Here is a 144179-nt window from a genome sequence, read left to right as displayed (position 1 = left end):
CCGTTGGAGTTCACAAGGATCGGTGCTGGGTCCTCTACTTTTTGTCATTTAATAAATGAATTGGATGCGAGCATAAGAGGTACAGTTAGTAAGTTTGCAGATGACACCAAAATTGGAGGTGTAGTGGACAGCAAAGAGGGTTACCTCAGATTACAACAGGATCTGGACCCGATGGGCCAATGGGCTGAGAAGTGGCAGATGGAGTTTAATTCAGATAAATGCAAGGTGCTGCATTTTGGGAAAGCAAATCTTAGCAGGACTTATACACTTAATGGTAAGGTCCTGGGGAGTGTTGCTGAACAAAGAGACCTTGGAGTACAGATTCATAGCTCCTTGAAAGTGGAATCGCAAGTAGGTAGGATCGTGAAGAAGGTGTTTGGTATGCTTTCCTTTATTGGTCAGAATATTGAGTACAGGAGTTGGGAAGTCATGTTGTGGCTGTACAGGACATTGGTTAGGCCACTGTTGGAATATTGTGTGCAATTCTGGTCTCCTTCCTATCGGAAAGATGTTGTGAAACTTGAAAGGGTTCAGAAACGATTTACAAGGATGTTGCCAGGGTTGGAGGATCTGAGCTACAGGGAGAGGCTGAACAGGCTGGGGCTGTTTTCCCTGGAGCGTCGGAGGCTGAGGGGTGACCTTATAGAGGTTTACCAAATTACGAGGGGCATGAATAGGATAAATAGACAAAGTCTTTTCCCTGGCGTCGGGGAGTCCAGAACTAGAGAGCATAGGTTTAGGGTGAGAGGGGAAAGATATAAAAGAGACCTAAGGGGCAACTTTTTCAAGCAAAGGGTGGTACGTGTTTGGAATGAGCTGCCAGAGGATGTGGTGGAAGCTGGTACAATTGCAACATTTAAGAGGCATTTGAATGGGTATATGAATAGGAAGGGTTTGGAGGGTTATGGTCCGGCTGCTGGCAGGTGGGACTAGATTGGGTTGGGATATCTGGTCGGCATGGACGGGTTGGACCAAAGGGTCTGTTTCCATGCTGTACATCTCTATGACTCTATGCACCTACTAATCACCTTCTCAACTACCTTCCCCCCAGCCCAACCCCCACCCCCACCTTCCTATTTATCTCTTATCTCCTTTCCTCCCTACATTCCTGATGAAGGGCTTATGCCCGATACATCAATTCTCTTATTCCTTGGATGCTGCCTGACCTGCTGCGTTTTTCCAGCACCACAATTCTCAATCTCATTATGACTAACAAGGTTAAATGTGTTTTTTAAAATAAATTTGTTGAAAACTTCTGAGCCTATAGAATCCCTACAGCATGGGAATAGGCCCTTTAGCCCAACAATTCCACACTGACCCTCTGAAGAGTATCCCATCCAAACCCATTCCCCACTACTCCACAGCTAACCCAAACTAATGCACCTAACCCACACATTATCTGAACACTATGGGCAATTTAGCATGACCAATCCATCTAACCTGCACAGCATTGGATTGTGGGAAGCAACCCATACAGACACAGAGAGAATTTGCAAACTCCACACAGTCACCCTAGGATGGAATTGAACCTGGGTCCCTGGTGCTGTGAGGCAGCAGTACTAACTACTGAGCCACCACCCTGGCCCTGCCTTTTCTTCAGATCCATTTTCATTGTCGAGTTATACAGTGTCACATCAATTTATTTTTCCCTCCTCCTAAACATTATTAAATGCCACTAGGTTATGTAACAATGCATTTGGTTCTAAATTATAGCTTGAATTTGTGCTAATTTCAGATTCAAGTCACATTTGATCAACTCCAATCAGTTGGTATGTATTCATGTCATGAACAAAAATAGACAAATGACAAATAATGAGGACGCATTTTGTGCTTATGCAGAACTGAGACAAATACTTCGTTATGGGAAATTATTGGACAGTGTTCCCTTGGTGACTGTGACTTTCCACTTAACTCTCATCAGTTTCCGTTCATCTCAATAGTAACATATATATTCAAGGGGTTGGTCATGTATCTGAAACCCATTTGAGTATGTAATCTCAATGAATAGTTTAGCATCAATGCAAAAGTGCTACACATTTAGTGGACTATGTGTGAGATGTTAAACAAATTTGATGTGTGAGTTTTGTCAGAATATGTTGACCAATAATTTGTTCATTAAGTAATATTATTGAAATAAATTTCATTGGTGTTATCTTGCTATGTTTAAAAAACCCGCCATATTAATATACACAATATGTGAAAAGCATTTAGTTGGCAGTGAATCGACTTCATATTTTGTAGTTGTGTTAGCCTTTGGACAGTGTTCTATAATCCACCTCCTGCTTGTCTTGTCACACTACTTTTCACAGGTGTTTGTCACTGACTGTCAATCTGTTTCACTTTATAGATGCAGAATCATTGAGTTTAAACAAGTTTGGGCTCAAATTTGACAGCTTTAATCCTTAACCTGTACAGAAAAATATACAGTAGCATTATCTTTGAACATTTTCGGAAACTGCCTTCTGTGCAGCTGGATTTAGTGTTGAGTGAACCTTTGGCAAGTTTGTCTCACACTATACCTCTGTTCTTTTGTTATCTATTTCTCTATTTCCAGATATCCTGAATATGCAACATGTAGCTGTTGCAGTGTTCAAGTGACACTAAAGAGGGAAATGACAATTTCTTACATAAGTATGCATAAAGTGAACAAAGCTCAAGATTGTAGTTCACTTTACACATTGTAACACTTTGCAGTCATTCAGGGTTCTCATGTAGCCTTCATTATTATATGATTACAAGTTACTCAAAACTCATGCAGTACTTTGGAAGTCTATGCGAATCTTTGCAAGTTTCCGGACAAAGTATTCTACAGTGATTACATTCTTTGTGAGACTAATCCGTTCCTCCACATGGCACATTCCAGAATGATCATATCTCTTTATGTTTCAAACAAGGTCTCCACACTATCTGCTTACTGCGTTTATTTCTTGAAAACATTACATGCATTGAATTGGTCAGGTCTCCTTTTGTGATTTTAATGTTGGTGATCGATGGCAGGAGAAGGGTCCTCTTCTCTTCTCCTCTTTTCCCACTCTCTGTTCTCCCTCACCACTCTCCTTCCATTCTATTCCCTCCCTACTCCTCTACTTTCATCTCCCCTCATCTCTCCCTCTTCATCTCCCCACCCCGCCTTGCTTCTGCCCTCCTACTCCCAGTCCCACATCCTCCATCTCTCTTTCCCGTCTCCCCTCCCTTGACTCCCCTCCCTTGTCTCCCTTTTCCTGTCTCCCCTCCCCCTGTCTCTCATTCCTTGACTCCCCTCTCCCCATCTTGGCACCCCATCTCCCCTCCTCTTCTTGTCTCCCCTCTCCCCATTCTCCCTATTCTCCCCTCTCTTTTATTGCTCCTCTCCCCTCCTGCACTGTTCATATCTGAGTCTGTTACATGTTGGTTCATGACCGTGCTAACTTAAGCAATGCATATTGTGCAAACATGTGGTATCAACAGACATGGTTCATCTCACTGCTGTTTTACCACAACCATTTCTCCCTATGATTCACTGACTTTCAACTTTACATATATATGCCCTCCTTTGTGATTTTAAACAAATTTATTTTCCACGTAAAGCTTGAATATTTCAAACTCTGTTTGAAGCTTGCAGATGCACGTAACTCTTCTGTATACCTCACTATTAATTTCTAAATCAATACTTATTCCTTTCCCAGTTTATCGGGTCCAACAGAATCCCTTTCCTTTCCATTTGCTTTTCCAGTTTCAGGAACTTGCAGGTTTATATTTGCCAGGTTTGGTTTATGCAAAGGAGTTTCCAAATACCTTTACAAAATGCTTTCTCTTCACTTTGTAAACCAACAGGCCTTCAACAATGTTAAGGTAATTTTATGACTTACCATGCTTTCTGAGCATTGGATTGACATTGTGTTATAGACTAGGTTCTTTAAACTACCTCCAGCTCCTATTTTAACATTAAGGTTATCCTGTTTCAGACGAATAGCAAACATGAGAGGGCAGGGCCCCAAGTGTAGAGATCTAGTTGGGTATGGTCCCAGCTGGTCAGGCCAACCACTTTGACCTAGAGGAAAGTGAGGACTGCAGATGCGGGAGATTAGAGTCAAACAGTGTGGCACTGGGAAAGCACAGCAGGCAAGGCAGCATCTGAGGAGTGGGAGGATCGACGTTTTGAGCATGAGCCCTTCATCAGGAATGTGGGGGTGCCCAAGGGGGTTGAAAAATGAATGGGAGGGAGTGTGGGTCTGGGGAAAGGTACCTTAGAAGGTGACAGGTAGACGGTGGGGATAGAAGGTGGGGGTGATGGGTTGGAGCGGAGGGTGGAGCAGATAGGTGGTAGGGCAGATGGAGAGGTAGAACAGTGCCAAGTTGGAGAGTTGGATTTGGGATAAGGTGAGGAGAGGGCAGATGAGGAAACTGGCGAAATCAACATTGATGCTGTGTGGTTGGAGGGTTCCAAGGCAGAAGATGAGGTGTTCGTCCTCCAGGAGTCGGGTGGATTGGATTTGGCAGTGGACGAGGTCCAGGACTTGCATGTCCATGGCGGAATGGAGGGGGAGTTGAAGTGGCCAGCCACAGGGTGGTGGAGTTGTTTAGTGCATGTATCCGAGAGATGTTCTCTGAAATGTTCCGCAAGTTGGTATTGTGTCTCCTCGGTGTAGAGGAGACCACATCGAGAGCAATGGACACTGTAAATGAGGTGATTGGATGTGCAGGAAAATCTCTGCCAGATGTGGAAGGATCCTTTGTGGCCTTGGATGGAGGTGAGGGGGGAGGTATGTGGTGGAGGGTGATGTGTTGTATCCAGAGATTGGTGGGATGGAAGATGGAGACCAAGGGGTCTCCTCTACACCAGGGAGACACGACGCCATCCTTGTTGCAGCTAAAATGTTGGGGTTCAAGGGCATAGTTGCAGGCAGTGAAAGAGATGCACTGGAGGGCACTGTTGATCACATGGGAGAGGAAATTGCGGTCCTTGAAGTAGGAGGCCATCTGGGATGTTCTGGAGTGGAATTTCTCCTCCTGGGAGCAGATGCGGCAGAGGCAGAGGAATTTGAAGTAAGGGCTAGTGTTTTTGCAGGAGGCAAGATGGGAGGAGGTGTAGTCCAGGTAGATGTGGGAGTCGGTGGGTTTGAAGTAGCTGTCTATGTTGAGTTGGTTGCCGGAAATGGATAGGTTCTGGAAGGGGAGGGAGGTGTCTGAAGTCCTAAGAGAAACAATTCCACTCCAGAACATCCCAGACAGCCTCCATCTTCAACTCCACCTATCCAACCACAACAAGGATAGAACCCCCCTCAGTGCTCACTTTCCACCCCACCAATCACCAAATATAATGCCTCATCCTCCACCATTTCCACCACTGCAGTCAGACTCCAGCACCAGAGATGTATTTCCCTCCCCAATCTTATCATTATTCTGCAGAGACCATTCAATCTGTGACTCCCTCATTAGGTTCACGTGCCCCCCCCCCACCCCCCCCACCAATAACCCACCCTACACTCCAAACACCTCATCTACTGAGTCTGTTGCTCTCGACATGGTCTCCTCTACACCAGGGAGACACGATGCCAACTTGCAAAATGGTTCAGGGATAACTTCAGGACACACACATCCAACAACCCCACCGTCCTGTGGCTGATCACCTCAACTTCCCCTCCCTCTCCGCCAAGGAAATGCAAGCACTGGGTCTCTTCCGCTGCCAACTCCAAGTCACCCAATGCCTGGAGGAAGAACACCTCATCTTCCACCTTGGGACCTTCCAACCACATGGCATCAATGTTGATTTCACCAATTTCCCTTCCCCCACCTTATCCCAGATCTAATCTTCCAATTCAGCGCTGCCCTCTTGAACTGTCCCATCTGTCCATCATCCTTCCCACCTATCCACTCCACTCTCCGCTCTGTGTTATCACCTTCACTCACCACCATCACCTTCCCAGCTATCTTCCCCTCAGCCCCACCCCACCCCCCTCTAATTTATCTCTTAGCCCCCTTGGGCCCCCTCCACCCTCTCCACATTCCTGATGATGGCCTTATGCCCAAAACATCAATTCTCCTGCTCCTCGGATGCTGCTTGATTTGCTGTGCTTTTCTAGCACCAAACCTTTTGACCATTTTGACCTGTTCTGCAGGCTGCAGAATGACAGACCCATCCCTGTAAACTCAATTAATTCTCAGGTCTGTAGGATGACACCTTTATGCAGTCAGCCATTGACTACTTAGGGGTCTCAATTGATGACAGAATTTAAGTCTGATTTTAAGTCAGTGGATTCAGGTTTGTCCCCCATCTTAGTTTAATGTGTTTTCTGCCTCCAGGCTCACCACCACTGAGAGTAGAAGGTTCCACATGTGATGTGTGATATTGGTTATCCATTGACAGAAGGTCTCAAACCGGCTGTCAGGCCCTGAAAATTGTGGAATATGGCTGCTGATGGTTGTACAAAAGCAGGGCCCAGTTTGCTTTCTCTGTGCCGGGGAAGAGTTGTCAGAATGGCTCTGAGCAGAATCCCTTTCCAGAAATCTAGAGCACCCTCTTTTCACAAAAATGAAGGGCTGGGTCACCTCTCAATGCACACAAAAGCACACTGTGTCTGTAAAAGCAGGTCAGGTGCTTGAAATTCAGAAGTGAGCCACTCATCAGTTGCTTTCCCAGGGCCAATTATAAAGCACAAGTCAGGAATGTGATGAATCCTCTCCAATTCCCTGGCTGTGTCACTCCAATAACACTCAAGAGGATTGACACCATCCAGGAAAAAGCAGCCTGCCCTGACTGGCACCCATCCATCACCTTGTTTTAGCACCAACATACCTTGGCAGAAGTACGCACCGTTACAAGAAGCAATGCAAAAACACAGCAAGGTAAAGGCGCCATAGTCTCACCTGACCATTGAGTTACTCTCTTATTGGAGAGAGACAACTAGTGGTTTAATCTGAAGGAAAGCACACCTCTGGCAAGGGGAGAGGGTGAGAAGGAATATGGTGCAGGAATTGAAACCACACCATTGGCATCACTCTGCTATCCAACCAACTGAGCTAACTGACCCCCGACTGGTAACTCAGCAATTTTCCTCCAACACGACTATCTAAACCTGTAGCCTTTACCACTTAGAAGGACAAGGGGAGCCGATGCATGGGAAAACCATGAGCTACAAGATTCCCCCCCCCGTGACACACACTTGAAATTGTATCATTGTTCCTTCTCTGATGGTGGAGCGAGATTCTGGAGCTCCTTTCCTAACTGTACCCTGCATATCCCTAAATCCAAAGGGCTGCAGTGGCTCAAGAAGGCAGTTCAACAGGACCTTCTGCAGCGAAATTAGGAATGTTCAATAACTGCTGCTCTACCCAAAACCATGAAAAACATGAACAAATGGGGAAAAAGGTGCACTTATCAGAAATGGAAATGTGTTTTCAAATGTGCACGCCATAAATGATGCAAAATGTATCTTCACACCTTAATAGTGGCTTCCAAGGCTCACAGACTGATCAAAAAAATGGCTGAGTTCTGAGGAAGGGTCACTGGACTCGAAACGTAAACTGTCCACAGATGCTGCTAGACCTGCTGAGATTTTCCAGCTATTTCTGTTTTTGCTTCTGAGTTACAGCATCTGCAGTTCTTTCAGTTTTTAAATGACAGAATTACCTTGTTACTGTTGTCACAGTGGAACATATGATAAAATACGAGTGTTACAAGGGAGGTTAATGGAGCAGCTAGGAGATTAAAATTAATCAAAATGAATAGCAATGAAGTAAGGAATAAGATAAAGCGATCGCTAAGACCTAATGATGATGAAAGGGAGGTAAGAAAATTGCAGCTTGGTTCGTCATACTTTTTCAATATCCTCTGTATGCGTGAATTGTTTCTCCAGATTGAAAAATTGCAAAGTCACAGCGTAGCTTACAAAGGGAATGAGAGCACAAGTAACTGTAAACCCATCATTTTGGCATCAATTATAGGGAGGTTACTGGAGTCCATCATTACTGAAAGAAGGATGTTTTTTTTGGAGGCGTCTAAAGATGGAAACAGAGTCTGAAGTGAGGCAAACGATGAAATTACCAGTAATAGGTGACGTATTGATATCAGTACACTCACCTAAGAACCCCTAACAAAGATGGGGGTGCATAAGACAGCAATCCCATGCTCCTTCCAAATCAGCCCAATTCGACCAATTAAACAACTTGTTCAAAACTTGTGGAAGTGAGACGCTGGGATATTTAAAGGTGTGCACGTATTTCAGAAACTGTCAATTTGTGCTTATTTATAGGGATTTGCAGTGTGGAGCCAGTCAGGGATGCCCAGGGCATCAGCCTGCCTCCGAAGAGGACAATGTCAACCAAGTAACAAGGGGTGCCCTCGGTGTTGCCTGGGTGCAGGCAGAGTGGGTATTCAGCAGCCTGGATTAAATTGGGGTCAACAAGTGGAGGCAATCACTTTGTGGTATTATCAATAGCCTAACAATCCAGGTAATGTTCTGCGTTCCACAGAAAATGGTGGAATTTGAATTCAATAAAAATCTGCAATTAACGAGGACAACAGAATCATTGTCATTAAAAACCCACCTGCTTCACTAATTCCCTTTGGGGAAAGAATCTTACTTGGCCTGGCCTACACATGACTCCAGTCCCACAATGGTCTGCTCCACTCCAGGGGCAGCACGGTGGCACAGTGGTTAGCACTGCTGCCTCACAGCGCCAGAGACCTGGGTTCAATTCCCGCCTCAGGCGACTGACTGTGTGGAGTTTGCACGTTCTCCCGTGTCTGCGTGGGTTTCCTCCGGGTGCTCCGGTTTCCTCCCACAGTCCAAAGATGTGCAGGTCAGGTGAATTGGCCATGCTAAATTGCCTGTAGTGTTAAGTAAGGGGTAAATGTAGGGGTATGGGTGGGTTGCGCTTTGGCGGGGCGGTGTGGACTTGTTGGGCCAAAGGGCCTGTTTCCACACTGTAAGTAATGTAATCTAATCACTCCTAACTATCATCTAAAATGGCCGAGCAAACCAGTCAGTTGGAGGAACTGCTAGGAAGCTTCAAAACCGGAATGACATTGGATGGACGATATGGCATAAACTGATGCACTGACTCAGTTGGTCCTGCAAAGTCCACCTTACTGACATATGTTAAATGTGTGAGAGCTTTCTGATAGACTAATCAAAGCTGCCATAGTCATACTCAGCATTCCTCACTATTGTCATCATCTCTGGGTATGCCTTGTCCCACCAGCAGAACAGACCCGGCAGAGGTAGCAGCACAGTTGGAATGGGCTTGGCCCAAGAGTCCTGACAAGTAACTAGGGATCCCACAAAGTCTCATAGTGACAGATCAATATTACCAAGGAATCCTTACTACTCCTGTCCCTTCTGCTGAGGTAGAACATCACTTGGAGGAAAAGACTGCAAAACATTCTCTGGATGGGGGGGGGCTTCAATTTATACTATCAAGACTGACCACTACTGAGTGAGCTGGTCAAATTCAAAAGAACATAGCTGCAGGATTGGACCTGCAGTAGGTGATGAGGGAACTATCACATTTAGCCTCGTCCTCATTAATCTGCCTGCCAGATGCATTTGCCCATGACAGTCTGGGTAAGATTGTCTCCTTGTGGAGACAGAGTCCCATCTTTACATTGAGCCAACCTTGCATCATGTTGTGTGGTATGATCACAGTGCTGATGGAATAGACTTCAAACAAATCTGGCTACCCAAGGCTAGGTCATAAGGCACAGTGGGCCACAGAAGCAGCAGAATTGTATTCCAACATAATTTGCAACATGATTGCCTTGTATATTCTCCATTGTAGCACTATCAGAGGATTGATCCTGGTTAAGAGGAGAGTGCAGGAGGGCATTCTAGAAGCAGCTTCAGTTAACCTAAAACTAAGGTGTCAGCCCGATGAAGCTACCAAAAGGACTATTCATGTCCCAAGAAGCATAAGCAGCAAGTGATAACACAGCTAACAGATCAGATCTAAACTCTGGAGTCCTAAACTCTGGCACATCCAGTCATGAACGGTGCTGGACATTTAAACAATTGGGATGTAAGCTCCACCAAAATCCTCAACATCAATAATGAGTGTACCCAGCACAACAGTGCAAATATTCACAACAATCTTCAGCCAGAAGTGCTGAGTGGATGACCCATCTTGTTTTCTTCCAAAGATTCCCAGCATCACAGATGACAGCCTCCAGTCAATTTGATTCACTCCATCTGGTATCAAGAAATGGCTAGAAATCCTGGATATTGCAAAGGTTATGGGCCCTGACAACATTCTGGCAATAGTGTTGGAGACTCATGCTCCAGAATATGCTATCCCTCCAGCCAAACTAATCCAGTACAGTTCCAACAATGGCGTCAACTCAGCAAAGTGGAAAATTCACTAAGTCTGTCTTAAACACAGAAAGCAGGATAAATCTAACCCAGCCAATTACTGTCCCATCAGCATTTTCTCAATCATCAGTATTGTGATAGAAGGTATCATCACCAGTGCTATCAAACAGCACCTGCTCAGAGGTGCGTAGACTGCGTTCTGCTAGGGCCATGCAGCTCCTGACTTCATTAGAACTTTGGTCCAAATACGGAACAAAGAGCTGAATTCCAGAGATGAGAGTGGCTACCTGTGACATCCAAACCACATTTGACTGAACATGGCACCAAGGACCCCTAGGAGACTTAGAATCAGTGGAAATCAGGGAAAGCTCTCTGCTGATTGGTGTCATATCTGAAACATAGGAAAACGGTCGCAGCAACTGGGGGTCAGTCATCTCAGCTCCAGGGCAGCCCCGCATGAGTTCCTCAGGGTAGTGTCCTGGCTCAACCAGGTTCAGCTACTTCATCAATGGCTTTCCTTCCATTATAAAGTCTGAAATGTTCACTGGTGATTGCACAACGTGCAGCACTTCTTGCTACTCCTCAGATACTGAACCAATTGATGATCAAGTGCAACAAGATCTGGATAATATCCAGGTTTGGGCTGACAAGAAATGTCAGGCAATGACTGTCTCTTATTGGAGACAATCAATCTAACTACAGCCATCTGACACTCTGTGGAATTAACATCACTGAATCCCCAGATTTCAATATCCTGAGGATTACCATTGACAAGAAACTCACATTGACTCGCCACTTATATACAATGACTACAAGAGTAGGTCAGAAGCGAGGAATACTGCGGCGAGTAACTCAATTAGTGACTCCCCAAAATCCACAAGGCAGAGGTGAGGAGTGTGATGGAATACTCTCCACTTGCCTTAATGGGTACAGCTCGAACGACACTCAAGAAGCTTGACACCATCTAGGACAGAGCAGCTTGTTTGATTGGCACCACATCCACTAACATTGGGACGAAGAGGGGCTGATGACTATGAAGAGGAGAAATTCTGAATATAGGATTGGGATCCATGGTGGCACAGTGGTTAGCACTGCTGCCCCACAGTGCTAGAGACCTGGGTTCAATTCCTGTCTCATGCAACTGTCTGTGTGGCGGTTGCACATTCTCCCTGCGTCTGCGTAGGTTTCCTCTGGGTGCTCTGGTTTCCTCCCACAGTCCAAAAACGTGCAGGTCAGGTGAATCGACCATGCTAAATTGCCTGTAGTGTTAGATGTAGGGGAATAGGTCTGGTTGGGTTGCTCTTTGGAGGATCGGTGTGGACTTGTTGGGCCAAAGGGCCTGTTTCCACACTGTAAGGGCATAATATACTGTGAGATCAGGGTCCTTGCATGTCCTTCCTTCCTGAAGAAGGGCTTATGCCCAAAACGTCGATTCTCCTGTTCCTATGATGCTGCCTGACCTGCTGCGCTTTTCTAGCAACACATTTTTAAGCTCCTTGCAAATCACCTCAACACAAGCTTTAATGGAGTATGCGGGTAAACTGTGAATAACAACAATGATGTGGAGGTGTCAGTGTTGGACCAGGGTGAAAAAAGTCAGAAGTCACACGACACCAAATTATAATCGGTCAGATTTATTTGAAATCAGAAGCTTTTGGAGCACCGCTTATGATTTCAAATAAACCTGTGGGACTATAACCTGGTGTCAAGTAGCAATAATGACATAGTTATGATCCACTTCTTGAACCTCGCCATCTCCATTTCCAGTGACTGACTCAACACGGACATCTACTACAAACCCACCAACTCCTACAGCTACCTGGATCACACCTCCTCCACCCTCCCTCCTGTAAAAATGTTAGCCCTTATTCCTAAATCACCCGCCTCTGCCACATCTGCTCCCATCAGGACCAATTCCACCACAGAAAATACCGGATGGCCTCCTTCTTCAAAGATCGCAATTTTCCATCCCATGTGATCAATGATGCCCTCCAGAGCATCTCATCTACTTCCCTCACCTCCGCCCTCGAACCCCATCACTCCAACCGCAACAAGAACAGAACCCTCTTGGCCCTCACCTTCCACCCCAACAACCACCAGATACATCACACCATCCTCCACCGTTTCTGCCACCGACAAATAGACCCCACCATCAGAGATATATTTCCCTCCCCACCTCTATCTGCTATCTGACCATTCCCTCCACAACTCCCTTGTTAGGTCCACGTCCCCCACCAACCCACCTTCCTCTCTGAATCCTTCTTCCACTGCAAGAATTGCAAAACCTGTGCCCACACACCCTTTTATCTCCATCCAAGGCCCCAAAGGAGCCTTCCACATCTGTCTGAGATTTACCTGCACCTCCACAGACATCATCTACTCGATCCGTTCGAATGCTACATTGGGAGACAAGATACCCACTTGCAGAACGCTCCAGAGAACATGCATGAAACAACCCCACTGCCCCATGGCCCTCTTACTCTGCCAAGAATATGTAGGTCCTGGGTCTCCTCCGCTGCCAAATCCTTACCACTCGACGCCTCATCTTCTGCCTAGGGACCCTCCAACCACACAGGATCAATATGGATTTCACCAGTTTCCTCATTTTCCCTGCCTCCACCTTATCCCAGATCCAAACCTTCAACTTGGCATTGCCTGCTTGATCTGTCCTACCTGCCTATCTTCCTTCCCACCTATCTGCTCCACTCTCCTCTCCGACCTATCACCTTCACCCCCAACTTCATCTACCTATCGCATCCTCAGCTACTTTCCCCCCAACCCCACTCACTTCCCACTAATCTCTCAGCCTCCTTGGCCCACTTCCCACCTTCATTCCTGATGAAGAACTTATGCTTGAACTGTTGTTTTTCCTGCTTTTCGGGCGCTGCCTGACCAGCTGTGCTTTTCTAGCACCACACTCTTTGACTCTGATCTCTAGCATCTCCAGTCCTCACTTTCTCCTAGCTATGGTGCAGATATGGGATTAAGGTGAAAAACCAGACATACGAATCAACAAATAAAAGGGTTGGGTGGAAAGGTGGGGAGCCTCCTGGTGCTATCTGAAGAAGTTGACACCGACAGCTATAAGGAACACGTGGGTCTGAGGGGAGCACCTGGACTAACAAGTAGTACATGGAACAGATTCTGAGGAGCATGATCTGGATATCCTTCAATCTTTCACTAAATCCCAACTGCATGATAACGATGAAAAATGGCTGCTGTCACTCCATGAGTGGGCAGGGTAAGTGTGTATTGTTTCATCTTCAGGCTGAGTGCTCTTATGAGTAATGTGACACCTGTCAAAGGACAATTGCATTCACTGAGGCATGCATTGAGTCAATGTGCCACACATCTTTCAGTAAATTACTCTGCATGTACTACTTATGCATTGACCAACAATACACATTTGAAACCCTGGCCACAAGCAATCCTAACCACGTCTTTGACTATCTTGGTCATCCCTGTGAAGCAGAAATGATTACAGTGTCACCAGTTATCATCAATTTTCAGTTGTATTTCAAAGGTCTCATTGCTGCAAAAGGGTGGTAGAGCTGCTTTCCTCTCACAGTGAATTGTGTGTATCATAGAATCCCTACAGTGCAGAAAGAAGCCATTTGGCCCATCGAGTTTGTACCAACTCTCTGAAGATCATCCCACCCAGACCCAGCCCCAGACCTCTATCTTATCCCCATAACCATGCACTTGCCATGGCTAATCCACCCAGCCTACACATTCCTAGTCACGACAGACACTTAGCTTGGCCAATTCACTAACCCGCACATCTTTGGACTGTGGGAGGAAACCAGAGTACTCAGCAGAAACCCATGCAGACACGGGGAGAACGTGCAAACTCCACACAGACAGTCACCCAAGACTAGAATCAAACCCGGTTCCCTGGGGCTGTGAGGTGACGGTGCTAATCACTGAGCCACCATATGAGAAGAGGGGCAACGTCTCAATGGACGTTCCATGGGCAGCAATGAGCTCCACCTGTTGTCCATGCAAGTCACCATCAACAAAACATCAGTCTCATCACATCATCACAGACAACTCCAGAGTAACCCAGAACATACATCAGCACTTTACTACTGCATTTTTGAGCTCACTGACACCTTACATTTCCATGCCCCTGCCAGGTTGTTCAGCATGCAGCGACACACACGCATATCATGCACCCGCATAGGATGTAGCTCAGAGCTCTTAGTTTCTTTCCTTGGCACTCCCTCACTTTGTGCTTACCTGCACAGCATCCCTCCATTATGTTGCTTTTCAGAGCAGAGAGAAAGCCAGGGAGTTAGTCATTGTTGCCAGCACTAATCAGCCAAAGGGTTGCCATGTTGCTATGCAGCACCAAGCTACGTCAATGTTACACCTACAGCATGTGCTTGCAGCTGTCACGGCAAAGATACTGCGTGTCCTTTAACCAAATGGCTGTGTCTGAAAGTCCAATTCTGGGTAATCCTTAGGTTAATTAAAGAGACTGACAGTCAGTCAGGAGGTGACACCACACTCAGTCCTGGCACTAAGCATCCAAGTGGACAATTGAGGGGCAGTCTGTGCTGTGTTGGGGAAGATGGGAAAGTCAAGTTTGAGGATTGGTGTTACTATACTGGGGCACAACAGGGATAATGACTGTAAAGAATGACAATTGTAGATATAAAAGTGTGACCAGATAGAACATGGGAATGCACAGAGGTGAGGCTACGGGCAGATTTTCAGAAATCACCATGAACCTGGGAAAAGGAGAAATTGAGTAAGGTGAAAGTCACTGAAGAGATGTTAATTATGGTGTAGGATGTGAGATAGCAAAGAAGTTATGGTAGCACATACCTTTTATGAATGCAGAAGACTATTAATCTTTTTACATTTCTTTTAGCTGAATGTTTCTTCTTAGCACAGGCACAACCTGGCTAGTTAACTTTGGCCACACTTGCATCATCTGGTGCCACGGCCTTCTTCAGCAGTCTGAATGGAAAAGTTCAGCCTTCCTCTCCACCAGCTTATCTTTCATACAGCAGATACTGCAGTTGTGACTTTGAATTGGTTATGTCAGAGAGCTTTCAGAAATGAACTAACCACCCTATGCTTCTTGGCAACCAGTGGAAGCAGTCAGAAAATGGAAAGTTGAGAAGAAACTTTTGTATCTGTGAGAATTTAACCAACAGATCTTGTGAACAAAGACGAGAGAAGTTTATGGTTTTGCACTCAGGTGTGCGAGTGTTTATGTGTGTGTGTGTTTGTAAGATAGTTTATAATGGGTTTAGAGATATATATGTGGATTACACTTAATTTAGTTTCGTTATTTATTCATATGTAGAATCTGATTACCTGTAATAAATGGTCATTGCTGCTAAGTACAGAAACCTGGTCAGTGTTTTCTATCAACCTGGATTGAAGACCAGATAGTTTGGGATGTTGTGCATTTTTCCTTCAACCTTTAAATTTTGAGATGATTCCAGTAATAGTGGAGTTGAATTTCCAGTGCACTCCTCCCCCTGAGTTGTGAATAATAGCCTGCTGTTCTGTAGTCTCTTGACCTGCTTAGAGAGATGGGGAGGTAGCAGTGAATATAGAAGTGAGAGGGTGGAACCACAACATCCAAGGAGAGCTTAAGTGAGGGATAAGTGTGAGTGGTGGCTGCTTAGGTGGGTATGTGTAGGAGGCACTTTTAGACATAGGGATGGGTGCACTAGCATCTTTGTCAGTGTGAGAATGATGTGGAGGACAAGGCTGGGAAAAGCAAAATAAGGAGGCATGAATATGCCCTGCCTCTCATCTTTCCTGGGTCCTGTCATTCAATCTTTGACAACACTATATCCAGGAGGGAGGCATCACATTCCTGCTTCTGGCTTCTTTAACAATCTTCGGCCAAACATGTGTACTCTGCAACAGATTTACTTTTTCCACTTATGAGGAAAAGAATTGTCCTACAAGTCCTTTTACTATTCAGCATAAAAGCAAGGTTACATGTGAAAGACATGACATTGCCTTTTCCTGTTGCCAATTCCTCTCTCAGGTCTGCTTTGATGCTTTGACAACATTTAATTCAGCTGACAATGGATTGCTTGTCCACCCAGTTGGAGAGTTGACAATTACCCCAAGTTGCCTGTTTTGGGAAGGCCTGCACGTATTAACTGCCTCTCAGTAATGTAAGTGGAATGGCAGGCCTGATCATAGAATCATAGAATCCTTACAATGTAGAAGCAGGCCATTTGGCCCATCGAGTCCACAATGATCCTCTGAAAGTACCCCACCCAGACCCATCCTGCGACTTCATCCCTGTAACACTGCATTTCCCACAACTAATCCCCCGAGCCTGCATATTCCTCGACAGTGTGGCCAATTTCGCATGGGCCATCCACCCAACCTGCACATTTTTGGATTATAGGAGGAAACCAGAGTACCCTGGAGGAAACCCACACAGAGACAGGAAGACCTTGCAAATTTCACAAAGACAATCTCCTGAGGGTAGAATCGTACCTGGAACCCTGGTGCTGTGAGGCAGCAGTGCTAGTAGTGATAGATGAAGGGAGAGTGGATTGGTTAGGATGATATGATTGGAGCTTAGAGGACAGCAGTGGAGGGTGGGGCGTCTCATAGAAACCTATAACATTCGAACAGGATTAAACAGGGTTAATGCAGAAAGGATGTTCCTGATGACCAGGGAGTCGAGAACAAGGGTTCAAAATTTAAGGACAGGCCATTTAAGAGTGAGATGAGGAGAAAATTCTTCACCCTGAGTATGCCGATCCTTTGGAATTCTCTGCTAATTAAAGCAGTTGAGGCCAAAACACTCAATGTTTTCAAAACTAAGTTAGATATAGTTCTTAGGGATAAAGGGATTAAAGGATATGGGACAAAAATGGGAACAGGATACTGATGAACAGCCATGATTATACTGAATGATGAAGCAGACTCAAAGGGCCTTATGGTTTACTCCTGCTCCTACTTTCTCTGTTTCCAAATTGGCTAGCAGCAGACCTTCCCATCAATCAAGGACCCTGAGGGAGGGCAAAAAGAGCTGCTGACCAGTTAGCGGCTGGAAGCTGTCCATTGCAGGCAGCATCCCTTGGGGAATGGCAGCTTCAATGGCAATGCACCCTGGGACAGACTTCGGAAAACTGATGGACCGAGACCACAGGCGAGTGACTGTGGGAGGGGGTTACAGGAGGTGTGGGAGGAGTTCACCATCAAAGGCAGAAGGTAGTTCTCAACATCTCCCTCACAACACACATTCTGATGTCAGGGAGGTCAGTCAGGCACTGTGCTTTTGAAGAAGGGATCCTCTTCCACCGGCCTGCATGCCTAAGAATCTATGGCCTGTTGCTGACTTTAGTCACTTTTGATTTTGGATAGCTCACACAATGACTGGTCTTTCTCCCTGCTGGTTGAATACCTTCAACACCTGAAGTTGACACTAATTCCCAATTTATGAATCTCAGTTGGTGGCAGAAGGATGTCCATGAGGCTTCTCCCACCCCAGATTTAATCAGAACAGAAAAGGGACTGTAAGACATAGGAGCAGAAATAAACCATGAAGCCCAATGAGTCTACTCTGTCATTCAGTGAGATCATGCTAACCTGATAATCCACAATTCCACTTCCCTGCCATTTCCTTATAACCCCTTGATTTGCTTTATGATTACATATCTGCATATCTCAGCCTTGCATATATTTAACAACCTAGTCTATGTGGTAAGAAGTTCCACAGATTTGCAGCCCTCTGAGAGAAGAAAGTCCTCCTCATCTTTGTTTTAAATGTACAACTCCTTATTCTGAGATTATCCCCTCTGGTCCTAGTTATCCCAGCAGTGGAAACAATCTTTCTGCAGTTCTCTGTCAAGTCCTTTAAGAGTCTTGTACATTTCAATAAAGTCACCTCACATTATTCTATATTCCAACAAGTACAGTCACAATCAACTAAATCTCTCCTCATAAGACAGTGCCTCCATACCTGTAATCATCTTAATGACCATAGAATCAGAATTGACGATCTGGAATCTGAGCTTCAAACACTGCGGCACATCTGGGTGGGGGAGAGTTACGAGGTGCTGTCTTTCAGGAGGCAGTCACACCCAGTAGAATAAGTATTCAAACTTAGTTAATGATCATGGACAACACGGTGTGTGACTGTAAGTGAGGCACGTAGGGGGATTCTGAGTTCAGGAGTGGAGTAGCCTCAGCCCTTGACCTTGTCCAACAGGTATGAGATTTTTGCTCCCTGTATGGATGAGGAAAGGGTCTATGGACAGGATGAGCCAGCTGACCATGGCACCATGGTGCATAAAGCCATTCAAGAGGGGGGGGAGCAAAAAGACAAGTAGTTGTTATAGGGGATTCTATAATTAGGGTGACAGGTAGATCTTTCGCGAGCTGGATCAGGAATTCTGCATGGTGTGTTGCCTGCCTTGTGCCAGGGTGCAGGACATCACTGACTGGCTTGAAAGGATATTAGAGCGGGAGGGGGAGGATCTATTTGTTGTGGTCCACGTTAGCACTAACAACATAGGCTAGGAAGGAGGACCTATTTGGGGATTATCAAGCACTAGGAAAGAAATAAAAGAACAGGTCCTCAACGGTCATAATCTCTTGATTTCTGCCTGAGCCACATGCTAATTGACATAGGGACAAGAAAAATAGGGAAGTAAACATGTGGCTAAGAGATTGGTGTGAGAAAGAGGGATTCCATTTCAAGGGACATTGGCATCAGTTTTGGAACTTGAAGTGATCTGGAACCAGTGTTCTGGTGAAAAGGATAAATAGGGTGGACTTTAAATTTGTGAATCGGGGGGGAAGGGAAAGAGAAAGCAACAGGGAGTTTGGAGTTAAGTAGAAAGATAAGCAGCAGGTTAGCATGTGTTTAACTTCAAGGCAGGATAGGAATGAAGCAAAAAGGAATGATAAATTAGAACATATTATGAGAGAGTCCTCCAGACCTCCCCCCTCCACCTCTCTGAGGATGAAAGATCAGTCCTTAGCAGAGGTCTCGCCTTCACCCCCCTACGCTCCCCGATTAACAAGTTCAACTTGCGGTGAGATATCGAACAATTCTTCCGCCGCCTTCGCCTCCGCCCTACTTCTTCAACCAGGATTCTTTCCCACCCTCTGACAACCCCTTCTTCCACCTCCAACACACCCCATCCACCTGGACACCCCATGCTGGCCTCTTACCCGCCCTCGATCTCTTCATAGCCAACTGCTGCTGCGACATTAACCATCTCAACCTGTCCACCCCTCTTACCCACTCCAACCTCTCACCCTCGCAATGTGCAGCCCTCCGCTCCCTCCGTTCCAACCCCAACCTCACCATCAAACCAGTAGACAAGGGAGGTGCAGTGGTAGTTTGGCGCACCAATCTTTAAATTGCTAAGGCTAAACGCCAGCTCGCAGACACCTCCTCCTACTGCCCCCTTGACCATGACCCCACCTCCCACCACCAAACCATCATCTCCCAGACCATCCAGAACCTTATCACCTCAGGGGATCTCCCATCCACCACCTCCAACCGCATAGTCCCACAACCCTGCACCACCCGTTTCTACCTCCTGCCCAAAATCCACAAACATGACTGCCCCGGCCGACCCATTGTCTCAGCCTGCTCCTGCCCCACCGAACTCATCTCTGCATACCTCGACACGGTCCTGTCCCCCTTAGTCCAAGAACTCCCCACCTACACTCAGGACACCACCCACACCCTCCACCTCCTCCATGATTTCTGCTTCCCCGGCCCCCAACGCCTTATCTTCACCATGGACATCCAGTCCCAATAAAACTCCATCCCCCATCACAAAGGACTCAAAGCCCTCCGCTTCTTCCTTTCCCACTGACCCAACCAGGACCCTTCCACTGACACCCTCCTTCGACTGACTGAACTGGTCCTCACTCTGAACAACTTCTCTTTCCAATCCTCCCACTTCCTCCAAGCCAAAGGAGTAGCCATGGGCACCTGCATGGGCCCCAGCTATGCCTGCCTCTTCGTTGGATATGTGAAACAGACCATCTTCTGCAGCTACACTGGCACCAACCCCCACCTTTTCCTCCGCTACATCGATGACTGCATCAGCGCTACCTCATGCTCCCATGAGGAGGATGAACAGTTCACCCACTTTACCAACACCTTCCACCCCGACCTCAAATTTACCTGGACCATCTCAGACTCCTCCCTCCCCTTCCTAGACCTCTCCATTTCTATCTCGGGCGACCGACTCAACCCGGACATTTACTATTAACTGACCGACTCCCACAGCTACCTAGATTACACCTCCTCCCACCCTGCCTCCTGTAAAAACGCCATCCCATATTCCCAATTCCTTCGCCTCCGCCGCATCTGCTCCCAGGAGGACCAATTCCAATACCGAACAACCCAGATGGCTTCCTTCTTCAAAGTCCGCAATTTCGCCTCAGACGTGTTTGACGATGCTCTCCACCGCATCTCTTCCACTTCTCGCTCCTCCGCCCTTGAACCCCGCCCCTCCAATCGCCACCAGGACAGACCCCACTGGTCCTCACCTACCACCCCACCAACCTCTTGATACATCGTATCATCCTTCGTCATTTCCACCACCTCCAAACAGACCCCACCACCAAGGAGATATTTCCATCCCCTCCCCTATCAGTGTTCCGTTAAGACCACTCCCTCCACGACTCCCTCGTGAGGTCCACACCCCCCACCAACCCAACCTCCACTCCCAGCACCTTCCCCTGCAACCGCAAGAAATGCAAAACTTGCGTCCACACCTCCCCCCCTCACCTCCCTCCAAGGCTCCAAGGGATCCTTCCATATCCATCACAAATTTACCTGCACCTCCATGCACATCATTTACTGCATCCGCTGCACCCGATGTGGCCTCCTCTACATTGGGGAGACAGGCCGCCTACTTGCGGAACGTTTCAGAGAACACCTGAGGGACACCCGCACCAACCAACCCAACCGCCCTATGGATGAACACTTTAACTCCCACTCCCACTCCACCAAGGACATGCAGGTCCTTGGCCTCCTCCACCGCCAGACCATGGGAACACGACGCCTGGAGGAAGAGCGCCTCATCTTCCGCCTAGGAACCCTCCAATCTCAAGGGATGAATGCAGATTTCTCCAGCTTCCTCATTTCCCCTCCCCCCACCTTATCTCAGTCCCAACCCTCGGACTCAGCACCGCCTTCTCGACCTGCAATCTTTTTCCCGACCTCTCCGCCCCCACCCCCTCTCCGGCCTATCACCCTCACCTTAACCTCCTTTCACCTATCGCATTCCCAACACCCCTCCCCCAAGTTCCTCCTCCCTACCTTTTATCTTAGCCTGCTTGGCACACCTTCCTCATTCCTGAAGAAGGGCTTATGCCCGAAACGTCGATTCTCCTGCTCCTTGGATGCTGCCTGACCTGCTGCGCTTTTCCAGCAACACATTTTTCAGCTCTGATCTCCAGCATCTGCAGTCCTCACTTTCTCCTACATATTATGAGAGATGCTGGAAATCATGAGGATAAGAAAATTAACATTAAGGCGCTTTATCTAAATGCTCGTAGTATTCGTAACAAAGCAAACGAATTAACGTCACAAATCATTGTAAATGATTATGATGTGGTAGGCATCATAGTGACATGGTAGCAGGGGATTCAGGCAGTTAAACATCCAAGGATTTACAACTTATCGAAAAGATAGGGAGACTGGCAGAGGGGGCAGGGTTGCCTTGTTAGTTAAGAATGAAATTAAATCTATGGCACCGAATTGCATAGGGTCAGATGATGTGGAGTCTGTGTGGGTGGAGTTGAGGAATGACAAAGGCAAAAAAAGCATAATGGGAATTATGTACAGACCTCCCAGCAGTGGTCAGGAGGAGGGGCGCAAGATGTCCCAGGAAATAGATAGGGTATGTCAGAAAGGCAAGGTCATGGTGATCACGGGGGACTTCAATATGCAGGTGGACTGGATGAATAATGTTGCTGGTGCATCCAAAGAAAGGGAATTCTTGGAATGCTTACAGGATGGCTTTTTGGAACAGCTTGTGATGGAGCCCACAAGGGAGCAGGCTATTCTGGACTTAGTTCAATGTAATGAGCCAGACTTTATAAAAGATCTTAAAGTAAGGGAACACTTTGGAGGCAGCGATCCTAATATGGTAGAGTTCAGTCTTCAGTTTGAAAGAGAGGAGGCAAAATTGGATGTAATGGTGTTACAGTTAAATAAAGGTAATTACAGGGGCACGAGAGAGGAACTGACGAAAATCTACTGGAAGCAGAGCCTAGTGGGGAAGACAGTAGATCAACAATGGCAGAAGTTTCTGGGTGTAATTGAGGACACAGTACAGAGGTTCATCCCAAAGAAAAGAAAGATTATCTGGGGTGGGGTGTGGTGGGGATAGTATGGGATTAGACAGCCATGGCTGACAAAGGAAGTCAGGAAACGTATCAAAGAAAAAGAGAGAGCCTATAAAGTGGCCAAGAGCACTGGGAAATCAGAAGATTGGGAAGGCTAAAAAAACAAAACAGAGGATAACAAGGAAATAAATAAGGAAGGAGAGGATCAAATATGAAGGTAAGCTAGCCAGTAATATTAGAAATGATAGTAAAAGTTTCTTTCAATACATAAGAAACAAATAAGAGGCAAAAGTAGAAATTGTGCCTCTCCAAATTGATGCAGGAAAGCTAGTGCTGGGAGATAAGGAAATAGCTGAAGAATTTAACAAGTACTTTGTGTCAGTCTTCGCAGTGGAAGACATGAGTAATATCCCAACCGTTAAGGAGAGTTAGGAGCAGAGTTAACTAAGGTAACCATTACAAAAGAGGAAGTGTTGGGAAAGCTAAAAGGTCCAAAAAATCAATAAATCTCCTGGCCCTGATGGGCTACACCCTAGTGTTCTGAGAGAGATGGCTGAGCAAATAGTGGTGCCGCTGACTGTGATCTTTCAAAAATCACTGGACTCAGGGAAAGTCCCAGATGATTGGAAAATCGCTGTTGTAACCTCCTTGTTCAAGAAAGGATCAAGACAAAAGATGGAAAATTATAAGCTGATTAGCCTAACCACAGTCATAGGTAAAATTCTAGAATCCATGGTTAAGGATGAGATTTCTAAACTCTTGGAAGTACAAGGTCGGATTCGAACAAGTCAGCATGGATTTAGTAAGGGCAGGTCATGCCTGACAAACCTGTTAGAATTCTTTGAAGAGATAACAAGTAGGTTAGACCAGGGAAACCCAGTGGATGTTATCTACCTAGACTTCCAAAAGGCCTTTGATAAGGTGCCTCAGAGGAGGGTGCTGAGTAAAGTGAGGGCCCATGGTGTTCGAGGTGAGCTACTGGCATGGATTGGGGATTGGCTTTCAGACAGAAGGCAGAGAGTTGGGATAAAAGGTTCTTTTTCAGAATGGCAGCTCGTGACAAGTGGCATCCCACAGGGTTCAGTTTGGGGCCGCAGCTGTTCACTTTATATATTAATGATCTGGATGAAGGGACTGGGGGTAGTCTGGCGAAGTTCACCGATGATACAAAGTTAGATGGACAGGCAGGTAGTACTGAGGAGGTGGGGAGGCTGCAGAAAGATTTAGACAGTTTAGGAGAGTAGTCCAGGAAATGGTTGATGAAATTCAACGTGAGCAAGTGTGAGGTCTTGCACTTGGGAAAAAAGAATACAGGCATGAGCTATTTTTTAAATGGTGAGAAAATTCATAAAGCCAAAGTACAAAGGGATCTGGAAGTACTACTCCATGATTCTCTAAAGGTTGATTTGCAGGTTCAGTCCGTGATTAAGAAAGCAAATGTAATGTTGTCATTTATCTCAAGAGGGTTGGAATATAAAAGCAGTGATGTGATACTGAGACTTTATGAAGCTCTAGTTAGGCCCTATTTAGAGTACTGTGTCCAGTTTTGGGGCCCACACCTCAGGAAGGACATACTGGTACTGGAGCGTGTCCAGCGGAGATTCACACGGATGATCTCTGGAATGGTAGGCCTAACATATAATGATCAGCTGAGGATCCTGGGATTGTATTCATTAGAGTTTAGAAGGTTGAGGGGAGATCTAATAGAAACTTACAAGATAATGTATGGCTTAGAAAAGGTGAACGCTGGGAAGTTATTTCTCTTAGGCGGGGAGACTAGGACCCTTGGGTATAGCCTTAAAATTAGAGGGGGCCAGTTTAGAACAGAAATGAGCAGACATTTCTTCAGCCAGAGAGTGGTGGGCCCATGGAATTCATTGCTACGGAGCACAATGGAGGCCAGAATGTTGGGTGTCTTCAAGGCAGAGATTGATATACTCTTGATCTTGCAAGGAATTAAGGGCTATGGGGAGAGTGCGAGTAAGTGGAATTGAAACACCCATCAGCCATGATTAAATGGCGGAGTGGACTCGATGGGCTGAATGGCTTTGCTTCCACTCCTATGTCTTATGGTCTTATAGTCTGGACTATGTCCAATGCTAGTATATGCTTCCTTAGGTTAAGGACCCAAAACTATTCACTGTGTCCCGGTTCTTGCCAGGAGTTTGCACATTCTCACCGAGCCTGCGTGGGTTTCCTCCGGGTGCTCCGGTTTCCTCCCACAGTCCAAAGATGTGCAGGTCAGGTGAATTGGCCATGCTAAATTGCCCATAGCGATAGGTGCATTAGTCAGAGAGTAGAAGGTCTGGGTGGGTTACTCTTCGGATGGTCGGTGTGGACTGGTTGGGCTGAAGGGCCTGTTTCCATACTGTAGGTAATCTAATCTAATACCTTGTACAGGAGAAAGTGAGAACTGCAGATGCTGGAGATCAGAGTTGAGAGTGTGGTGCTGGAAAAGCACAGACGGTCAGGCAGCATCAGAAGCTCTTCATCAGGATGCCTTGTACAGTTTGAATAAAACTTCTCTACTTTTATACTCAATTCCCTTTGAAAGAAAGGTCAATATTCCATTTGCCTTCCCTATTATCTAATGACCTTTACTAGCTGTTTTTTGCTTCGTGGACAAGGGTTCCCAATTTCTTGCATTCCATAGCTTTCTGCAGTCTTTCTTTACTTCAGTAATATTCAGCTCCTCTATTCTTCCTGCCAAAGTGCATTACCTCATATTTCCCCATACTATGTTCCATCTTTCAAATTTTTAGTCCACTAACTTCATCCATCTGTATCCCCCTCCAAGGTTTCTGTGTAGCCTCCTGCCTGATTAATTGAACTTTACCTCCAACCTCATCACAGAGGAAGGCACTAAATTGCACCCAAAGCTCCCACATGAACCTTGTCATGTTATTTTAAAATGTACCTGGATTGTGTTGAGCTGGAATATTGGGCACCCATACATGTTGCTAGCTGTCCCTACTACACATGGATTGGTAAGTTAAAACACAGCTCCATCTCTTCTTCAGAAACCAGAACAGAAATTGCTGGAAAAGCTCAGCAGGTCAGTTCTATGAAAGGGTCACAGGATCTAAAACGTTAATTCTGATTTCTCCTCACAAATGCTCTCAGACCTGCTGAGCTTTTCTGGCAATTTCTGTTCTTGTTTCTGATTTAAAGCATCTGCAGATCTTTCGGTTTTTATTCAAACTCTTCTTCTTTGAGTAAAGTCGGTTCTTAATCTATGAGAAAAAAAACTTTGGGCATTTTTCTAGGGCGAAGTTGAAATGTAATTCACTGTTGGGAATGTCTGTTCTCAAGAAATGCTCTGAAAGCAAAATTCAGGTGGATTCAGTTCAAGATAAATAATACACAGGAACTTTCAGCCCTGCTCCCACACTGACAGAGGGAAATGGAATATTAATGCCGAAATATGCTATTAAGATGCATTTTTTAAATTGCATTTAATTTGGTCTTTTTTTTACATGTAGGAATACAATTTTCTTTTTTGTTCTTCATCTCTGCAACTTCATTGTCTTTGCATTATCCAGTATTGAGCAGATGAGCATCCAGTGCAAGAATTGTTTTCAGCCTTAGGAGACCAGAGGGCAAATAACAATGAGCTGAATCTTAAAAAAGTGTCACTGAATCTTTAAGTGTCATTTTTGTTGTGTTGTTTGGAGGTTCTTTCTCCACAAGGCCTAACAAGTTTTCTTGAACCAACATCCCAAACTTGCCTCATGAACCATTGCAACTGCTATGATCCCCTATCAATTCTAATTCTACCCTGATACTCTACTCTGTGTGTGCAGAAGCCCTCATCACTGCTGCAAAATCTTAAGTTGTCTGATGCCAAGACCATTTTTAAATGCCAGCCGTGCATCAGTCGAACTAAGCCAGAGGGGTCATGCGCTTCCCTCTGCACAGAGTGTGGCAGAATTCACTTGATTTTCTTCTCAGGGAACATAGCTGGCATAACTTGCACATACTATCACTGTTTAAGCCCCAAACCACATAGCTTACCCGTCTTTAGCTATATATCATCATACTCTCAGTCAGGGGGTTGCATAGCAGATTCAATAGCCATGTTTTTAGTGAGTAGACTTTGTCTCCCAGTCATCATCTTTGTAAGGCATCTGGCATTTCAAAAACAGCAGTTATCAAGGATGTAGGCATCATGGTAGCTCCCAGGATACCTTCTAAGATATTGTACTGATAACTACAAATGACTTGTACGTTGATGGAAGGGCACTTGTTTCTATTGGTAAACACAGCTGCCTTATCCTCTCCATCTCCATTAGTGACGACCGACTTGACACTGACATTTTTTACAAACCCACTGACTCCCATAGCTACCTGGATTACACCTCTTCCCACCCTATCTCTTGCAAAAATGCCATCCCGTATTCCCAATTTCTCCGCCTCCGCCCTATCTGCTCCCAGGAGGACCAGTTCCACCATAGGACACACCAGATGGCCTCCTTCTTTAGAGATCGCAATTTCCCTTCCCACGTGGTTAAAGATGCCCTCCAACGCATCTCGTCCACATCCCGCACCTCCGCCCTCAGACCCCACCCTTCCAACCGTAACAAGGACAGAACGCCCCTGGTGCTCATCTTCCACCCTACCAACCTTTGCATAAACCAAATCATCCGCCAACATTTCCGCCACCTCCAAAACGGTCTCACCACCAGGGATATATTTCCCTCCCCACCCCTTTCCGCCCTCTGCAAAGACCGTTCCCTCCGTGACTACCTGGTCAGGTCCACACCCCCCTACGACCCACCCTCCCATTCTGGCACTTTCCCCTGCCACTGCAGGAACTGTAAAACCTGTGCCCACACCTCCTCCCTCACCTCTATCCAAGGCCCTAAAGGAGCCTTCCACATCCATCAAAGTTTCACCTGCACATCCACCAATATCATTTATTGTATCCGTTGCTCCCGATGCGGTCTCCTCTATATTGGGGAGACTGGGCGCTTCCTAGCAGAGCGCTTTAGGGAACATCTCCGAGACACCCGCACCAATCAACCAAACCGCCCCGTGGCCCAACATTTCAACTCCCCCTCCCACTCTGCCGAGGACATGGAGGTCCTGGGCCTCCTTCACCGCCGCTCCCTCACCACCAGATGCCTGGAGGAAGAACGCCTCATCTTCCGCCTCGGAACACTTCAACCCCAGGGCATCAATGTGGACTTCAACAGCTTCCTCATTTCCCCTTCCCCCACCTCATCCTAGTTTCAAACTTCCAGCTCAGTTACTGCCTCCTTGACTTGTCCGACCTGCCTATCTTCTTTTCCACCTATCCACTCCACCCTCTCCTCTTTGACCTATCACCTTCATCTCCTCCCCCACTCACCCATTGTACTCTATGCTACTTTCTCCCCACCCCCACCCTCCTCTAGCTTATCTCTCCATGCTTCAGGCTCACTGCCTTTATTCCTGATGAAGGGCTTTTGCCCAAAACGTTGATTTCGCTGCTCGTTGGATGCTGCCTGAACTGCTGTGCTCTTCCAGCACCACTAATCCAGTATATGCCTTATGATATCTGCCTCTCTGAATGACATGTGTCTGTTTATTGTGCCCTGCATTTGAAAGAGCCAAATACCTTTGCAAAGGCTACTGTCTGGGCTAAAGCACTGACCTGTTCATAGTCAGAAAAGATGAAACGGTGAATTTTAGTACAAATGTTTTCCATAACAGCCTTAAACAATCTGTGGGTGGATTATTAAGAGAGCCCACTCAGGTGGCTCTGTGGAAGGAGTCACATGCATGAAAAGTTGAAGCGACTTTTACTTTGATGATGGGCAGGATAAGATGGCTACCCACTCCTTCAGGCTACAGGTCACACTCCAGAACTGGGCACGGTACTGTGAGAATTTAATGGCACATCCACAGTGTGTGACAACACTCCTGCTCGCTCATCTGGAGGAAATGGGATTGAGAATGAGCAGCTCTGGCTCTCCTGTGCATCCTGAGGGGAGCTTCAGCTGAATCTCTTCATCTGGAGACTGTCTGGCAGTGACTGGAGGTTACTGCTGGTCCTGGGCTTGTTGGTGCATCTGCTTCTCCTTCATTCCTTGCTTCCTCATTGCATGCAGCGACAGCAACAATAACCCCTGCTGTAGCTGGATCCACCAGTTATGTCTGCAATAAATCTGTGCAGGGAACATAAGAAACAGGAAAAGCTCTTAGTAAGCAGTGAGCATTCCCATTTCTCACAAATGGTGGTTTATGATACTCCTCCATACAGTGAGACATGTCACAAGAAGGGTCATAGTGTCATAGAGTCATACACCGCAGAAAAGGCCCTTCAGCTCATCGTGTCTGCCCAATAATAACTACACTAAAGGTGTGCCAATCCCAGTTTCTTGCACTTGTCCAACATCCTTCAATGCTATGATATTGCAAAGTATTTTGTGAAGGTTGTAAAGTTTCCGGTGTCCACTACCTTCCCAGGCAGTGCATTCCCAGGTTCCCACCATCCAATGAGTGAAAAAGTATTTTTCCAAATCCCTTCTGAATCTCCTGCCTGTTACTCTGAAACTATGCCTCCTCGTGATTGACCCCTCAACCAAAGGGAACAGCTGCTCCCTACTCACCTTATCCTTGCCCCTCATAATCTGTGACACCTCAATCATGTTTCCCCTCAGTTTTTTCTGTTCTGAAGAAAACAATCCAAGTCTATCTAGCCTTTCCTTATAGCTCAACTGCACCAGCTCAGGAAATATCTTGGTGAACCTCCTTTGTATCCCTTCTAGTGATATCACATCGGTCTTGCAGTGAAGTGACCAGAACTGCACACAGTACACCAGTTGTGGCCCAACCAACACTCTGTACAACTCCAACATTACCTCCTTCCTCTTATGCCTAATGCCACGACTGATGAAAACAAATGTCCCATATGCCTTTTTAACTATCCTATTCATATGCTTTTCCAACTTCAGGGATCTGTGAATAATTGCCCCAAGATCCCTCTAAGCTATCCAGTTTCCTGCCATTCATTAAATATTCCCTCATCATGGTTTTTCTTCCAAGGTTCATCACCTTGCACTTACCAAAGTTAAATACGAAATGGTACTGCTCTGCCCATCTGAACAACTCATTGAGATCTTCCTGTAACCTACAACAATGTTAGTTACTAATAACCACCCTATCAACCTTGGCATTGTATGCAAACTTGCTAACTAATCCCTAATCTCGTCATTTATATAATTTCTGTATGTAGCAAACAATAAGGGTCCCAGTACTGACCTTTGTGGTACACTATTGGACACCAGCCTCTAGTCACTCAGACAGCGTTCTACTATTACACATTGTGTCCTATGATGATGCGAGTTTCTGATACATTTCACCAAGCCTCCCTCAATTCCATCTGCTTTAACCTTCTCAATCAGCCTCTCATGTGGGCTCTTGTCGAATGCTTTGCTAAAATCCATATAAACTACATCAGCTGAATTTCGCTCACCCACACACTTGATCACATTTCAAACAAATTTCTTAGGCATGACTTCTCTCTGACAATGCCATGCTGACTGCCTTTAATTAACCCAATCTTTTCCAAATGGACAATAATTCTCTCCTTCACCACGGAGAATGCTACTTTGACATTGTCTCTTATTCTGATGAATACAGCATCAGTTGTGTCGTAGAGACGTTAGGAGATTTTATATGCTGGGTAAGTACTAAGTGCTGTTGACCAATACTTGCACCACACATAATTGTACACTGCATGAAGTTCACATGCATAATGAGCTGATTGCAAATGACTTCAACCTGTATTCTGAAAGAATGTAAATAATGTCATCCCCATTCCCCCTCTCATCCATCAAAAGCGAAGCCGTGTGTTGAGACAGAATGCACATGCTGACTTCACCCACTCCAACCATTTTCTATTTATAATTTGCATTTAGGAATTGTGAGAATGTGAAAAGCAACACAAGTTGCACGTGGCACTACAAATCATAGGATAAGCCTAGTAATCAATGGCACCATGCAAATCTCCAAGTCCCATTTTACCTGGCACTCTCTGGACAGACCATCACGCTATTCTCAACTTGTTCCCGTATACTACTTGGAGCTCTATCTGTAACTCTTGCCCTTATCCTCTTAAGACCATTCTTACACTTCAGTCCTACCCATGATCGTAATCCAAACAGTGCCAATTGAGTGTGACTGTGTGTGGGTGTGACTGCAAATACCCCTCACTTCTCTGCGAGTAACAGTATCCCATGTATTCTGGGGCAATACCATCTCTCTACTTATATATCGCTTCCAACCCCTTCACCGCCTTTTACCCTAGGACTGACCATAGTCCACCAACACTCCACTCCCCCGACTGACCAGGACAGACAGCCTGATTGATGACTGACCAGACCCTGGCCTCCTGTCTGTGTGCTTCCTGACTGATGGACAGTGAATCCTCTCACTGCTTGCTCTGGACTTGCAGGATTGACCATGGCCTCCTCCACAGACTATAGTGAGACGTACTCCCTGATAATGAAGCTGATGACTGACTGCACCCAAGCTCCTGAACTGATCAGAGATACTGCATGTACTAACCATATTGGCTGACTGTACTGGGATTCCCTGGCATTCGTTTCAATTTGAGACATGGCCATTTGATTTATACAGATGCTGTGTGTTTGCCATGCATTCTGCTGACTAACACTGTTAGTATGAAATTGACATAGGATGTCGTGATGCAACAATGTGTCCATCTACTTGATTGACAACTGCTGACAACCAGGCAAGGCGGCTGATTTTACATCTACACTAAACAATAAGGCAAGACAGAGCTGTGAGCCTTTATGGTGTAGCTAAAGGGGCAAAGTGCCAAAAGACAAGGCAAAGCAGGGATGCTCTGGGCACTGAAGTTGGCAAGAGGCAAAGTTGTGCTGACAGAGATGAGCAGCCCTGAGGTGCTCCCAGTACAAACCATGAGCTGAAACTGCATGCAAGGCATCCTTGCAGTGACATTAAAATGAAAAGTGCAGGTGTGCTGCAAAGTACAGCACTGAAGTGCAGAAGCACACTGTAGAGATGTGCCTGGAATCCAGGTTAGAGCAAGTGATGAGCAGGAATCAGCAAGTAACCGTTCTGATTTTCACATCAGGAATTCAATGTTTGAATTCTATCTGGTAAATGGGAGAATGAGAAACTGTCTATCAATGAGGTGGGATTAAGTAATAATGAGGGTGAAAGTGAGCAATAATCCATCCAAAAATATCACTTGCGAATGAGAATCTCATCTCATTATTCAATACTTGGTTGGAAAACAAGACATTTTACTCCTAATATCGAGCAAGTCTCAGTGGATATCTCTCTTCATTTTCCCAACTTTCTTATCATAGCCCACATCATTTAGAGGTTGGGAAGATTCTCCCATAACTATAGTTTTAATTGATGGAAAATTGGAAAGGTCCTATCCATGATTCCTTAATAAAATTTGCTCCCTGTCAAATCATGGCTCATAAATCCAATCTAACATTAAAATGACTTCAATAATTCACAACAGTGTCCAGACCAGGGATATCCAAATATTTATTGCAATTTTAGCAAGTTTTCAGTGCCTAGAAGAATACGATTTGCATTTCAAAAGACAGAAAAAGCAGAAGCTGATCTGTTTGGGGAAATGGATTGGGAATTCATCTGTTTCAAATTGCCAGATCTGATAATTAATGAAGTTGCCCCTTGGCAACATCCACTGAATTTGATTCCAGCCCAAAATCCATTCACAAAGCAACTTTTAAAAAAGTTATATCCTGGAGATTTAAACACAACTTTTATACAATAAGCAGTTCACCTTCTCCAAGCGATAAATGGTAACAAGAACTAGGTTACTTCAGATTAGCTTGAAATACAAATCACCTCTTTTTATTGATTCTCATGACACAGTTACCATTGTGAAATATGAGGAATAAAATAGAGACCAGGCTGTGAAAATAATCCCAATCCCACCATGTGCATTTCAAGAGAATATAAAGTGGAGCAAATGCTCATGCTGTCAAGTACCAGCATTTGTTGATTCATCATTATTCTAATCACCTTCAGGGATTTCAGTTTTAATGTCGCTTAATTGTTTTACACACCAAAATATTCTTTGTACAAGTAAATGAAAACAGGTTCAACCTGGTATGTGCTATTTTTCAAATGCCCAGAATGATAATGATAGGGTGCATCAGATTAAACTATGTTTCGCTTGCGCAAGCCAAACTTCATTTTTTGATAGTTTTACTTTGAATGGTTGGTCAGCAATTACTTTGAATGTTCTGTTACTGAGTAATGCAAAACAAAAAACTTGTTGGTTAACCCTGTAATCTATACTGCATTCATGGACACATTTTCTTAATGTAAAAGTTATTACTCAGACACAGTAGGTTCCCAGTCTGTTACCAAACAAACTGCAGCTATCCCATGCTGTTCAAGAAACTCCAGTTCTGCTGTAGCAGTGTATACATAATAAATGCTAATACTAAGGTTCAAGATCTTGATTTGCAAATACTATAAGCCTTTTTTTGCTTTCAGTGTGTACATCAGGATCATGAACTTAGCACCACTTTGTCTCTGAACTGAAAATCAAAACACCTTCACCAAAAGCATCTGCTTCCACAGCAGAAACTTCACTCCTGATTGACCTACACTGATTCATCCTTTAGCTGCAAGTTTATTTCAAAATTCTCATTCTTGTCTGCTGCCCTCTTCCTTTGCAACATCGTCCAAACTATCATCCTGTTCGCATCTTCCCTCTTCTAACATTTATCTTCAATGAATATCCATCTTCCTATCATAGCTGGTGACACACTTAGTTTCCTGTTCAAGCCTTCTAGAGTTCTTTCTCTAAGTTGTTTTACTTTGTTCTCTGTCTCTCTCTTTCACCATCATTGAAAAATGACCTGAAATTTGTACTTCACATTCCAAATCTATCCAAACTTTAGCAAAAAGATCAGTGTAGATTTAAGGCAATTGGTAATAAGACTAGAGGAGAGATGTGGAACCCAGAGTATAGTAGGAGTCTGGAACCTATGGCCTGGAAGGGTATTAGAGGCAGAAACCCTCAACACATTTAAAAGGTTTTTGGATATGCACTTCAGTGCAGCAATCTTCAGGGTTGTGGAGCAGATGCGGGAAAGTGAGATGAGGCTCACTTGGATTGTTTTCAGCTTGTGCAGATGTGGAAGGCCAAGTATCCACTCTTTTGTGATAATGATTCTATGGTTCTATGGATTTGTCCTTCCTTGTCACAATCCAAATCACTGTTAAAGATTACTCCCATAATCTAGCACTGAAATAAAATAAATTGAAGAAGGAATATTATCTACTTTCTAATATTTAGATTAGCATTACTCTGCTACTTTGCAATAATATCAAAGCACTGAGGATAAACTTAATCCAATGTTGACATACACATTTATTTCTCACTAGCTGAAACAATATTAACTTTAAAATCATCCTCCTCATTCCTGGAACAGAAAACACACTAAGTTTATCGCCAACTTATTTATATATGAATAGTATCCCTTGAAATTTCATTTTGAACCCACCTGTGCTTCAAGGCTCAAGCCAAAACTTGTCATTAGACACCCTATGATTGAGTGACGTATCAGATATTAAAGGATTTATATATAAGGAAGTGCAACTAGTCTCATACAGTTCTTATTAAGCATCATTGTGTCAACTTCTTGCGAGTAAAATGTTCTGCAAAACATTTTGTTCAAAGTCACTGTTATGGAGTATTTTCATTTTGGGGGTTTATCTCTCAGGTAAGAAAAGTATCCATTTATTTATTGCCCACATGCTCTGTATTGGTTTCCAGAATATACAGTATGTTACTTAAATTTAAAATGCAAAATTAAGGTACTTAGAACATTATCCTTAGAATTTGTTTCTTAGGTGTAACTTACATGAGAACTTTGCTTTTAACAACAGAAACAAAGTTATTCCTGAGAAATTACTTTTCAGAGCAAAGGATTAAATCTTCAAAATTGCTAATTACAATGTAATTTATCTGACAATATCTGTATCAGTATCCACGTTCAATAATATCATAGAAATAAGTGAACAAAATGATTCAACAATGGATTGTTGAATTTAAGGTAAAAATTCAAAGTAGCTTAACATGAACTGACACGTGATGTGGAGGTGCTGGTGTTGGACTGAGGTGGATAAAGTCAGAAGCCACAAGACATCAGGTTATAGTCCAACAGATTTGTTTGGAATCACATAAGCATTTGGAGCACAGCATCTATGACAGATTAGTGCACCTGCTGAAGGGGCTGCGCTCCTAAAGCTTGTGTGATTTCAAACAAACCTGTTGGGCTATAACCTGGTATCATATGACTTACGAATTGATACAAAATGCAAGATGAAAGTAATGAAACGTTGGCTAATTTTATTAATTAGCTGCTGTTTAAACAGTTACTCTTTGCTACATTATTTTCTCTGTCAAACACATGGAAAGAGAATATCTGTTCCATAGTATCCTTTTAAATATTGCTTACATGAGATTATATTGAAGAAAGTAACATCTTGTGCCTGAGTGTGTACCTAGAGGCCACAGTATGAGTCAGGTGAAAAAAAAAATAATTAAAGGAACATATTCACTTTGAACTGGGTTTAGTTCTTCAATGTTTATTGTCCTCTACCCTAACTCTGCTTTTTCAACCAAGGGTAGGTTACTGCTTCAACTGCACTGATGGGCTTGATGTCATACAGTTATCTTCCAGTCTGTAACTGCTTTCTTCTGTGTTTAACATAAGACTCTCAAGTAGCATTGTGAACTTCTACAGAAAACATGCTATCGCAAAGATGTCCATTGTGTAGTTCATTATTAGTATAATTCCATAAGGATGTAAGCATCAGCTATGGTTTAGAGCGAGCAAACACATTTCCAAAGTCATAAAGACTGTGGGTTTAAATTCCATTCAGAAGCTTCTGTACAAATTCCAGGCTTACAATCCTGTGAATAACTGAGTGAGCGCTGCATTACTGGGAGTTCCAGCTTCCAGATGGAAGGCTAAACTGAGGCACAATCTCAACTCTCAAATGGATATTGATGATAACATGGCACTGTTTTAGAGATGGTCCATCATTTAAAATGTATATTCTCTGATGATTATCAAATTGGTGTTTGTGTGATCCAATTATGCATAAATTAATGTTTTCAACATTATAACATGACTACTCGTCAAAAGTACTAAATTGTTTGTCCTGAGATTGTGAAAGATACTATGTAAATATAAATCTCTCATTATCTAGCTGTATCATTGTTCAGATAAAATCAGTTTTAAGGTATTGTTCTGCAATAATGCAAATTTGAAAAAGAACAAAATTGAACTTATACCCACTTCTTGACTTTCAAATAGCCCAAGGATCTCACAAGTAATAAGGTATTTTTTGAGCAATGGACACTCTTATATATTAAGAAAGTATGTCAAGAGAACTAGTAATAAAATGAACTTCAGTTCATCATTTTGGGACCTTTCAATGAATTTAACTTCTAATTTGACTCCACTCAATTCCTTTCTCGAGGAACCCTTATAAGGACTTGCGATGTGAGCATTTTTGCAAATTATGTGGAATACTGTTTTTCTTCCTTCTAGTTCTACTCAGATCCCCTCCATCAGCCCTTTCTCTGGTCCTATAGCAGAATTCATTCGTGGTCTCACCTTGAACTGGAAAATATGCTCAACGCTTATTCCAGTTTTCACAATTTCCATGCCTTCAAATGGAGCATTTCCTATTCTCTCCTTTCCCTCACTGTCTCCCTCTCTTCATTTCTGAAAACGGGCTGTTGAACAACATCCATTATAAACTTACTTTTTCCTGCAGCTGCCTTGACTACATATATTTCTTAATGATCCTATAACATTGTGCCAATTTCTGTGCTAGACATTCATAGAAAGAATCCCTACAGTGCAGAAAGAGGCCATTCAGCTCATTGAGTCTGCACCAACCCTCCAAATAGCATACCACCCAAATCTACCTACCCACCCTATCCCTGTAACCCTGCATTTACCATGGCCAATCCACATAACCTGCACATCTTTGGACTGTGGGAGGAAACCGGAGCATCTAGAGGAAACCCATGCAAACATGGGAGAAAGTTCAAACTCCACACAGACACCCAAGGCTGAAATTGAATCCAGGAATCCAGGTACTGTGAGGCAGCAGTGTTAATCATTGAGCCACTGAGTCACCTCCAACTCAGCAATCAAAGGGCAGAAATTTAAGATAGTTTGAAATTAAAATCAGAGTGCAATTAGGAAAAAAAACTAAATGAGTTGTTATGATTGCGAATGCATGTTTTGATGAATGTTGGGTGGATTAAACAGAAATATTCAAGAGAATTGGCTGTGTCACAGGGGGAGACTCATAGGGCTTGATTTGGCATGCTCCAGCCAAGCTTCGTCTTGATGGTAATGCTCCCTCCAACAGAGGGACAAAATGCTCCTAATCCAAACATTTACCCCACCCCCACAGATGCGTAATGGCAGTGGGTTGGGCTTGTTTTGGTTGTGTTTACAGTGAGCAGTGCACCCCATCTCATGGAAAATTCAGCCCATTATGGCATGGGCACACAAGGAGATTCTACTGCCTATTTAGTCCATGCTCTCTCTTTCTAGATTCCCATGCTTCTGTCCTATGGCATTGTAAATTCATTTCCCTCAAATGCCCATCCGTTCTCCTTTTGAAATCATTTACCATCCTTATTTCCACCATCCTAATAGGAGGTGTGTTCTAGGTCACTGACTCTTACTGCATACAAAAATAAGAGTTCTTTCTTACATCTTACTTGCATTTATTGTCCAGAAACTTAATTCTACGTCTATTAGCCATATATCATTAGTAATGAGTGCAGCTTTTTAACAACTTTTATTATTTAAAACCTGTTATAATCTCGAAGACTTCTATTAAATCTCCTCTCAATTCCTTTGCTCCAAGAAGAACAAGCCCAGTTGCTCCAAATTACCTGCATCAGTTATCCTTCATTCTAGGGCTCTTGTGGTCCAATAGTATGGGAGCGTCTTTTTCTCTAAGTCAGAAGATCGAATTTTAAGTTCCCATTGCTCCAGAATTGTGTAATAACAATTTTATTATCCCTGAAACCATTCTGGTAAATGTCCTCTGTGTCCTCTCAAGGATTCTCACATCTTTGCTAAAGTGTGGTAACCAAAAGTGGATGCAATGATCGAGCTGTGGTTTAACCAAAGCTTTATGCATGTTTAGAATTATTCCCTGCTTCTGTGCTCAAGCTATTTATTTATAAAATCCAGATTTAATATGCTTTGCCATCTTCAAAAATCCAAGCATATGCCCTATCTTGAAAAAGAATTTCAGTTTTGTCACTTTCTAATATTCTGTAATTTCATTTGCAGAATTTAACCTGCAACCATTAGAAAACCTTTATTTTACATCATGATCTCTATCTCTCTCAATATCCAAAGGACCCTGGCTTTAACTCCCCTACCTTTCATCCTTGTTAGAATGGAACTAATCTGCAACTGAACTATCTCCATTATATTTTTCTTCCTGACAATCTCTGGTTCCATTTCATCCAGGCTGATTTCTTTTCATCCTATTGAAGTTACTCTCTTTCAATTTAAAAGTTGTAGTCTATATTGTTCTTTGCTTTTTTTCCACTTCTGATCTAACTCTTAAGGTGTAATGTTCACTCTTATCGAAGTGGAATTCAGTCTACCTCATTTCTCAACCCCTGACCCAGGCAATGCCTCCTTCCTCTTTGCTGGTCAAGTATTTCTCCTAAATGGTCAGAAGTCTATCTTCTCTTTGGCCTTTTCATTTGATATTTGGGTAATTGAAGTACCCAATATCACCATTTTATAGTTATTGAATAACTCTGTGATTTACCTGGAGGTTTGTTTTGGTAAATATCCTTGCCAATATTTGGAGATCTTATAAAATTTCCCTGTAGTATTTCACTTCCCAACTCTAAGCAAACAATTTATGAAAAATGAAAAGAATGCAGTACTGTAGAGAAGTGCAGGAGGTGAAACTAATTGATTGTTCTTTTGAACATCAGGCACAGGCACAATGATGCTTTTATTTAGAACAATGTTAGAAGTCTTGATTTGAACTGCCCTTGCATTATCCTGCTTATCTCAGTGTAGCACATCTCTTCCAACAGCTGGCCAGAGCCTCAGTCACACAGATTGGCCCTCTTACCTGTGGAGTCTGACTGTTATCCTGAATTTGAAAAGAGGTAGCAGATGTTAATTGGTGGTCCTAGATCAATTAATAAGCCCCTTTGGTGAAAATATCAAAAGTGGATAGGTATTAGCAGGATTCAGGACCCTCATTTGATTACAACATCTGAACCCCTTCCTGAAACTGTAGGCATATATTTCTGCTGTATGGAGGTGGTATTGGGTAACAAATAAGATACAATTTTCAAAAACGAACATCATAAAATAGAGCTGCAGAGCATCATTGAATATGATTATCAAAAATAACAAAGAAAACTTGACAAGATCAGGAACATATTTGACCATATCCCAGCACGACAACGATGTAAAACCTGCCTAACACTGAAAAACAGCTTTTCAAGGCAATAAGGTTTATGTTTTTAATCACAGAGTATGTTTAACCTTTTACTAATATTGTTTCTACAGATTCCAGTGCAAAAGTGACAAAAACAAAAGGAATAAATTCAAGAAGTATTCCAAAACCAACAGAAAGATTTTCAGGAAATATTCAAATGCCAAGTATCATGAAAATAAATCCCACAAATGTTTCAGCTACATTAATGGTTGAGACATCTTTCACAGATACACTAAAATCAGATGTGAAGGAAAACATGGCCAGAGGTTTGCAAAAGAATGGAAAAAACAGGGAAAGAAAAGGAAAAAGTATTGCATGCACACACAGATTACATGGCAAGAACATACATTCAACTGATGATCACCCACTAAAAGAAAGTCAAAATTATTCAACTAAAAAGGCAAATGTAAAAGAGGAGAAAACAAGTTCAATAAGGTTGTTAACAGTTAAACAAAAAGACAACACTCTGTCAAGTAAGCCACAACCAAACTTGAAACAATCATCCTCAACAAATACTCTAACAACAAAAATAATGGAGACATCCTCAACAAGTACTCCAACATCAAAACTAGTGGAAACATTCTCGACAGCTACCCAAACACTGAAAATGAAGGAAAATACTCCAACGTCAAAACTGGTGGAATCATCCTCGACAAGTACTCCAACACTTAAAATGATGGAATCATCAACAGCAAGTACTTCAACTCCAAAAATGGTGGAAACATCCTCAACAAATACTCCAACACCAAAAATAATGAAAACATCATTGACCAATACTCTTACACCAAAATGGATGGAAACATCATCAACCAATACTCCAAAAATGGTGGAATCATCCACAATAAATACTCCAACTCCAAAATTGGCGCAAACATCCTCAACAAATACTCCAACACCAAAAATAATGAAAACATCATTGACCAATACTCTTACGCCAAAATGGATGGAAACATCATCAACCAATACTCCAAAAATGGTGGAATCATCCACAATAAATACTCCAACTCCAAAATTGGCGCAAACATCCTCAACAAATACTCCAACACCAAAAATAATGAAAACATCATTGACCAATACTCTTACACCAAAATGGATGGAAACATCATCAACCAATACTCCAAAAATGGTGGAATCATCCACAATAAATACTCCAACTCCAAAATTGGCGCAAACACCCTCAACAAATACTCCAACACCAAAAAAAATGGAAACATCCACAAAAATTTCTCCAGCACCAAAAATAATGGAAACATCATTGATCAATACTCCAACATCAAAACTGGTGGAAAAATCATCAACTAATACTTCAACAATGGTGGAATCATCCACGACAAATATTCTAACACCAAAAGTAAAGGAAACATCATCAACCAAGACTTCAAAATCAAAAATAACTGAAACAACCTCAACAAATACTCTATGGCCAAAAACAATGGAATTATTCTCAACAAAGACTCCAACAACAAACTTAATAGAAACAACCTCAACTAATTCTCCAACTCAGAGAGTAATAGAGTCTTCATCAACAAAAGCTCCAACAGAAAAATTGGCAGAAAATCCATTGAAAAATTCCCCAACAACAAAAGGAAATGGAAATCGAAAAGGTAAAATTACACGATGTAAAGGCGTACATGGAAAAAATACACAAGCTGTAAAGGCTACAACAATAAGAGTAAAGTTGGACAGATCGCCGTCAAACTCACCAACACCAAAATGGGCAGGATCATCCTCAACAAATTCTCCAATATTGAAAATGATGGAAACGACCACAACACATACTCCAACACCAGAAATGGTGAAATCATCCTCAACGAATAATCCACCATTAAGCGTGGTGAAAACATCTTCAAAAAATACTTTAACACCAAAAGTGATGGAAATGTCCTCAACAAATACTCGAACATCAAAACTAATAGAAATATCCACGACAACAAAAATGATGGAATCAATCTTGACAATTACTCCAACACCAGAAATGGTGAAATCATCCTCAAAAAATTCTCTAACATCAAAAGTATTAGAAGAAACTCCAACAAAAACTTCAATACCAGAAGTGGTGGAATCATTCTCAACAAATACTCCAACATCAGGAGTGGTGGAAACATCCTTGACAACTACTCAAACACTGAATATAATAAAATCATCTTCAAAAAATACTCCAACACCAAAAGTCATGGAATCATCCTTCACAAGTACTCCAATATGGAAAATGGTGGAATCATCAACCACAAATACTCTAACACCAAAATTTGTGGAAACATCCCAAACAAATACTGGAACACCAAAAATGGTGGAAACATCCACAATAAATATTCCAACACCGAAAATGGTACAGACATCCACGATAAATACTGCAACACCCCAAATGGTAGAATCATCCACGACAAATACTCCAACTCTGAATATGAAGGAAACATCATCAACCAATACTCCAACATCAACAATAATTGAAGCATCCTCGACAAATACTCTAAGGCCAAAAACTCTAGAATTATTCCCAACAAAGACTTCAACAACAAACATAGTAGAAACATCCTCAACTAATTCTCCAACCCAAAGAGTAATAGAGTTATCTTCGACAAAATTTCCACCAACAAAATTGGCAGAAAGTGCATTGAAAAATACCATGACAACAAAAGGAAATGAAAATCGAAAAGGAAAACCCACTCGATGTAAAGGTGTACATGGAAAACCTGTAAAACCTACAAAGGTAGCAACAACACGAGTTATGTTGGACAGCTCTCTCTCATATTCACCAACACCAAAATTGGCAGAATCATCCTCAACAAATTCTCCAATATTGAAAATGCTGGAAACGACCAAAACAAATACTCCAACACCAGAAATGGTAGAAACATTCACAACAAATACTCCAACATTGAAAGTTGTGGAAACATCCTCAACAAGCACTCCAACACCAGAAATGGGCGAACCGTCCTCAACAAATACTCCAACATTGAGAGTGGTGGAAATATCTTCAACAAATACTCTTACACCAAAAGTGGCAGAATCGTCCTCCACGAGCATTCCTATGTTGAAGATGGTAGAATCATCAACAACAAATTCTCCAACTCCAAAAATGGTGAAAACATCCTCAACAAATACACTAACACCAAACATTGTGGAAACATCCTCAAAAAATACTCCACCAAATATTGTGGAAACATCCTGGAAAGTTATTCCAACACCAAAAATGGAGGAAACATCCTCCAAAAATACCTCAACACCAAAAATTATAGAAATATCCTCAAAAAATATTCCAACACCCAAAGTGATGGTATCGTCCACAATAAATACTGCAACACCGCAAATGGTAGAATCATCCATGACAAATACTCCAACTCTGAAAGTGAAGGAAACATCATCAACCAATACTCCTACATCAAAAATAATTGAAGCATCCTCGAAAAATACGCTAAGGCCAAAAACTCTAGAATTATTCCCAACAAAGACTTCAACAACATACAAAATAGAAACATCCTCAACTAATTCTCCAACTCAGAGAGTAATAGAGTTATCTTCGACAAAATCTCCAACAACAAAAGTGGCAGAAAATGCATTGAAAAATACCATGACAACAAAAGGAAATGGAAATCAAAAAAGAAAACCTACTCGATGTAAAGGTGTACATGGAAAACCTGTAAAACCTACAAAGGTAGCAACAACACGAGTTATGTTGGACAGATCTCTCTCATATTCACCAAAACCAAAATCGGCAGAATCATCCTCAACAAATTCTCCAATATTGAGAATGCTGGAAACAACCAAAACAAATACTCCAACACCAGAAATGGTAGAAGCATTCACAACAAATACTCCAACATTGAAAGTTGTGGAAACATCCTCAACAAGCACTCTAACACCAGAAATGGGCAAACCGTCCTCAACAAATACTCCAACATTGAGAGTGGTGGAAATATCTTCAACAAATACTCTTACACCAAAAGTGGTAGAATCGTCCTCCACAAGCATTCCTATGCTGAAGATGGTAGAATCATCAACAACAAATTCTCCAACTCCAAAAATGGTGAAAACATCCTCAACAAATACACTAACACCAAACATTGTGGAAACATCCTCAAAAAATACTCCACCAAATACTGTGGAAACATCCATGAAAATTATTCCAACACCAAAAATGGAGGAAACATCCTCTAAAAATACCTCAACACCAAAAATTATAGAAATATCCTCAAAAAATATTCCAACACCCAAAGTGATGGTATCGTCCACAATAAACACTCCAAGACTGAAAATGGTGGAATCATCCACGACAAATACTCCAACACTGAAAATGAAGGAGACATCATCAACCAATACTCAAACATCAAAAATAATTGAAGCATCCTTGACAAATACACTAAGGCCAAAAACTCTAGAATTATTCCCAACAAAGACTTCAACAACAAACATAATAGGAACATCTTCAACTAATTCTCCAACTCAGAGAGTAATAGAATTATCTTCAACAAAATCTCCAACAACAAAATTTGCAGAAAATGCATTGAAAAATAGCACAACAACAAAAGGAAATGGAAATCGAAAAGGAAAACCAACTCGGTGTAAAGGTGTACATGGAAAACCTGTAAAACCTACAAAGGTAGCAACAACACGAGTTATGTTGGACAGATCTCTCTCATATTCACCAAAACCAAAATCGGCAGAATCATCCTCAACAAATTCTCCAATATTGAGAATGCTGGAAACAACCAAAACAAATACTCCAACACCAGAAATGGTAGAAACATTCACAACAAATACTCCAACATTGAAAGTTGTGGAAACATCCTCAACAAGCACTCTAACACCAGAAATGGGCGAACCATCCTCAACAAATACTCCAACATTGAGAGTGGTGGAAATATCTTCAACAAATACTCTTACATCAAATGTGGTCGAATCGTCCTCCACAAGCATTCCAATGCTGAAGATGGTAGAATCATCAACAACAAATTCTCCAACTCCAGAAATGGTTAAAACATCCTCAACAAATACACTAACACCAAAAATTGTGGAAACATCCTCAAAAAATATTCCACCACCTAAGGTGATGGAAACATCCACGATAAATACTCCAACATCGGAAATGGTGGAATCATCCATGACAAATACTCCAACTCTGAAAGTGAAGGAAACATCATCAACCAATACTCCTACATCAAAAATAATTGAAGCATCCTCGACAAATACTGTAAGGCCAAAAACTGCAGCATTATTTCCAACAAAGACTTCAACAACATACAAAATAGAAACATCCTCAACTAATTCTCCAACACAACGAGTAGTAGAGTTATCTTCGTTAAAATCTCCAAAAACGAAATTGGCAGAAAATCCATTGAAAAGTTCCCCAACAACAAAAAGAAATGGAAATCAAAAAGGAAAACCCACTCGATGTAAAGGTGTACATGGAAAACCTGTAAAACCTACAAAGGTAACAACAACACGAGTTATGTTGGACAGATCTCTCTCATATTCACCAACACCAAAATCGGCAGAATCATCCTCAACAAATTCTCCAATATTGAGAATGCTGGAAACGACCAAAACAAATACTCCAACACCAGAAATGGTAGAAACATTGACAACAAATACTCCAACATTGAAAGTTGTGGAAACATCCTCAACAAGCACTCCAACACCAGAAATGGTGGAATCATCCTCAACAAATACTCCAACACCGAGAGTGATGGAAATATCCTCGACAAATACTCCTACACCAAAAGTGGTAGTATCGTCCTCCACAAGCATTCCAATGATGAAGATGGTAGAATCATCAACGACAAATACTCCAACTCCAAAAATGGTGAAAACATCCTCAACAAATACACTAACACCAAACATTGTGGAAACATCCTCGAAAAATACTCCACCAAAAATTGTGGAAATATCCTCGAAAAATGTTCCAACACTAAAAGCGATGGAATCGTCCACAATAAATACTCTAACACCGAAAATGAAGGAAACATCATCAACCAGTGCTCCAACAACAAAAATAATTGAAGCAACCTCAACAAATACTCTATGGCCAAAAACAGTGGAATTATTCTCAACAAAGACTTCAACAACAAATATAATAGAAACATCCTCAACCATTTCTCCAACACAGAGAGCAATAGAATTATCTTCAACAAAATCTCCAACAACAAAATTGACAGAAATTCATTTGAAAAATACCACAACGGCAAAAGGAAATGTAAATCAACAAGGAAAAACTACTCGATGTAAAGGTGTACATAGAAAAAGTACAAAACCTACAAAGGGTACAATAACACGAGTGATGTTGGACAGATCTCCATCAAATTCACCAACACCAAAATGGGCAGATTCATCTTCAACAGATTCTCCAATATCAAAAGTGATGGAACCGACCACAACAAATACTCCAACATTGAAAGTTGTAGAAACATCCACAGCAAACACTCTAAAACCAGAAATGGTGGAATCATCCTCAACAAGTACTCCAACACTGAAAATGATGGAAACATCCACAACAAATACTCCAACATTGAAAGTAGTGAAAGCATCCTCAACAAATATTCCAAGAACAGAAATGGTTGAAACATCCTCAATAAATACTCCAACATCGAAAATGATGGAAATGTCTTCGAAAAACTCTCCAACACTGAAAATGGTGGAAACATCCTCAGTAACTACTCCAACATTAGAACTAATGGAAACATTCTCAACAAATACACCAACACTGATAATGGTGGAACCATCTTCAAAAAATATTCCAACACTGAAAATTGTGGAAACATCATCAACAAACACTCCAACACTGAAAATGATGGAAACATCCTCAGTAACTACTCCAACATCAGAACTAATGGAAACAATCTCGACGAATACACCAACACTGAAAATAATGGAACCATCTTTGAAAAATACTCCAACACTGAAATTTGTGGAGACATCATCAACAAACACTCCAACACCGAAAATGGTGGAAATATTCTCGACAAGTACTCCAATGTCAAACCTAATGGAAACATCTCCTGCAAATGCTCCAACAATGAAAATGGTCAAATCATCCTCAACAAATACTCCAACATTAAAAATGGTGGAATCTTCATCGACACAAACTTCATCATTGAAAATAATTGGAGCATCCTTGACAAATACTCCAAGCCCAAAAACAATGGAATTATTCATGACAAATACACCAACAACAAACATGATAGAAACATCCTCAACTAACTCTCCAACCCAGAGAGTAACAGTGTTATCTTTGACAAAAACTCCAACAAAATTGGTAGAAACTCCATTGAAAAGTTCTCCAATACCAAAAGGAAATGGACAGGGAAAAGGAAAACCTACATCATGTAAAGGTGCACACAGAAAAACTACAAAACCCACTAAGGCTACAACAACAAGAGTGATGTTGGACAGTTCCCTGTCAAACTCACCAACACCAATTTGGGCAGGATTTTCCTCAACAAATTCTCCAATATCAAAAATGATGGAAACATCCACAACAATTAGTCTGACAACAGAAATGAAGGAATCATCCTCAACAAATACTCCAACACCAAAAGTTATGGAAACATCCTCAACAAGCACTCCAACATCAAAAGTAATGGGAATATTTTCAACAAATATTCTGACATCAAAGTTAATGGAAACATCCTTGACAAATACTCCAACAACAAAAATGATGGAATTGTCCTCACCAAACATTCCAACATTGAAACTAACAGAAACATCTTCGAGAAGTACTCTAACAGCAAAATTGATCGAAACATCGTCGATACATACTCCAACAAAAAATGTGATGCAATCACCCTCGACAAATACTCCAACACCAAAAATGGTCGAATTATCCTCAACAAATACTGTTTTCACCACAGAGGAACCAATTGTTATTGTTACAAACACTGGCATTCATAGACCCAATGCACCCATGAGGCCTAGTTCAACAACCTCAGATATGGAGGTATCACAGAGATCATCTTCAACTCAGATGTCAATAGAAGGTCCGACCAGTGCTTGTAAGTAAACTATATTGTAACATATGACTGAATGTTTGAGCTATAGTTGCCAATTCATGATTCTACATCATTCCCTTTAATTGTTGGAGGGGGCAGTGGTCTTTATTTGCTGAAGCTGCGTTTTTTATCTTATAAGGCTTTCATGAAAACCTTGCACATCCTCAGGATGGCACTAAATGCTTCAATACTTTTTGAAGAACTAGACTCTTAGAAGATGTGGAAATCAGCTAGACTTGGAATGGGCAGGTGAACAAATTAAATGAAAAGCACATTCAGTTAGATTGCTCTCCTTCCCTTTGTAATATGATGTACACGCGAGAGAGGAAGGAGCAATTGTAAATGAAGCTCCAGCACATGTTCCACCAGCATTAAACAGTCAAAACCTGCTGTTGCACTATTATCAGAAATCTTGCCAGCCTGTTATTCATGTGGCCATGGTAAATGCACCTGCTTGGAAGTGTGACACTTGCTTTCATTGAGTCCCACAATTCAATTTTAAAACATAACTCGTCCCAAACTTCCTGAAGTTTAAATCTGGGTGAAAATTTAAGAGAAGCTAAAAGGATGATTTTCTGAGGTCTACTCAGAAAACAATCATGATAGTGTTATATGACATATTGCAAGGCAATTGGTACTGCATTTCCAGTGCTATACTCATACAAAGTTTCACAGTCCAGCTTGGACCCCACTAAAGAAATGGAAACAGAGAAAATAGGAACAGAAGTAGGCAATTCGGCCCTTTGACTCTGCTGTGCCATTCAACATCATCATGGCTGATCAACCAATTTAGTGCACTATTTGCTGCATACCCTTTTGATCCATTTAGCCCTATGAATTATATCTTAACTTTTTCTTGAAAACAGTAATACTTATTTGTGTCAACTATGTTGTAATATGTAACTAGAATGTGCTACTGGTCATTATCACATTTCTTGTTTGCTGAATGAAAATGGGCTGCCACAGTTTTTACATCACAGCAGTATCTACACTGGTTCCAGAACACTCTGAAACATGGGTTTCTCCCAGCCAATCAGTAAACATTTAAAAGCGGTCAACATACTGACAAAATACAAATTACCAGAAATAATTTGTAAGTTTTGAAATTAATCGAAATGACATCAAAACTATTTCTCTGTCAATCAAATGTTGTGCAAGAGGCCATTTTCTGTGACAGCACATGTTTCAGTATTTCCAGATTACTCTAAATCATGTCCTGTAACCTGTGAGTATAGATCCTTTGCTTTGTTTAAAATAGTATGAATATTTAAGGAAGATTTTCTGGTAGCTTAGGCATTTGACCTTTTGGTTAGTTATTGATTATTTCATAAAAGCATTCTCAAGCTCATTTGGGCCTAATATTGATTAATAAATGTAAGGGACAGCAACCTTACATGTACAAGGAAACAAACTGCAGTTGTCAATGATCAGTGGGTAGATGGCAGTTTAAGATCAACTGAATGTGTGAACAATATTTAGTTGTGGTTGATATATCTTTCTGGTCAGTTCAGGGAACAGGAGTGCATTTAGCAAAAATCAGAGAGCTGAGGACTAATTTGCATTCAGGTCTCCCAAGGCTGCTGGTTAAGCTGTCCAATACTTCAGGATTGAAAAATAGTTTTTTTTCATAGATTTTCTTTGTATCTTCTCTCCTAAATTGCTTTTCCTCGTTCCACAGCTGCAATGCCATTTATATCTGTGACACAGACTTCAACTGAGGAGCCAAACCTTACTGAATTTAATGTGACATTCATTATAAGCAGTCCAGCATTCCAAGAAATTCAGCAGAATTCCTTTTTCCAAAAGGTCAAGCTTGAAAATATGGTGAGAGAACTGCACAAGCATATTGTTAGTTTTGCAACAGTTACAATATTTTTTGCTTCTCTATCTAAGTCATGTTTAATATTTCCCTGTAGCTCAGTGATCTATTTAAGAACAGCAGGATAAATGCCACATTCTCAAGTTGTAGTGTTCATTCATTCAGGTATGAAATATTCACTATTTATTCAAATTGAGATTTATTGTCACTTCAAGTAAACTCGAGAATGTTAAAACAATAATCCTTACAAAGACATTTGTGCTGATAAATAATTATTCTACAGATCATTTTGCACACAGAGTATATCTCTTGAACTGAATAAAAATAGAAATTGCTGGAGAAACTCAGCAGATCTGGCAGCATTCGTGAAGAGAAAGAGGGTTACTGTTTGAGTCAAGTGAGCCATCTTCAGTCAGAAGGTTCTGAAGAAGGGCCACTGAACTCAAAACATTAATTCTGTTCCCTATCCACAGGTACAGTCTGATCTGCTGAGTTTCTCTAACAATTTCTGTTTCTGTTGCTTTCAGCTCTCCAGCATGTGCAGTTCTTTGATTTATTCTATCTCTTGAATTTACAGTCACTGTTGTAGTCATTCCTGTATGTGACATAAATAATAAACTAGCAAAATATTGCTGCCAATATTGAACTTATTTTTTTTTCTGCAGTGTGGATTACAATGACAGCAGCGCAGTGAGAGCAATATGCTCATTCAAGCATGTACCTACGAAGCAGGAGGTTAACAGAGTCCTTGTGTATCATATATTTAAAAATAAGACCAAAAACGTTTCTAACTTGGGACCATACACTTTGGACAACAACAGCCTTTATGTAAATGGTATATGCAATCATTGTTTAATGGTGCACTTTTGATGATATGCATACATGATATAGAACTTGGGCAGTACATGTATTTATAATCTATACTTCTAATCACTTGCAATTAATCATGACACATCCAAATAAAATCTCAATAAATGGCAAGTTGAGCAGGGATATTGATGCCGAGAAATGACAGCACTCTTAAATTTTGATAATAATGTATACATAGAGAAAGATATGCATTCATATTACCATTTTATGATGAGAAAATCACATTTTAAAAGATGCAACATGGGCAATAATCTCTGAATGGGATTAAACAAGAAATAAAATTGATAGCAAAACAATTTGATTCTCAATTAAGTTATGCAATCAGTTACAAATTAGAGAAATTCAAACCATTTATCCAAATTATAAATTCTGATCAATTTTATTCATGAAATGTGACACACAATTCTTGTTCATTTCCTCTGCTCATGAAGCAGATAACAAAAAGGAAAAATACCAAGAAGACCCACTATTAATTTTTTTGTCATATTGTTCAAGCATGGAGTTATTCATTAACAATTTGCTGCAGTATTTACTTAGAAGTCATCCGTATAATATAGAATTTCAAATTAGGCACAGCAGTGTCATTTTAAACCATGACAACTGTGGAGAAAGAAACTGGAACAATTACACAGGAACTCTCTCGCCCTCTTTTCTTCTGCTCAAATGGCACACTAATTGCTCTGGTTTACTCTTCACAGGTAACATTCATTCCAACATACTTCTGGATTTAGCTAGCTCCTCCCAGCTAATTACATAATTATTTTACATAATTATTTGAAAGTGTGCACAATTCTTAACAATAATAGGTTAACATAAATCATAATTACAAGAAATGTCCAAAGAACTGTACACATTCAAAATTCTGACACAAATCACACAGTAGCCTTACACAAATTGAATTGCCCAGATTCTTTTGCATTGAATCAATTACCACAAATATTGCATACATTAACAGAGTAACCAACAGTGATAACTTCCTGTGACAGTACAATGTTTCTTTGCTTCCAGATTATCATGAATCACCTCCGCTGATGAGTAAGGAAGGTTTCTAATTTCTTTTGCATAAATGGTGTCACATTTAAATCACATCATTCTAGTTAGATGAATTTTTGGGAAAACTTGTACTATGAACTTTCAAATATTAGAATGAATTTTTAAACCTATCAAGTGTAGATTAATGATCATATGATTTTCAAAAAGTTGCCTGAAATGAAAACTTGACTTTGTTATCAGAACAAAACTAGCTGCCAAAAGAAAATTTGTTTATTGCTGAAAAAAAAGACAAATGTTCTTGAAGTTTTTGTCATGCACTCATCAGGACAATGTGCAAGAAATGTCAATGTTAAGGGATTATAAATAAGATATAAAGTATGAGAGATTATTGACAGGTTGATAAGTGAACTCTGATTGGTAGGGGTGTTTCCAGGGAGAATGTACCAGTTAATGATGAAGCCAAATTAATGATTAACTGCCAAGCTTTGATAAAATTGTAAACAAGCAGATTGACTCTAATTGATCAAAGCACTCCTTAAGAAAGGAAATAAAGAAATACTGTTGTCTGTTTTGTTGAGTTGAAACAAACGTAACAAGGCACGGTATAGACCAAATCGGTCCAAACTTGCAACACACACAAATGTGGCTCTGTGATTGCTAAACTACATTTCCTAAATAATCCTTAGTATGAAATGAATTATGCTGCTCATCAATTTAGCATTCTCAGTAGGGTTTCCACTATGGTGTGTTTACGCCAGAATGCTTCATTTATTGAAACAAAGAGGAAACAGATACACTGGTAAACATTATAGAAACAATGAATAGCAGCTAATCTGCATTTCATTTCTCAGGGCACTCACCTCTCATATGTTTTCCCTTTACTTGGTTTTTTTTCAGAATTGTCCCAATGAGTGGAACACAAAATTCTGTGAGAAAATGTTTCTTCTTTCAGTAATAAAAGAGAGCTTCAGATCATTTAATCCTTCCAGATTGATAATTGCTGTTTAGTTCAGGAAGCAGTGTATTGAATACAAATCAAATGTGGGAATTGATTTGCTTTAGAATTTTTCTATGTTGTTGGTTAAGTTATGTTATATGTCAGGAGTGGAAAGGAGATCTTTACATACATCTTTATTTTGTATTTTGTGTGCTAAGCTGTTTTTCCCTCATTTCACAGCTCCAACTGTGACTCCAACGCAAATTCCAACTGAGGAACCAAAACTTGTTGACTACAATGTGACATTTATTATAAGCAGTCCAGCATTCCAGGAAATTCAGTCAAGTACTTCTAACCATACAAGCCTGATTGCAAATGAGGTGATTCAATTGCACAAATATGCTTAATTGGAAGACAGAAAGATATAATTTATTTTTCCGTATCTAAATCAATGTTCATTCTTTCCCAATAGCTCAACAACTTGTTTAAGAACAGCAGCATAAATGCTACATCCTCAGGTTGCACAGTTAACACATTAAGGTAAGAATAAATTTCCATTCAGATTTAATATTCAAAAGTAACACCTATGGGGTTGTATTGTATTGTCAGATTATTGCATTGAAAATAAACTTTGCAACTATCCAGAACAGTCAAGAAACATCTCCTAAAATGAAATTTTTAGGAATTCCAGTATATGATTGGTCTCTTGAATTTACAGGTCAATGACATAATTATTCCTAGTGGCAGAAATAAATGTGTTACCTCAGATAATAGAAATTCATATTCTCTGTTAGATTTGCCACAGTGTTGTAAATGGTGCCAGCAGCAAAGTGAAAGCAACTTGTTCTTTCAAAACAGATTTTATCATTCACGAAGTTGACAAAGCAATTGTGTACATATCTTTCAAAACAAATATAAATTGCAATATGGCCATTGATACAAAGAATTTAAAAGTGTTCTTCCTTTTGAGTCTGATTTCCAAAATATTGCATTTAATGCAAAATCCTCAGATATGTAGAATGAGCAAGTTATGAGTATTGCCAAGAACTGGTGTACAGAGGAACCTTAATTTCACAGAAAATTGTCCGCTTACAAACAATTCATCTCTTAAAATTGTTCACTGTTGATGCCATCATTCATGTCTTGGTAGTCAAGAGGTCTATATTGTGTCTAAGTACCTACCTGAAATACTAATCTTCCTTTCATGTTTTGCAGCATCATAAATGGTGACAGGAGCAGAGTGACATCAATATGTTCTTTCAAAAATGATTCTAGCAATCAAGAGATTGACACAGTACTTGTCTATCATTTGTTTGAAGACAAGACCAAACATATTTCTAACCTGGGACCATACATTTTGGACGATGATAGCCTTTATGTAAATGGTACATACCCAGTATTCAGTTTGATTCAATTTTATGGTTATCTATCTGCGAAGTTTTAGGGAATAGATACTTGTAGTTATAAACAATGCAAATCATTTGTGCAACTGTTAATTGGTCAGAGAGACAAAATTCAGATGGTTAGTGTAATTGTTTTGCTGATAAATGATATCATGGGAAATATGTATATTACTAGAATACTTCTTGAAGCGACAAATTGTAATTGTACAAATTCTGTAGTTGAGCAAACAGTTTATGAATTGTGTCAATAATGCAAATAATGACAGCAGCAGAAAAATATTTTTAATGAACAAAACCATTTGTTGTAATCTAAAAGCATGCAGAATTTTATAATTGAGTCTAGAAGTTAGATGAGCTATTTCAAAAGAGGGTCGAACAGCACACTCCATTTGACTCTACCCACAAAGCAAGAAAAAAAGACACAGATGTGAAAAGACCATAAGACCATAGATTCAGAAACAGGAGTCGGTCATTCAGCCTCTTGAACCTGCTCCACCATTCAACAGTATTTTGTTTGATCAACAATCCTCACACCCACTTCTCCTCCCTTTCCTCATAACCCTTCATTCCCTGACTGATCAATGATCTATCTATCTCAGTCTTAAATATATACAAGGACTCTGCTCCACAGCTCTCTGTGGCAAGGAGTTTGAAAGACTCACAATCCTCTGAGAGAAGAAATTCCTCCTCATTTCAACCTTAAATTGGAAGTCCTTAATTCTGAGAGTATGTCCTTTGGTCCTAGACTCTCCCATGAGGGAAAACATCCTTTTAACATTTACCCTGTCAAGCCCCTTAAGAACCCAGTATGATTCAATGAGATTACCTCGCATTCTTCTAAACTCCAGTGAGAGTCCTAACCTGTTTAGCCTTTGTAAATACATCCATACCGGAGAACCTCCCAGTAAACCTTCGCTGAAATGCCTCCAATGAAATGATATCTTTCCTTAAATAGTGGGAACAGACTGCTCAGAGTACTCCAGATGTGGTCTCACCAGCACCTTGTACAGTTTCAATAAGACTTCCCTATATTTATACTCCAACCCGTTGGAAGTATAGGCCAACATACCACTAGCCTTCATGATTACCTGTTGCCCCTGTTTGCTAGCCTTTTGTGCACATGTACCCTAAGTACCTTTGTGTTTCTGTTTTAATGTTGTATTATTTTGTTCTCCCTTCCAAAGTGAACAACATTACATTTGCCCATGTTCTATTCCATTTGCCAACTTACTCTACCAATATCTCTCTGTGAACTGTTTGTGTCCTTCTCACAACCTGCCTTTCCACCCACTTTAGTGACAGCACATTCACTTCCTTCCTCAAAGTCATTAATACATATTGTAAACAGTTGTGGTCTTGATACTAATCACTGTGGATTCCCACTGCTCACTGGTCACCAACCTGAAAATAACCTCTTATCTGCACTCATTATTTCCTGCCCATGAAACAATTCTCTCTCCATGCCAATGTTCTATTTCCAACATCATGAGCTTGTATCTTATAACATAACTTTTATGATGTACCTTTTGGAAGTCCAAATACTGTACACCTACTGTTTTCCCTCTATCTACTCTGGTTAAGACATCCTGCAGAAATTCTATTAATTCAGTCCGACATGAGTTTTCTTTCATGAGGCCATGCTGACTCTGCTTGATTAGATTATGGTTTTCTAAATGTTCTTCTATTACTTTGTTAAAATTGATTCCAGTAGTTGTCCAATAATAGACATTCAACTCATCAGCCTATAGATACCTGCTTTTTACTTCCCAGCCTTTTTGAACAGGGGTGCCATATTGGCAGTTTCCAATCCTTTGGTACTTGTCCAGAATCTAACGATTTGTGGAAAATTACGACTAATGCATCTCCCATCTGTGTAGCTACCCCTTTTCAGGATGCTAGGATGCAGGCCATCATGGCAAAGGGGCCTATCTGCCTTTAGCCCCATTAGTTTGTCTAATATTACTGCATTAGTGATAGAGTCAAAGAGTGTGGTGCTAGAAGAGCACAGTTGGTCAGACAGCATCCGAGGAGCAGGAGACTCGATATTTCGGGCATAAGACCTTCATCAGGAATGAATCATAAGTGATAGGGATGGTACTTAATTCCTCCTTCCTACTCCTTTGCATAGTGTAACGTTAGAAGTATCTTCCAGTATAAAGACTGATACAAAATATCTATTCAACTCCTCTGCCATTTCCTTGTCCCTCAAAAACTTCTCCCCAGATTCATTTTCAAAGGGGCCTTTATTCACTTAGACCTTCCTCTTCCTTTTTATATATTTAAAGAAGCTGTTATTGTCAGTTTTTATTTTAATCGCTTGTAATTCTTGGTCAGCTCTTGTTCAAGAGTGATACTTTCATTTGAGCTCTGTAACCACAATGTAGCCACAAAGTTTTGCAGGGTGAACTCAGTCCTCTACTTGCTCTTGTAACTTCTGTAATTTCAAAGCTGTCACCTAAACATTTGTATGTTCCTCAACAGAGACAGTAGGAAGCATGACGTATCAATTGGCCATGCTAAATTGCCCATAGTGTTAGGTGCATTAGTCAGAGGGGAAATGGACCTGGGTGGGTTACTCTTCGGAGGGTCGATGTGGACTGGTTGGGCCGAAGGACCTCTTTCCACACTGTAGGAAATCTAATCTAATCTAATCTAATATTTACATATCACAGATCAAATGGCAGGCTAGCTTCACTGATTCACACATCAGAACTGATTCACACTCAAAGATGTTTCCAACATTGGACAAAATCTCATTGTTTCAAAATCTCCTCGTGGGATGTTATTGACATTTCCAAGGCGTCAAATCATTCAAAAAGCTGTTCCAGGAGATTTGACATTAATAAGAATGGCATTAATTGCTATTAATATTTTATTTTAATTATCGTTAGAGAGATCAATTGTGACAACCTTGTTAATAACTCAATCTTTTTATGTTTCTAGATTACCATGAGATTCATCATGTAACCAGTGAGTATTGATTCTATTTAATTGGTTAAAAAAAGCTATTTTTTGAATGTGGTTTTGGCAACGTTTATGTGAAAGATTACTGAAGGTTTTACGAGTTGCTTCGTTAGTTTATCTTGGGCTGAATAATGATTCCCAGTTTACTTCTGGCAGTTGCTTAGTTCAGTTGGCAGGTTTTTAATGCAGAGTGGAGTCAACAGTACAGGATGGCTGCTACACTGACAGAAGTTACCATATTGGTCCTACCTTCTCAACCTCTCTTCTTACAGAGGGATGATGACCCTCTTGTTAAAGCATCACCAGTTATCATTTTCTAATGAAAAAAAAACAGCCCTATGATTGAGCAGGACTGTGGCAACTTTAACTTTTATTGTGCTTTCAATACATTTGCAGTTTTTAAAAAAAGTGTGGAATTAACTAAATTTCACCTTATCTGCAGCAGAAAGGCCAACTGAAACTTCAACACAGACTCCAACTGAGGAACCAAGTCTTACTGAATACAATGTGATGTTTATTATAAGTCAACCAACATTCCAAGACATTGAAACAAACTCTTCTAATCAGAAAAGTCTGATAGCAAATGAGGTGAGATGATATACAATTTTTGTGTATAATGTATAGCCTAGTTTCTAGGGAAATATTAGTTGGTTTTGTGTCTTTTGTTTCTCCATTTAAAATGATGCTTGTTATTTCCCTGTAGCTCAATGACATATTTAAGAACAGCAGCATAAATGTGACATTCTCAAGCTGCAGAGTTCATTCTTTCAGGTAAGGACAAACAATTATCATTCATCTTAAATATCTACATCACTATTCAAGTCATGTCATGCTTTCAGGATATTACATTTAATGCAAAATTCTCAGATATCTGGACAAGCAGGAGTATTTATTCTAAACAATGTTTGTGCCGAGAATTGTGCATTCCACGGAATATTGCTTACTAGAGGAATGATTCATAAATTTGTCCATCATTGATGTCATCTTAGTTGTGTAAGTGATTTTGATATCTATATTCTGTCAAAGTATCTGTTTTTAATACTTTGATTTGTACTTTTTCAGCATGGTAAATGGCAACAGTAGCAGAGTGACAGCAATATGTTACTTCAAAAATGATTCGACCATTCAGAAGTTTGACAGAGTCCGTGTATATCATGTGCTTGAAAACAAAACCAAAGACATTTCTAACTTGGGTTCATACACGCTGGACAATGACAGCCTCTATGTAAATGGTATTTATCCAGTTTATGATATATGTACTAAGTTTTGGGCTGCAGTTGGATGCTGTTCTAATGCAGAACACAAAGCAATACTTGTAATGATTGGACATTTTGCAATGGTGCAATTCATAGGCCCATCTCAGATTGTCAGAGAAGTTGAGTATAAAATAGACAATGTAATTTTTGTGCTGATGTAGAACATTGTGAAAAATATGTGTTTTACCAGGATTATTCTTTGTGAAACAAATTACATTGACACAGGTGATGCAGTTGATCCAACAACCCATCAAATAATTAACACAGCAACATATTGAAAGAAATCAGAATGTATTTTAATAGATTAAATTGTCTGCTGCAGAGTGGAAACATTCCAAAATGCATAACCAACATTTGGAGTTTGAAAAACTCATTCAGAAGAGGAATTTATCAATTAGTCTATTTGTCTTTCCACATAGAGCAAGAGTGGCATTAAAAAGACATGTCGGTGATCCATATATTAAATTCTTAGTCCACATTTGGTCAGCCAAAAGCTATTTATTGACCTCCAAATCACCAAATTAACTAAAGATTTTTGCATAATGACATCAAGTCTCCATTTGGTTTTGAAATTTCAAAAACATGTGCAGCATTTGCTTCTCAAAGTCATTGTACAACAAATGCACATTAAAGGGAAGTTCACACAGAAATCATTATATATCGATGATTCCAATCCAAACACAAGATTATCAAATAGTTGGTTAATTTGACTATTTTTTTATAATAGTTTATTAGCAATTATATGTTTGCTCACCATTGATAAAACAAAAACTGGTATAAATATTTCACAAAATCCTCAATGGATATTATTGACATCTTGATAACTCTCACACCAAACATAAAGCAAAGGGATTTGACATTCAACAGATTAGTTGCTATTCATATTACTTCAATCATTGCATATTTAATTACAGACATGTATTGTGATAACCTTGTGTGACAAGTCAATCTTTTTTCATTTCTAGATTATCATGAATCACCTCACGTAACCAGTGAGTATTGACACTATTCAATTTGCCAGGAAAATAGTTCTGCTTGTGCAAGTTTATTCTGGTCTGATAGAATTTGATAAAGGTTTTGCTATGATTTATTGAATAGTTCACTAACAGCTTCAGCAGATTATCTCACTCCTAATATCAATGAATAAATACATAAGAAAATCAACTTCTACTTCTTAAAAGGACAGTGTTGAAATTGTGAACAATCTAAGCTACAGCTGGTTCCTTTCAATGTGTCATATTAAGAATACATGACCTATTTCTTTACATTAGTCCAGCAAAAGTAGATTGAATGATAATTAATTATTGCAATTACTTTACATTGGATGTCTATGTCGTAGGATATTTTTCTTTCAATGATTTCTTCGTTTTTTGACGTGCCACGGAATAAACTTAATTTCTCTTTCTCCACAGCTGCAATGCCAATTGAAACTTCAGCACAGGCTCCAACTGAGAAACCAAATCTTACTGACTACAATATGACTTTTATTATAAGTGAACCAGCATTCCAAGATATTGAATCAAATTCTTCTAATCAGACAAGCATGGTTGCAAATGAGGTGAGATAATATACAAATCTAGCTTTTGGGGAAATATTAGTTTGCTTTGTGCCTTTTGTTTCTCCATCTAAAACCAATGCTTGTTACTTCCCTGTAGCTCAATGACATGTTTAAGAACAGCAGCATAAATGCAACATTCTCAAGCTGCAGAGTTCAATCTTTCAGGTAAGGACAATTACCATTGCTCCTAAATATCTACAGCATTATTCAACTTGTGTCATGCTTTCAGAATATTACATTTAATACAAAATTTGCAAATATCCAAAATGAACAGGAGTAATTATTCCAAAGATATGTGTGGAGTTTGCACAATCTTCCCGTGTCTGCGTGGGTTTCCTCTGGGTGCTCCAGTTTCCTCCCACAATCCAAAGATACATAGGTCAGGTGAATTGGCCATGCTAAAGGTACATTAGTCCGGGGTAAATATAGGGTACTGGATTGAGTCTGGGTGGGTTAATTTTCAGAGGGTCGGTGTGGACTTGTTGGGCCAAAGGGCCTGTTTCCATACTGTAGGGAATCTAATCTAATCTAATCTAATTGTTCATTCCATAGAATATTGCTTGTTGAGAAATTATGCACCTCTTCAATTTGTCCATTGCTGTAATCATTCTTCTTAGTGAACAGAATAAATATATCATATCAAAGTATCCACTTTTAATATTAGGCTTCTTTTGATGTTTTACAGCATGGTAAATGGTGACAGGAGCAGAGTGACATTTATATGTTCCTTCAAAAATGATTCTACCATTCAGGATGTCGACAGAGCACTTGTGTATCATGTGTTTGAAAACAAGACGAAAGGTGTTTCTAACTTGGGGCCATACACATTGGACAATGACAGCCTCTATGTAAATGGTACCTTTCCAGTTATTATTTAGTTTAGTTGTAGAATTAATGCTTTATTTTGGGCAGTAGGATGACACAGTTTACAGAGAAGTGAAATGGTATCATTGATATACTCAACTGTTAGTACGTCACTGCGCAGTCAATGATGGACAGTGTAATTCTGTTGCTTTAAAGGACCTTCAAGGGAACATTGTACATTATCTCAATAATTTTCTGAGTAACAAATTACATCTGCACAGATTACATAGTTGAGCCAATAATCTATGAATTATGTTAATAATGTGATATTATGACACCAACAGACAGACATTTTAGTTGACTGAACAATCTGTTGCATGTGAGAAACATTCAGAACTGAAAAATCAAGTTTATAAATTTTTGAACTCTGTGAAAACAGGGCTGAGCAATCAATCGATTTGACTTTCTCCTGAAAATAAACAATAAAACGGCATCCATGACAGGTATATTAAATGCTCAATCAGTTCTTGTCCAAGGGTGAAACTATCGATTGACTTCTTGACCTACAAAGTAAGTGAAGAGTTTAGCCTCAGTTCTCAATATGATTTTGAAATTTCTACACTATTCATTGCAATAACTTCTCAAAGATTTATCTAGACAATTGCAACCTTCTGAAAAGAGATAGCAGAAGGCATCACACAGCAATAATAGACAATATGTTAAACAAAAGGTGGGCTTATTTGACTGCTTCACATGTAACAGTGGATTTGCATTTAAAAGTGCTCCCAACATTGCATAAATAAAAGATTCCACATAAATGTCTAAAAATCCTCACTGGATGTGACTGATACTTAGCAAGTCAATCATAACACTGTTCTTGGAGACTTAGTATTGATAAGATTGCTGGTCATATGTTCCTTACAATTTTGAATCTTTAATTCTTGAGATCATTTATGATAACCTTGCATGACCACATTTTGTTTTTGAATTCTAGATTACCATGAGTTGCCTGAAGTAACCAGTGAGTATTGATTCTTTCCAATTTGTCAGGGGAAATATTTTTGTTTATTTTATTATATATGAAGCTTTTGATAAATGTGATGTACTGATATTTGAATATTTCATGAGCAACTTCATCAGGTCATCTTGTGCTTTATACTCATTAACTTTTAAATCAGAAAGCAGACTACTATTGTATGTTGCAATAATCACATATTAATCATACATGAAACATGAGAAGTATGTTTGACACGTTTATTGCCATTAATGTAGCAGAAGATAGATTGAATAACATTGTTGCAAATAATGTCATTAAGATCTCCCATTGCTGCTGGTTAATCTGGCTGATATTTCAGCAGCGGTATGTTATTCTTTCAATAAATTCTCAGGTTTTACCCTTGTGTGGAATAAATTATTTTTCTGCACAGCTGGAATTCCTAATGTAACTCCAACACAGACTCCAACAGAGGAACCAAAACTTACTGACTACAATGTGACATTTATTATAAGTACTCCATCATTCCAAGACATTGAATCAAACTCTTCCAATCAGATAAGCATGATTGCTAATGAGGTAAGATAATTCAACAAATCTATTTGAAGGGGAAATTGTAGTTCCAAATTTCTTTTGTTTCTTTACCTAAAGTATATTTTGTTTTATTTTCTTGCAGCTCAATGATGTGTTCAAAAGCAGCAGCATAACTGCTACATTCTCAAGTTGCAGAGTTCATTCATTCAGGTAAGAAATCTTAACATCTCATACAAAATAGTTGTAATGATCTTGCACTTGACTCTTGCCTCAGAATAGTGCAGTGATTGCAAAATGGAGAAATATGTTGATTGATGAAATCATATTTTTTTACAAAGAATGGATGTGTAGAGAAATTTCCTTGCACAGGCTGGTAATGGTTCGCCACTCAACATTATCCACCAAGGTGTCATCTTTCTTGTCTTGGTGATTATGCTAGTTATACTGGATCAAAGCTTTTGCCTTTAATATTAAAAAGCTTTTGATGTTTTGCAGCATGGTAAATGGTGACAGCAGCACAGTGACAGCAGTATGTTCCTTCAATAATGATTCTACTGTTCAGGACGTCGACAGAATCCTTGTGTATCATGTGTTTGAAAATAAGACCGAAGATGTTTCTAAATTGGGGCCATATACATTGGACAATGACAGCCTCTACGTAAATGGTAGTTATACAGTCAATATTCAGTTTTACTCTTTGTATGATACATGTGTTTTGTTTTGTGAAATAGGTAGATATGGGTATAGTACAGATAACCAAGCAACTCAGAATCAAAGGAAACATATTCAATATCCCAAATAATAGTCGCATTAATTAGTTGCGTATTGACAAGTCTATGGCAGACAATGCAATTTTTTTTTGCTGACATTTCTGAGATGGGTCTCTGTTTAATAGAACCAACACTATCTGAATTGTGTTAACAATATAACATTATGACAGCAGCGGAAGTGGTTTTTATTGTGAATTGTAGCACCAGTTGCAAGGCAGAAACTTTCAGAACTCTATAATTGAGTTTGGAAATGTGATGGGCTCTTTCAAAGGTTGGATGCACTTATCATTTGATTGTACCCTTGAAAGAAAGATGGTACTCTATTGTAATAAATTCTCAGACAGTTCTTGTTCAAGGCTGTGGCTGTCTTTTTGATGTCAGCATTGAAAAAATAACTGAAGAGTTTTTCATGATCAACTCAGACAACGATTTCATTTTGAAATTTCTGCAATTGCAGAAAGATCTTCTGAAAGGCACTACATGTATTACTGCATTTTTCAAAAAGGGGACAGCAGGAAATATCACAGATCAATAATTACATATCAACATCATGCTAATGAATGGCTAAGCTGTTTTAATTGCTGTCAACATGATAGGGGTTGGCGAATCAAATCTCTCCCAAAATTGGGGAAACAAATTTTCCAGAAAAATATCAAACCATCCTCACTGAATAGTACAGACAGGCAACACATTATGCACAAACTGTCCTTTTTGACATTGTCCATATTGGTTGTTTATAACATTCTCTTTTAACTATTACCATTTAATTCATGACATCAATTTTGAAAATCTTGTGTGATAACGCAATCATTTTCTGATTCTAGGTTACCATGAGGAACATTTTTCAACCAGTAAGTATTAATTCTTTGCAATGTGTTCAATAATTTACTTTTGGAAAAGATTATTTTCCAATTTAATGAATGATTCATTAGTAGCATCACTGGATGTTTTGACCTTAAACTATATGACTTTTCAATTGTAAAGAAAGATTGGATAAACTGGGAGTATTTTCCCTGGAGTATAGATGGTTGAGAGATGACCTTATAGAAATTTATAAAATCAAGGCCGGTATAGATAGGGTTATTGGTGTCTGTCTTTTCTCGAGGATGGGGTATTTCAAGACTAGGGTAACATTTTAAAGGTGAGAGGAGTGAGATTTAAGAAAGAAAAGGGATAATTGTTTTACACGGAGAGTGGTTCGCATGTGGAATAAATTTCCTGCGAAGTGGTGGATATGGGTACAATTACAATATTTAAAAGACATTTGGATAAGTACATGGATCGGAAATATTTGGAGGGATGTGGGCCAGGATCAGGCTGGTTAGACTAGTTTAGTTGTGGATTACATTCAGCATGGACTGGTTGGACCAAAGGGTCTGTTTCCATGCTATATAACTAAATGACACTATTGGTTGAAATGAGTGTGTTGCACTTGTCAGCCATCTGAGCTGTAGCTGCATAGTTTGCATAAAACAAGGACAAAATGCTTGCCAACTTCCTTGTTATTAATGCAACAGATGCAGTTTGAAAGTATTTAATTATTGAAATCAATTTCCAAGGCATCTCAGATTGATGCTAACTTTTCAGCAATGGAATGGTGTTCTTTCAATGCATTCTCAGTTTGTTTCTGTGTGTGGGATAAACCGTTTTCCTCTTTTTCCACAGCTGTAATTCCACTTGTAACTCCAATAGAGGAATTAAATCTTATTGACTATAACATGACCTTTATTATACGTGACCCATCATTCCAAGATATTGAATCAAACTCTTCCAATCAGACAAGTATGATTGCAAATGAGGTGAGATAATTTGACAAATTGATTTGAAGGGGAAATTTTCATTCCAAATTTCTCTTGTTTCTCAATCTAAAGTATGTTTTATTTTCTTTCCCTGTAGCTCAACGATCTGTTCAAAAGTAGCACCATAAATCCTACATTCGCCAGTTGCAGATTTCAGTCATTCAGGTAAAAAATATTGTCATTTACGTGTAATATTTACAATGATCTTGAACTTGAGTCTTGCTCACAGAGCATTGCACTTAGTGCAAAATTAACAGATATCCTGAAGGTAAAGGCCATTGTTATTACAAAAAATGGATGGACAGAGAAATACACATCACACATGTAGACAAATAAGTCTTCTTTAAAAAGTATTCACAACTGAAGTTATCATGCCTTTATTGGTGATGTGGTAACTACAACAGATCAAAGTACCTGCCTTTCAAGTTAATCTTTTGATTTTGTTGCAGCATAATCAATGGTGACAGCAGCACAGTGACAGCAATATGTTCCTTCAAAAATGATTCTACTGTTCAGAACGTTGACAGAGAGCTTGTGTATTATGTGTTTGAAAATAAGACCAAAGATGTTTCGAAGTTCGGGCCATACACATTGGACAATGACAGCCTCTTTGTAAATGGTAGTTATCTCGTCAATATTCAGCTTAATTATTTGTTTGTCACACACAATATGTTTTCAGGAATAGCTGGGCAGTATTCTAATGCATGATACCAAGCACCACTTGCAATGGCAGGGAACATGTACAAAGTCAAATTCAAATGCTCCACCATTTGTTGATTGGAAGGACAAATTCTGTGGTAGACAGTTCAATTTTTTTTGTTGTCACAAAATATCATTTACCCAATACCTACTAAGCCTGAAATTGCATTCATGGAGATTGTATATTCGACATACGAGCCTCTGTACTGTGTTAATAATATGACAATATGACAGCAACATAAATTCTTATTACCATCTGTTGCATGCCAGAAAGAATCATTACTCTGTAACTGAGATGGGAACTTTTTGAACTCTTTCAAAAGAGGCTCAGGTAACTTATTCCATTTCTCATACCTTTGAAAGAAAGAAGCCAAAAGAGACCATTACCAAAAATATATTAACTTCTCATTCAGTTTGAAGCTGACTACACATGCACAATAAATGAAGATTTATTTTGCATAATAGACACAGACCACAATATATTGTTAAATTTGTTATAATATTTGCAGTGATATGTTCTTAAAGTCATGATATGGTTTGTTGCACATTACAGACAGGAAATAGGAACTGTTACAGATCATTAATTACACATCAACAACAAGCTAGCTTTTTTGACTGCTATGAAAATGATGGCAAAATTGCCAAAGTGCTCCTAACACTGCTCAAATAAAAGTCTGCACAACAATGTCTAAAAATTCCTCACTGGATGAAATTTACATCTGTCAGTTCTTACATTTATCTTGAAGTTATTCTTAGAATTGTTGACATTGATTAGATTAGTTAAAATTATTGTGATAGTTTAAGTATTGTATGTTTAATTAGTGAGACACATTGTCATAACTTTATGTGACCACTCAATCCTCTTTTGTATCTAGATTACCATGAGGCGCGTCTTATAACCAGTAAGTAGGCACACATTTCATCTATTTATAAAATATTTTCAGCTTGTGCATATTTTTAGGTTTTCTGGTGAAGTATATGCTCTCATTTAATGAATGATTCATCAAGACTATCATCAGATTATCTTGAGTTTAATGCTGATTACTGTTTAGATGAATAGGTAAACTATGATTGGTTGAGCTTGGCGTGTTGTAATTGTCAGCACTGATGAGGTAGCTGGTAAGCTTACAAAAATTAAGGGTGAATGCTCCACAGCCTTCCAGCCATTAATGCAGCAGATTTAGACTGAATCATAATTAACTCTTGAATGAATTTCCATGGGATCTCCCATTGCTCTGGGTAAATCTTTCAATACATTCTCAGCTTATTTCTTTGTATGAAATAAACTGTTTCCTCCGTTTCCACAGCTGCAACTCCACTTGTAACAACAACAGAGGAACTAAGTAGTATTGACTACAATCTGACATTTATTATAAGTAGTCCATCATTCCAAGACATTGAATCAAACTCTTCCAATCAGACAAGCATGATTACAATTGAGGTGAGACACTTTGTAACATCTATTTGAAGGGAAAATTTTCATTCCACATTTCTTTAGTTTCTTTACCTAAAGAATGCTTGTTTTTTTTCTCTCTGTAGCTCAATGACCTGTTCAAACACAGCAGCATAAATGCGACATTTGCCAGCTGCAGATTACAGTCATTCAGGTAGAAAATATTTCAATTTATACATAATATTTACAATGATCTTGCACTTGAGTCTTGCTCTCAGAAAATTACAGTGAATGATAAATTAACAGTTATCCAGCGGGAAGAAGTCATTGTTATTACACAGAATGGATGTGTAATGAAATGTTCATTGCAAAGAGGTTTGCTTTACTGACAAATGATTCGCCTGGAAAAATTGTCCTCCATTGAAGTCATCATGTTTATCTTGGTGACGTGGTGACTACTTCAGATCAAAGTTCCTAACTTTGATTCTAATCTGCTTTCCATGTTTTGCAGCATGGTCGATGGTGACAGAAGCACAGTGACGGCAATGTGTTCCTTCAAAAACGATTCTACCATTCAGGACATCAATAGAGTGCTTGTGTATCATGTGTTTGAAAATAAGTCGAAAGATGCTTCGGCATTGGGGCCATACATATTGGATAAAGACAGTCTTTATGTAAATGGTAGTTATCCAGTCAATATTTGGCCTACTCTTTGTTTATCTCACATGCTATATATTGAGGAATAAGTAGACAGTGTTGTAATGCATTATCTGATGAAATACTTGCAATGGAGGGGAACATGGGAAAAGTCACAATTCAAATCATCCAACATTTTTGGCTAGATGGACAGAGTCTATGGTGACTGTGGAGTGTTTTTGCTGACAAAGAATATTATCTACACAAAAATTGCATTCATGCAAATTGTAGGATTAAGCCAATAATGACTGTTTTGTGTTAATAAAGCAACAATAAGTGAGAAGCATAAAAGATTATTATGATGAATTCCCATCTATTGATTCCCAGTATGAATCGTAATTCTGGAATTGAATTTAGAAATTCTGTGAACTCTGTCGGAAGAGGCTCAGACAACTCACTCCATTTCTTTGGCCCCTTGAAACAAAGAAAACAAAAGACACTTGTGTAAAATGTGTTAAATGCTGATTCAGTTTGTCTTTGAGTTTAGCACTATCTTTTAACGTCTGCACACTTGAATAAAGAAGGTATTTACATGTTTCACTCAGTCCACAATTTTGAGGGACTTTGCTGTCATAGTTACAGCAATCTCTTCTCAAAACCATGATATCATATTTCAGACAGGAGATAGCAGGATACATTACAGATTAATAATTACACATCCACAACAGTTAAATGTCTGGAGTCAAGATTAGAGTGATGATGGAAAAGCACAGTAGGTCAGGCAGCATCAGGATTCATTCCTGATGAAGGGATTTTGCCCAAAACGTTGATTTTCCTGCTCCTCAGATACTGCCTGACCTGCTGTGCTTTTCCAGCACCACTCCATCTCCAACATCTGCAGTAGCCACTTTCGCCTAGTTAAATGTTTGACTCATTTGACATTTGTCAATGTGATATGGTTCTTGAAATGAAATGTGGTCCCAACATTGCACAAAAAACAGCTTTCACAAAAATGTCTGAAAATTCCTCACTTGATGTTATTTATATTGTCTGTTCTCTCATTGATTTGAAAGGCCTTTTCGGAGTCTGGGCATTGATCAGATTTGCTGCCATTAACATCTTACCTCAGTTCTTGCACATTTGGTAATACATACTGTGATAGCCTTGTTTGACAACACAATGTTATTTTTGTTCCAGATTATCATGAGACACGTCTTGCTACCAGTGAGTAGAAACTATCTTTCATTTTTTTGGGCAATATTGTCTGCTTGTCCACATTCATCTCAATTCTGTCAAGATTATATTTTGATTTAATGAATGATTCAGTCAAAGTATCCAGATTATCTTGGACTTTATACTGATTAATTTATTCTTGAATACTTAAATGAATATTGTTCGAAGTTAGCGATTTGCAATTGTCAACACTTATGCGATAGATGGTAAGCTTGCACAAATTCAGGCTAAAAGCTTGATACCTTTCTTGTCATCAATACAGCAGATTTAGATTGAATAATAATCAACTCTTGAAATCAAATTTCATGGGATTTCCTATTGAAATCTGGCCACTATTTCAGCAATAGGCTCTTGTTCTTCCAATGCATCTTCAGTGTATTTCTGTGTGTGAGATAAACTGTTTTCCTCTTTTTCCACAGCTGTAGTTCCACTTGTAACTCCAACAGAGGAACTCATACTTACTGACTATAATCTGACATTTATTATAAGTCATCCGTCATTCCAAGACATTGAATCAAACTCTTCCAATCAGACAGGCATGATTGTAAATGAGGTGAGAAACTTTGTAACATCTATTTGAAGGGAGAACTTTCATTCCACATTTCTTTAGTTTCCTAACCTGGAGAATGTTTTTTTCCTCTGTAGCTCAATGACCTGTTCAAATACAGCAGCATAAATGCTACATTTGCCAGCTGCAGATTACAGTCATTCAGGTAAGAAATCTTGCAATTTACACATAATATTTACAATGATCTGCATTTGAGTCTTGCTCTCAGAAACTTATAGTGAATGATAAAATAACAGTTATCCAAAAGGAAGAAGTCATTGTTATTACACAGAATGGATGTGTAATGAAATATTCATTGCAAAGAGGTTTGCTTTACTGACAAATGATTCCCCTCTAAAAATTGTCCTCCATTGAAGTCATTATGTTTATCTTGGTGACATGGTGACTATATCAGAGCACAGTTCCTGCCTTTGAAGTTAATCTTCTTTCCATGTTTTGCAGCATGGTGGACGGTGACAGAAGCACAGTGACAGCAATGTGTTCCTTCAAAAATGATTCTACCATTGAGGACATCGATAGAATGCTTGTGTATCATGTGTTTGAAAATAAGACAAAAGATGCTTCGACGTTGGGGCCATACACATTGGACAAAGACAGCCTCTATGTAAATGGTAGGTATCCAGTCAATATTTGGCCTACTGTTTGTTTATCTCACATGCTATGTATTGAGGAATAAGTAGACAGTGTTGTAATGGATTATCCAATGGGCTACTTGCAAATTAAGGGAACATGTGAAAATTCACAATTCAAATTCTCCAACATAGTTTGGTCTATGGTGACCATGGAACTTGTTGGCTGACAAAGCATTTTATTTATGCAATATGTCTCTGAGCTAAAAATTCCATTCATGCAGATTGTGGGATTATGCCAAGAATATCTGTATTGTGTTAATAAAGTGACAATATTTGAGCAGCATAAAATCTTTTTACGTTGGATTCTACCATCTATCGCATCCGAGAATGAATCATAATTCAGGAATTGAATTTAGAGATTTGTTGAAGTCTTTCAAAAGTGGCTCAGACAACTCACTCCATTTCTTTGGCCCCTTGAAATAAAAAAGACACTAATGTCTAAAATGGATGAGATTCTGAATCAATTCATCTTTGAGTTTGGCACTATTTTTAACATCTGCACATACAGGATACATGAAGGTATTTACATGTTTCACTCAGTCCACAATTTTAGGGACTTTGCTGTCATAGTTACAGCAATCTCTTCTCAAAACCAAGATATCATATTTCAGACAGGAGATAGCAGGATACATTACAGATTAATAATTACACATCCACAACAGTTAAATGTCTGGAGTCAAGATTAGAGTGATGATGGAAAAGCACAGTAGGTCAGGCAGCATCGGGATTCATTCCTGATGAAGGGATTTTGCCCAAAACGTTGATTTTCCTGCTCCTCAGATACTGCCTGACCTGCTGTGCTTTTCCAGCACCACTCCATCTCCAACATCTGCAGTACCCACTTTCGCCTAGTTAAATGTTTGACTCATTTGACATTTGTCAATGTGATATGGTTCTTGAAATTAAATGTGGTCCCAACGTTGCACAAAAAACAGCTTTCACAAAAATGTCTGAAAATTCCTCACTTGATGTTATTTATATTGTCTGTTCTCTCATTGATTTGAAAGGCCTTTTCGGAGTCTGGGCATTGATCAGATTTGCTGCCATTAACATCTTACCTCAGTTCTTGCACATTTAGTAATACATACTGTGATAGCCTTGTTTGACAACACAATGTTATTTTTGTTCCAGATTATCATGAGACACGTCTTGCTACCAGTGAGTAGAAACTATCTTTCATTTTTTTGGGCAATATTGTCTGCTTGTCCACATTCATCTCAATTCTGTCAAGATTATATTTTGATTTAATGAATGATTCAGTCAGAATATCCAGATTATCTTGGACTTTATACTGATTAATTTATTCTTGAATACTTAAATGAATATTGTTCGAAGTTAGCGATTTGCAATTGTCAGCACTTATGCGATAGATGGTAAGCTTGCACAAATTCAGGCTAAAAGCTTGATACCTTTCTTGTCATCAATACAGCAGATTTAGATTGAATAATAATCAACTCTTGAAATCAAATTTCATGGGATTTCCTATTGAAATCTGGCCACTATTTCAGCAATAGGCTCTTGTTCTTCCAATGCATCTTCAGTGTATTTCTGTGTGTGAGATAAACTGTTTTCCTCTTTTTCCACAGCTATAGTTCCACTTGTAACTCCAACAGAGGAACTCATACTTACTGACTATAATCTGACATTTATTATAAGTCGTCCGTCATTCCAAGACATTGAATCAAACTCTTCCAATCAGACAGGCATGATTGCAAATGAGGTGAGAAACTTTGTAACATCTATTTGAAGGGGAAACTTTCATTCCACATTTCTTTAGTTTCCTAACCTGGAGAATTGTTTTTTCCTCTGTAGCTCAATGACATGTTCAAATACAGCAGCATAAATGCTACATTTGCCAGCTGCAGATTACAGTCATTCAGGTAAGAAATCTTGCAATTTACACATAATATTTACAATGATCTGCATTTGAGTCTTGCTCTCAGAAACTTACAGTGAATGATAAGTTAACATTTATCCAAAAGGAAGAAGTCATTGTTATTACACAGAATGGATGTGTAATGAAATATTCATTGCAAAGAGGTTTGCTTTACTGACAAATGATTCCCCTCTAAAAATTGTCCTCCATTGAAGTCATTATGTTTATCTTGGTGACATGGTGACTACATCAGATCACAGTTCCTGCCTTTGAAGTTAATCTTCTTTCCATATTTTGCAGCATGGTGGACGGTGACAGAAGCACAGTGACAGCAATGTGTTCCTTCAAAAATGATTCTACCATTGAGGACATCGATAGAGTGCTTGTGTATCATGTGTTTGAAAATAAGACGAAAGATTCTTCGACGTTGGGGCCATACACATTGGACAAAGACAGCCTCTATGTAAATGGTAGGTATCCAGTCAATATTTGGCCTACTGTTTGTTTATCTCACATGCTATGTATTGAGGAATAAGTAGACAGTGTTGTAATGGATTATCCAATGGGCTACTTGCAAATTAAGGGAACATGTGAAAATTCACAATTCAAATTCTCCAACATAGTTTGGTCTATGGTGACCATGGAACTTGTTGGCTGACAAAGCATTTTATTTATGCAATATGTCTCTGAGCTAAAAATTCCATTCATGCAGATTGTGGGATTATGCCAAGAATATCTGTATTGTGTTAATAAAGTGACAATATTTGAGCAGCATAAAATCTTTTTACGTTGGATTCTACCATCTATCGCATCCGAGAATGAATCATAATTCAGGAATTGAATTTAGAGATTTGTTGAAGTCTTTCAAAAGTGGCTCAGACAACTCACTCCATTTCTTTGGCCCCTTGAAATAAAAAAGACACTAATGTCTAAAATGGATGAGATTCTGAATCAATTCATCTTTGAGTTTGGCACTATTTTTAACATCTGCACATACAGGATACATGAAGGTATTTACATGTTTCACTCAGTCCACAATTTTAGGGACTTTGCTGTCATAGTTACAGCAATCTCTTCTCAAAACCAAGATATCATATTTCAGACAGGAGATAGCAGGATACATTACAGATTAATAATTACACATCCACAACAGTTAAATGTCTGGAGTCAAGATTAGAGTGATGATGGAAAAGCACAGTAGGTCAGGCAGCATCGGGATTCATTCCTGATGAAGGGATTTTGCCCAAAACGTTGATTTTCCTGCTCCTCAGATACTGCCTGACCTGCTGTGCTTTTCCAGCACCACTCCATCTCCAACATCTGCAGTACCCACTTTCGCCTAGTTAAATGTTTGACTCATTTGACATTTGTCAATGTGATATGGTTCTTGAAATTAAATGTGGTCCCAACGTTGCACAAAAAACAGCTTTCACAAAAATGTCTGAAAATTCCTCACTTGATGTTATTTATATTGTCTGTTCTCTCATTGATTTGAAAGGCCTTTTCGGAGTCTGGGCATTGATCAGATTTGCTGCCATTAACATCTTACCTCAGTTCTTGCACATTTAGTAATACATACTGTGATAGCCTTGTTTGACAACACAATGTTATTTTTGTTCCAGATTATCATGAGACACGTCTTGCTACCAGTGAGTAGAAACTATCTTTCATTTTTTTGGGCAATATTGTCTGCTTGTCCACATTCATCTCAATTCTGTCAAGATTATATTTTGATTTAATGAATGATTCAGTCAGAATATCCAGATTATCTTGGACTTTATACTGATTAATTTATTCTTGAATACTTAAATGAATATTGTTCGAAGTTAGCGATTTGCAATTGTCAGCACTTATGCGATAGATGGTAAGCTTGCACAAATTCAGGCTAAAAGCTTGATACCTTTCTTGTCATCAATACAGCAGATTTAGATTGAATAATAATCAACTCTTGAAATCAAATTTCATGGGATTTCCTATTGAAATCTGGCCACTATTTCAGCAATAGGCTCTTGTTCTTCCAATGCATCTTCAGTGTATTTCTGTGTGTGAGATAAACTGTTTTCCTCTTTTTCCACAGCTATAGTTCCACTTGTAACTCCAACAGAGGAACTCATACTTACTGACTATAATCTGACATTTATTATAAGTCGTCCGTCATTCCAAGACATTGAATCAAACTCTTCCAATCAGACAGGCATGATTGCAAATGAGGTGAGAAACTTTGTAACATCTATTTGAAGGGGAAACTTTCATTCCACATTTCTTTAGTTTCCTAACCTGGAGAATTGTTTTTTCCTCTGTAGCTCAATGACATGTTCAAATACAGCAGCATAAATGCTACATTTGCCAGCTGCAGATTACAGTCATTCAGGTAAGAAATCTTGCAATTTACACATAATATTTACAATGATCTGCATTTGAGTCTTGCTCTCAGAAACTTACAGTGAATGATAAGTTAACATTTATCCAAAAGGAAGAAGTCATTGTTATTACACAGAATGGATGTGTAATGAAATATTCATTGCAAAGAGGTTTGCTTTACTGACAAATGATTCCCCTCTAAAAATTGTCCTCCATTGAAGTCATTATGTTTATCTTGGTGACATGGTGACTACATCAGATCACAGTTCCTGCCTTTGAAGTTAATCTTCTTTCCATATTTTGCAGCATGGTGGACGGTGACAGAAGCACAGTGACAGCAATGTGTTCCTTCAAAAATGATTCTACCATTGAGGACATCGATAGAGTGCTTGTGTATCATGTGTTTGAAAATAAGACGAAAGATTCTTCGACGTTGGGGCCATACACATTGGACAAAGACAGCCTCTATGTAAATGGTAGGTATCCAGTCAATATTTGGCCTACTGTTTGTTTATCTCACATGCTATGTATTGAGGAATAAGTAGACAGTGTTGTAATGGATTATCCAATGGGCTACTTGCAAATTAAGGGAACATGTGAAAATTCACAATTCAAATTCTCCAACATAGTTTGGTCTATGGTGACCATGGAACTTGTTGGCTGACAAAGCATTTTATTTATGCAATATGTCTCTGAGCTAAAAATTCCATTCATGCAGATTGTGGGATTATGCCAAGAATATCTGTATTGTGTTAATAAAGTGACAATATTTGAGCAGCATAAAATCTTTTTACGTTGGATTCTACCATCTATCGCATCCGAGAATGAATCATAATTCAGGAATTGAATTTAGAGATTTGTTGAAGTCTTTCAAAAGTGGCTCAGACAACTCACTCCATTTCTTTGGCCCCTTGAAATAAAAAAGACACTAATGTCTAAAATGGATGAGATTCTGAATCAATTCATCTTTGAGTTTGGCACTATTTTTAACATCTGCACACACAGGATACATGAAGGTATTTACATGTTTCACTCGGTCCACAATTTTAGGGACTTTGCTGTCATAGTTACAGCAATCTCTTCTCAAAACCATGATATCATATTTCAGACAGGAGATAGCAGGATACATTACAGATTAATAATTACACATCCACAACAGTTAAATGTCTGGAGTCAAGATTAGAGTGATGATGGAAAAGCACAGTGGGTCAGGCAGCATCAGGATTCATTCCTGATGAAGGGATTTTGCCCAAAACGTTGATTTTCCTGCTCCTCAGATACTGCCTGACCTGCTGTGCTTTTCCAGCACCACTCCATCTCCAACATCTGCAGTACCCACTTTCTCCTAGTTAAATGTTTGACTCATTTGACATTTGTCAATGTGATATGGTTCTTGAAATTAAATGTGGTCCCAACGTTGCACAAAAAACAGCTTTCACAAAAATGTCTGAAAATTCCTCACTTGATGTTATTTACATTGTCTGTTCTCTCATTGATTTGAAAGGCCTTTTCGGAGTCTGGGCTTTGATCAGATTTGCTGCCATTAACATCTTACCTCAGTTCTTGCACATTTAGTAATACACACTGTGATAGCCTTGTTAACAACACAATGTTATTTTTGTTCCAGATTATCATGAGACACGTCTTGCTACCAGTGAGTAGAAAGTATCTTTCATTTTTTTGGGTAATATTGTCTGCTTGTTCACATTCATCTCAATTCTGTCAGGATTATATTTTGATTTAATGAATGATTCAGTCAGAGTATCCAGATTATCTTGGACTTTATACTGATTAATTTATTCTTGAATACTTAAATGAATATTGTTCGAAGTTAGCGATTTGCAATTGTCAGCACTTATGCGATAGATGGTAAGCTTGCACAAATTCAGGCTAAAAGCTTGATACCTTTCTTGTCATCAATACAGCAGATTTAGATTGAATAATAATCAACTCTTGAAATCAAATTTCATGGGATTTCCTATTGAAATCTGGCCACTATTTCAGCAATAGGCTCTTGTTCTTCCAATGCATCTTCAGTGTATTTCTGTGTGTGAGATAAAGTGTTTTCCTCTTTTTCCACAGCTATAGTTCCACTTGTAACTCCAACAGAGGAACTCATACTTACTGACTATAATCTGACATTTATTATAAGTCGTCCGTCATTCCAAGACATTGAATCAAACTCTTCCAATCAGACAGGCATGATTGCAAATGAGGTGAGAAACTTTGTAACATCTATTTGAAGGGGAAACTTTCATTCCACATTTCTTTAGTTTCCTAACCTGGAGAATTGTTTTTTCCTCTGTAGCTCAATGACATGTTCAAATACAGCAGCATAAATGCTACATTTGCCAGCTGCAGATTACAGTCATTCAGGTAAGAAATCTTGCAATTTACACATAATATTTACAATGATCTGCATTTGAGTCTTGCTCTCAGAAACTTACAGTGAATGATAAATTAACATTTATCCAAAAGGAAGAAGTCATTGTTATTACACAGAATGGATGTGTAATGAAATATTCATTGCAAAGAGGTTTGCTTTACTGACAAATGATTCCCCTCTAAAAATTGTCCTCCATTGAAGTCATTATGTTTATCTTGGTGACATGGTGACTACATCAGATCACAGTTCCTGCCTTTGAAGTTAATCTTCTTTCCATATTTTGCAGCATGGTGGACGGTGACAGAAGCACAGTGACAGCAATGTGTTCCTTCAAAAATGATTCTACCATTGAGGACATCGATAGAGTGCTTGTGTATCATGTGTTTGAAAATAAGACGAAAGATGCTTCGACGTTGGGGCCATACACATTGGACAAAGACAGCCTCTATGTAAATGGTAGGTATCCAGTCAATATTTGGCCTACTGTTTGTTTATCTCACATGCTATGTATTGAGGAACAAGTAGACAGTGTTGTAATGGATTATCCAATGGCCTACTTGCAAATTAAGGGAACATGTGAAAATTCACAATTCAAATTCTCCAACATAGTTTGGTCTATGGTGACCATGGAACTTGTTGGCTGACAAAGCATTTTATTTATGCAATATGTCTCTGAGCTAAAAATTCCATTCATGCAGATTGTGGGATTATGCCAAGAATATCTGTATTGTGTTAATAAAGTGACAATATTTGAGCAGCATAAAATCTTTTTACGTTGGATTCTACCATCTATCGCATCCGAGAATGAATCATAATTCAGGAATTGAATTTAGAGATTTGTTGAAGTCTTTCAAAAGTGGCTCAAACAACTCACTCCATTTCTTTGGCCCCTTGAAATAAAAAAGACACTAATGTCTAAAATGGATGAGATTCTGAATCAATTCATCTTTGAGTTTGGCACTATTTTTAACATCTGCACACACAGGATACATGAAGGTATTTACATGTTTCACTCAGTCCACAATTTTAGGGACTTTGCTGTCATAGTTACAGCAATCTCTTCTCAAAACCATGATATCATATTTCAGACAGGAGATAGCAGGATACATTACAGATTAATAATTACACATCCACAACAGTTAAATGTCTGGAGTCAAGATTAGAGTGATGATGGAAAAGCACAGTAGGTCAGGCAGCATCGGGATTCATTCCTGATGAAGGGATTTTGCCCAAAACGTTGATTTTCCTGCTCCTCAGATACTGCCTGACCTGCTGTGCTTTTCCAGCACCACTCTAATCTCCAACATCTGCAGTACCCACTTTCGCCTAGTTAAATGTTTGACTCATTTGACATTTGTCAATGTGATATGGTTCTTGAAATTAAATGTGGTCTCAACGTTGCACAAAAAACAGCTTTCACAAAAATGTCTGAAAATTCCTCACTTGATGTTATTTATATTGTCTGTTCTCTCATTGATTTGAAAGGCCTTTTCAGAGTCTGGGCATTGATCAGATTTGCTGCCATTAACATCTTACCTCAGTTCTTGCACATTTAGTAATACATACTGTGATAGCCTTGTTTGACAACACAATGTTATTTTTGTTCCAGATTATCATGAGATACGTCTTGCTACCAGTGAGTAGAAACTATCTTTCATTTTTTTGGGCAATATTGTCTGCTTGTCCACATTCATCTCAATTCTGTCAAGATTATATTTTGATTTAATGAATGATTCAGTCAGAATATCCAGATTATCTTGGACTTTATACTGATTAATTTATTCTTGAATACTTAAATGAATATTATTCGAAGTTAGCGATTTGCAATTGTCAGCACTTATGCGACAGATGGTAAGCTTGCACAAATTCAGGCTAAAAGCTTGATACCTTTCTTGTCATCAATACAGCAGATTTAGATTGAATAATAATCAACTCTTGAAATCAAATTTCATGGGATTTCCTATTGAAATCTGGCCACTATTTCAGCAATAGGCTCTTGTTCTTCCAATGCATCTTCAGTGTATTTCTGTGTGTGAGATAAACTGTTTTCCTCTTTTTCCACAGCTGTAGTTCCACTTGTAACTCCAACAGAGGAACTCATACTTACTGACTATAATCTGACATTTATTATAAGTCGTCCGTCATTCCAAGACATTGAATCAAACTCTTCCAATCAGACAGGCATGATTGCAAATGAGGTGAGAAACTTTGTAACATCTATTTGAAGGGGAAACTTTCATTCCACATTTCTTTAGTTTCCTAACCTGGAGAATTGTTTTTTCCTCTGTAGCTCAATGACATGTTCAAATACAGCAGCATAAATGCTACATTTGCCAGCTGCAGATTACAGTCATTCAGGTAAGAAATCTTGCAATTTACACATAATATTTACAATGATCTGCATTTGAGTCTTGCTCTCAGAAACTTACAGTGAATGATAAGTTAACATTTATCCAAAAGGAAGAAGTCATTGTTATTACACAGAATGGATGTGTAATGAAATATTCATTGCAAAGAGGTTTGCTTTACTGACAAATGATTCCCCTCTAAAAATTGTCCTCCATTGAAGTCATTATGTTTATCTTGGTGACATGGTGACTACATCAGATCACAGTTCCTGCCTTTGAAGTTAATCTTCTTTCCATATTTTGCAGCATGGTGGACGGTGACAGAAGCACAGTGACAGCAATGTGTTCCTTCAAAAATGATTCTACCATTGAGGACATCGATAGAGTGCTTGTGTATCATGTGTTTGAAAATAAGACGAAAGATGCTTCGACGTTGGGGCCATACACATTGGACAAAGACAGCCTCTATGTAAATGGTAGGTATCCAGTCAATATTTGGCCTACTGTTTGTTTATCTCACATGCTATGTATTGAGGAACAAGTAGACAGTGTTGTAATGGATTATCCAATGGCCTACTTGCAAATTAAGGGAACATGTGAAAATTCACAATTCAAATTCTCCAACATAGTTTGGTCTATGGTGACCATGGAACTTGTTGGCTGACAAAGCATTTTATTTATGCAATATGTCTCTGAGCTAAAAATTCCATTCATGCAGATTGTGGGATTATGCCAAGAATATCTGTATTGTGTTAATAAAGTGACAATATTTGAGCAGCATAAAATCTTTTTACGTTGGATTCTACCATCTATCGCGTCCGAGAATGAATCATAATTCTGGAATTGAATTTAGAGATTTGTTGAAGTCTTTCAAAAGTGGCTCAGACAACTCACTCCATTTCTTTGGCCCCTTGAAATAAAAAAGACACTAATGTCTAAAATGGATGAGATTCTGAATCAATTCATCTTTGAGTTTGGCACTATTTTTAACATCTGCACATACAGGATACATGAAGGTATTTACATGTTTCACTCAGTCCACAATTTGTTTGGACTTTGCTGTCATAGTTACAGCAATCTCTTCTCAAAGCTATCACACATTGCACATTTCAGACAGGAGACAAGCAGTAAATGTTAACAATTAATAATTACACATCTACAACATACCAATCAAATCTTTGGCTCATTTGACATTTATAACTGTGATATAGTTCTTGAACTTAAATGTGGTCCCAACATTGCACAAGACACAGTTTTCACAAAAATTTCTGAAAATTCTTCACTGGATGTTATTTACATTGTCTGTTCTGAAATTCATTACAGAGTCTGGGCATTGATCAGAATCTGACATTCATTTACATCTTATATAATTTCTTGCACATTTATTTAGTGAGACACATTGTGATAGCCCTGCTTGACACCACAGTGTTCTTTTTGTTCTAGATTACCATGAGGCACGTCTTGTAACCAGTGAGTAGAATTGTTTTTGGGAATATTGTCTGCTTGTCCACATTTATCTCAATTCTGCCAAGGTTATGTTGCGACTTAATGAATGATTCAGTCAGAGTATCCAGATTATCTTGGGCTGTGTACTGATTGACTTATTCGTGAATAGATACATGAATATTGTTTAAAGTTAGCGATTTGCAATTGTCAGCACTTACGTTATAGATGGTAAGATTGCACAAATTCAGGCTGAAAGCTTGACACCATTCTTGTCATCCATAGAGCAGATTTAGATTGAATAATAATCAACTCTTGAAATCAAATTTCATGGGATCTCCCATTGTTCCTGGTAAATCTGGCCACTATTTCAGCAATAGGCTCTTGTTCTTCCAATACATTCTCAGTGTATTTCTGTGTATGAAATAAACTGTTTTCCTCTTTTTCCACAGCTGTAGTTCCACTTGTAACTCCAACAGAGGAACTCATACTTACTGATTACAATCTGACATTTATTATAAGTAGTCCATCATTCCAAGACATTGAATCAAACTCTTCCAGTCAGACAGGCATGATTGCAAACAAGGTGAGATAATTCAACAAATCTTTTTGAAGGACTAATTTTTGTTCCACATTTCTATTTATTTTATTAAATATGTTTGATTTTATTCCCTGTAGCTCAATGACCTGTTCAAATACAGCAGCATAAATACAACATTCTCCAGTTGCAGATTTCAATCACTCCGGTAAGAAATGTTACAATTCATACATAATATTTACACTGACCTTGCACTTGAATCTTGTTCTCAGTGAATGATAATTTAACAGTTATCTAGAAGGAAGAAGTCGTTGTTATTACAGGGAATGAATGTGTAATGAAATGTTGCTTGCACAGAGCTTTGCTTTGCTGACAAATGATTTGCCTCTAAACATTGCCCTCCATTGGTGTCATCATGTTTATTTTGGTGATGTGGTGACTACATCAGATCAAAGTTCCTCCCTTTGGTGCTAATCTTCTTTCAATGTTTTGCAGCATGGTCGATGGTGACAGCAGCACAGTGACAGCAACGTGTTCGTTCAAAAACGATTCAACCATTCAGGACATCGATAGAGTGCTTGTGTACCATGTGTTTGAAAATAAGACTGAAGATGTTTCGAAGTTGGGGCCATACACATTGGACAAAGACAGTCTCTATGTAAATGGTAGTTATACAGTCAATATTCTGCCAAACCGTTGGTTTATCTTCTTGCTGTGTATTGATAAATAGGTAAACAGCATCTAATGCATTATACCAAGAATAACTTGCAATGGAAGGAAATATGTGCAATGTCACAATTTAAATCCCCCAATATTAGTTGGTCAGAGGACAGGGTCCATGTTGTCCCATGCAATTTATTTGCTGACAATGAATATAATTTATGCAGCACCTCTCTGAGCTCAAAATTGCATTTGTGAAGGTTGTGGAATTAAGCCTAGATTCTCTGTATTCTGTTAACAATCAGATAGTATGTCAGCACCATAAATTCCTTTTACACTTGATTGTACCATGTATTGCATCCCAAACCATATCATAATTCTGGAGTTGAGTTTAGAAATTGTTGGAACTCTTTCAATCTTATTCCATTTCTTTTCCCTGTTGAAAGAAAGAAGGCAAAAGGGACTATTGTGAAAAATGTATTAAATTCTCAGTCAGTTCCTCTTTGAGTTTGGCACTACCTTTTAACAGTTGAAAATGTGTTGCTGGAAAAGCGCAGCAAGAATCGGGCTCATGCCCAAAACATCGACTCTTCTGCTCCTTGGATGCTGCCTGACCTGCTGCGCTTTTCCAGCAACACATTTTCAACTCTGATCTCCAGCATCTGCAGTCCTCACTTTCTTCTCCTATCTTTTAACACCTGCACACTCAAACTACATGAAGCTATTTACATGTTAAACTCAGTCTTCAATTTGTTTGGAATCTGCAGTAATATTTAGAGCAATATCTGCTAATAACCATGGTAATGACGTATTGCACATCACACAGGAGGTAGCAAGAAACATTACAGATTAAGAATTACATATCAACAACATGCCAATTAAATGTTTGGCTCATTTGAAATTTGGCAACATAATGTGGTACTTCAAAATAATGGTGTCCCCAACATTGCAAAAATAACAGTTTTACAATAATATCTGTAAGTTCCTCACTTGATGTTATTTACATTGACTGTTCTCACATTCATCTGAGAGACTGGACATTGATCGGATTGGCTACTTTAACGTATTACATCATTTCATGCACATTTATTTAATGAGACACATTGTGATAGATTTGTCTGACAACACAATACTCTTTTTGTTCTAGATTACCATGAGGCACTTCTTGTAACCAGTGAGTGGAAACTCGTTTTCTTTATTTTTTGGAATATTTTTGCGCGTCCGCATTTATTTCAATTCTGCCAAGATCACGTTGGGATTTAATGGATGATTCAGTCAGTGTAACCTTATTATTTTGAATTTGCCTTGTTTATATTATAGTTGAAAGGTAAATGAGTATTGTTTAAAGTTAGTGTGTTGCAATTGTCAGCACTTATGCAGAAGCTGGTAAGCTAGCACAAATTCAGGGCTAATACTTGACATCTTTCTTGTCATCAATACAGCAGGTCTAGATTGAATAATAATTAACTCTCTAAACCAATTTTCATGGGATCTCCCATTGTTCCTCGTAAATCTGGCCACTATTTCAGCAATAGGCTCTTGTTCTTCCAATGCATTCTCAGTGTATTTGTGTGTGTGAGATAAACTGTTTTCCTCTTTTTCCATAGCTGTTGTTCCACTTGTAACTCCAACAGAGGAACTCATACTTATTGATTACAATCTGACATTTATTATAAGTCATCCATCATTCCAAGACATTGAATCAAACTCTTCCAATCAGACAGGCATAATTGAAAACCAGGTGAGATAATTCAACAAATCTTTTTGAAAGAGAAATTTTAGTTGCACAATACTTTTTATTAATGTAATTATGTTTGATTTTATTCCCTATAGCTCAATGACCTGTTCAAAAACAGCAACATAAATGCTACGTTCTCCAGTTGCAAATTTCAATCACTCAGGTAAGAAATATTATAATTTATACATAATATTGACACTGATCTTGCACTTGAATCTTGAAAATTACAGTGAATGAGAAATTAACTGTTATCTAGAAGGAAGAAGTCGTTGTTATTACAGGGATGGATGTGTAATAAAATGTTGCTTGTACACAGTTTTGCTTTGCTGACAAATGATTTGCCTCTAAATATTGCCCTCCATTGGTGTCATCATGTTTATTTTGGTGATGTGGTGACTACTTTGGATCAAAGTTCCTCCCTTTGATGCTAATCTTCTTTCAATATTTTGCAGCATGGTCGATGGTGACAGAAGCACAGTGACAGCAATGTGTTCCTTCAAAAATGATTCCACCATTCAGGACATCAATAGAGTGCTTGTGTATCATGTGTTTGAAAATAAGACCGACAACTTTTCGATGTTGGGGCCATACACATTGGACAAAGACAGCCTCCATGTAAATGGTAGGTATCCAGTCAATATTCGGCCTACTCTTTGTTAATCTCACATGCTATGTATTGACGAATGGGTAGTCAGTGTTCTAATGCATTATTCCCAAGCAACCACTTGCAATGGAAGGGAACTGGTGCAAAGTCACAATTCAAATCCTCTACCATGAGTTGATCAGAAAGACAGAGTCTGTGTTGGACCTTGCAATGTTTTTGGTGATAAAGAATATAACATATATAATACCTCAGTGTGCTCAAAATTGCATTTATGCAGATTGTGGGATTAAGACTAGATTCTCTGCATTGTGCTAATAATCTGGCAGTACGTCAGCACCATAAATTCTTTTGGCACTGGATTGTACCATCTATTACATCACACAATGAATCAGAGCTCCGGGATTGAGTTTAGAAATTTTTTTAACTCTTCCAAAAGAGGCTTACACGATGTACTGTATTTCTTTGTCTACTTGAAAGAAAGAAGACAAAAGATATCTGAAAAATATATTATATTCTCAGTCAGTTCCTCTTCGACTTTTGCCACTATGTTTTAATGTTTGCCCACACACAATAAATGATGATTTTTGCAATACATATCCGTCATCCACAATTTGCTTGAAATTTTGATATAACATTTACAGGAATATCTTCTCAAAGACCTGATATAATTTAGTGTACATTTCAGACTGATGATATTAGAGAACATTATAAGTAAACAATCACTGATCAACAACATGCTAATGAATCATTCGGCTCTTTGAGTTGAAATTAAATGTGTTCCCAAATTGAACAAACAAACATTTCCAAAAAGAAGATCCACAAGCATCCTCAGTGATGTTAATGGCACCTGACATTTCTTAGTTTCATCTGAATGCCGTTCCTGGAGTCATTGTCATTGATCCGATTGGTTGTTCTCTCAGTGTTAGTTTAGTTGTTACACGTTTAATTAGCGAGATACATTATGCTAACCTTGTGACTTTCTATTGTTTCCAGATTACCATGAGACACAACTTCTGACCAGTGAGTAAATACATTTCATCTTGCTCAGAAAGATTTTCTGTTTGTGCAAATTTTTCTTTTTCTGTTTAGGAAGTAGATGTTGTGATCTAATGAATGATTCATCAGGTGTATCATCAGATTATTTTGACCTTAATACACATTAACCTGGAGATGAATAGGTAAAGTACTACTGGTTGAAGTCAGTCTATTGATATTGACAGCACCGAAGAGGTAGCTGGTTAGTTTCAATGAATTCAGGGAAAAACCCTGATATCTTTCTTTACATTAAGATAACCGATTTGGGTTAAATAATCATTAACTGTTGAATTCAATTTTTATGGACTCTCTCGTGGATCTTGTCCACTTAATCTGTCCAATATTTCATCAACAGACTCTCACTCTTCCAATATATTCTCAATTTGTTTCTTGTGTGGGGTAGAATATTTTTCTCTTTTTCCACAGCTGCAATTCCACTTGTTACTTCAACAGAGGAACCAAAGTTTACTGACTACAATGTGACGTTTATTATAAGTAGTCCATCATTCCAAGACATTGTCTCAAACTCTTCCAAACAGACAGGCAAGATTGAAAATGAGGTGAGGTAATTGTATTTGAAGAGGAAATTATAGTTCCAGACCTCTTTCGTTGCTTTCCCTAATGTTTTGTTTTCTTTCCATGTAGCTTGAAGAACTATTCAAAAACAGCAGCATCAATGCTACGTTCTCCAGTTGCAGATTTCAATCACTCAGGTGAGAAATATTGCAATTGCAATATTTAGAATGATCTTGAGCTAGAGTCTTGTTCATGGAGTATTGACAGTTATCCAGAAGGAAGAAGTCATTGTTATTATACAAAACGGATGTGCAATGAAATAGTCAATGCACAGAGCTTTGCTTTGCTGACAAATGATTCGCCTGTAAAACCGGTCCTCTATTGAAGTGATGATTTTTATCTTGGTGATGTGGAGACTACATCAGATCAAAGTTCCTGTCTGTCATGCTAATCTTCTTTCAATGTTTTGCAGCATGGTCGTTGGGGAGAGCAGCACAGTGACGGCAATGTGTTCCTTCAAAAACGATTCTACCATTCAGGACATCGATAGAGTGCTTGTGTATCATGTATTTGAAAATAAGACTGAAGATGTTTCGATATTGGGGCCATACACATTGGACAAAGACAGCCTCTATGTAAACGGTAGTTATCCAGTCAATATTCTGCCTAACTGTTGGTTTGTCTGAAATGCTATGTATTGATAAATAGGTAATCAGCATCTAATGCATTATACCAAGCACCACTTGTAATGGAAGAGAATATGTGCAAAGTCACAGCTCAAATAGCCCAACATGTGTTGGTCAGAAGGACCGGGACCATGTTGGACCATGCAACGTTTTGCTGACCATGAATATAATTTACACACCTCTCTGAGCTCAAAATAGCATTTGTGGAGATTGTGGGATTAAGCCTAGATTCTCTGTATTGTGTAATAATTTTGTTGTATGTCAGCACCATAAATTCCTTTTACACTGGATTGTACCATCTATTGCATCCCAAACTGAATCATAGTTCTGGAATAGAGTTTAGAAATTTTTTGAAGTCTTTCAAACTTACTCTATTTCTTTGTCCCCTTGAAAGAACGAAAGAAGGCAAAAGAGACTATTGTGAGAAATGTATTAAATTCACAGTCAGTTCCTCTTTGAGTTTGGCACTATCTTTTAACAGCTGCAAACTAAAAATACATGAAGATATTTACATGTTACACTCAGTCCTCAAATTGTTTGGAATGTGCTGTAATGCTTAGAGCAATATCTTCCAACAACCATAATATTACGTATGGCACATCACACAGGAGATTGCAGAAAATTTAACAGATTAAGAATTATATATCAACAACATGCCAGTTAAATGTTTGGCTCATTTGACTTTTGTTAATGTAATGTGGTACTTCAATTTAATTGTGGTCCCAATGTTGCACAATTTACAGGGTAAAAACAAGGACTGCACAAATTACTGTTTTCACAAAAACATCAGAAAATTCCTCACTTGATGTTATTTACATTGTCTGTTCTCACATTCATCTGCAAGGTCTTCTCGGAGACTGGGCATTGATCAGATTGACTGCTATTAACGTCTTATGTCATTTCTTGCACATTTATTTAGTGAGATACATTGTGATAATCTTGTCTGACAACATGATGTTCTTTTTGTTCCAGATTACCATGCGGCACGTCTTCTAACCAGTGAGTAGAAACTATTTTTCATCATTTTGGGGAATATTGTTTATTAATCCACATTTATCTCAATTATACCAAGATCATTTTGTGCTTTAATGACTGATTCATTCCGAGTATCCATATTGGGATTTATACTGATCAACTTACAGTTGACTAGGTAAACAACAGTCGGTTGAAGTTAGCATATTGCAATTGTCTCACTTCTTCAGCAGCTGGTAAACCTGCCTATGTCCAGAGTGAATACTTCACATCTTTCTTGTCATTAATGAAGCAGATTTAGATTGAATAATAATTAATTTTTGAAATCCATTTTCATGGGACCTCCCATTGTTCCTGGTAATTCTGGCTACTATTTCAGCAATAGACTCTTGATCTTCCAATACATCCTCAGTATGTTTCTGTGTGTGGGATAAACTGTTTTCCTCTTTTTCCACAGCTTTAATTCCACTTGTAACTCCAACAGAGGAACCAAATCTGACTGACTACAATGTGACATTTATTATAAGTAGTCCATCATTCCAAGATATTGAATTAAACTCTTCCAATCAGACAAGCTTGATTGAAAATGAGGTGAGATTATTCAACAAATCTATATGAAGGGGAAATTGTTGTTTCACATTTCTTTTGCTTCTTGATGTAAATATGTTTGATTTCATTCCCTGTAGCTCAATGATCTGTTCAAAAACAGCAGCATAAATGTTACGTTCTTCAGTTGCAGATTTCAATCGCTCAGGTAAGAAATATTACAACTCATATGCAATATTGAGAAGGATCTTGCACATGAGTCTTGCTCTCAGAATGTTACAGTGACTGATAAATTAATAGTTAACCAGAAGGAAGAAGTCATTGTTATTATACGGCATGGATGTGTAATGAAATGTTGATTGCAAAGAGTTTTCTTTGCTGACAAATGATTCATCTATAAAAATTTCCCTCCACTGAAGTCATCATGTTTATTTCGGTGATGTGGAGACTACATCAGATCAAAGTTCCTCCCTTTGATACTAATCTTCTTTCAATGATTTGCAGCATGGTCGATGGTGACAGCAGCACAGTGACGGCAATGTGTTCCTTCAAAAATGGTTCTACCATTCAGGAAGTTGATAGAGTGCTTGTGTATCATGTGTTTGAAAATAAGTCGAAAGATGCTTCGATGTTGGGGCCATACACATTGGACAAAGACAGCCTCCATGTAAATGGTAGTTATCCAGTCAATATTTTGCCTAACAGTTTGTTTATCTCACATCGTATGCATTGATAAATAGGTAAACAGAGTCTCATGCATCATACCAACCACCTCTTGCAATGGAAGGGAATTTGTTCATAGCAACATTTCAAATCCCCTAACATTATCCCAAGCACCACTTGCAATGGAAGGGAATAGGTGCAAAGTCACAATACAAATCCCCTAACATTAGTTGATCAGAAGGACAGGGTCTATGTTTAACCATGCAATATTTTTGCTGACAAAGAATATCTAGTCTCAAAATTGCAACCACGCAGATTGTGAAATTAAGCCCAGATTCTCTGTATTGTTTTAATAATTTGACAGTATGTCAGCACCATAAATTCTTTTTGCACTGGATTGTAACATCTATTGCATCCCAGAACCAATCATAATTCTGGAATTCAGTTCAGAATCCTTTGAACTCTTTTAAAAGAGTGTCAGACAACTTCCTCCATTTCTTTGTCCCCTTGAAAGCAAGAAGACAAAAGAGACTACTATGAAAAATGTATTAAATTCTCAGTCAGTTTCTCTTTGAGTTTGGCACTATCTTTTAATATCTGCACATGTAAGTATTTATATGTTACACTGAGTCCTTAATGCATTTGGATTTTGCTGTAATATTTAAAGCAATATCTTTGAACAACCATGATATCACACATTGCACATTTCACACAGCAGATAGCAGGAAACAATGCAGATTAAAAATTAAATTTCTACAACATGCCAGTTAAATGTTTGGCTCATTTGACATCTGTCAATGTGATGTGGTTCTTCAAATTAATTGTGGTTCCAACATTGCACAACTGACAGTTTTCACAAAAACATCTGGAAATTCCTCACTTGATGTTATTTACATTGACTGTTCTCACATTCATCTGAAAGGTCTTCTCGGAGACTGGGCATTGATCGGATTGGTTGTTATTGACATCTTACATCATTTCTTGCACATTTATTTAATGAGACACATTGTGATAGCTTTGTCTGACAGTGTGATGTTCTTTTTGTTATAGATTACCATGAGGACCGTCTTATAACCAGTGAGTTGAAACCATTTCTCTTTTTTATTTTGAAATATTGTCTGCTTGTCCACATTTATCTCAATTCTCCCAGCATTGTCTTGTCATTTAATTAATGATTCAGTCAAAGGTTCCAGATTATCTTCGGCATTATACTGAGTAATTTATAGTTGAATAGGTGAATGTGTATTGTTTAAAGTCAGCGTGATGCGATTGTAAGCATTTATGTGGTAGCCGGTATGCTTGCACACATTCTCGGACAATGCTTGACATCCTTTCTGTCACTAATGCAGCAGATTTAGATTGAATAATAATTAACTCTTGAAATCAATTTTCACGTGATCTCCCGTTGCTGCTGATAAATCAGGCCACTCCTTCTCCAATAGGCTCTCGTTCTTTCAATACATCCACAGTTTGTTTCTTTGTGTGGGATAAACTGTTTTCCTCTTTTTCCAAAGCTGCAATTCCACTTGTTACTCCAACAGAGGAACCAAACCTTACTGACTACAATGTGACATTTACTATAAGTAGTCCATCATTCCAAGACATTGAATCAAACTCTTCCAATCAGACAGGAATGATTGTAAATGAGGTGAGATAATACTACAATCTATTTGGAGGTGAAATTATACTTCCAAACCTCTTTCGTCTCTTTACCCAAAGTATGTTTTGTTTTCTTTCCATGTAGCTTGAAGAACTATTCAAAAACAGCAGCATCAATGCTACATTCTCCAGTTGTAGATTTCATTCACTCAAGTAAGAAATATTGCAATTCATATGTAATATTTACAACGATCTTCAGCTTGCGTCTTGCAATCTGAAGATTACATGAATGCTAAATTAACAGTTATCCAGAAGGAAGAAGTCATTATTATGACTTGGAGTGGATGTGCAATGAAATGTTGATTACACAGAGCTTTGCTGATAAATGTTTCGCCTGTCAAAACTGTCCTCCATTGAAGTCATCGTCTTTATCTTAATGACATGGTGACTGCATCAGATCAAAGTTCCTCCCTATGATGCTAATCTTCTTTCAATATTTTGCAGCATGGTCAATGGTGACAGAAGCACAGTGACGGCAATGTGTTCCTTCAAAAATGATTCTACCATTCAGGACATCGATAGTGTGCTTGTGTATCATGTGTTTGAAAATAAGACAAAAGACGTTTTGAAGTTGGGACGATACACATTGGACAAAAACAGCCTCTATGTAAATGGTAGTTATGCAGTCAATATTTTGCCTAACTTTGTTTATCACACTTCCTATGTATTGATAAATAGGCAAACAAAGTCTCATGCATTATACCAAACACCTCTTGCAATGGAAGGGAACATGTGTAAAATCACAGTTTAAATCCCCAAACGTTAGTTGGTCAGAAGGATAGAGTCTATGGTAAACCATGCAATGTTTTTGCTGACAAAGGATATTGCTTATGCAACACCTCTCTGAGTTCAAAATTGCATTCATGCAGATTGTGGGATTAAGTCTAGATTCTCTGTACTGTGCTGACAGTATATCAGCACCATAACTTCTCTTTAAACTGGATTGTAACATCTATTGCATCCCAGAACAAATCATAATTTTGGAAGTGTGTTCAGAAATTTTTTTGAACTCTTTCAAAAGTATATCAGACACCTTATTCCATTTCTTTGTCCCCTTGAAAGAAAGAAGACAAAAGAGACTATTGTGAAAAATGTATTAAATTCTCAGTCAGTTCCTCTTTGAGTTTGGAATCTGCACACACAACATACATGAAGGTATTTATGTGTTACACTCAGTCCACATTTTGATTGGGTTTTGCTGTAATATTTAGAGCAATATCTTCAAAAACCATGATATCACACATTGTATATTTCACACAGGAGATAGCAGGAAAAATTACATATTAATAATAACATATCAACAACATGGTGGCACCGTGGTTTGCACTGCTGCCTCACAGCGCCAGAGACCCGGGTTCAATTCCCGCCTCAGGCGACTGACTGTGTGGAGTTTGCACGTTCTCCCCATGTCTGCGTGGGTTTCCTCCGGGTGCTCCGGTTTCCTCCCACAGTCCAAAAATGTGCAGGTCAGGTGAATTGGCTATGCTAAATTGCCCGTAGTGTTAGGTAAGGGGTAGATGTAGATATAGGGTATGGGTGGGTTACGCTTCGGCGGGGCGGTGTGGACCTGTTGGGCTGAAGGGCCTGTTTCCACACTGTAAGTAATCTAATCTAATCTAATCTAAATATTCAGCTCATTTGATTTGAAATTAAATGCACTCTCAACACTGAACAAATAATCATGTCCACAAAAAAAATTCCACAAACCTCCTCAGCAATGTTACTGGCACCTTGACAGTTCTTAGTTTCATCTTAAAGCTCTTCTTGAAGTCATTGACATGATCCGATTGGCTGCTCTCTCAGTGTTAGTTCAGTTAGTACATGTTTAATTAGCAAGATACATTATGCTAACCTTGTGACTTTCTATTATTTCCAGATTACCATGAGGCACAACTGCTGACCAGTGAGTAAATACATTTCATCTTGCTCAGAAAGATTTCCTGCTTGTTCCAATTTTTCTTTTTATGCTTAGGAAGTAGATGGTGTGATTTAATGAATGATTCATCAGGTGTATCATCAGGTTACCTTGGCCTTAATACATATTAACCTGGAGATGAGTAGGTAAAGTACTATTGCTTGAAGTCAGTGTGTTGAGATTGACAGCACTGAAGAGGTAGCTGGTTAGTTTCAATGAATTCAGGGAGGATGCTTGTCATCTTTCTTTACATTAATGCAACTGATTTAGATTAAATCATAATTAACTGTTGAATTCAATTTTTACGGAATCTCTCATGGATCTTGTCCACTTAATCTGTCCACTATTTCACCAACAGGCTCTCACTCTTCCAATATATTCTCAGTTTGGTTCTTTGTGTGAGATAGATTATTTTCCTCTTTTTCCACAGCTGCAATTCCACTTGTTACTCCAACAGAGGAACCAAAACTTACCGACTACAATTTGACATTTATTATAAGTAGTCCATCATTTGAAGACATTGAATCAAACTCTTCCAATCTGACAGTCATGATTACAAATGAGGTGAGATCATTCAACAATGTTTTTGAAAAGTAAATTATAGTTCCAAAGTTTTTACGTCTCTTTACTGAAAGTATGCTTTGTTTTATTTTCCTGTAGCTCAATGAACGATTCAAAAACAGCAGGATAAATGCCACATTCTCCAGTTGCAGATTTCATTCACTCAAGTAAGAAATATTGCAATTCATATGTAATATTTACAATAATCTTGAGCTTGAGTCTTGCACTCAGAACATTATATGAATGCCAAATTAACAGTTATCCAGAAGGAAGAAGTCATTGTTATTACACAAAATGGATGTGCAATGAAATGTTGATTGCACAGAGCTTTGCTTTGCTGACAAATGATACACCTTTAAAATTGTCCTCTATTGAAGTCATCATCTTTATCTTAGTGATGTGATGACTATATCAGATCAATGTGGCAACCTATGGTGCTAATCTTTCGATGTTTTGCAGCATGGTCGATGGTCACAGCAGCACCGTGACGGCAATGTGTTCCTTCAAAAATGATTCTACCATACAGGACATCGATAGAGTGCTCGTTTATCGTGTGTTTGAAAATAAGACCAATAATGTTTCAAAGTTGGGGCCATATACATTAGACAAAGACAGCCTCCATGTAAATGGTATGTATCCAGTCAATATTCGGCCTACTCTTTGTTCATCTCACATGCTATGTATTGACAAATGGGTAGTCAGTGTTCAAATGCATTATCCCAAGCACCACTTGCAATGAAAGGGAACATATGCAAATCCCTGAACATTAGTTGGTTAGAAGGAAAGAGTCTATGTTAAACTATGCTGACAAAGAATATCATCTATGCAACACCTCACTGAGCTCAAAACTGCATTCATGCAGATTCTGGAATTAAGTTTAGATTCTTTGTATTATGCCAATAATCTGGCAGTATATCAGCACCATAAATTATTTTTAAACTGGATTGTAACATCTATTGCATCCCAGAACCAATCATAATTATGGAAATGTGTTCAGAATTTTTTTTGAACTCTTTCAAAAGTATGTTAGACAACTTACTCCATTTTTTTGTCCCTTGAAAGAAAGAAGACAAAAGAGACTACTGTGAAAAATGTACTAAATTCTCAGTCAGTTCCTCTTTGAGTTTGGCACTATGTTTTAACATCTGCACACACAAGATACATGAAGGTATTTACATGTTACACTCACAGTCCTCAATTCATTTAGAATTTACTATAATATTTGGACCATTATCTTCTAAAAACCATGATATCATCCAATGTACATTTCACACAGGAGATAGCAGGAAACATTTCAGGTTAATAATAACGTCAACAACATTCTAATGAAATATTCAGCTCATTTGACTTGAAATTAAATGTGCTCCCAACACTAAACAAATTAATATGTCCTCAAAAAGGCCTACAAACCTCCTCAGCGATGTTACTGGCACTTGACAGTTCTTAGTTTCATCTTAAAGCTGTTGTTGGAGTCATTGACATTTATCCAATTGGTTGGTCTTTCAGTGTTAGTTCAGTTATTACACATTTCATGACCAAGAAACATTATGCTAACCTTGTGATTTTCTATTGTTTTTAGATTACCATGAGGCACAACTTCTGACCAGTGAGTAATTGCATTTCATCTTGTTTGGAAAGATTTTCTGCTTCTGCAAATTATTCTGTTTTTGGTTAGGAAGTATACATTGTGATCCAATGAATGATTCCTCAGATGTATCATCAGATTACCTTGGCCTTAATTCTGATTACCTTGTAGAGGAATAGGTAAAGTACTATTGCTTAAAGTCAGTGTGTTGAAATTGACTTAGTCTGTACACAAGTTCAGCAACAGGCTCTCGCTCATTCGATACATTGTCTGATCATTCATGAAGCAACTTTCGACTGAATAATAATTAATTGTTGAAATCAATTTTCATACGATCTCTCATCGCTCCTGCCCAATCTGGCCACTATTTCAGCAATAGGCTCTCGTTCTTTCAATACATGCTCAGGTTGTTTCTTTGCGTGGGATAAACTGTTTTCCTTTTTTCCACAGCTTTAATTTCACCTGTAACTCCAAGTGGAGAACCAAAACTGACTGACTACAATGTGACATTTGTTATAAGTACTCCATCATTCCAAGACATGGAATCAAACTCTTCCAATCAGACAAGCATGATTGCAAATGAGGTGAGATAATTATAATTCAACAAATCTATTTGAAGGGGAAATTTTCATTTCACATTTCTTTTGTCTCTTTGCCTAAAGTATGTTTTGGTTTCTTTCCCTTTAGCTCGATGGATTATTCAAAAACAGCAGCATAAATGCGACGTTTTCCAGCTGCAGATTTCATTCATTCAGGTAAGAAACATTGCAATTTATACACAATATTTACAATGATCTTGCACTTGAGTCTTGCTCTCAGAACATTACAGTGACTGATAAATTAATGGTTATCCATAAGGAAGAAGTTATTGTTATTGCAAAGATCATATGTGCAGAGAAATGTTCATCGCACAGAGCTGTGCTTTGCTGACAAATGATTCACCTGTAAAGGTTGTCCTCCACTGATGTCATCATGTTTCTCTTGGTGATGTGATGACTTCATCAGATCCAAGTTCCTACCTTTGATGCTAATCTTCTTTCAATATTTTGCAGCATGGTCGATGGTGACAGCAGCACAGTGACAGCAATGTGTTCCTTCAAAAATGATTCTACCATTCAGGACGTCAATAGAGTGCTTGTGTATCATGTGTTTGAAAATCAAGCGCAAGATATTTCGAAGTTGGGGCCATACACATTGGACAAAGACAGCCTCTATGTAAATGGTAGTTATCCAGTCAATATTCTGCCTAACTCTTTGTTTGTTACCCATGCTCTGTTCTCATGAATGGGTAGACAGTGTTCTAACGCATTAAACCAAGCACTACTTGCAATGGCAGGGAACATTTGCAAAGTCACAATTCATGTCTTGTACCATCAGTTGGTCAGAAGGACAGAGTCTATGCTGGATAGTGCAATTTTTAGCTGACAACGAATAATATGTACAGAATATCTCTCTTAGCCAGATATTGTATACATTCCAATTAGACGATTGAGGGAAGAAGCTATGCACCATTTTAATACTGCGACAATATGACAGCAGCATAACTTCTTATTATGCTGGATTGTATCATCTGTTGCATTTCAGAAGAAATCATAACTCTGTAATTGAGTTTAAACATTTTTGAACAATTTCTGAAGTTTCAGGCACCTTATTCCATTTGTTTATGCCTTGACAGAAAGAAAGCAAAAGAGATCACTGCGAAAAACATATTAAATTCTCAGTTAGCTCCTGTTTGCATTTGACACTCCTTTTTGATGTCTGCACACACAAAATAAATGAAGGTTTTTGCATGAGATACCCAGTCCACAATTTGTTTTCGATTTCACAATCATATTTACACTAATATTTTCTCAAATTTTTGATCTGGTTTATTTTACATTTTTGACGGAGACTGCAGGAAATGTTCCAAATCAATAATTACATATCACCAACATGCTAATTCAATGCTTTACTCATTTGACTGCTGTTGAGAATGTGGAGCTGGAAAAACACAGCAGGTCAGGCAGTATCCTAGGTGCAGGAGAATCGACGTTTCGGGCATAAGCTTTTCATCAGGCCTGAAGAACAGCTTGTGCTCAAAATGTTGATTCTCCTGCTCCTTGGATGCTGCCTGACCAGCTGTGCTTTTCTAACACCACACTCGCGACTCTGATCTCCAGCATCTGCAGTCCTCACTTTCTCCTCATTTGACTGCTGTCAAGGTGATGGGGTTTTCAACTGAATATGCTCCCAACATTGAACAAATAAAAGTTTCCATAAAATGTCTTAACATTCCTCCTGGATGTTACTGACATTCAACAGTTCTTACATTCTCCATAACACTGTTTTTGGAGTCGTTGTCATTGATTGGATTGGTTACTATTAGCGCATCAGTTCAATTTGTAACAACTTGATCATCTTTTTGTTTTAGATTATCACGAGGCACGTCTTGTAACCAGTGAGTATTGATACTTTTCTTATTGTCAGGAAATGGCTTAAATTCATGTAAATTTATCTTTTTTTTGTAAAGATTGTGGTATAATTTTATGAATAATTCATTTGTAGTATCATCGTATTATTTTGGCCTTAATATTGATGAATATTTAGAATAGTAAGTCAAATACAATTGGTTGAAGTGAGTGTGTTGAAATTCCTCAATGCAATAGTTTAGATTATTTACAGTGTGGAAACAGGCCCTTTGGCCCAACAAGTCCTCCAAAGAGTAACCCACCCAGACCCATTCCCCTCTCACTAATGCACCTTACACTATGGACAATTTAGCATGGCCAATTCACCTGAAGTGCACATCTTTGGACTGTGGGAGGAAACCCACGCAGACACGGGGAGAATGTGCAAACTCCACACAGACAGTCACCCGAGGTGGGAATTGAACTTTGGTCCTTGGTGCTGTGAGGCAGCAGTGCTAGCCACTAAGCCACCGTGCGCCCCATGGTTAGTTTCCATGCAACTTAGGAAAAATGCTTGATATATTTCTTGTCATCAATATTCAATGCATCAATTAATGCATCAATATTCAATTACTACTTGAAATCAATTTTCATGCTATATCCAATATATTGGTTAATCTTGCTAGTCTTTCCACAGTGGGGTATTCTTCTTCTCTGGTAAGTTTCTTTCCTTGTGTAGAATTAACAGTTTTCCTCTTTTTCTACAGCTGCATTGCCACATGTAACTCCTACGGCGGAACCAAGTCTTATTGACTATAATGTAACATGTATTATAAGTCATCCATCATTCCAAGACATTGAATCAAACTCATCCAGTCATACAAGAATGATTGTCAATGAGGTGAGATCATTCTATAAATCATTTCTGAGAACAGACATTCCTTCCAAATTTCTTTTGTTTTGACCTAAATTATGTTTTTCTTCCTTTCCCTATAGCTCGATGACCTTTTCAAAAATAGCAGCATAAATGCAACATTCTCCAGGTGCAGGTTTCATTCATTCAGGTAAGTAATAATGCCACTTATACAAAACATTTGCAATGATCTTGCACTGGACTCTTGCACTCAGAATACTACAGTTAATGTTTCAATATTAATGTGTGAATTAATTTGCCAACATTGATAAATATTTAGAATGAACTAGATGTCACTTACAAAGAATGGATCTGCAGAGAAAGGTTGTTTTTCTTTGCTGACAAACGACTTCCATCCCAAAATTATCCACTCCTATGTCATAATTCTTGTCTTTGTTAGAATGATTATTATGCTGCATCAAAATTGCTGCCTTTGATGCTAATCTTTGTTTAATATTTTGCAGCATGGTAAATGGTGACAGCAGTGCAGTGACAGCAATATGTTCCTTCAGAAACGATTCTACCTTTCAGGACATTGACAGAGTCCTTGTGTATCATGTGTTTGAAAACAAGACCAAAGATGTTTCTAAGTTGGGCCCATACACTTTGGACAATGACAGCCTCTATGTAAATGGTACTCATCCAGTCATTACTCAATTCAGGTTCTGTGTGGTCAGTTCATATATAGGCACAGTTGTTATGTAGAATACTAAGCATCTCTTCAAATGTGAGGAAATGAATGCAAAGATTTTGATTACTGGTGTCACACATGAGATACAGTGAAAAGTATTGTATTGCATGCCAACCAGACAAATCATACTGTACATAAGTACATCAGGGTAGTAGAACCGAATGCAGAATATAGTGTTACAGCTACAGAAAAGACGCAGAGAAAAAGCAACTCTAGTGCTTGATAAAAGAGAATGGAAGAGAGTATCATATTTAATTAAATATTATAGTGGTTAATAATTAAGATTATTTATGACATGACAATAAGATGAATTGTGGTACCTTCCTATGACACTCCTATCTTTTTACATTTCTAGATTACCACGAGACACGTCTTGCAAGCAGTAAGTATGCTTAATGGTGAATTTGTAAGGAATAATCAACATTCCAGCATAACTACTCTAATTAAAAATTTGTTTTATATTTGCTATGCCATTCTATATTAAACACTCCATTCATGGAAGTTATTTTGGACTGAATGACTCCAGGTTATTCCTGAATGGCAGGACTGATACACAGTGAGAGAGACTGAATCAGTTGGGACTATATTCACTAGGGTTTAGAAGAATGATGGCGGTCTCAAGTAAACTTACGAAAGTCTGGCTGTATTGGATTGGGTAGATGCAGGAAGGATGTTCTTGGTGTCCAGGGAGTCCAGAACCAGCCATCACAGGCTGGGGTAAGGATTTGAGAACAGAGATGATTTTGTCACCCAGAGACAGGTGAGTCTGTGAAATTCTCTGCCAGAGCTCCTAAGATAATGGAGGAGTATTAGGCCGTTTGATCGTGGCTGATATGCTCCTCACCCTTATTTTCCTGCCTTCTCTCCATATCCCTTCAACCCATTACCAATTAAAAATCTGTCTAACTCCTCCATAAACTTACTCACTGTCCCAGTATCCATCGCATTATAGGGTAACGAATTTCACAGAAGAGCAACCCTTTCGGTGAAATAGTTTCTCAACTCTGTTTTAAATTTTCTACCCCTAATCCTAAAACAATGACCTCTCATCCGAGAATGCCCCACAAGAGGAAGCATCCGTTCCAAGTCTATTTTATCCACACCTTTTATCATCTTGAATATCTCAATTTGATCTCCTTTAATTTTGCTAAATTCCAGAGTGTATAGGCCTAAACTGTTCAATCTCTCTTCATATGACAAACCCCTCCTCTTTGGGATCAATCTAGTCAACCTCCTCTGAACTGCTTCCAATACCACTACATCTTTCATAAAATGAGAGGACCAAAACTGTGCACAATACTCCAGGTGCCATCTTACCAATATAGTTGCAACAATACTACCTTGCCTTTATATTCTTTTTCTTTAGCTAGAAAAGCCAATCTTCCATTTACTTTTTTTATTATCTGCTGTACCTACATTCCAGTTTTCTATGACTCATGAACGAGGACACCTAGATGCCTCTACACTGGAGCATCTCCCGGTCTCTCCCCATTTAGATAATAAGTCACCTTCCCATTTTTATCAACTAAACTGCATGACCTCACACTTATCCATATTAAACTCCAACTGCCACATTTTGGCCCACTCTCCTAACCTACATATATGTATTTGTAAGATTCTTATTTCCTCATTGCAATTTACTGTCCTGCCTATTTTTGTGCTGTCTGCAAATTTGGTTATAGTGCTTTCTATCCCCGTATCCAAGTCATGGATTGTAAATAACTGTGGTCCGAGCCCTATGGCATCCCACTAGTTACATCTTGCCATCCAGAAAAATGCATTTATCCCGATTCTCTGTCTTCTGTCAGTCAGCCATTCACCTATCCAAGCTAATAAATTAACCCAAAACCCAGATAGTCCAACCTTGTCAATTCACCTTTTGTGTAGCACCTTATCAAATGCCAGAGAAAACATTTCAGGCCAAAACATTGAAGACTTTTAAGAATGAGTTGGGTGGAGTTCTTAGATTAAAGTGATCAAACCTGGGGAAAACCTAGAACAGGGAACTGAGATGAATGATCAGCCATGATCATACTGAATAGAAGAGCTAACTTGAAAGGCTGAATGGCCTACTCCTGCTTATATATTGTATATGTGATGAGAACAAATGTCACCATGAATCAACTCTTGCAAGCACTGAGTATAAGTAATTAGAATATGTTTCTGTTCAGTCACAGAGCATCCAAACATTATATCAAATAAAACATGGAAGTATCTTTAATGTGAAATGTCCAAGTATAGAGAAGTTTTGGGATATCCTTTCTCCACTAATTTAAAATGGCTAATGCTTCTACTTGGTAAAAATACTTGCATTTAATTATTTTTGTACTTGCTGAGAACTGAACTATTATTTTCTTCTTCCCCAGCTGTGATCCCTGTTTTAAGTGTGACAATGACTCCAGAAAAGAAACTGAGACCTATTGACTATAATGTGACCTTCATAATAAATAGACCGGGATTCCAGCAAATTCAGTCAAACTCCATTTTAGAGACCATGAAAATTGGAAAAGTGGTAAGTAAGAAAGCTAGGAAGTTTATGGCAGTATCTTCTTGGTAACATCTTAAGCATCTGCATCTAAGGCATGTTTATTATTTTCTTACAGCTAAATGACCTATTCAAAAACAGCAGCATTAAAGCGACATTCTCACGTTGTTCAGTACATATGCTCAGGTAAGAATTGTCAGCGATCATCGAATTGAACCTTTATCTGTTTGAATCTTATTTCTATAATACGTAGCTAATTGTAAAATTCACACCTAGCCATAAAGTTCAAAGAGTATCACTTAAAATAAATTTGTATATAGGTATGCAGGCTTGGAATTTCTGATATCCTGACAGTCATTAATTCAGTATTGTTTGTAATTGCGCTTGGGGACCTGGAAATCCACATTTTAACAGATTCCAAAGGAATTACAGGAAACTGATTCCATTATGCTTGGAACCCTCTGAAACCTTCCACAATTGGAGACTTTGGACAACTGTAATGAAATTAAGTAAAATAATTACTCAGAAAATGTTGGACTCCTAAATACACAGTCTAATTCCCGTGGAATTACTGAACAGGCCCCATATTTACCTCAGGCATCCCCAACTTCACCTCCACCAGATCCTTTACAATCCCCAGATCTGACCGCTTTGAACTGATCCCCTTTCCTGTCTCACTGCAGGGTCTGGCATCCCTCTGGAGATCCAACGCCCCTCCCTGATTTGCATCTGAAACCCCTGTCTCACTCCATTGCTCCAGGTAGACCCAACCCCCTGACCTCCTCCATTGTCACCAGACCCCCAACCCTGTCAATACTTACCAGCACCTAAACCAGGACCCAAACCCAACACCACATCAGGACCTCCCTCTCTTCACACCAACCTTGACTTCTGTCACTCATCCCAATATAACTTAAACATTGCAGTGGCAAGGTCCCCTTACACCCTTACATCATGGAATCCTATATACACCTTAATCCCTACACATGTGCTATCCTACCCCCTACCTAGCAGGCATTCTGCCCAGTTTCCATAGCATGATTATTTTCTTGGCACCATTTCTCTCTAGCAACTGCAGCCTATCCCTTAGTCAGCTGTCACCTTATTTACCTGGCACACTCCTGTCTAACCACTTTTTACAAATTCATTCATGGGATGAGGTCATCTCCAGTTCTGCCAGTATCCCAAATTGCCCAGAGGGCAGTTAAGGGTCAACATATTGGTGTGGGTATGGAGTCACATGTGGGCCAGACCACATAAAGATAGTAGTTCCCTTCCCTAAAGGGCATTAATGGACCAAACGGGTTTTTCCTGACAATCAACAATGGCTACATGGTCATCATCAAACTCTTAATTCCAAATTTTAATTGATTTCACTTTCCACCATCTGCCATGGCAGGTTTTGAACCCAGGTCGCTAAAACCTTACCTGGGAATCTGAATTAACAGTCTAGGGAAAACATCACTAGACCATTGCTCCCCAGCCACCACACCCCCATGTCAATCTACCAGCATCTTACACCCTACCCACCTGGAATCATCCCTACCTGGCACCTTAATTATCTGGCACACCATCCCCTCTACCCAAGTAGCACCTCACTCTCCAGCCAAACAATACAGTTATCTTACGTACTTATCTTTTGTCAGAAACTGTCAAAGTGGCTGTCTGAACTTTTACATTGCAGAAAACAATGATGAAATATAGGCATGGCTGCCCCTCCTCTTCCAGCTCTGTACTGGGAAAGAAGTGTCAGAATGGTTCTGCTTTTCTGGAAGGGGCCCTGACCAGATTGTTTGTCAGAAATGTGAAGCTGCTTCCTTTCTGAGAGATTGCCACTCTTTGGGAAATCTACAACATTCATCCCAGCAAGGATCGCTTCAATTCGCCTATCAATCAGCTTTGCTTTCATCATCGTATGAACTATATTGTTTCCAAGTACTTCCTGCTAAAATTGTACTTTTGTTTTTCTGCAGCATGATCGATGGTGACAGAAGCAGAGTGACGGCAATCTGTGCATTCAAACCTTATCCGGAAATTCAGCACGTTGACAGAGTACTTGTGTATCATGTGTTTGAAAACAAAACCAAAGACATTTCTAACTTGGGACTCTACAGGTTGGACAGTGTCAGCCTCTATGTGAATGGTATTTCATTGTTTTTTGGAATAACTCTTCATACATCCTTTGTAATTGTATATGCATCATTACCAACAATATGGCTAATATCTAACCTATGCAGCCCGTAATGCTCTTTGAGAGTGTGGACCTCTGAAATCCATGCAATGCATTGATTTCAGCAGAATATTCTGCAGCCATTCAGTGACATCCTGGATTCTAGCATCGGGTAGGAAACATGCTAATCTGAATTGCTAATGAGGCGGGCCAGACCCCTTCAGAATTGAATCCCCAACTCCCTGCTCACACTGTCCAATTGAGTCACCTGTACTGCCATTGACTCAGCACAGGCTGCACTTCCCAGACAGACCATAATGCTCACTAGTATTGAAAACTGGGTTGAAATTTGGATTCCTGCACTACTTGTGTTATCTTGCATGACCATCTGGGTGTTATTCATTTCCTTTCTGCCTTCAGAAACCTCGGACCACCTCCATAAAAATTCTGTCGACATAGCTCTTAGCTTGACAGATATTCCACAGTGACTCCAGCTGTACTCCACTCCAAGCATTAGATTGGAGTTGCTGCAGCTGAAGAGATTCCAGGCATGACTTGCAGTTGTGATTTGGAGTTCCTGTGGAGCAAGGCATGTACTTTACAGAATTCCAGTGAGCTGTATCTATTGATCAGGGGTTCATTATCAACAGACATAAGCTTTGAGAAATTAAAGAAAAACTTTAGCAAATTACTGGAGATAAAGGAAATGGTTAAAAAAAAACTCCTTCTCCCCCTGCTCTAAATTCCCAATTTTATCAAATTTCCAGCTTTGGCATTATATTCGTCATGTATTCAATGATTCTGGTTGTCCTATTCTTCAAATGCTTCTCATTCAATAGTCACAAATTAAAGTATTCTTGTTATTAAACAATTCAGAAACAGGTTATGGACTATTACCATTACTGTTGTTTTTTTATTTTACTTTATAGACTTAGAGTGAAATGTGTTATTTGTATTAATGATATTATCTTATTCTATTTCTAGATTACCATGAAGCACTCCCACCGATTAGTAAGTCTGCTTTTTTTCTTTAATTGTTGGGAACGTAGTACTCATCCAGTACATTGTTGACAATCTAAGCACATTATCTGCTACTGGACTTTGGTTCAACAAAATTGTTAATGCTATTTTGAGAAATTTTGAAGAATTATTGCCATGAATAGGATTTCTGGTTATTCTGAGGACTCTGTCGGACCAGTTGCATGATGGCTCAGTGAATGCTTTATAGTTCTGCTTTGTCAACATAGCTACAATTTGAAAGTAATACGCTGATGCAAAATTATCAATACAAACTGATGAAATGCTCTTGAATAGTAATTCCTAACTTCCCAAAGGCAAAATGTAGTCATACAATGTTTATGAATTCTTATTAGATCCCTTTACTCCATTTATTTAGGATTCCCCTGCAGACATTATTGTCCTTGATGTGGAGCTTGGAGTAAGTTCTTGGTATCATACTGTTGGCCTGATTCAGGGTTTCATGGTCTGTTTGACTGTAATTTACAATACTCAACAAAAAGAGCACTTGTTTTCTCTTTAAATTTTTTCCTATGATTAAGAGAGGTAATAGGACCTACAATACAGCAATATTTATGTTTAATCATGTGTTCATCTTCCTTTCTAGCGGAACTACCAATCGTGCCTGTAACAAAAAATCCAATTCAGAGCCAGAGACCATCCAGTTTTAATGTAACTTTCACCATTGAGAATTTGCCATTTATGGAGCAGCTACACAATGAAAAATCAGAACTATACAAGTCTGCATCAAATATTATTACTTATAAGGTATTCTGGGAAAACAATAATTATTAACATGTTTTGGTTATCATTTACTATACTCAGCCCACTGACCTCTGAACATATTTGCATTGCAGCTGAATCAATTATATCGTGGTAGCAATATAAAAGCAACATTTTCAAAATGTACTATTGGATCTTTAAGGTGAGCACTATCACTTAATAAATAGTTGCATTGTAATCATGGAAAATAATGTTTCCATTAATCTTCAAAAATTATGTGTGAAAAAAGATTAAATATTTTTATTAGTAATATTTAGTTTATTATGTAATGGATTGTTCTTAGAGTTGATGTCGTCTTCTTTGTTCTGAATATGCTTTTGTTGCCAATTTCGAACTTTTAAGAGATAAATACAACAGGACTTTACTGTTGATGCATAATTGGAAGAGATTACAAACTGTGTACTGTGATATCTTAATTAGGTACTGAGTATTCTGTCTTTGTCAAGCTGTTATAACTTGATGAAGCTCATCAATTATTCCCCGCAGATATAATTCTAGAAAATCAGGAAACATAAATATTATTAAATATATGAAGACTTGTTAAAAAAAATGCCATTGATTTCTAATGATAATTAATGTTATTATAACAAATAGTTAACAAAGACTTTTTTTGATTGCCAGTGCGACAACCAGTCAGAAGACCAAAGTGTATGCAATGTGTTCTTTCAACAATAATTCTACTGCAGGGAAAGTCAATAGAGTTATTGCATACCATCAGTTCAGTTACAACACGATGAACATCACTACTTTGGAACCTTATACTCTAGACCCGAACAGTCTCTATGTCGATGGTATGAATTGTTGGGATATTTATAAAATATCGTACCCAAGGTGATGTGAAAGTGCATTAGATAATCTGTACTCAGATATTGTTGTGCTATCTATAAACAGAGTTCTTCTTGAACTGAGCTTCTCCAATGGGATTATGGCACAGCAATCTTATCTTTTGACTCTAATGTTTGGCCCTAGCATTACTTGTATTGCATTCTGGGAACCTTGAAAGGAGCAAATGGTACAGCTGCATTGCCAACCACGTCCAGCACAGCCTGTGTGCCACCTAGTGTTGGGAAAGTGTAAAAGCACTGGCATACCCATCTTGTGCTGGTAGCATCGCAAATCAATCAGCTGTCCTGGCTGACTTAATGTACATCCTAAAAACTCCTCAATACAGACTTTCTTTATCTGTGCAGCTCTCTTCAAGAAGGACATTGAGTGAAAACCAGCAGGATCACACTTTAACCTTGCATGCTGTTTAGTCTCCTGGTGACGAAGCAGCCAGACATCAGTATGGCTCCTACTTGACTGCACACTAGAGTCAGGCAAATGAAGAGGCACCAAAAATTTTGCATGCTGCTTATTTCAACAAGGTGCTTATGGCACAAGGGAGATGGGAATTTTAATTAATTGCTCCATGATCATTCTGGACCAATTATTTATCCCTGGTAACTTAGCAAAGGCTTATGGTTTTACCTGGATATAATGCGTTATGCATGAAATATTTCATAGATTGAACAGAGTCCAGTTAATTACAATGTGCTATTTTATTTTCAGATTATCATGAATCAACACCTACAATCAGTGAGTTTTTTTATTTTAATTTGTTAAAATTCCTATTCTATCATCTCACATTTACTCTTTATTATTTCAACAAAGTGCTTCATTTCTATTTGATACTACAGTGATCCGGATTCAATAAGTAATTACTATGTTCATATTCCATGCTAGTCAATTATTTTGTTGGAAACAAAATGTAATAATTTCAATTAAATGTTGAAAGATGCAGATTATGTTTCTTGTCCCTTTTGTTTACTATGAAATTTCTATAGTACAAATAGAACTGTATAACAGATAAGTAACTGAATATATTAGTTGTTAAATTATATACTTCTCATTCTTTCTAGCACAAGCACCAAATCAGAACCAAGAGTCTGGATTTAATGTGACCTTCACAATTATAAATTTGCCATACATGGAAGAATTGCATGACAATACATCACGCTTGTACAAATCAGCATCAACTATCATTACTTATAAGGTATACCATCAAGTTGACATTTATTCAAATGATAATCTGTTAATTTAGTATATTATTTTCTTGTTGTAACATATAATGTTTTCCCTGCAGCTCAATTCCATGTTTAAAAACAGTGATATAAAAACTGCATTTACAGACTGCAAAGTAATTTCCCTCAGGTAAGAGGGTTTTTATATCTTATCCTAATGTTTTAATTGTCATTATCATTAAATCATTTAATTATCATTTAATTATCAATAATCACGGAAGCTTCAGTGCACCCTCAGTCATGTTCTCAGGTTATATCAATTCTGAATCTATCTGCGTGTAGATAGTTTCCCTGCTCTTCCACAGCATAATTTAACAGCTTTCCTTCTCTGGTAAACATTTCTATATCTGGTAAATGTCATGATCTTTTCACCTTTCGTGCTTGTTTGTGGTAAGACCATGTACTTTTTTGCTTCAAAATACTATCACAGAAACCCTAATTGGGCATCACTTTTAGTTTCTGATTCATCAACCAATTGAAATAATTTGTCACTACCTGTATTTGCTATTTGAATCTTTTCAAAACCTGCATTTTGTCAATGTTTTGTCAATGTTAGATTCTCAAAGTAATGTTTTGTCTTTGAGAATCTGATGAACACAACTCATCATATATTGCCCTGCGAAGAAATATATCCAAAGGGAAAGATTTTTTAACTTGCTGCCTGACCATTGTCAACCATCGATTATGGTATTACCTGAATTTTATTCCGTTAAAATTAATGGAGATATAAATGAAATAGTTTCTATAAAATCAGGTTACAAACTGAAATGTTAACCTTATGCCACAGAACATAGAGTCATAGAGTCCTACAGCATGGAAACAGGCCCTTTAACCCAAACCAATCTGTGCCAACCAAAATGTCCATCAATGTTAAACCCATTTCCCTGCACTTGGCCCATATCCTTCTAAACCTTTTCTGTCCGTGTATTTGTCCAAATGCCTTTTAAATGTTGTTAATGTTCCCAACTCAACCACTTCTGCTGACAGCTCATTTCATACATATGCCACCCTCTGTGTAAAAAAGTTATTATTCAGGTTCCATTTTATTCTTTTCCCTCTAACCTCAAGCTGATGCTCTCTAGTCCTTGATTCCCCAACCCTAGGCAAAAAGACTGACAACATTCATCCTACCCATGCCTCTCATGATTTTATATACTTCTATCTGTACGTGGCACGGTGGCACAGTGGTTACACCGCTGCCTCACAGTGCCAGAGACTCGGGTTCAATTTCTGCCTCAGGCAACTGTCTGTGTGGAGTTTGCACGTTCGCCCTGTGTCTGCATGGGTTTCCTCTGGGTGCTCCGGGATCGTCCCACAGTCCAAACATGTGTAGAATAGGTGAATTGGCCATGCTAAATTGCCCGTAGTGTTAGGTGAAGGGGTAAATGTAGGGGAATGGGTCTGGCTGGGTTACTTGCTCTTAGGAGGGTCGGTGTGGACTTATTGGGCTGAAGGGCCTGTTTCCACACTGTAAGTAATCTATATAAATCTCTATGTATAAGATTCCCCCTCAGTCTCATAAACTCTGAAGAAAAACATCCTAGCTTGTCCAACCTCTCCTTATAACTCAGGCCATTGAGTCCTGGCAATATGATCAATTTCACAGTCTAAGAATAAATCTATCACCTGCAGGTAAGATCTTTGAACACCAATGCACAAAGTCATTAAATTCATAGGTAATTGCTATCTGAGGACTTGTATAGTGAGTGCAATAAATTTTACATTGTCACTAGCCATTTATGCTTTGGCTGAACATGATAAATAATGAAGGCTCTATCGTTGGTTTTGGCTCAAAAAGTAAGTTTTTATTTTGTGAGACACAGGCAAGGAATCTTCCTCTGATCTATCAATGCCAACCTGGGACTCCGCAGATTCCTACCACTCCCCCTCCCTTCATAAACCTCACCTCAGACTTTTCCTTTTCTGTTTCAGAGGCTGCAGGCACCCTCCCTTCCCACCATTATTATTGTGGCAGCAGGTAGTCTGAGCAGGCACTTACAGATGGAGGGAAGACTTTCCAATGGGTCTTGGGTTGTGATTGTAGTCTTTTATGAACACAGTCCACTCCAGGGAGAAAGGAACGTTAGGTTTAATGGTTTCCTGGTCTGCCAAAGGGAGACCACCTCTAAGAAGGTGGCAGCATTCATTTGCTAAGTACATGTGAATGCCACAGATTTAACCTTAACTCAGATTTAACCAATAGGTTTCCTGCTTCCTTGGGAATATCACCAGAGAGTAGGAATAGGCCGGGAAACTGTTCCAAAAAATGCATAACCTATTTTTCGAGCCTGCCATCACAATAACAGGAAACTTATTTCTGGGTGGTCTGCCAGGTGTAAGGCCTCAAAATCTCACATACTTTATGAATTTTAATTTTTGATTCTTTTAAAAATATGTTTTCCATCCTTTTAAATGTTTAAATATCAATATTCAGTTGAACTTAACTCAATCGTACCTCAACATTCAGTTATAAGGTTCATTAGTTGTTTCGTTATTTCACCTTTGGCAGTGGGACAAGCAAGCAGATGACCAAAGTGTATGCAATCTGTAGCTTCAACAATAATTCTGCTGCAGAGTCGGTTGATAGAGTTACTGTATACCATCAGTTCAATTACAACACAAAGAACATCACTACATTGAAACCTTATTTTCTGGACAAGAACACTCTCTACGTGAATGGTAGGTATTGTCTTGTTATTTTACATTATACTGGATAAGCAACATAAGAATTGAATTAGGGATCTGTGTCTACAGAGAGTGTGGGCCAGATGATCTGCATTCTAATGTAGATAATATTGTCAGATTAGCTTTGAATGGAATTCCTTTTAATTGAGCTATGCACTGGAGGTGTGCTACTGCCTTGTTATCTTTGGTATTATCAATTATCATACACTTTCTGGTTTCAATACAATTGAAGAAACATTATGCGTTTTATACTATATTCAGAAAAAGATCAATTGATTGAATTACATTACACTTTTCAGATTACCATGAATCTACACCTCCAAATGGTAAGTGTGATGGCTTCTGTTCCTTCCATTTGTTAACAATTTTGGACGACCATGAAAACTGCCTTTTGACTAACTTAGGAAAGTGTGTGGGTTTCCTTATTAAATTAAAAATTCCTTGTTTAATTCAAGCATACACAGTTATGAACAAAACAATGTAAAAGCTAACATTTCATGCCAATATTTACATGTTGCAAATATTCCTTTTTATTTTGCATGACTTGTACAACAAATGGAACTATAAAATAGATCAGCAATGTAGTTGCACTATTTATTCCATAAAATAACTGTTTTTATTTCATACAATTTACAGTCTCTATGTAAATGATATGAAAAGCCTACTTACTTTATGTTATGTTGTAAAGAACAGTGTAAAATCTCATTGAGATCTATGCTCCTTGGGCTGAATATGGGCTGGCTAATCTGTTTGCCAATAGAGTGGCATTAATCATTGAATGAAGATATCGTGAATTCAGCTTCTACAATGGCAATGTAGCGCACTAATGTTAAAAAAGTGTCTCATTAAGTGTGCACACTACCTCTGCTTCCAATCAAATAAAAGCATTAAAAGAATTTTGTATCAGTTTCAGAAATTTGCCAATTGATGAAATTACTCTATTCTGTTTTCAGATTATCATGAATCAACACTCTCAACCAGTGAGTATGATGGTTTCAGTTGGTTTTATTTGTTAACATTTCTCTTGTCACTCATAACCTGCAGCCCCTGTTATCTTATCAGTATTTACTTTTCTTTTTAATTCTATATTCGCACAATTTGTTCTGTAATGTAGTAGATTCAAATGATTATTAGAACTGCCTCCTTTCCACACTGAGCAAAGATTGATACATAAATATGAATGTTGATAATTCAACTAAATATTGCAGATAATGCTTGTGCTTGTGGCACAAATGTAATTGTAAATTGGAGCAACAATGGAGCAGCACTATTTATCTTAGTACCTAACTTGTTATGTTTCTAGCGCAAATGCCAACTCAGAAATCATTGCCACGTGGGTTTAATGTGACTTTCACTGTCACCAGTTTGTCATTTGTGGAATCGTTTAATGACAAATCATCACAGCTGTACCAATCAGCATCAGCTATTCTTGTTAATGAGGTACATTATCAGAATAAAATTTATTACAATTAATTACTGATCATTTATATTTTCATTTTTGAAACACTGCAAATACATTTCTTTCAGCTCAACTTAATGTACAGCAGGAGTGATATAAGTGCTGAATTTACAAACTGCAAAGTTATCTCTTTGAGGTAAGAATTATTTTGTGCCATTCCCCATCTTCAAGTTTTCATTGAATCTTTGAGCTTTTGCTCAAAATGCCTCCATTTGGTTCTTCATCCGTATACTTGTATGATTTATAAAGCTATCAATCTCTTTTACATTCACACATATAAGTTAGGGAAAATTTTTGGCCCTTCCAGCCTGGTCTTCATTCAATAAAATCATTGGTGAAGTATTTGCATTCTGAATTCCACTTTCCCATCTACTTCAGATAACCTTTGATAACCTTGCCAAACAATAAACCAACTATCTCCACTTTAAAAATATTCAATGACCCTGCATGCATTGTTCCAAAGTCACTCAGCCCTACAAAGAGAAACAAGTTTCCCTCATCGCTGTCCTAAAAGCATAACCCCTAATGTTAAAGCAATGCCCCTTAGTTCTGGATTCGCCCACAAGAGGGAACTTGCAAACCATGTCCATGTGGTCTGTGCAGTTCAGGATCTATATACTTCAAACAAATCACCTGTCAGTCTGCTAAACCCCCAAAAAACAAACCATCCTCTTTCCTCATAGGACAACCCCACTCTCCAGGAATCACTCTCGTAAAATTCATCTGAACTATCTCTTAATGCATTTATATCCTTTCTTAAATAAGGAGACCAAAACTGTACATGGTACTCAAGATGTGGTCTTACCAATACCCTGTTTAATCAGACTCCTCACTTTTATGTTTAATTCCTTTCATAATAAAGAATAGCATTCCATTTCTAAATCACTTACTGTGTCTGCATGCAAACCTTTTGTGACTCATGCAGTGGAACACATCTTGATCAGCTGTACCTTGGAATTCTGCAGATGTTCTCTATTTAATGAATAGACTGCTTCTTGTTCATTCTTCTATCAAAGTGAACAACTTCGCAATTCACCATAGTCTATTACATCTGGCAGCTATTTGCCCATTCACTTCAACTATCTGTATTGGTCTACTTCATTTGATATGTTAACTTTACAACATACTTTGCTACCTATACACAGAATATAGAACAATACAGTACAGGCCCTCCAGCTCTCACTGTTGTGCCAACCTTTTATCCTACTCTAAGATCAAAGTAACCTACATATCCTACATTTTACTATCATCCACTGACTATCCGAGAGTCACTTAATTGTCCTTAATGTATCTGAATCTACTACCCTGCATTCCACCACTCTCTGTGTAAAGCACCTATCTCTGACATCTCCCCTAAACCTTCCTCCAATTACCTTAAAATTATGCCCCCTCATGATACCTATTTCCACCCATGGAAAAAGTCTCTGGCTATCCACTTTATCTATGCCTTTCCTCATCTTGTACACCTCTATCCAATCACCTCTCATCCTTCTTCATTCCAATGAGAAAAGCCCAAGCTCACTCAACATTTCTTTGTAAGACATGCCCTCCAGTCCAGGAAACATCCTGGTAAATCTCCTCAGCACCCTCTCTAAAGCTTTCACATCCTTCCTATAATGAAGTGACAGAACTGAAAACAATATTCCAAGTGTGGTCCAACCAGGGCTCGAGGGAGCAGCATTACCTCATTGCTCTTAAACTCAATCCCCTGGCTAATGAAAGCAAACACACCATATGCCTTCTGAACAATCCTATCAACTGGGGTGGCAACTATAATGGATCCATGGATGTAGATGCCAAGATCCTTCTGTTCCTCCACACTGCTAAGAACCCTGCCTTTAACCCTATAACCTGCATTCAAATTCGGCCTTCCAAAATGAATCACTTCACACTTTTCCAGGTTGAACTCCATCTTCCACTTCTCAGGCCAGCTCTGCATCCTGTCTGTGTCCTATTGCAACCTACAACAGTCCTCCACACTATAATTTATCTTCACTGAACATATCCAGTAAGATTTGAACAGAAACAACAAAAGACAAAAATTGCTAGAGAAACTCAGCAGATCTTGGCAGCATCTGTGGAGAAAAAAACCGAGATGATACTTCAAGTCCAGTTTGAAGAAGTGTCACTGCACCTGAAACCTTTCGTTCTGTTTTCTCTCGACAAATGCTGTCAGGCCTGCTAAGCTTCTCCAGTAATTTTTGCTTTTTATTCCAGCATGCACTTTTTTTTGTTTTATTTTAACATTTAAACAGGATTCCATTTCAAATAGTTATCTCATTTTTCTTGAAAAAATACTGATTGCCATTTGGCACATTACTTCCTGTTGTCTCAACTAGGTTCCCTTCAAAATATCTCAGCAAGCTGCTTCCTTTATAGTTTTGTGCTATTCCTACATTGATGATTACCCTGCTTTAATGATTCATCAATTATTAGACATGCATAATTTCTCATCCTAAACTTTTTACAAACCTTTCAGACTTCCACTAAACAAGGATTTCTGTTTCTGGACAGTCATTGCCAATACATCTAGATTCCTGTATCTCCACTTTCTGTATGCAACATTGCTGTTCTAAATCATAGAATGTTATTCAAATGATTGTATATTTTTGTGGGTAATTACTTTCTTTTCTCTGCAATCTTTCTTTTGAAAGTATAGACAAAATTGCATACTATATGTTTGAATGGCATTCTGTAAAATGATATAAACTGACCCTGCAGTTAAATGTTTTTAAACAATGAGTAACCACTGGTATGTCACTGACAGGATTTTGCTTCAGTCCCTTCAGTCCACCTCATCCTTGCTGACCAGATATCCTAACTTAATCTAATCCCATTTGCCAGCATTTGGTTCATATCCCTCGAAACCCTTCCTATTCACATACCAATCCAGATGCCTTTTAAATGCTGTAATTGTACCAGCCTCCACCACTTCTGGCAGCTCATTCCATACACGCACCACCCTCTGTGTGAAAATGTTGTCCTTTAGGTCCCTTTCCCCTCTCACCCTAAACTTATGCTCTCCAGCTCTGGACTCCCCCACCCCAGGGAAAAAAAACCTTGTTTATTTATACTATTCATGCCCCTCATGATTTTATAAACCTCTATTAGGTCACCCATCAGCCTCCGGAACTACAGGGAAAACAGCCCCAGCCTGTTAAGCCTCCCCCTGTAGCTCAAATCCTCCAACTTTGGCAACATCCTTGTAAATCATTTTTGAACCCTTTCAAGTTTCACAACATCCTTCCAATAGGAAGGAGACCAGAATTGCAGGCAATATTCCAAAAGTGGCCTAACCAATATCCTGTACAGCTTCTTCACATTTTACTGCAAACAGTGACATGCTGTATTACAAAATGTGAATCAGTTGATTATACATTTCTGCTGATAGATATTACTTCACTCTAAATTTCTGCTATTTAAAGGCTGCACATAACTTTGCATGTTACACATTGTAATGCAATTTATAGGATGATCTCAATGTATGAATAAGGGATACTACGTTCGCTTTGCAGTTGCAGCACATTTACATGAGAATTAATATCAGGCAACATCAACACTCTGTCACTGGCAGGATTTTGTTATCTCAAACATTATACAAACTTAACTAAAAGTGTCAGAAGGAACATGATCATGTTCAATATAAAATTGCAGAATATTTTGATCCTTATTTTGAAAAGTTATTGCTTCAGAATAAAATAAACTCTTTAGGCATTTAAATAATGAATTGATATATTCTTGTGAAAAGCTTTGTATTTGACTATTGTCAGTGTTATGTCACAGTTCTATTATATATTTCTTTAATTCTTTCATTCTTTTTATCTTTCATCTTTGACAGTGCGACATTGAGTGAGCTGACCAAAGCTTACGCAATTTGTTATTTCAACAAGAAGTCTGCTGCAGAACAAATTGATCGAGTTACTGTGTACCACCAGTTCAGTTACAGCACAGAAAATATCACTAAGCTGGGAAGTTATTCATTGGACAGAACCAGTCTCTATGTAAATGGTATGAATGGCAAGCCTATTTTACATAATGCTTTAAAGAACAGTCTAAAACTCCAATGGGACTGATGATCATAGGGAATGTGGACTGTCTAATCTGTATTCCAATAGTGTGGTAATATCTTTGAATGGAATTTATCTTCCACATGGACACTGTTATGATCAGTCCCTAATCAAGGTTCCCCAATTTGTTATAATTCTGGACAGGATACTCCCAAATGAGGAGAGATTATCTGGCTCCTCTTATTTCAACCCATCTCTTGTCTGTTCTCAAACCAGATTAATTTAAAATGAACACCACTTTCCTGGATTCCTTTTCCAAATCCAAATGAATTTGGAGTCAAATTAACCAGGCTTTCTTGATTTAAAGAAAGATTAAATCTATGAGCCGCTAAACGTGTGGACAAACAATAATATGTGGCACACATTCGCATAGTTTACAAAAGTGAATTGAATAAAAAGATAATATTTGAAAAAAATATACAGTTGTCTCTGGGTTCCATAAAGAGTAGATGGTGGAATGTTATTATCATTAAGCTGAATGATACCAGTAACACTGACAGTTGATTTAAAGATTCTTGACTCTCCAATTATCTGCCAAGCCTTTGTCCTGTTTCCTTTTTGATAATAACTTCACTTGTTTGTTTGCCTTCATGTATTATAGTGAGTGAGGTCTTTCTTCTACCTGTGGTGTAAATTTACCTAATGGCTGTCCTCAAGCTGTGACCTTCACACTGGCACATCAGCTCTCTGATGCACACAAACCAGAACTTGCAGTATTTTTTAACCCTTTTTTTGTATATTCCTGGAAGAATAAAACACAAACATGTCTGTACTTTGGAACATAATCTGAAAGAGATTGCTTTCTGCTGAGAGATCAGCCCTCTTTATTTCTTCCCTTTACGTCTCTCTTTTGAAGTTCCCTGATAGTCCATAGGTGTGACACTCCATGGGGTCACAGATAGCTTTTCCAGAAAGCCACTGAACCTACATCCGCAGTCATCCTTTGACTGGATGTGCTCTGTTAAAAACCACATGTTGTAATTAAAGTTCAATATGTCCATAAGCAATCCTGGGTTGTGATACCTTGATAATGATGTTGTAAATTTTACAAGAAGTCGCATCAAGTGCTCAAACCTTTTCTGCCATCATTAAGATTATTGTATCAAAAACATGATACATTTGGCATTATATTCAGATTTCAACTGACTGCATCACATTATTCTATTTTCAGGCTATCACGAAGCAATACCTCCAACCAGTGAGTATGATCATTTCAGTTGGTTTCTTTGTTAACACTTCGACATTTGCAGTCATCATACAGCTTCAGTTGTTTTAATCCAACGATTAAATATCCAACGATATTTTCTGTTTATCGTTCCTTGGTTATTTCATTAACATCAATTCTAACATTAACATTTCACATTGAACAATGAGTGTATAAATGTGAATTTTGAGATTTCAGTTAAATGTTGCAAGTATCTCTATTTGTTTTGCATATGTATGGTATAACATAGATCAGCATTGGAATAGCATTGATCATTCCAGTACCTAATTATTTATATTTCCAGTGGATACATCAAATCAGGACCAATCTCCACCTGAATTTAATGTGACTTTCATTATCACCAATTTGCCATTCACGGAAGCACTACATAACCACATATCACCATTGTATCAATCAGCATCTTCGATTATTACTTATGAGGTACATCATCAGAATGATATTTATTCAAATTAATTGCTGATCATTTATATTTTCCTTTTCTTTAAAAAACTGAAAATATCTTTCTTTCAGCTCAACCTAATGTACAGCAAGAGTAATATAAGTACTGAGTTTACAGACTGTAAAGTAATCTCCTTAAGGTAAGAGATTTCTTATGGTACTCAATCTTCAGGTTTTAATTGAATCCATGAAGCTGAAGCACAGAACACTTCCATTTGGCTCTTTATCGCTTTGTTAGTATTACATCCAAAACAGTCACAGGTTATTTCACTGAACATACCCAATAGGTTTGAACAATATTTTGCTTCAAGTGATTATATCTCAGTTTTCTTAGACATCTCATTGCTATTTGTGACATTACTCCCCATTGTCTCATCTAATTTCCCTTCAAATTATTTCTACAAGCTGCTTTATTTATGCTTTCTATGACATTTCTACATTGAAGCTCTGCTATCTAATGATTCAACAATGAATGGAAATTGTTCATCATTATTCACCCTTCGATTATTAAATATCTTTTTGATAAACTCATCAAATAAAAATTGTTTCATTTTGGACAGTCGTTGCTGATAAATCATTATTCTTATATCTTTACTTTCTATATACAAATATTTATGTTCTGTATCACAGAATGAGACTCAATTGATTGTACTTCTCTGCATTTTTAAAAATTTGCTTTCTTCATCTTTTATAAATATAGACAAACTTGCACAATATGTATGTGAATTTTTTTTTAACACATGGTAACTTCACCGAAATCAGTACACTACAATAATCCTGCAGCTGCAGAACATTTAAACTACTTTTAACATCTGACAACATGACATGTCTGTTACTGACAGGATTTTGTAATTTCAGTACTTGCATAAACTTTCCAAAAATTCTGTAGCATTTTTTACAGAATAAAATACTGATTATTCTGATCCTTTTTAAAACCTATTGCTTCTGATGTTTAAAGAATGAATAAATTATGGGAAGCAACACACAGTTGAGCAACTCCAGTTTTACTTCACCACTCATTCAGATGTTTCTTAAATTGCCATTACTATCTTCCACTTTTGCAGTGCCACAAACAATCAGGAGACCAGAGTGTTTGCAAATTGTTCCTTCAATAATATATCTGCTGGACATGTCGATAGAGTTACTGCATATCATCAATTTAATTCCAACACAAAGAACATCACTGAATTGGGACCTTATTCTTTGGAGAAAAACAGTCTCTATGTAAATGGTATGAATTGCCTCATTATTTTACATTATACTGAAGAAACCACTGATGAAGTGAACTGGGGACCTGTGTTCACAGGGAGAGTGGGTCCAGATAATCCTTACACTTATATTGATAGACCTTAGTCACTTGGATGGTTGGTTTGTAATGCAGAGTGTCACCAACAGTGTGGATTCAATTCCTGCACTGACTGAGTTACCCTGAAGGATTCTCCTACTCAACCTCACCCCTGACTTGGCATCGTGACTCTCAAGTTAAACCATTGTCTCTCTCCAATGAGAGAGTGATCCTGCGGTGTTGTAAGACTATGCTAACTTTACCTTTACTATAATTGAATGGAGTTCCTTTGAATTTAGTTCACTCTCTATAAGTCTGACACTATTTATCCTCTCTTTCTCTCTGCTGCAATATATTTACTGTACTTAAACATGACACATGTTGTACTATATTCAGAACAGTATCAGAATTCAATACAAATGCATTAAATTACACTACTTTCTTTTCAGACTACCAGGAAACAACTGGTTCAAATGGTGAGTATGATTTCTGCTTGTTTCCTTTGTCAGTGTTGAATAATCTGTACTTCCATTTTGTCACAATGAAGAAACTCAACACCATTCCTCTTGACAAAATTGCCCATTTGCTTGCCACATTGGCTGCCACCTTAAAAGTTAATTCCTTCAGAAATGACATACAGTGGCAGCAGAGTTTATGACCTCCAATACACACCACAGCAATTCACCAAGGCTCCTTTGAGAGCACCTTCCAAACCTGGGATATCTACCACACAGAACAAAGGCAACAGATACAAGAGAATACCACCATCGGTAGCTTCTCCTTGAAGCTACACACCAATCCTGACTGAGACATATATCACTTTTCTTTCACTGACATTGGATCAAAATCACGGTTCTTCCATCCCATCAGCACTGCTGATGTACCAACACCAACCGGAGTGTGTCAAGGAGAAAGCTTATCACCACCTTCTCAAGGACAATTAATAAATGTTGATTGAGCTAATGATATCCACATCCTGTGAAAGGATACAACAAATGGTCTTGTTATATTTATTATTTTAACAAATCTCTTATAGTTTTCCTCATCATTCAATAATTATCTGGAATATCATGAGGAATTATTTTTTCATATTAAGTAATGTTGGTTTCACTGTCAATGCTTAATTAAATATGCTTGATGTGTGGGATGTCAGTGGTATAATGGTAATGTCACTGAACTATTAACAGTATAAAAAGGCCAACTGCTTCACCAATGTATTTTTGGAAAACTCAATCTATTATACTTTAAGTCCAGAATCTCAACAATGTGTTTGAGTTTAAAATACTCTTCAAGCACGCTGTTAGGTTCAAAAGTAATTCAGGATCAGTGTTCAAAATGCATAAGGATGGCAGGTGAATTCTCCCTCAGCGGTGGCTAAAATGTCTCAGAAATAAGAATCCTGGAGGTGACCAAGGTGATAAAGATTTTCCCCTGATATCGAACTGAGAAACATTGAAATCAGCAGCTACTACAGGCTCTGAAAGTTAGTGCTTCCAATTAAACCTGTTGGACAATAAGCTGTTGTTGTGTGATTTTTAACTTTGTACACCCCAGTCCAACACCAGCATCTCCAAATCCTTGCAAATCAATCTGCTTTTTATGTAGTGCATTATTTAAAAAGAAATGCTTTGTTGCTCATTTATTCTTGCTGTCTGGTGTCACTCTAAATATTAAGTTGTCACAGAAATTAAAGTTTCTCTTGTGTGTTGTGGTTTTAAGATTAATGGCGGTTTGATGATCATTGCGAAACTGATGAATTCATCTCAGTTTCATTCTGTGAATCTAAATACTCTATCTGTCAGCTCATATAGAGAAGGTAAAGGAGTTAGTGAGAATGCAAAATAGCCCTCATGAGATCTCCAGACAAATGTTCAAATTTTCTAATATTGCTTATATAGGACACAGTTTGGTGAATTTTTTTTTGTTCTGCACATATCAAGACAATTCACGAGAATGCTAATTCAAGGGTATTACCAGCATTCATACAGCACAAGAGGACAATTGAATTGAATTTATTGTCACATGTACTGAGGCACAGTAAAAAGCTTTGTCTTGTGAGCAATACAGGCATAGATAAGTAAATAATAGGTAAACAACAGCAAAAACAAAAACACAGGTACAAGAAATGTTAAGAATTTGTGAGTCCATTCAGTATTCTAACAACAAAAGGATAGAAACTGTTTTGAAACCGGCTGGTAAGTGTGTTCAGGCTTCTGTACCTTCACCCCGATGGTAGAGGTTGTAGGAAAACATTGCCAGGGTAGGATGGATGTTTGAGAATACTGGCGGCCTTTCCTTGACAGTGGGCCTGGTAGATGGATTCTATAGATGGGACGTTGGCTTTTGCGATTGTTCAGGCCGAGTTCACCACTGTCTGTAACCATCTCCAATCTTGAATAGTGCAGTTGCCATACCAGGTAGTGATACATCCAGACAGAATGCTCTTGATGGCGTACCTACAAAAGTTGGCAAGAGTATTTGCCAAATTTCCTCAGGTGCCTGAGGAAGAAGAGACATTGTTGGGCCTTGGTAACCAGTGCATCCGTATGAAGAGTCCAACAAAGCTTGTTGTTAATGACCACTCCCAGGAGCTTGACATTCTCCACTTGTTCCACCTCTGTGCTTTTAATGTGTAGGGGTGCATGAGAAACATCCAGCTAAAAGTCAATAATGAGTTCCTTGATTTTGCCGGCATTGAGAGCTAGTTTGATTGGTTGGCAAGTGGATCCTGACTGGCAAGTGCATTGCTATGGCAGTGACATACAAACCTATAAACTCTCATATATTATTATTACGATTCTTACTTTTGTTTGGAATGACATCGCCAGTGGTGTACACATCTCAGAATTTTTTTTTTAAAAACCTGAGTTAATTTAAGAAAATGTTTTGTTTTCTCATTAATTTTATATTTCCCCAGTTAGTTATATAATTTATTCAACTGAGCAATCCTAAAACACAATGCTTTTCATGCTTAATAATAATTGTCAGAATTAATATTGACACTTGCAAATAAATGTTTTGTTTTGAATGACTTGTTTATAGAATGATTGGAACTGAAAATGTATTATTATAGCTCCATTGTTGGTTTGGAATATAATTCTGTATATTTCTACTCAAAGCAGCAAAGCTGAACCAACCTCCATCAGAATTTAATGTGACCTTCACTATAACCAGTTTGCCATTCATGGAATCTTTGCATGACCACACATCATCACTGTATCAATCAGCATCAACTATTATTACTCATGAGGTACAGCATCAGAACAATATTTATTCAAATGATTTGCTGATCATTCATATTTTCATCTTTTGAAACAATAAAAATGTATTTCTTACAGCTAAACACCTTATACAATGAAAGTGAAATTAGCTCTGAGTTTATTGACTGCAAAGTAATCTCCTTAAGGTAAGAGATCTTCTGTATTATCCCTTTCATTCAAACTAAGCAACCTTTTAAGCTGTGTGTCACTTTGTCTGCACAGGAAAGTATTATTTTCATTTCACTGATCTTGTCCTGCATCATTTAATTATTTCCTTTTCAGTCATTCTCACATATCTCTTAAGAATACCTGATTGTCCCATTTGAGGTGTCTTTTTGTATAATCTACTGACTGTCTAGTACACAATATTACCTCAACTCTGTTTCATTTATGTATTTGCATCTTCCAAATGTGTATAGCTTCCTCTGCAATGGTCCACCCAACCTATCAAAATTATTTGTCATTATTTACTCTTGAAAACTTTTAAAACTTTTGTCAAGTAAAAGGTTTGTGATTTGTGACAGTTGCAGCTGACCAAATCAGATTCTAATTTATTCTATTCTAATATATTAACCTCTTCTGAATTCTAGATTTTGTGAACAATTATATTCCATATTACAGAAAGTGATTCAATTGTTTGCATTTATCTGGTAATAAATTCTATTTGTGTCTCCATCCTTTAAGAACTACGCACAAATGTAATGTACTTCGTACCGAAATGTCACTTAAAAACTAATCTTCCAGCATAAGCTAAATTTCCAACTTTTGGCTTGTGATCACAGCACACATCTTTTTACTTCACAGAAGTTTTAAGAGTTTTGAAAAGTTTTAAGAGTAAATAATGACAAATAACTTGGATTGATTTGGTGAAACATTGGAGAAGAAGTTACACTGTTAGACTTGACAACGTAACAAAGCTTTGAAGGTAGCACAGAAGTTGTCTCAATGCATATATGAACCTCCTAACAAATTGTCACATAGAATTGCATTGTTTCCTATTCAGTTCTGATTTAGCAAAATATACATTCAAATTGGATTCAGTGTTACTTCAACATTGTGTTGCATATTTCTTTAATTGTTTTTTTTTATTCTTTGGCAGTGCCACAAGCAGTCAATTTACCAAAGTGTATGCAATCTGTTCCTTTGCCAATGATTCTGCTGCAGAACAAATTGATAGAGTTATTGCATACCAGCAGTTCAATTACAGCACAATAAACATCACTACTCTGGGACCTTATTATCTGGACAGTAACAGTCTTTTTGTAAATGGTATGAACATTTTATAGTTTGTTTTTTGGGTGTGAACATTGACAAGGATACATAGGTGCTGGTGTTGGACTGGGCTGGACAAAGTTAAAAATCACACAACACCAGGTTATGGTTCAACAGGTTTATTTGGAAGCACTAGCTTTCAGAGTGTGGTTCCTTCATCAGGTTGCTGTGGAGCAGAATCTTTTGCTATAAATTCTGTGTCTTATGATCCACAGCTACCTGATGAAGGAGCAGCACTCTAGAAGCAAGTACTTCCAAATAAACCTGTGGTACCACAACCTGGTGTTGTGTGACATTTAACTTTTATCACTGGCAAAGCCAGTGTTTATTGTCAATCCTTTATAAAACCTTGTAGTTATTTTACATCATATTTCAAAACCAATCTAGAATCTCCTGAGTGCAGTTGTGTTCACAGAGGGCATGATTCATATTTTGCACTCTGATATTGTAATGCTGTCTCAAAATTGAATGCCCTGTTGAGTTCAACTTTTCTGCAGGGAATATGCCACTGCATTGTTCCTTCTTATATTGGATTAAATGCTCCAAAGCCTTCAACCTGGTTTTTGCGCAAGGCGTATGCACTATTTTAGGGGAATATAGCAGGAAAGCTTCCATTGTGTTATATAGTGGATCTAATGGAGTCCACATCACATTAAACTCTATACAATCTGATGATGTCTCCAATTCATTGGGAGGAGGCAATTGCAGCCTGTTCTGAGAGGAGCTGTTGTGTTTTCCGTGGCTCCTGATAGTCCTTCCTGATTATGCCTAGCAAGTTAATGTAAACTACTTATTTCTATCAGGCAATACCTCTCATTATGTGAGGCAAGTGTCTCTGCAGTTTATACTCATCTGCAGTCTATCCTCCACCACTGATAGTGAGGTAGATTTTAGAGTCAGTTTAGAGAGAGGAGATTGCTGGCAGTGGACTACTCAAACCAGAATACAACAACTTCTAATTGACTAATTTAACTCTGATGTACTATTCTCTTACAGACTATCATGAGCCCACCACTCAAATCAGTGAGTATGATTTTAGTAATTTTGCTCATTACTTCTCTAAAATACTTTAACATAATAATATCTTTAATATTTAGTGATTTATTTCAGTTTACAAGTTATTTTAGGTGGGAAGACTGCATGTATGTTGCAGTATTTCAACACATCTAAGTGTGAAATGTCTTATGGGAACTTATCTCCAATTTGAATATTGATTTCTGTGAAAACCTATGTTTCATTTAAAGTTGTTTCACTTAAAGTTATAGTTTTCATGAATCTAACTATAACTTAAGCAATTACAGTGATTGGAAAATTTAAATGACCTAACAATCAGACTGCAGATGTCCTTTTTCTTTAATGATCTTCACATTTAAGTTGCCCCATCTCACATAATTATGAAATACATCTACGTGGCTATGAAAAGAATTAGAATAGATAGCCATTTCTCTATGCAGCATCTTACACAATCTTCACAAAATGGCTATAAACTCCCAGAAAGTGTTATGGAGAAGGAAAAAGTCCATGAACAGGAGTTGCAGGTAATAATTGAGGCCATAAGCCTATTTTTTTGTGACCAGGCACACCATTGGGAGGGGCTCAAAGTAAACATACTTTAGCAGAGTCTGAAGGTGGAAAGTCACCACCTGGGTGCAAAGGCACATCCTGCCTTCACTGCCTCTCCAAGAAGGAGACGCGGTGCCTCAGAAGTGCAGCCATTTGTACCAGAAGATGTAGATGAGCGTCTTCTATATCTTTATGACCAACCCCAGAAGAGGCATCAAAGGGGCCAACCAATACCATAACATGGCAGTGGTCAGCTGGTTTATGGCCAACATTTGACTCCTGTAGGACAGCACTCACAGCAGTAATGTCCAGCGCCCTTGGTGAGTAACGAGTTTGGTTTCTGGCTTTTGCCAGTTCACCAGCCAGGATTCCACAGCAGGACTGAAATGGAGTAGAGGAGATGGGTAGTAATCAGGCAAAATGCCTGAGCTTGTCAGGCTGACAATTCATCTAGCACTGACTGACCAGGAGTCCAAATTTCATCTGACTACGTTCTCTCAGTCCTCAGTCAAACAAAGCTCATACCTTGTGTTTCTTTAACAACATAATCAACTAACCATTAACAAAAGTTACTTGCTTGAGCAACACAAGTGATGGCATGGAAATTGGGAAATGTACTCAAGCAGCAGATTCACAGAGTTAATTATCTAATGTCCACATCACCTGATGTTCAGGCTATTTCACAGCCTTTTGGCACCATCCTGTGGTGTTTCTCTTTCCAGTTTTATAGCTTGATTGGATTGAAAACTTGCCAAACATAAACTTACTCTTCTCTTATGTTGCACCTCAACTGTATCATGTTTATACTTTTAAAGACTCGTATGCATTGCTAATTCATGAAGATTTGTTAACCATTCTTATAAAGTTATTTCCTTCACTCCACATGGAAATTATTTATATATATTTCAGGATATCTGGAAAATAGCCCAATCCAATATTGAGTCAGATGTCTTTCAAGCATTCTTTATTAACATGTCAGCCCTCAAAGTTTTCTCTTTGTGTGCCTGTTTTAGAGTCAGCTTGTACCCTTAATATAAGTGAAGAATGAAGGGCTTTTGTGACACAGTGGTCATGACCGTGGCCAGGAGACTTAGGTTCAAGCCCCACTTACTGCAGAGGTGTGCTATAACATCTCTGACCAGTTCTGAGGCAGGGTCAAAATGGGGTAAAAACAATGACTGCAGACGCTGGAAACCAGATTCTGGATTAGTGGTGCTGGAAGAGCACAGCAGTTCAGGCAGCATCCAAGGAGCTTCGAAATCGACGTTTCGGGCAAAAGCCCTTCAGGAATAAAGGCAGTGAGCCTGAAGCGTGGAGAGATAAGCTAGAGGAGGGTGGGGGTGTGGAGAAAGTAGCGTAGAGGAAATGACCTGGGAGTTGCAGTGGGAGAGGGACTTTGAGGCAGGGTCACCAGACCTGAAGTATTAACTCTGACTTCTCTCCACAGATTCAGCCAAACCTGCTGAGCCTTTCCAGCAATATTTATCTTTGTCAAAGTCTCTGAACAAGTTGTTTAAAAAATATCTATAACAGGAGAGTATTGCTAACATCCAAACTATTATGAGCCATGCAGTTTTAAGGAAGCATTATTTCTGTAGCAATACTAATGATTCAGTTTGAAGGTTAAAAACTCATCAGAATCAAAATTTTGAAATGTGGAAACTAAGATTCGAAAACAGTGACATTTTTTCTCCAGTTTTTACACATTGCTGAAATGTTCACACAATGGCTTCAAGCTGCCTCAGTTTTGTTTCTATTGTAAAATGTAAAGAATAAAGATCTGAAATAAAGCTCTCAATGTATTTAATTCTGCACTCGCTATCTTTCCAGATGAACCACCAATCATGCCTGTGACACAAAATCCAATTGAGGGCCAGAAACCTTTGTGCTTCAATGTGTCTTTTGGCATCACAAACTTACCACTCAATCCAGCCCTATTTGATACCACTTCACCATTGTATCTGTCTGCATCAAGTACTATTATTCATCAGGTATATCTAAATAAGCCAAAAGAATATTTATTGAAAAAATTATCTTAAATAATGTGATTTTAAGTAATATTAAATTGTGATTTCTTTGCAGCTCAATGACTTATATCGCAACAGCAATATAAATGCAGCATTTTTAGAATGTACAATCACCTCTTTAAGGTAAGAAATCTTCTTTAGCTGTTGCAGATTTGATTGTAAATTGAAGACTATGTAGTATTTAACTCCTTTATATCTTTTACCTTGTTGCTGATGTATCTCAAGAGCTTCTTACATAAACTTTTTTATTTTAAAATGAAGACTGGAATAAGAAATTTTTTATTTAGTGAATGTCTCAATGTTAAATTGTATGATTTGTTCCCACAATGTTGTTGTACAACTTGGGGTCCATGAAGAAAGAGTCTGTTTATAAAAAAGAAAATCACAAATACTTTTAGATTTTACAGTCATGAATTTTTAAAAAAATGAAAACAATATTCACATAATTCCCTTTAAAAATCTAACTTTATAAGGTAAATATGGATCAGTGAAAATAAACATTTCTAACGTTATGAGACATCATGAGTCATTTTTATCAGCCAAGGTGAATACTTCAGGACCAGTGCAGTTATGCATAAGCAAAACATGGTTAAAGTTAATAAGAACAAGGAAAATGCTGGAAATACTCAGTAACACTGGATTCTAATGAAAGGATATTGATCTGAACTAGTAACTTTTGTACATCTCCCCAGGTGTTACTGGATCTGCTGAATATTTCCAGCATTTTCTGTTTTTATATCAGATTTCTAGCTTCCTTAACAGTTTGTTTTTGTGAGTAGATTTGGTTTCTTTGAATGCATCATTCCAAAAGTGAGTTCATAACATGTCTTAAGAACTATTCCATTCTATTCTGAGGAATATCAAGGAGGGATATTGACTGTTTATTTCCATGATTTTTAAAAATTTAGTATTTATAAGAATACACATTCATTTGAGTGGTATATGATATTTTAGGAATCACCGCTAAGTATTTTAAAATATATTTACCTAATCAAATCCTATCACTAAACCGTCATCAAGGAATGGGAATGCATTTTGATAGCAGCAAATTCATGTCTATTGGCCTTTACACTGTGTGTCCATGAGTTGGGTTTGAGTTTGAAATCAGTCCAAAGTGGTTGACTTATACCCCAAAATAGATCGAACATGATCTGAAACTTCTAATAAAGTTCATTTTAAATACCTTTAAATTTCAACTTACTTCAATTCTTCCTGTTGATGATAATTGACAGTGGCCAATTGGAGTGCTCCCAACTGGTCTCTAGGCAGAATACTATTGTTACCTCTACTGGGTCAATCTCCTAATATCCTTTCCTGAAAGAATTTCAAAGTAAAATACTATGCAAATACCTGACCCTCCTGCATGTTGTAACAAGCAATTATTGACCAGCAGAGTTAAAATGTATTTGCACTCTCTATTCAAAAGCAATAATAATTTAAGCCATAGAGTCACAGAGTCATAGAGATGTACAGCGTGGAACAGACCCTTCATTCCAACTCATCAGTGCCAAAAAGATATCCCAACCTAATCTAGTCCCAGTTGCCAGCATGTGGCCCATATCCCTCTAAACCCTTCATATCCATATACCCATCTATATGCCTTTTAAATGCTGTAATTGTACCAGCCTCCGCCATTTCCTCTGGCAGCTCATTCCATACATGCACCACCTCTGCAAAAAAGTTGCCTCTTAGGTCCCTTTTATATCTTTCTCCCCCCTCACTCTCCAACCTTCTTTTAGATATTTGTGATATGCATGTTAAAATTAAAGGTATGCAATTCATTCAAATGGATTAACTGAAATCTATCTGAAGATGAATATTATTACTTATGAACTGCAATTACAAATATTTTTGTTTCTGGCAGTGCTACAAATGAGATTTATGTGAAAGTACAAGCAGCTTGTGCTTTCAGAAATGGTCCGCAGAAAGTTGATGAAGTTATTGTGAAGCAGGCATTCCAAGAAAGAACAAACAATACCTCAACTCTAACAACGTACTCACTTGAGAGCAACAGTCTCCTGATAACTGGTAACTAACTATTGACCATTTAATTTAATCTCTATCTTAGCATATGTCCTTCGTATATTTGAATCAGACTATCCATATCAGAACAAATTTCAGCTGAGCTAACTTGTGCGAGCAATATTCATTTGCTTCATCATTTATTGAACCATGTTCTCAACCAGCGAACTAGTATGTTTTTTAGTTGCTAGATTACATTTATTCATTTAAGAGATTAACTAAATTTATTTGTAATTTTTTCATTACAATGCCAATGGGCAGTATTTGGAGAAGAGTCCATTGTTCCACTGGTCTCTATGTACAATTACTAACTATTGACCTCCTGACTACTGGATTATTATAATCTTATTTTAGATTAATTTCACTGTTAGGTTGTTGCATTTAAAAATAAATCTTGTGTATTCCGACACAAGAGATGTTAGCATTTGGGATTGGAGTTTCTCCTCATTTCGAGCTAATGTATAAATAACCCACATTCCCTGGTGGGTTATTCCCTGAAGAAAAATGTTTCTTTTACTCCAACTTAATTATTAGCCCTGAATTAACATATAAGTATAACGTGTTTTGAGAAGATTTGTACCTCAGGTTGAGGTTCTGGATCATTTGCTGGCTCAGCTGGAAGGATCATTTTCAGACGTTTTGTCACCATGCTAGTAAACATCATCAGTGAGCCTCTGGATGAAGCGTTGGTGGTATGGCCGGCTTTCTATTTATGTGTTTGGGTTTCCTTAAGTTGGTGGTGCCATTTCCTGCGGTGATGTCATTTCCTGTGGTGATGCCAGTTCCTATTCTTTTTCTCCTGAGAAAAAGATCAAGAAATGGCATCACCACAGGAAATAGCATCACCACAGAAAATGACATCACCAACTCAAGGAAACCCAAACATATAAATAGAAAGTGGGCCATACCACCAGCGCTTCATCCAGAGGTTCACTGATAATGTTACCTAGTATGGTGACAAAGCATCTGAAAATGAACCTTCCAGTTCAGCGAGCAAACCTACATCCATATGAGTATAATGCTGGAGTGGGGATATCATAATTTCCCTGACACAGATTATCAATTTGACATCAATTTGTAGTTATATCTAGCAAGATATGGGTTGACATAGTCCAAAAATTATTTTTAATAGACAAGCAGGAAACAAATTTTTAAAATCACTTTATTCAAAGGCAGATCTCTCAAATGAAAGAACTCCGCAAACTCCGTTTCATTTTGTTAATAGTACAGATAGTTAAATTAAGACTTTGTTGCAATTTTATTGTTATCAATTTGCAGACACTCAGTTGAAACAATTGATACATGTTACAAATAATACTTAATATTGAAAATTCTCATGCATGATTTTTATCCCTTCGCCATCTCATTCAACAACTTTGGAATCTTAAATGATGTTTACAAATCATAGAATCCCTACAGAATGAAAACAGACCATTAGGCCCATCAAGTTCACACAGACCCTCTGGGGAGCATCCCATCCTGACCTTCAATCCCATGACCCAGAATTTCCTATGGCTAACCCACCTAGCCTGCACGTCCCTGGACCCAATGGGCACCACCTAACCTGCAGATCTTTGGATTATGGGAGGAAACCAGAGCAAACCTATGCAGACATGGGGAGATGTACAACCTTCACAAAAACAGTGCCCTAGGCTTTGGTTGAACCCAGATCCCTGGTGCTGTGAGGCAGCAGTGCTAACCACTGGGCCACAGTGCAGCACCAACTCAGTACTCTCAACATCTGTCCCAAGTGGCATTATTCAATGTGTATTTTGGGCACTGGATATTGAAAAACTATCCAACTGTAGAAGCCACTATAATTAGACCCAATACCACCTTCACTCAGTATCCAGGTATATAAATGTTGCTGGGTAGGGTGTTGACTACATAGACTTCAGTGATTTCTCTCCCTGTAGCATTAGGAATTTGAGACCATTTGTGTGACCTTCATCACAACTTAACTGAGGAATCACTTCAGGAATCAGTATGGATCCTTTCCAGTTTGCATTATATGACTGTTTGCTAAATAAACTCACAGTGCCGTCAGGAAACTACAGCAAGCGAAGTGCTTTTTTGGCAACATTATTAGATTAGTTCTGCTAAACTGTTAACTGATAGATATCAGAATATAACTTCATCTTGTTTGTCTGCTTGAAAATCATAAATTAACTGAAAATTACGTAATTCATTGTTAACATAAAATTAGGTTCAACTTTAGAGTCCCTTACATATGCAGAACTAGGGAAAACAAGTTTCTAATTTCAGCTTTAATTTTTTATCTACATTTATTAATTTATTTAAAACTCTACTAAGCAAATCTTTAAAACATTTAAATATAAATGCCTCCAACAGTTCTTGATTTGCTTTACTTTCCAAATGGTCTTATGTAAACTTTTCGTACAGTCTTTACAATCAATTACAATTATTGTTGCATGAGTTTTGGAAAACATTAAAAACGCACTTTCTTTTTAGGTTGTGAGCAACTGAAAACTACTGTGGAACCTGCTACACCTGTAGAACGAGAGCTGCCAGTAATGTCAGAAAAACAGGGAGATCTCACCTTTGAAGTTAACTTCACAGTAATAAACTATAACTTTACAGATGGACTCCAAATTCCAAGTTCTGCTGAATACAGACACATGACAACAAATCTTATGCGAAACGTATGCACTTTGTTTTTCACTAACAGCATTAATGCTAGAATATTTATTTAAAATACCTGTATATTAAATAATGGTTTCCAGAAAGCACTTGATTTAGTTAGTTATTCAATACAGACTTTGAAATATTTTTCAGTGTTACAAACAAAAGTAGAAACTATATTTTAAACTTGCTGTTCTAAGTTATTAATTGCTGTTTTAAGTATAATTTTATATGTTTTGAAAAGAGAAAATTTACAATTACTCTTATATTTCTTCAGCTCTCAAATTTATTTGAAAACAGCATGTTAAAGGACAGTTATAAATTTTGCCACATTACTAGCTTAAGGTAAGATTAAAAAAAATACCATTCTTATATAAGCTGAGTAAAATCATTTAGGTCAGTAACCCACTACATGAAATCTCATTATGGTCAGAGCAAAAATAAATGTATAGCCTAAGCAGTGGGAATGTGAGGGATAAAGTAAATAAGTTAAAATTATAAAAAGAAAAGCTACATATCAGCAGTTACCAAGACTCTAAAGTAAGTATCCTTTATTCAATGAAATGTGAAAGAAGATCTAGTTTTAACTTCAGAACTTCAATAGTTTGTCTGTTTGTTTAATCCCTTTCTCAAAATACAGGGAATGCAGAATTTTTTAAAAAGGCAGAGGTAGATAGATTCTTGATTATCAAGAGGATGAATGATTCTTGAAGGTATGCAATAATGTAGAGCTGAAGTCAAAACCATATCAGCTACATTCTTATTGAATGGCAGAGCAGGCCTGAGGGGCCAAGTGGCCTATTCATTTTTCTTTGTCATGTATCTTGGCATTTAAACGAATGGCACAGAGCCTTTTGTTTTTTAACAGGGTAATCGCAAAAAAACGTTCAGAATTTGAAGTATTATACACTGTTAGTAGTGAAGCATAAATGAAGTAAAAGAAGTTTACTTCAAAGGTTCTGGAGTGCAGAATGGCAAAGATCAAGATTTTTACTGAATGGAAGATCAAGATATTTGGGGTATAACTTCTACTGAGATAGTTCCCTTTTGACCTGGCCATAAAAATACTGGGAGGGCAGTAGGCGCATATGTTGGCTTATTCAAGACATAAATTATTTCCATTCCCTTTTTAAAATTGTGATTACGGTGGTGAGCATCTTTGGCCTGAGGTTTCCCTTTAGATCCTAAGAAAGCTTCAAACATTTATTAAGGAAAAGTAGTCAACTGTGGGAGAATAGTTAGCTACAACAAGGTTCATGTCTCTTTTTCTGTTGGTGCACGATGTTTGTTGTTCAGATGCTTCTATGTGTTTTGAAGGAAGGCAGTAAGGTCAAATCCAGCAATTACAAACCACTCAGTTTTACTTCAGTGGTGAAGAAGCATGGAGAAGTAACTATTCAGAATAGAATTTATAGTCGCACAGAAGAGGTTGTGTTAATTAGGAAGAGCCAGGGGGCTTTCTAAAAGGATAATAGTGTTTAAATAACCGGCTGGAATTCTTTGAAGAGATAATGGAAAGGCTTGGTGATGAATGTGATATACTTGGAATTCCAGAAGGAATTTAATATTTATGTCATAGAACTGACCTATGAAGAAAGATATTGGTTGTGGAATAAAAGGGAAACAAAATTGACTGAGTGATAGAAAGCAAAAACTAATGGTCAATGTATTTTATTTTGAGGTAGGCTTGTGCAGGAGTTTGCATTGGGGCCCTTGCTTTTCATGACTAACATTAATGATGTAGCGGACAACATCAAAGACAATGGATAATATAAGAATTGAAACTTTTACAAACTGTGTGGAGGACAATATACAACTCCAGAAGGACATTGACATGTGGCTGGAGTGAGCAGATAGGTGGCAGATAGGGTTTTAATACAGAGAGATGTGAGGTGATGCATTTTGCGAGGAAGAACAATGGAAGATAAAGCAAAATAGGTAGTAGAGTTCTAAAGTTAAGGGGGTGGCGCAGTGACAGTTGGTGGTGGGGGGGGTGGGGGAAGGAGGGTAGGAGGAAGGAGCAGAGGGGCTTGGCAGGACAGGCTGAGATAGCCTCTCATGAAGCCAATGCGATCTTGGCTTTATTAATCAGGGCATAAAGTACAACAGCAAGGAAGTGATGTTGAATTTGGATAAGATACTTGTTAGACCTCAGTTGGAATATTGTATACAATATTGAGCACCACATTATAGGAAGGATATGAATGTATTGGAGAGAATGCTGAAGAAATTTACAAGTACGGTTCCAGGGATGAGAAATTTCAATATGAGGATAGATTGAAAGAGTTGGGTTTGTTGTTCATGGAGAAATGAAAACTATGAGAAGGTCTGAGAGATATTTTCAAAATTATAAGGGGTGGATACCATTGATAGAAAGAAACAGTTCTTGTTTTCAAAAGGATCAAGAACCAGATGGCATATATTTAAAATGATTTGCTAAAGAAACAAATGTGAGATGTGAAAACTAATAGTTAGGGTAAGGAATGCACTGTCTGGATTTATGGTGGAGGCAAGTTCAATTGAAGCATTCAAGAGGGCTTTGGCTGATTATTTATATAGAAATAACATGCAAGAGTATGAGGGTAAAGCAGGAGATTGGCAGGAGATAATGATGCATACTTGAAGAGCCATTGTGAATATGACGGATCTAATGACCTTCTCTGTGCCTTAACATTTGTTTCCAGGATTGCACTGGCTACCTGAGGATCCTATGTGATTAAACTCTTTCCAAGACCCATCTGCCTGAGGACTCCTGTTCCACCCCTTATTAGACCCCAGATCCTTCTCTCCAACTTTTTTCTCACAAGCAATATCCCCAAAGCCCTCATAAAATTCTAGCACAAACAGTGGAAAAATAATAAAAATAGAAACTGTTGGTCTGGCAGTATCTGTGTGGTGAGAGAAATAGAGTTAACATTTTTAGTCCCATGACATTTCTATGAATTGTAATGTGGGATTGAAAGAGAGAAAAAGTGATTTCATTTTTATATGTTGAAACACCAATAATAATTAAAATATAAAATAACTTCCAGTAGGTGCACACTTGCAGTTAAATGTGCAATCTGGACAATAGCATGTGCGTACCTACTGGACATTACTTTCCTGTCTATGTGTCCCAAATTACAATTTCCATTTTCAATTTTTAATTATGAGGCTTTCTGCTTGCAGAAATTGTTAAATTACTTTTAACCAATCTAATTGTCGATGTTAACCATATATATATGCTGTGCAAAATACTTCATTCACTATTTAATTAAGATTTTATTTCTATTTTAATTTCTGGTCTGTTTCAACAGTCCAGGATCAATCAAAGTTTCCACTTCTTGCTACTTTGATCCTTCAAAATCAAACAGACCAATCCTTGCAAAAGAACTGAGATCAGAATTCGATGTTGGAACAAATGGATCAAGATGGCTTGGCAGATCATTTCAACTTAGAAGTGATAGTGTATCTGTGGGTATGTATCAGTCCTGCATTGTTATTCTGAATTGATTCACAATTTTATAGTGATTTTTATTAGTCATTCTAATAAACATAAAGGCGTACAATTTGCTGTGAAAGTTAATTGTGATGCATAAACTTATACTGTGCCTTAAAGTGGGATAAATTAGGAATATCAAATAAATATAAATGTTTTCTGCATTTTACTCTCATGCTACCTCCAAAATATAACATGGGAATTAAAGGATACAATATATCATAACACAGAACTATAATTTCATAGATCTTTGTTCAACAATTGTTCTAAAATGTGAATGTTTTCTAAAACTCCTCCAGTCTCAATTTGTATCAATTTGAACCAATGTTTAAAAGAGCCTATAAAGAGCTTGTGGTCAGCAGGGCTACACTGGATGCACCAACAGGTTGATGCTTAAGTACATTAATGGGAGAAGGAGCAAATGCAAGAAGAAAATAGGACAGGCGATGTTCAGAGACCTAAGGAGACAGGTGGACTTTTAAAGGCTTGGGTGGTATCAAAAAGTGCTGAGAGTGCCACATATATTTCAATAAAGATGAGGCATGATAAACGTGCTTCTGAGTGGGCATAAAATGAACATTGGTTTGTTGACTTCCTTTAACTGAAACATGTTGCTAAGCAGCACCTTCAGTGGAATCTAAAGTGATTATCCATTCAAATCTGATGGACCAGATCCTTTCAGGTTTCAGTTTGGAGAAATGATTTGAATTCACTACTGCATCACAGCAAAAGCAAATTCCCTCATTTAACACACTTTATATTGTGTGATTCAAACTCTTTGAATCAGAAGCAAAAATAGAAATTGCAGGAAAAGCTCAGCAGGTCTGGCAGCATCTGTGGAGAGAAATCAGAGCTAACATTTCTGGTCCAATGACCCTTGCTTAGAACTGGACCCAAAACATTAACTCTGATTTCTTTGCACAGATGCTGCCAGACCTGCTGAGCTTTTCCAGCAATTTCTGTTTTTACTTCTGATTTCTAGCATCCACAGTTCTTGCGGGTTTTCTTTAAATTGATACTTTAACATACAGTCCCTTTTGGGAAAAAAAATCTGCATTTTTACCTGGTCTGGCTTATATGTGATCCATAACAGTCAGTCTTAACTCTGAACTGCACTCTGGGCAAGTAGAAATGGGCAATAAATACTGACCTTGCCAGTGATGCCCAAATCCCATGTACAAAAAAAAAACAAAGTAGCATAATGTTCAAGTCCAGGATAAGTTTTGCTACAATACTAACAAGCTGTTCATACTTTGTTCTAAATTAAGCCCTCATCACTCTTTACCTTGCTCTTGAACACGCACCCTGGTTGCTGGACACCTAAAGTCTATGACCACAATGTTAAAACAAGTCTTGTTTTCCTTTTATAGCTTATCGTAATGCTTGCCCAAAAATATTGAGTATATTTTCTATATGCTTAAGCATAAGCTATAATTGGAATATATTTATTGGTTATTTTCATTATTATTGTATGTGCAATTGTATTTTTATATTGTGTTTATCTCTATGCAGACGCCATGGCTCCTGTCTTCTCTGATCGATTTGAATTACCGTATTGGGCCATCATAGTTATAGTATTTGCCATTCTGCTTGCTCTGTTCCTCATTACGATTTTAGCTCTCTTGGTAAGTATATTCAGTTGCCTTAATGATATTGTATTACAAAATTGTAGACCGGCCATCACATTAAGGTATGCAGGTTTGTTTTGCCTATTTACTAGTTGCAGAATTACTTGGCCAAACTAAAGTTCTGTTAAATAATTGAAGAAGTTATCTCACATATTTACTCAGTAATTTTTCAAAACTATTGATGGAAAAGATTATCTAAAACAACGCAATAATTTCTCAAACCGGTATCAGAGATGAAAGATGTATTTGAATATTTCTATTCCAGAAATGTTCTCAAAACCATTTGCAAAAAATGCTTTTTGAAGTTTTCACAAGCTTAATTTGTTAGTTCAATGTTTTTGTTACATCAAACATTCCTTTTGCCACATGTTGACATCCCAATGCCTAGATTATGGAGAAATGTGTTATTGACTGCAGTATTGAGATGGTGATGTGTATCATGATGTAATAATGATATCAACAACCATAGGGTCACACAGCACAGAAACAGAGCCTTCAGTCCAACCAGTCCATGCTGAACATAATCCCAAACTAAACTAGTCCTACCTGCCTGCTCCTGGTCCATGTCCCTCCAAATCTTACCTATTCATGTGCTTATCCAAATGTCTTTTAAGCATTCATCCCTTACATCCACCACTTCCTCGGGAAGTACATTCCACACACAAACTACTCTCGGTGTAAAAATATTTGCGCCTCATGACTTTTTTTTCAAATCTCTCTCCTCTCACTTTAAAAATGTGTCCCCTAGTCTTGAAATCCCCCATTCTAGGAAAAAGACAATAATCATTAACTCTATCTATACTGCTTATTTGCAAGACTATGAGAAAAATCATGAAAAAGTCTATCCAAGAAAGAGATGCTTAGATGTACTAGGTTGTAAGTAATGGAGTCTGAGAAAACATACCAGAGTTTGATCCAAGTTATTCATGGATAACAGAAAACATACCGAATCCAGAACAATCTGTAAGTTACCTGAAGAAATCTAAATAGTATTCAATTCCAAATCAAACCACAAACTAAAGGTAAATAATAATAACAAACTCAAAACTCAATAGGGCAACTAAAGTCAAAGATTAGGAATGAAGGCAATGTTAGGATGGAACAGTACAAAATGCTGCTGAATATTGCCACGTTATTATGCTGTTTTAGTTAGTTCCCCAGATATATTGGATGATGCCTGCATCTCCAACCGAGAAAATTGTGTAAAGTGGTCTGGGTGAGAGGGGTACTGGGTGCATAAATGCTATTTCCTGGTACCTTCAGATTTCTGGCTGCAGGAAGCACTGGATGCAGTCTCGCTCAAACCTGCAGATTAATTAGGTCGGATAGACCAAAGTCAGAAATTACAGCTGCACTGTAACAAGAAAAATAATCAAATAAAATCTTCAGCTCAAAATATTACTTCAAATGGTCTTTCACAGACTACTTTTTCAATTTGTTTAATTAATTTGTCTGAATGTGGCATATGTCTCTTGTACTCACAATGCTGACAAGTTGTAATATTTCACACATTACAGCGTCACAAATAAACATTGTGGAGCACAGAAACTAGGGGCAAGAGTTGTCCATTTAATCCTTTCAGCTTGCTCTGCCATTCAATATGATTATGGCTGATCCTCCATTTTAATGCCGTTTTCCCACTTTCTCCCCATGTTCTTTGATGCCTTCAAAATCTAACATTCATCTGTCTCTTTCTTGAATATATTCATAAATTTAGCCTCCACAGTCTTTATGGGGAAAAGGATTCTGCAGTTCATAACCCTTTGAGTGAAGAATTCTTTTCTGAGCTCAGTCCAAAATGGTCTACCTGAGACTGTATCCCTGCTTCTAGACCAGGAAAAACACCCTTCCTCCATTTACCCTTTGCAGCTCTGTTAGAATTTTGTATGTTTCAATCAGATCCCCTTTCATTCTCTTAAACTCTAATGAATATAAGCTCAGTTGAACTAGTCTCTCCTCATAGGACAAGCCTGCCATTCTAGAGATTAGCCTAGCAAACTTCTGCAGTACTCCTCTACAGCATCTTATACTCTCTTTGAGAAGGAGACTAAAATAATACCCAGTATTCCAAGAGTGGTCTCACCAATGCCCCGTATAACTGCAGTAAACATCCATACTTCTGAACTGAAATCCTCTTGCAATGTTAGTCACCATACCATTTGCCTTCCTAATTGCTTGCTGTTTCTGTTTACTTCTAGATTGCCTTATGTGTAAGGAACAGATTTACTGGTTTCTACAACATGTTACAAGATCCTTTAGGAATATACTATACACATCTGGAAGGAAAATAATAGTTCTGCAGCAATTCAACATTACAATGATGACTAACAAGAAATGAATGGAATAATCTTTGTGCCTTACAGAGAAAAAAAATGAATGTACTGCCAAACTAAAATTCAATTATGTATTTCTGACTGCATCCTCTTTGACTTTTGAGTACTGCTCACCATTTCCTCAAAGATTTTTATTCTTCCTTGATTGTATTCTTGGTAATCTATCTGCTTGGTTGGCTTGGATATGATCTTCCTTGATTGTATTCTTGGAAATCTATCTGCTTGGTTTACTTGGATATGCTTGCAATTTTTCTGTGAAGACTATTTCAGAAACAAACCTTAAAAATCAGACATTTCTCAGAGCAAAACATAACTTTCAATCTGTCTCCAAAGTTTCAAACATAAATGATATACTACTACATCCTGAAAATAAGCTTAAGAATTCCAGTACCTTCAGGCTATGAATTTACTCCGATATATATGGGACAAATATTAGCGACACAAGGAACAATTATACTTGGAAAACTATTTAAAATTAGCTTTAAATTTCCACTTCAGTGGCTTCATAGATGTATTAAGAGCCACTACCCATCCAAAAGTTATCTTCTCCATTTTTATTTCTATCCATCACACAATTCTTTTTTCTTTCAAAATATATTTTATACATAAACAATGTCTAAATAGAAACAGACATATAGTCAAAAATACAATTCAGTACTGTACAGTGGCATATCAAAGAAAAGAACAAACATGGGAGTTTGGCTCCATCCAAACAAACTACAGCCATCTCTTACTCAAACCTGACTATGTTTACATGCATTTGAGGCACCAGGAGGGTCCAGTAACTGAATAAACCCCTATCTAACTTCAGCAAAACCTATGACACAATTCTCTCCAGCTTCTGACAACTTGCTTGTGAGCTGCCTCAACTTTAGAGACAAAGGAATCATTGTACCTCACCTGGATAACTTCCCATTTTGGACATGCTAGCTTTCTTTGCTAATGCTAAGGAGAGAGAGAGAGAGAGAGAGAGAGAAAGATCAAAGAATGCAAATATGTTCAGCTCTTTGAATATTAGCTGTGAACACTGAATGTCATTAACACTTACTGTACTTTTTAAAATCTGTCCAGGCATTTTCTTCTTACAAATCATGACTCTGAACTTTAACATTGAAAACTGTTTGTGATTTTGCTGTTATATATTTATATGCAATTATCAGGGTGTTATTCATACTGTCACTGCCAATAACAGAATTCAAAAGAAATGTACCTCGGGAAACTGTGAGCACAAAGACCACACTGGCAGTGATAGATTATGGCATTAACTATTATAGATGTAAATTAAATATAATAAGTTTTGATAGTCTAGGAATAAAAAGTAAATTTTACATAACTACTATATATTTACATAAACATTATTTTTATAACAATTAACTTAAGATTCTGCCATTAATCATTGTGAATGAGCTGACACTCAATAATTATATTCAATAAATGTCATCTTTTTCTCATATTTCGGTAAATTACAGTACATTATAAGCTTACATACAAATATTTTCACAATGTTATTCAGTGTCAAATTCATAGATAATGAAAGTTATTGGAGGTAGTATTCACCTATAACCTAAATAAAATCTTAGTTTGAGTGCTATGTGCCTGTAGATCATAGGAAGGAGTTTAATGACATACAAAGACGATCTAGCAGATTCACTTGGTTGGTATCAGTTTGAACAAAAATAAATAAAATTTCAATAGCCTGTAAATGATTATTGGGTTATGGGACAAAAGTGGGACAGGGTTTGTAGAATTCAGAGGTCATGGAATTCCCGCCTCAGGCGACTGACTGTGTGGAGTTTGCACGTTCTCCCCGTGTCTGCGTGGGTTTCCTCCGGGTGCTCCGGTTTCCTCCCACAGTCCTAAAGATGTGCAGGCTAGGTGAATTGGCCATGCTAAATTGCCCATAGTGTTAGGTAAGGGGTAGATGTAGGGGTATGGGTGGGTTACGCTTCGGCGGGGCGGTGTGGACTTGTTGGGCCGAAGGGCCTGTTTCCACACTGTAAGTAATCTAATCTAATCTAATCTCCAGAATTAGGAACTGGGGCAGGAATTATCTGAACATACAAGATTCTAGTTTAAAGTGATCGAGAAAAGCAGTTGCAAGGATGAGATTCTATCAGAAGTATTTACCCACTGGATAAATGCAAACCAGGGCTGGTTGAATGAACAGGTATGTTCCACTGTGGATGGAAGTGCTGACTTTCACTGGTAGAAACTGCAAATGACCTTGCAGGTTGATTCTGAAAGCCCACCGATGGAGACAGTCTTCCTCATTAGACACTTAGAGTGGATCCTGTCTTTCATAATGCAGCTGAACTGGTAAACCAGGTGACGAATGTCAAGTGAATGATGATTTTAGCCACCTCCTGCAATCCACACCAGATCAGTTTTTAGCTGATTTGATTTACTGCAAGTGATAATCGTGATAAAAAAATGTGTTCTGGAACAATGCTCCTTTTCAGGTACAGCTCTGAGGCTCCATGCACAGAGCTCAGCGAACACACATTGTTCACAGTACTGACTTTCAGTTCCATCAATCACTGCCATTCACAGACCCTGGAGGTCTCCGTAGAAGAAAATATATTAGCGGACCCGATGCTCTGGACACAGCAAAAGTTGCAGATTCCAACGAAATTCCAACTGTGCTACAGAAGACTATTGCTCCAATGCTAACCCATGCTCCAGACAAGTTGTTCCTATACAGCTACAATACTGCCACCTCTAAATATCCTCTTAAACTATCAATGAAACTGTGAACTCAGGACTCCTGCTGAGAGAAGTGAAATTTTGAAACTCAAGCAAGCAGTAAAAATCACAAAATAATAGCCCTTGCTGAATCATTCAGGGCAGCATGGTGGCTCAGTGGTTAGCACTGCAGTCTCACAGGACCAGGGACCTGGGTTTGATTCCAGCCTCAGGCAACTGACTGTGTGGAGTTTGTACATTCTCTGCGTGGGTTTCCTCCAGGTGCTCAGGTTTTCACTCACAGTCCTAAGATATGCAGGTCAGGTGAATTGGTCATGCTAAATTGCCCATAGCATTCAGGGTTTGTAGGTTAGGTGCATTAAATGTGGGGGAATGGTTCTGGGTGGGTTACTCTTCAGAGGGTTGGTGTGGACTTGTTGGGCCGAATGGTCTGTTTCCACACTGTCGGGATTCTATGATCTAAAGGCTCTTTGGAAACTGTGAACAAAAGCTACTTTTTTCGAACTTGCAACAGATGACCTGGCAGTCAAAGTATTTTAACATCAGTTTTACTAATTCTGAATGATAACTGAAGACTTGTATGTTAAGTTTAAAGAGCATGGAATTTAAAAAAATTGTGTAAATGTATCAATTATACAGATGATATTTGTTCATCATGCAGTTTTACATCTATTCTTTCTCATTCAGCAACAACTCCATAATCAATTTTAATGGACCTCTAACATGATCACAAAACAATTCAAATGGCATAATGCTTTCATTTTCAGTAATAATCTTTCACAATCCACTAACACTTGGCTGAAAACTGGTATGGCTAACAAAAGTGCTCATCTGATTACATGCTGGGTTTTCCTAGTGGCACGTGTGTGCCATGTTGTGCAGAACTGCGCTGCCCCTTTATGAATTATAGGCCTATTAATTGATGCCTGCATTTTCCAGATTCCTCTATTTCCTGCCATAGGTATTTCATGTGCTACTGGCAATAGCTCCGAATGACATCTGGGTAGCATCATTACTTAACGAATATCTATCTACTCTTCATTCATAGGTCTGTCGGAATGTCTCCACTTCCTCATCAGAACTGTTTCTAATATAATAACAATCTGGAACTCCTTCAGCCTTAGCTTTAGCGTAAACTATCTGTGTTAACTTACTGGAGGTTGATGCTGCTTCTGGGATTGTACATGCACGTGTTCCTCATTCACAACATCCTCGGTGCAGCAGACACAGGGATGGCCCTAGTTTCTGTTCCTTGTGATGGTTCTAACGAACCTAATGAGGCAATATTAGAAGGAAAGCAATCCCTCAGTCATGTAATCATTCAACACACACGTAACATTTGAACAGCATTGTCCAAACTCTGGGACGTGGCAGCCCCCAACAATGTTACGATATGGATGTTGCATATCATTGTCCTGATTCAGACATCTGTTGCTCAACCTTTTAGGTGTACTTACAGTAGGAAGGTTCCAACAATAATGAGAACCTCTCCCAATCTATACAGTAACCAAACCATACATTACATGTAGGATAACAGTATAAACATTTATGATCCAAAATGTGAAGTGAGCAGCTCTTGCACCATGTGAGGGCCATGGGCTCGTGGAAGGTGATTGCTGCTTTGCTAATAAAGGTGAATCTTTCTAGGCAGCAAAACATTGCTTAAGCCTCACAGTCATTAGAACAATTGATTCATAATGTTGCTTGACGTAGACAAGAGTGCTTAAGGTCAGGAATTTTAATCAACACAGTAGGTTATTGTGAAGGATTTTATGATCACTAATCCCTCCAACAAAGCCAGGTGGTGCTGCCTGTTAATAACCACCACCCCCATTACACAGAACCTCTTTTGCTCCCATGCTGTATCTTCCCACCTCCCCATATATGTTGAGGTACCCCTTTCTTGATTATTATCCCCTCTGCATCGCAGCACGCTGTCTCCAATTTCCACAATTGAGTCTCCCAGCTATCCTGCCACACAGAGGTCTGTGAGAACTCTCCTGGATTATCAGTGGATACATCACTAGATCCAACCATGGTGCAATGCCTGACTAATTTTGAGAGACAGCCACGACTGGTAAATGAACAGACCCCTGACTAATTTCTGTGCAAATCTTCAGCTGACTTGTGATTCCCCAGACTGGTTACACTGGACCTACAGGACTGAACATGGCCCATACTCTAGGATGGGAGAGTACTGCAATCCTTTAAGATTGCAGTACTTTTGTCTTGCCCTCAGGCTGAGGGGTCAAAGTGAAAAATGTCAATGTCACACAAGAATGTGGTAAGCATCAAAGTAGATGGAAAATGATTGAGTGTTAGATAATCTTGAGGCCCAGTCCATAACTTGGGTGTTTGTCACTGCACAGAGTGACCTGGCAGCAGCATTACTCTGAAATGTGATGGTGAGCTCCAAAATGAAAGGTTGAAGTGGAAAACTGTATTATAAATGGGTCAGAGATGTTCCACAATGATACAGTGAGGCCAGTACTTGCCTGATGCTAACCTCCATGGATGGGGAGGGCAGGTAGTTACTGCCCATGGCTTGTGCCCTGAGATATTGGTGACTGTTGTCCAAGATACAGCCCCAGAGGAGCAGGCGGAAAGCTGGAGATGTCAAATACCGATTTTTACTTTCATGTCAGGATTGTCTTTGTCCAGTTTCTCTCTAGATTGTGGGAGAATCTAAAAATGTGTATCAATAAGATGAGATTAGGTTAAATATGAATGGACTGTTTTTGCTACAAATATGACTCTTGCGGCTTAACATATTTTCACAACTGTCTTACCATTGCCCAACGTCATTCAGAGACAATTCCATCCATTTGTGAAGTAATTATTTTCGCTAACAACTGCAAGTTGGAATTTCTTTTTAAAGTTAGTGGTCTCTCTTAAGACTACAACAAATCAATGTTTTTCAAGCACTGTTTGATGCTACTAACCCGTTGCCGCTGATGACTTATAAAAATTGGCAATTAGAAGGAGCTCATGCCTATTTCTACAGTAAACAAGAACACAGCACGTCCGTAAGCCAAATAGCTGGTTGACTGCAGTCTAACAGGTTTTATGAATTGTTTTGGCTGTTGCAATAACATGCGTGCACAGCTGCATCCAACGCTGTCAGGAAAGTGGCATAAACAAAGCTGCAAAATCAGAACAAATCACAACAGTTTTGAACAAGACCAAGCATGTTGCTCTTCTGTCACAAGGTGTGGACTTCTCATAATACTGAATTGACTGTAATATTTGCTGCATGAAATCTCTGAATACTATTGATTCTCCTAATGCTACAAAAAAGCTTGTTAGACCCAATCAGGACTGCCAAACCAGAATATTGATCGGGTACCTTGGTACTGAGTTCCACTAACGTGAAATATTTAACATCCATCAAACACATGTTCTTCACCTACCTTTAATTGCTTTCTACACCTGCACTAATAAATAAAGACTGCTCCCATTTGGACATTAGGGGGAGATAGATAATCAAATTGTATCAACTGAAACCTCCTTCATACCACAATACACAGTCATCAACAATTCACATATCATTTCCAATTACATTCACTGTGAGAATATGAAAACCTTCAAGCTACTCAGTATCCTTCAAGCTACGTATATATTTAAATATTCTTTTTTGACATCTCCTATTCATACCTCTGACATCACTACTCACTCTTCTGCCTATCATTGGCACAGTGGTTAGCACTGCTGCCTCACAGCGCCAGAGACCCGGGTTCAATTCCCGCCTCAGGTGACTGACTGTGTGGAGTTTGCACTTTCTCTCCATGTCTACATGGGTTTCCTCCCACAGTCCAAAAATGTGTGGGTTAGGTGAATTGGCCGTGCTAAATTGCCCTTAGTGTTAGGTGAAGGGGTAAATGTAGGGAAATGGGTCTGGGTGGGTTGCGCTTCAGTGGGTCAGTGTGGATTTATTGAGCCAAAGGGCCTGTTTCCGCACTGTAAGTAATCTAATCTAATCATTACCCATTTGTCAAGCCTCGACACCAGGCAGCTCCTAACTAGCATATATAGGTCGATCTCTCCACTCCTGAACCTCCCAGCTTTCACCCTGATGAAGGGCTTTTGCCTGAAATGTTGATTTTCCTGCTCCTTGGATGCTGCCTGACCTGTTGTGCTTTTCCACACCACACTCTCAATCTCATGTTTAAGTCCACCTCTTATTTTTGTCTAAAAATTCTGGTATTTTTCATATACCTCATGTGTAGGTTGACCCTAGTTTTTCAGGGATCTCTTCCTGACCATATACGCAGCCTTAAACGGCATGATTTGCACATTTTTGTTTCAAATGAAATAACTGCGTCATCACATGATAAGCGCATCAGTATATATTTGCACAATGCGATTTTCAAATGGTTAAATTGAATGTTGATAACTATATATGCTGTATATATTTATTTATGTAATATTTACATATGTATATTTGACCTGTGAATGCAAATAACTGCGGCACCCTATGGCAGCCCTTGGCCT

The 144179-nt window shown here is 38.5% G+C and overlaps 3 protein-coding genes and 3 long non-coding RNA genes across 6 annotated transcripts; all 6 read left to right on the top strand.

Annotated features, from left to right (window-relative positions):
• Window positions 1–57214: 57214 nt before the first annotated feature.
• LOC140494399 (uncharacterized) lies at window positions 57215–58884 on the top strand. The gene is made up of 3 exons (XR_011963950.1): window positions 57215–57355; window positions 58345–58371; window positions 58792–58884. It is a non-coding gene; the product is annotated as an uncharacterized lncRNA (long non-coding RNA).
• Window positions 58885–59655: 771 nt separating this feature from the next.
• On the top strand, window positions 59656–61286 carry LOC140494398 (uncharacterized). The gene is made up of 3 exons (XR_011963949.1): window positions 59656–59792; window positions 60736–60762; window positions 61169–61286. It is a non-coding gene; the product is annotated as an uncharacterized lncRNA (long non-coding RNA).
• Window positions 61287–61299: 13 nt separating this feature from the next.
• Window positions 61300–80163, top strand: LOC140494429 (mucin-16-like). Its single transcript, XM_072593612.1, has 32 exons — window positions 61300–61314; window positions 61412–61479; window positions 61765–61934; window positions 62864–62890; window positions 63705–63838; window positions 63936–64003; window positions 64288–64457; window positions 65413–65439; window positions 65845–65978; window positions 66077–66144; window positions 66442–66611; window positions 68219–68352; window positions 68445–68512; window positions 68809–68978; window positions 70131–70157; window positions 70586–70719; window positions 70812–70879; window positions 71176–71345; window positions 72498–72524; window positions 72953–73086; window positions 73179–73246; window positions 73543–73712; window positions 74864–74890; window positions 75319–75452; window positions 75545–75612; window positions 75909–76078; window positions 77232–77258; window positions 77687–77820; window positions 77913–77980; window positions 78277–78446; window positions 79866–79999; window positions 80092–80163. Exons 1-32 carry the CDS (start codon window positions 61300–61302, stop codon window positions 80161–80163), a joined length of 3225 nt encoding a protein of 1074 aa, XP_072449713.1.
• A 321-nt stretch (window positions 80164–80484) lies between these two features.
• On the top strand, window positions 80485–82319 carry LOC140494397 (uncharacterized). Its single transcript, XR_011963948.1, has 3 exons — window positions 80485–80616; window positions 81759–81785; window positions 82219–82319. It is a non-coding gene; the product is annotated as an uncharacterized lncRNA (long non-coding RNA).
• A 142-nt stretch (window positions 82320–82461) lies between these two features.
• LOC140494428 (mucin-16-like) lies at window positions 82462–103683 on the top strand. The gene is made up of 33 exons (XM_072593611.1): window positions 82462–82512; window positions 82802–82971; window positions 83947–83973; window positions 84415–84548; window positions 84634–84701; window positions 84977–85146; window positions 86163–86189; window positions 86620–86753; window positions 86849–86916; window positions 87213–87382; window positions 88422–88448; window positions 88886–89019; window positions 89116–89183; window positions 89475–89644; window positions 90907–90933; window positions 91376–91509; window positions 91606–91673; window positions 91966–92135; window positions 93086–93112; window positions 93542–93675; window positions 93779–93846; window positions 94144–94313; window positions 95502–95528; window positions 96246–96379; window positions 96475–96542; window positions 96856–97025; window positions 97438–97464; window positions 99449–99594; window positions 99686–99753; window positions 101541–101710; window positions 102722–102748; window positions 103362–103522; window positions 103612–103683. Exons 2-33 carry the CDS (start codon window positions 82803–82805, stop codon window positions 103681–103683), a joined length of 3234 nt encoding a protein of 1077 aa, XP_072449712.1. The 5' UTR covers window positions 82462–82512; window position 82802.
• Window positions 103684–104219: 536 nt separating this feature from the next.
• LOC140494396 (mucin-16-like) lies at window positions 104220–138340 on the top strand. The gene is made up of 27 exons (XM_072593586.1): window positions 104220–104328; window positions 105089–105115; window positions 105439–105572; window positions 105663–105730; window positions 108110–108279; window positions 108585–108611; window positions 109239–109265; window positions 109589–109725; window positions 109813–109880; window positions 113583–113752; window positions 114983–115009; window positions 115320–115456; window positions 115547–115614; window positions 116539–116705; window positions 117209–117235; window positions 119879–120009; window positions 120098–120165; window positions 121119–121288; window positions 122288–122314; window positions 124685–124845; window positions 124937–125004; window positions 126746–126909; window positions 129376–129566; window positions 129824–129891; window positions 132843–133003; window positions 134537–134649; window positions 136851–138340. Exons 1-27 carry the CDS (start codon window positions 104271–104273, stop codon window positions 136941–136943), a joined length of 2727 nt encoding a protein of 908 aa, XP_072449687.1. The 5' UTR covers window positions 104220–104270; the 3' UTR covers window positions 136944–138340.
• The last annotated feature ends 5839 nt before the right edge of the window (window positions 138341–144179 follow it).

Source organism: Chiloscyllium punctatum, chromosome 24 (assembly GCF_047496795.1).
Source record: "Chiloscyllium punctatum isolate Juve2018m chromosome 24, sChiPun1.3, whole genome shotgun sequence".
Taxonomy (NCBI): domain Eukaryota; kingdom Metazoa; phylum Chordata; class Chondrichthyes; order Orectolobiformes; family Hemiscylliidae; genus Chiloscyllium; species Chiloscyllium punctatum.
Note: the sequence above shows the minus strand (reverse complement) of the source record. Positions and strands in the feature narration are given on the sequence as shown.

Bases quoted from the DNA above. Each gene is read 5' to 3' on its own strand.
- LOC140494429 (XM_072593612.1), top strand. The intron at 66,612-68,218 runs GTAGTTATCCAG...CTTTTTCCACAG, and splicing joins AGACAGTCTTTATGTAAATG to CTGTAGTTCCACTTGTAACT. The intron at 72,525-72,952 runs GTGAGTAGAAAC...CTTTTTCCACAG, and splicing joins TGAGACACGTCTTGCTACCA to CTATAGTTCCACTTGTAACT.
- LOC140494428 (XM_072593611.1), top strand. From the start codon at position 82,803: ATGGTCGATGGTGACAGAAGCACAGTGACAGCAATGTGTTCCTTCAAA. The intron at 86,190-86,619 runs GTGAGTAGAAAC...CTTTTTCCACAG, and splicing joins TGCGGCACGTCTTCTAACCA to CTTTAATTCCACTTGTAACT. The intron at 89,645-90,906 runs GTAGTTATGCAG...TATTATTTCCAG, and splicing joins AAACAGCCTCTATGTAAATG to ATTACCATGAGGCACAACTG.
- LOC140494396 (XM_072593586.1), top strand. From the start codon at position 104,271: ATGAACATCACTACTTTGGAACCTTATACTCTAGACCCGAACAGTCTC. The intron at 133,004-134,536 runs GTATGTATCAGT...ATCTCTATGCAG, and splicing joins AAGTGATAGTGTATCTGTGG to ACGCCATGGCTCCTGTCTTC. The intron at 134,650-136,850 runs GTAAGTATATTC...GTTTACTTCTAG, and splicing joins TTACGATTTTAGCTCTCTTG to ATTGCCTTATGTGTAAGGAA.